Source organism: Lampetra planeri, chromosome 32, assembly GCF_965212315.1.
Source record: "Lampetra planeri chromosome 32, kcLamPlan1.2.h2, whole genome shotgun sequence".
In the NCBI taxonomy this organism is placed as follows: domain Eukaryota; kingdom Metazoa; phylum Chordata; class Hyperoartia; order Petromyzontiformes; family Petromyzontidae; genus Lampetra; species Lampetra planeri.
The window spans coordinates 5,999,185-6,143,363 of NC_136138.1; the positions used below are offsets into that span (position 1 = coordinate 5,999,185).

Sequence of the window (144,179 nt, forward strand, 5' to 3'; positions counted from 1 at the left end):
GCTTTAAACATGCTTCTGTAGTTTCGGAAGTCTCCTAGGCAAATGGTTAAAAATTATTTAACTTTATCAAATGTAAAATTTTGATTTAAAGCTTTCGTGACTGCAGGGATTCATATTCTTGGTATATTTCGGTAAAGTCACGTAGAAGGGAAATAATAAAATAATACAAAAAAACTATCAAAATTATCACGACGTTTCGACTGCAACACAAGCAATCATCATCAGGTGTGAAATCCACAGCAAGAAAATTTGAACGCAATTTTTCTTAATAAATTCAGACAACAAACAATGAGCTTGTGTAAGGTATTGCTCTTTGCATTGTGCAGTACCATAGTTTAAATCGGGTGATCCTGCCAATAAGATTTGTTAAATGCAGCAAAGGCCTGCTGCTTTTTGCCAACGGGACCCAGACGGTCGAAACAAGCCCAGCGTTGGCTTGCTTTAAACAAAATCCACTTCGTAATATTCGTCTGCAAAACCTGATGGAGCACAACGTCAATAGCCTGATGGATTATACACTAATACAATTCATTGCATATGCAGAGACATAATTGAGTTTCGCTTATATTACGTGCTTTTTTTTTAAACAATGACAAATGGTACAACACAACACATTTGTAACGTTGCACAAACAAATTTACTGAGTCACAGTGACTTGAACTTTCTCCAAGTGCCTCTCATTTAAATTATTTTTGACTTTTATATTTGCATTGTCCCGGGTCATAATTTCTGATAACCCGTTCGTTTTCTACGAACAAGGGGGGGGGGGGGGGCCCGCGTGCCCCCCCCACCCCCCGTCTGCTATAAATAGGAGACAGCACGGCCTCGGCCAAGGAGTCACGCGTAAACACACACACACGCAAAGTTTCCACGCGTCGTCGGAGCACAAACAGTCGCGACTGTGTTAAAAGAGCGAAGAAAAATTTGTTGTTAAGCGTTTCCCACTGCTTTAAGCTCGTGGGCCCGCCGGCTCCACGCCTCTGAATTAAACGCTGTGTAAGTTAGCGGACCCCTCGCGCTCATGCCCTCGGGCAAGTGGTGAGAAAAAAATTAACGTTTGTCAGAATGCATGAATTCACGTGATTGAACCGTGGTGATGGTGGGTGGGTGGGTGGTTGGGTGGGTGCCCACAAAAACCTAAACATGAAACGTCCGATTGGTAGGTTGGTGCCACGTCATTCCACAACAGGTATTCCAAAATGTTTGGGATTTATTTGAAAAAAATTTTGTTACATAAAAAAAATTGTTGCACACGTGACTTAATTCCACAAGTACATTTCTTTTTTCCTGAGACGCTGCTCGATCCGAGAAAGGTGGGCATATACGACTCGCTGCCACAGCGACGGCCACATCTAGATGTTGACTAGGTGTGAAATATTTTATGGGTCGCCGACCCGGCTGAAATGAATCCCTTGCCGGAGTTGTGGTCTCTCAACGTGGTGGAGGGGTGGGGGGTGCAAAATCTGTAGAGGGCAAATCCAACGAACCGATTTATTTATTTTTCCTTCCGTCGGCCAATGGGATTTTGGCGGAGGCGAGAGCCCGATTGACCAATGGCATTGGCTCGGCCCAGCTGTTAAAAGACTTGGTCGGCACGGGCAGCAGCTGGCACATGACTCTCAAAGCCAAGAGCAACACGGACACAACGTTGTTTTGTGTGTGTGTGGGCGGTAGTGGGGAGGAGGGGAGGGATAGCGTTACATGTTCGCCGATCGACTGGGATTATTATTATTTTTCATATGAAATTCGTTCGATCGACTAACAAGAAGAAGAAGAGCTGAATCGATGTCAGCTTGCGCGTATGAGCGTCGTCGAGTCGCTGTGCCCGGAGTGGCGTGCGTGCCTTCGCACGGAGAGGTGAGGGCGCTGTTTGTGGTTCGTCACCGGCTGCTGCTGCTGGTCGTGAAAGGTCACGCCCAGTAGTCGATCTCGAAAATGTGACAGTGGCCTTCAAAGGGCTGCTGTTGCTGCTGCGGCTGCTAATAAGGCAGTGTCGTTGCGGTTATAATATTTTGTCAACGGATTGAATTCAAAACTCATTCGCCGTTTGTTTTTGGACGAATGTAATAATGGATTTAAAAAAACACACGTGAGCACGGACCAGCGTGGTGATGTATGGTTAAACCAGCCACCCGTGACCGACGCGACATTGGGAGGTCGTCATCCACCAAGTGGATCGCCAAAGGGGACTGCAAATTACGTTTATTTTCCGTTTATGTCAAAGAAAAGCTAACCAGTGGGTGGGTGCCTGCATTAAACGTAACCGAGATAACGTCCACGTTTAAACAGTGCACCTTCAAGGTCACTTATTTATTATCGCTACAATCAGCGGCAACGTTCAAAAGTAAACTCAACCGCGTGTTTATTAGGATTAAGAGTAATACGAACAATGTCCTTTATTTATCCAGGTAAGCCTCACCGAGCCTCAAGACTCGTTAGTCAGGAGGGTCCTGCTCCATTGGGATGTTTGGCCCATTACGTTAAATGAGACTTTGGCTTCGTGTGACATCAACCCGGAGAACCCGAGAGAGAATCCACAAACATGATGGGATTAAACTCAGGAAAACAACTTCTGATTATGTTTCTAAACACTCAGAGGTATTTGTAGTAAATGAGAACTGCTGTGTTTCATACTGTACTATGTATTTGTCATATCAGAATGAGCGAACAATGTGTGTAGTTTATTTGGGTGACGTGCGTGCATTATTGTGTTACTGAAAGTTCGGGTTCGACTTTTGTCCCAGTTTATATTTATTTATCTTGTGAAACTTCGTCTGACTTTGCGGCTCTTGACGCAATTCCATTCTTCGCCACCGAGGTGTTTCTGTGCTGCCCGTTCTCTGTTTGTACCCCAGGGCCTTCCGAGCAATAGACACCTTCGTCCCAATGGGTTCTCAGTTATAATTTGTATTGCGTGATTACTCCGATTTGTTTACCCAAGAAAGCCGAGCCAAGTCTCATTACCCCAAGAGACTCACGCGTTCGTGTGTATGTCGGCCGGGCGTGATGTTGGCCACCCACCCCCTCGTGCGCCGTGCCGGCCTTCATGCGTGCTCGCTAAAAACACTTGTTCCAACAGCCTGTTCAGGCTATACGGGGGATCTTTGTCTTATAGCTAGCATCGTTTTTAGCGCACCCCACCTGCTCGGCCGAGTCTACGTCTGACCACAGCTAACATCTAACATCATTGGCGAATTATATCCGAACCGATCCTGGGTACCCCCCCCCCGCCACACACAGATGTCGCCAGTTCAATCTCTCCCGCTGTGGCAGTTGAAACACGGAGCCCTTCCACCGGCAGTTGCGCGAGCAATGCGTTTCAGGGCTGCACCTTTACCTCTCCGTCCAATCGCTTTCGTCGACGGATCGTCGCGGCTGCGAATTAAACCTTTGCTTTCCGACCCTCCTCTGGAGGGGGCCTCTCTCCAGCGGGGAGGCCCTTCCGCCAGCAATGCAGCAGCGACGCGAGCAAGCACATTTCAGGGCTGCGCCTTTATCCCTTGTAGCTGGATTCCAACCCGGGGAGCTTTTCCCTGCACCCGGCGACCTCCGCGAGCCCGGACCCCGCGGAGCCTGACGCGGCACACCCGCGTCACGCGCTCTCCTCTCCACCCCCCTCCAACCACCAACGGCCCCCGCACGGCTCCCACGGCCGACCTCTGCCCTTCTGCTGCCCGCTGCCCTCGACTCCCCGCCACGTGCCGTACCCGGCGGACGCCCGTCACCTCCGCCCGGGGCAGCTGAGCCCAGCGGAGAGCGACGAAGTCCGTCTCTCGGCGTGGGGTCCGCTGGATGGAGGAGGCGGTGGCGGCAGTGGTGGCGGTGGTGCCGAGCGGTGTCAGCTGGCCCCACCGCGTGGGCCGCTTTACGGAGACCTTTCGGGCTGGGCCGGGGTCTATGGGCAGCAGCAGCAGCATCACCATCAGCTTCCTCTGCTGCCCCATCCCCCGCCACCCCCTCCGCTGCCCTCCCTGGTGTCTGCGCTGCAAGCCGAGGGCCCTGCCGTGGCCGAGTGGCTCGCGATGGCCGCGGCGGTGGCGCACAGCCCCGGAGCTGCGTCAGAGGCTGGGTCGAGCCATGACGGAGAGGTGATTTATTGATTGCTTTATTGATCAAGTAATTAATTAGTTGCTTAAATGATTGGTTTTACGATTGCCTGACCGGTTATTTAAATGGTTGATTGATTTTTCTGGTCTGATCAATTGGTTTGTTAGTTGATTGGTTCATCAAATAATTGGTTTATGGATTGATTAATTGGTTGATTAGGCGATTGAGGGGTTAATTTATTAGCTTGATTAATTGTTTGCTAAATTAGTCTACTGATTGAATGATGAACATTCATTCTAACGCTCACGGCACAATCAATTCACACGTCTAAGAATCGATTATTGACAACGTATGCAAATGCGTCATTATATGCTCATGGAAATCGTACGGCTGACGGAACCGAGAGAGAGAGAGAGAACATAAAACACCGGAACGGGTGAGCCGGACAATCCAATGGGGCAGAGTTTTCAAAACTCCGGTCCTCGCTACCCACGACCACCACGGCTCCGTCTTTCCGCGCTTACCGAATTCCCTCTCCCCACCCAAATGCAGTGTAACTAAAACTCGTTCCACTCGGCGCGCGCGCCGGATTATTGTTAAACACACGTCCCACGTGACGCGCTGAGCAATTAGCGCTGTCTGCGACAATCGAGCCGATTCAAATAAAGATTGAGATCTGGTGAGGTCAGCCGACAACCTCGCTGCGAAGGTGTTTTGAGTTTAAGGTCACGGGCGAATAACGAGCCCTGCTGGAGCGGCGTGGGATAGGGCGCCACTGTGGCGAGGTTGAGGACGATCTCGCCAGTAGTACAGGACGTTGTAGGTTCGATCCCGACACCCTGGCGCCTGTATATTTGCAGTTGGAATGTTCTACCCGTGGTCGCGTGGATTTATTTTTCTCTGGGTCCTCCGGTTTTTCCATCCACATTTAGAATCAACGTGCGTTTAGAATGAGAATAGGGTTGCCCCATTTTTTTTTTATCTGGCAACAGATAAAATGAATCATGTTTGCATTTTAACCACAATACTTGTGGTCAAAATGCAAAAAAACATACTCTGATAATGAATGCATTGTCTTTGAACCTGATTGGTCCACACCAGAGACAGCTTTCTTTTGGGCCTCGTCTCAAACGGTGTTAGACCAGAGGACGCCAAAAAGGCGTACAGATCAAAGGCAATGCACTATCAGAGTAATGAGAGCTCGGGCTTGAGCATCTACATCATGAGACCTTCTTTGCCAGTACCAAAATATGAGAATAGGGTTTTCCCCATTTTTGGCTGCTGTAGATTTCCACGCGATAAAAGCCACTTCGTTGGGCTTTCATTTGTGGCCAGGTGGCTTCTGAAAAAAATATCTATATAGCTCAGTGGGCCTTACCTGGTAAAATATTATTATTTTTGTTTAAAAGAGTTGCCCAATCTCACGAAATGTCATCGCTGATCGTGGTGCATGTTTGTCCAATGGGGAGAGGTAAGCGTGAGGATTGGCAATGAGTGTGGGGCGGTGCGCGGCAAGCTACATTGGCGGCCCTCCAATAGCAGGGTGGATATTCCACATTTCTGTGGCAGTGCGCCAGTTTATCTCGACAATTACTGTTGACTTCAAGCAAAGTGCTGCCACTCGTATGACCAAATCACCGTAGAGCTGGCCCCATCTCGTGGGATCTCATAAGCTAAGCAGGTTTCAGCCTGGTTACTATGAGCAAACTAGGCTCAGTAAAGCCACCAATGGATTGTTTATGGGTCCCACGTGTAGTATGTGGGTCCTGTGTTAGTCTATGGGTACAATGTTAATCGATGAGTCCCATGTGTGTCTATAGATACTATGTTAATCTATGAGGTTTATGGTGATATTTGGGTAATGTGTTATTAGGTGTATCTTATGTTAATGTATGGTACCTCTTTCAACCTAAATGGTCATGTGGGGCCGTCCATAAATGACGTCACGCACCTAGGGGGAGGGGTCAGACATTTGTGACGATGTGTGACCGGGGGGGGGGGGGGGGTTGAGAAATGTGACGTCACATCAAAATGGGCAACTTTAAATAAATAGACAATTCGTTCCACTTAATTAAATATACTTTTTAATAAATGTTTTCTCCCACAACATCAGAGTGCAGCGGCACATTAAATACGCACTACAATAACAATAGTTTAAAGCGATTTGAAGCATGTTTTTTTTTTTTGGGGGGGGGGAGCTTTGTGACGTCATATTTGAGGGGGGTCTGACTTTTTGCGAAGCTGTGTGACATTTATGGACGGCCCCTTTGTACATCTATGGATCCGATGTATGTTTATGGATCCTATTTTATTATATGGGCCCTATGTTAGTATATGGGTCCTGTTCATGTTAATAAGTTCTATGTTATTATATGGGTCCTATGCATGTCAATACGTTATATGTTCGTATATGGGTCCTGCGCATGTCAATGGATCCTACTTATGTTATCAGTGCATATGGGTCGTGTGTATGTCTATAGGTACTGTGTTTTTTCAACTCACAATTGCTGAGCACATGCCTCAAGACGGAAACAATTAGCACTGTCAAAGTGGCGTTATATTCTTACGTTTTTTCCGGTAAAGTCACGTAGGTAAAACATCAAAATTAATAAAAAAAATAAAATAAAATATGATTATTATTATTTTATTATTATATTATTTTATTTTATTTTTTTATTAATTTTGATGTTTTACCTACGTGACTTTACCGGAAAAAACCTAAGAATATGAATCCTTGCAGTCACGAAAGCTTCAAATCTAAAAGTGGCGTTAGTACGTGTTTTGCATTGAGGAGTTGATTCGTCTCTTACATTGAGCAAGGCCACAGGAACTTGGGAGAATAATAATAATAAATTACATTCATTTGACTGGCGCCTTCCACTAATGTCTCAAGGCATCATGTAAGAACAAGAGAAGGTTAGGATGAATAGAATAAACTCGCTTAAGAAAATGTACAAGACTTTAAAATATCCGCATTAACGATGGTGGGAGATGGTGGGGGGGGGGAGAGAACTGCAGCAACTTCAGAGGTTGGTGACTCATCCAGGGATGGGCACGGCGGTGACGGTGGCTCCTGCTCGCTCCGCTTGTCTCCTCGTGCGCCAGATGATGATGGGTGACATTATGGACGACATCATGGGGCTCGAGTCGAGCTACAGCGACGAGGAGCTGGGCCGGGCGCATGCGGCCCTCGTCGCCGCCGGCACGGTAAGAGCGGCGTGGTCGTGGTGGTGGTGGTGTTGCCATTGGTGGTGGTGGTGCCATTGGTGGTGCCATTGGTGGTGGTGGTGGTGGTGCCATTGGTGGTGGTCATGGTGTCATTGGTGGTAGTCGTGGTGGTGGTGGTGCCATTGGTGGTGGTCGTGGTGCCATTGGTGGTGGTCGTGGTGCCATTGGTGGTGGTCTTGGTGCCATTGGTGGTCGTGGTGCCATTGGTGGTCGTGGTGCCATTGGTGGTGGTGGTGCCATTGGTGGTGGTCGTGGTGTCATTGGTGGTGGTCGTGGTGTCATTGGTGGTGGTGGTGGTGTCATTGGTGGTCGTGGTGTCATTGGTGGTGGTGGTGGTGCCATTGGTGGTCGTGGTGTCATTGGTGGTGGTCGTGGTGTAATTGGTAGTGGTCTTGGTGCCATTGGTGGTCGTGGTGCCATTGATGGTTGTGGTGGTGCCATTGGTGGTGGTCGTGGTGCCATTGGTGGTCGTGGTGCCATTAGTGGTGGTGGTGGTGCCATTGGTGGTGGTCGTGGTGTCATTGCTGGTCGTGGTGTCATTGGTGGTTGTGGTGGTGCCATTGGTGGTCGTGGTGCCATTGGTGGTGGTGGTGGTGGTGGTGTCATTGGTGGTGGTCGTGGTGCCATTGGTGGTGGTCGTGGTGCCATTGGTGGTCGCGGTGTCATTGGTGGTGGTGGTGCCATTGGTGGTGGTCGTGGTGTCATTGGTGGTCGTGATGGTGCCATTGGTGGTCGTGGTGGTGCCATTGGTGGTCTTGGTGCCATTGGTGGTGGTCGTGGTGTCATTGGTGGTGGTCGTGGTGTCATTGGTGGTCGTGGTGGTGCCATTGGTGGTCGTGGTGCCATTGGTGGTGGTCGTGATGTCATTGGTGGTGGTCGTGGTGGTGGTCGTGGTGGTGGTGGTGGTCGTGGTGTCATTGGTGGTGGTCGTGGTGTCATTGGTGGTGGTCGTGGTGTCATTGGTGGTGGTCGTGGTGTCATTGGTGGTGGTCGTGGTGTCATTGGTGGTGGTCGTGGTGTCATTGGTGGTGGTCGTGGTGTCATTGGTGGTGGTCGTGGTGTCATTGGTGGTGGTCGTGGTGTCATTGGTGGTGGTCGTCGTGTCATTGGTGGTGGTCGTGGTGTCATTGGTGGTGGTTGTGGTGTCATTGGTGGTGGTTGTGGTGTCATTGGTGGTGGTCGTGGTGTCATTGGTGGTAGTCGTGGTGCCATTGGTGGTGGTGTCATTGCTGGTCGTGGTGTCATTGGTGGTGGTGGTGGTGTCATTGGTGGTGGTCGTGGTGTCATTGGTGGTGGTGGTGGTGTCATTGGTGGTGGTCGTGGTGTCATTGGTGGTGGTCGTGGTGTCATTGGTGGTGGTCGTGGTGTCATTGGTGGTGGTCGTGGTGTCATTGGTGGTGGTAGTGGTGTCATTGCTGGTCGTGGTGTCATTGGTGGTGGTGGTGGTGCCATTGGTGGTGGTCGTGGTGTCATTGGTGGTGGTCGTGGTGTCATTGGTGGTGGTCGTCGTGTCATTGGTGGTGGTCGTGGTGTCATTGGTGGTGGTTGTGGTGTCATTGGTGGTGGTTGTGGTGTCATTGGTGGTGGTCGTGGTGTCATTGGTGGTAGTCGTGGTGCCATTGGTGGTGGTGTCATTGCTGGTCGTGGTGTCATTGGTGGTGGTGGTGGTGTCATTGGTGGTGGTCGTGGTGTCATTGGTGGTGGTGGTGGTGTCATTGGTGGTGGTCGTGGTGTCATTGGTGGTGGTCGTGGTGTCATTGGTGGTGGTCGTGGTGTCATTGGTGGTGGTCGTGGTGTCATTGGTGGTGGTAGTGGTGTCATTGCTGGTCGTGGTGTCATTGGTGGTGGTGGTGGTGCCATTGGTGGTGGTCGTAGTGCCATTGGTGGTCGTGGTGGTGCGATTGGTGGTCGTGGTGGTGACATTGGTGGTCGTGGTGGTACCAGTGGTGTGTGGGGAGCGTTGGCGCAGTGGTTCGTGCGCTGCGCTTCGAACCCAGCGAGCCGAGATCGATTCTCGCTCACGGCCACCACCAGTGACGGTTTTTGAACCGGTCCTGGGTCTCCGCTAGGTCGACTCACCCTCAAACAAGTACCTGGTGCGGTGTGTAAAATTGCCTCTAGGGAGACAAAGGAGACCGGGCGTGATGCTGGCCACCCACCCCCTCGTGTACCGTGCTGGCCTTCATTGGTGCTCGCTAACAGCACTTGCCCTTAACAGTCTCTTAAAAGTTATTCGGGGGATCTTTGTCTTTGGTACCATTGGTGGTGGAGTCAGTGGTGGTAGCGGGGGTGGTGGTGGTGCTGATAGTGATAGTGGTGGTAGTGCCAGTTGGCACATTAGGGAGGCACAATTGGTGCATCTGTCAGTCATCTCAGTCAACCCATGACACCTGGGTCTGTGCCATGACCTCCTGTCAGCGAGCCTTCGACACTTCACGTGGTGCACCTGGCCTGGCACCTGGCCTGGCACAGGCGCCAATGTGTCGTCACCGCCACTTAGTAGCGAATGACAGATGATGTTGTTGTTGGTCGTGCCGGTAGTGGTGGTCGGTGGTGGTGATGGTGCCTGTGACGTGGTAGTGGCGGCTGTGGTGTCGGCGCCGGTGATGGATCTTGGATGTGGGATATATTCCTACACAAAAAATCCCAGAGTGTAAATTTGTTTTAAAGTTTGCTGTAATGTTTGCATATGTTTTAAGTGCTAGTGTATGATTCCCATATATCAGTATATGGGTGCTATATTCATTGACATCTAAGTCTGTATGCCCAGTACAAGTCTATTGGCCCTTTATAATTCTGTAAGTCCTGCTGTCAAGGACTGTGGAAGTGTATGGGCTGTATGTCGGTCTATAGACATTACGTAATTATGTTAGCCTCTGGGCTCTGTGTAGGTCTATTAAGTGTATGTTAATCGATAGGTCCTGTAGGCCATATGTAAGTATATTGATCTATTGATCCTTTGTGTATATTTTCTATGTAAAGCTACAGTTCCTATTTAAGCCGATGGGTCCTACGGCAGTCTATGGGTTCATCTTCTTGGTTCTTTCGGTAAAGTCACGTAGAAGGGAAATAATAAAATAATACAAATAAATAATAATAAAATAATTCTCACGACGTTTCGGCCACAACGCAAGCAGCCGTCCTCAGTTGAAGAACAGGTCTGTCGCTGTCTTTCAGACAGAAGAACAGGTCTGTCGCTGTCTTTCAGACAGACCTGTTCTTCACCTGAGGACGGCTGCTTGCGTTGTGGCCAAAACGTCGTGAGAATTATTTTATTATGTTTTATTTTTATTATTTTATTATTTCCATTCTACGTGACTTTACCGAAAGAACCAAGAAGATGAATCCCTGCAGTCACGAAAGCTTTAAATCGAAATTTAAAAGTCTATGGGTTCTATACAAAGCTGCAGTTGCTGTGTTCGTCTGTGGGTCCTACAGTCGTCTGTTGATGCTAGTCGATGGGTTTAATTATTAAGCTGCAGGTGCTGCGTTAGTCTTCGGGCTAACAGAGGCCGGCGTCTGCCCCGTGCGCCACCCTCTGCTGCCCGCATGCAGGTGACACCGCGGGTCCGAGCGGGCGGCTTCAGGGGCCACCACGCGGCACTGGGACAGATGCACACGCTGCCACCCATGGCGTGCGGCGACTCCATCAAGGTGGAGATCACGGGTGAGCACGGCCCGTCGTGTGAGATCGATCGCCCGTTTAGGATGCGACGAGAAGGAAAAGCCTGGGAACCGCTGCGGTTTGCGAGGGTTTGACCGGCCGCCGTTCACTTGCAATGAGGTCTGATAACACTGGTCAACACACTTTTTCTGGCATAAGGTATTCCAACGGTTTTAAGGTAAATTTGGGGTGCTGATTCCAAATCTGGCATCAGTTTTTGTCTATTACGTCAGGTTTTTGAGATATCAAATATTGCATTTTCAATAAAAATTGCATAAGAACAATATTAAATAAATGTGAATATCTACATAAAATGATATTATAAACACACTATTCTAAAAATACAGCACCATAATTTAACACTAAAGCAGTCACTGACTCGCAACAACTTGCAATCATAAGTGACAGTGTTAATTTCGGGTAAAATCAATGAAAATGGGGTATGATGATAGCATAAAAATGAGATGTGATAGAGCAAATCAGATTTGGAATCAGCACCCTGAAATTAGTCTAAAACAGCTGCAAAAGTCCAGGCCAGAAATTTTTTTTTGTTGACCAGTGTAATTAATTAACCATTCCGCCATTCCGACAATGTATGTGTATGTCATCAAAACTAAACCGGAAGAAAAACTGAAATAAAATTACTTCACCGGTACCGAGGCTCCCACAAGGCCGTGCAGGAGGGCGTGTGGCACAGTTTGGCGCCAGCTATCATTGAGTGCGGCGGTCGTGTCGCGACAGTTCTCTGCGGTGAGTAGAGTGTCTTTAAAAGCAACGGCGCAACGCCTCTCTAAATAAAATTAACGCTGAGCCGCGTACGCGTTCCGAGATTCAGCGGTGAACGGGGACGCACCCTGCAACTTACAGGCGACTCGGAAACGGGATAGGGTTCATTGAGGTGACTCGGTCGCTCAGAGGTCAGAGAGTGCCGAGCTGGCACCGCTGAGATACCGGTGTTGAATCTTGGCTTCAGTCGCCTGTGTAGTCCACTCAGTCCCCAATGATTGTAAACATTTTCAATTGCTTGAGGTGGTGTTGCTCTGCGCTGACGACGGCGTTGGTCGTGAATTCTCACTCAACAGTGTGAGCCGCGCGAAGGCCGTTGCCGTTTCGTACTCCCTGAAAATTTTTATTTCACTAGAATGAATTTGTCTACGTTTTGTTGACTCCCAGCACACCCTCAGATTAGCACGGTGTGCTACGTGCGGTGCAAAAGCAGTTCAACATGTGTGCGTACATAAGCGCTCAGGGTGGTCACCGATGACTGAGCGAAAAAAAAAAACCCCATCGCATTAAGCTTGGTTCATCGCTAAATTTGGATAAATTCCAACCCATCAAGCCACTTTGGAGCTCATCGCCAACCCCACGAATGTGACCTTAGTCCTCTGGCCTAATCGGACTTTCGCATGAACAATTAGCCACGTGTGCTCCCAAGACTCATTTCCATAATCGCTGCGTTTAAGATAAGATGAGATCGGCGGCAAAATCGGCCCGTCGGGGACGCGGCAGATAACAACAAAGCAGAGGCCGTTGTAAATCGCTGCTGCCCCCTTTTTTTTTAGCCGTCGCTCCTGCGCTCCGCACCCAGCCGAATCAGTGGCGCTTTCAAACCACTTCCCAAAATATTGTCTCGGCTACGCCCGTCGGTTTAGCCCGTCGGTTTAGCCTCGCTCCCAAAATGAAAGAAACAGGAGGGCGGCCGCAATAATATGCATAACCCGTACAGCCTGGCGGGCGATCGGGAGAATCATCACATCTCCTCTTAGACACGTGATGTTAAATCAATTAGTCACGTGGCAGAAGTGCGTGCACGTGTGTGCGAATGTGTTGTGTTTTTATTTTGAAGCAGTAGTGTAGTGGTTAGTGCGCTGCGCTATGAACCTTGTGAACCCGAGTTTGATTCCCGCTCAAAGCCAACACCAGCGATGATTATCTGAACCGGTCCTGGGCCTCCCCTAGGTCGAATCAGCCTCAAATGAGTACCTGGTGCCTATATGTATTGCTCCACCATGTTCTGAAGTGAGCAGTGGCTCCATCGCGGCAGCTGCGTTGGGTTACAGATACTTTTGACTTTCAACAAACTGCTGCTCATTTTGTTAATCACAGAGGGATGATGGGCCGAGTGCTCTGAACCTGGCCACCTGATTTTGATTCCGGGCCGTGGCTTACACATCAGCGGCGAGTGATGCCTGAACCAGTCCTGACCTCCCCACCACATTCAATCCACACTGACCAGCATGGCGAAGTATGGTCAAACAATCTCCGTGGTGGGATGGGGCGGTCTTCATCTCGCAGTGGATTGACAAAGGATGGTGAAATGGGTGCCACGGTGGCGAGATGTTAACTTCCTCGACTTGTATCCAGGAGATCGTGGGTTCAATTCCAACCGTGACGCCTGTACAGTAAAACCTTGGATTGCGAGCATAATTCGTTCCGGAAACGTGTTTGTAATCTAAAGCACTCGTATATCAGTTGTGATCACGTGATGCTCGGCAGACAAAGCGTATACGCGCACTACTCGTATTGCAAGACCTCGCTCGTTTATCAAATTAATATTTATTAAAAAAAAGTGCTCGTCTTGCAAAACACTCGCAGACCAAGTTACTCGCAATCCAAGGTTTTACTGTAAATTCGGTGTTTGCATGTACTCTGAACATGTGTTCAGTGTATTCTTAGGTTTTTTCGGTAAAGTCACGTAGGTAAAACATCAAAATTAATGAAAATAAAATAAAATAAAACAAAAATCACGACGTTTCGGAGGCAACACAAGTCTCCGTCATCAGGTGGGACCGTCACAGCCGAATTAGCTGCATCAAGTGAGGCAATGATTCAAGATGTAATCCCTCATAAGCAAGTTGAAGGGGGGAGGAGAGGGGGGATTACATATTGAATCATTGCCTCACTTGATGCAGCTAATTCGGCTGTGACGGTCCCACCTGATGACGAAGACTTGTGTTGCCTCCGAAACGTCGTGATTTTTGTTTTATTTTATTTTATTTTCATTAATTTTGATGTTTTACCTACGTGACTTTACCGAAAAAACCTAAGAATATGATTCCTTGCAGTCACGAAAGCTTCAAATCTAGAATGTGTTCAGTGTATTTGCTTGTTATAAATTTCCACAAGATCAGCCACTTCATCGAGATAATCATTTGTGATGGGCAGGTCACTTCTGAAAAAGAGCTATTAGGCCTTAGCTGGTAAAATAAAAACAGTTTAGTCGTAGCCGTGCTGCTGTCGCCAGCTCTCGCGAGATGTTAACCGCTTCGCATTGTATACAGGAGGTCGTGGGTTTGATCCCGACTCTGATAGCTGCTGTATATTTGGAGTTTGAATGTTCTCCCCATGGTCGCGTGCGATTTGCTCCGGGTCCTTCAGTTTTTCCCTCGCTTCTGAAAAAGAGCTATATAGCTCAGTGGGCCTTACCTGATAAACAGAACGTTTAGTTTAGTTTTAATTGTTATAATCAGTGATACCAATACATCAGAACATTTTGATTTAAAGCTTTCGTGACTGCAGGGATTCATATTCTTGGTTCTGTCGATAAAGTCACGTAGAAGGGAAATAATACAATAATAAAAATATAAACAATACCATTTTCTTGCTGTGGATTTCACATCTGATGACGATTGCTTGTGTTGCAGTCGAAACGTCGTGATAATTTTATTGTTTTATAATTTTTCTTTTATTTTATTTCCCTTCTACGTGACTTTACCGAAAGAACCAATAATATTAATACATCAGTAGTTATACTCTGGGATTGGTGATGATGCAGTGGTTGGCATATTGCACTTTGAACCCCATGACCTGAGTTAATCCTTCACCGACCAATGCCGACCAGTCAGGTGAAGTATGACGTTTAAATTAAACCACAACACTGCCATTGTAGAGCTCGCCCTCAGTCGAGGCTCTTGTGGAAGCGGTGGCGTTCGCTAGTAATTGCAGGGCTGCTCCTTTACCCTATTGCCTTTACAAATGATACATTTATTCGAAATGTTTTTTTAAAAATCAGAATTGCAACGATTGCATTTTTATTTTTCAAAAGATGTTTGTTTTCATCGTCGTCTTTGTCGTCACGACATCCTCGTCATATTACGACTAATGACGAACTGAATGATGTTTCATCTTCTTGGTTCTTTCGGTGAAGTCACGTAGAATGGAAATAATAAAATAATAAAAATAAAACACAATAGAATAATATAGTATAATAATATAATATAATAAAATAAAATAATAATAAAATAAAATAATAAAATAGGGTTAGGGTTAGGTCCATTCTACGTGAATTTACCGAAAGAACCAAGAAGATGAATCCCTGCAGTCACGAAAGCTTTACATCGAAATTTGAATGATGTTTATTGGTCATTCCGCCGTAGGGCGGCATGGCAGGTGCAGTGGTAACGCTAGTGACAATAAAGGGTTCTAGGTTAAATTCCTGACTCCGGCGCCTTTCTACCCGGAGTTTGTACGTTCTCCCATGGTTCTGTATGGGTTTCCCCCGTGTTCTCTGCTTTCCTCCCATAGCTTGACAAAACGGTGACAATTGTAACTGCTGTTGGTGACAAAACATCCCAGGGTTGAAAAATTACCTGGGATTACGCGCAGCAGCGGTAGCAGCATCATCAGCCACCTCCTTGCGAAAAACCTGGCAGGACCCTTCCTGATTAAACGAGCGTAAAACATTATAACAGGACCGCTTATAAATCAAGAACTAAAATTGGCACCGGGGGTGAGCTCCCGGGTCCACGAAGGCAGTTCACAAGAAATAAACGGTTCAAGTGCCAAACGTCAATCTGGCTGTTTACCCACTTGCTGACAAACACAATCATCGCAGCACACACAGCCACGCCGTTTTCCTCGAGGCACGCCGTGACACGGTGTGACACGCTGTCAAGTAACGAGCGTCGTCCCCATGATTTACCGGCAGCGGAAATTAAATTGTGCTGGCTTGGATGGATCGCTGCATTTTGGTGGCAGCAGTCCGTATAAAACTAAACAATTTGTTTTATTTTACTATGTAAGGCCTACTGAGCTATGTAGTGACATGGCCATCACAAATGATTAGCTCAGTGAAGTGGCTGATTATGTGGAAATTTATAGCAAGCAAATACACTGAACACATATTCAGAGTACACGCAAACTCCGAATATACAGGTGTCAGGGTTGGAATTAAACCCACGATCTCCTCTATACCAGGCAAGGTAGTTAACATTTCTCCACCGTGGCACCGGATTTGGGAGGCCTTCATCCAGCAATGGATTGACCATGGCTGATGACGATGATGGTGATGATGATGAAAATGACAAACTGCCAACGTTCCATTGTTAAAACATTAAATCGTGTTTTTTTCTAGAGTTGGAGGCTCGCGCGCTGGTGAAGGAGAGGAGGAAAAAGGAGAGCCACAACCTCAGTGAGTTTTATTCGTGGAAATCAGAGAAGTGAACAGCTGATGAGGATTGCGATCTATGTTCAAGCCCCAGGAACTGGATCCTCCGGGTTTTTCCTCCACATGTATAAACGTGCTTTTGGAGCATTTGGCTGCTCCTAAAAATTACCACGTGATAAGCCACTTAATGGGGCTATCATTAGTGGCCAGGTCGCTTCTGAAAAAAAGCTGTATACCTAAGTGGGCCTTAATTGGTAACATAAAATATGTTTTAGAGTTTAGTTTTATCTTAAGATCTCCGTTGTATAACATCTGTGCCGTCGCAGGACGCCCATGAAGCAGAGCTTATCAGCTCACTGGGCCCTTGCTTTGAAAATAAATAAAACCTCTGGAGGAGACCTTTGGAGCTCCCACTGTGGAGGCCTTCGTGCCAGCAGCGACGTGAGTAAGGAATTGCCGGGCCGCACCCTTCACCGTGTTTTTCTTCCCACCAGTCGAACGGCGACGAAGGTTCAACATCAACGATCGTATCAAGGAGCTGGGAGCCCTGATCACCAAGTCGAGTGATCCGTGAGTGCCACGCTCTTTCACTCCGCTCACAAAGACAAAGATCCCCCGTATAGCCTTAACAGACTGTTGGGGCAAGTGCTTTTAGCGAGCAGCATCTATGAAGGACGGCACGGCACACGAGAAGGTGGGTGGCCAACACCACCCCCGGCTGTCTTTGTCTCCCCAGTGGCGATGTTTACACACCGCACAAGGTACTCATTTGAGGCTGAGTCAACCCAGAGGAGGCCCAGGACCGGTTCAGATAATCGTCATTGGTGTATATGCCGTGAGCAGGAATCGAATTTGGGTTCGTAGTGCAGCGCGCTAACCGCTGCACCACCGCTCCCGACGCTCTTTTACTGTGCTCACTCCCCTTGCACTTTGAGCAGTCCCCCTCCTTAGCCTCCATCCGTACCGCTCACAAAGCCTCACCTATTCTCCATTGCTCATTCTCTTCCCCTTCCCTCCACTCGCCCCTCCACTCCTTCCCAACCCTCCGCTACCCTTTCGTGACCCCCATGTGCCCTCTGCTGCGGTCACTCATTCATCAACCCTTGCACGCCCCTGCCATCTAAATCATTCTCGATTTTGTCACCGTTTGTTTTTAAACTACGTGAAGCGGCTTGAGTGAAGGCGCTCTATAAATATGAAGTGAGGTAAGGGTGGCTCCACACTATCAATTTAACATTAGGCAAATTAAACATCGTCATTGTCACGCCCGTAATCATCATCAACACTCATGTTCAATCCACTGCTGGATGAAGGCCTTCCACCCCTCGCGACCCAGCGATGAACTGATCTACCCGGCACCTACCAGCCCACGAGGTGATTTCATTGCTCCATCTCCCTGGTGGACACCTGCTTTGAACCGCAAAAACCATGGCAACAACTGGGGAACGTGCCACCACGAAACAATGTTAAGCCTTTCCCAGCACCAGGAGAAAGTCTCAACTTTATCGGTATCACGGCTCTCACAAGGCCATGCGGGAGGGCGTGTGGCACAGTTTGGCGTCGGCTCTCATAGAGTGCGGTTTGGTCGCTACAGTTCCCTCCAGTGAATACAACGTCTTTAATAACAATGGCGCTAGGCCTCTCTAAATAAAATGAATGGTGAGCCGCTTGTGGGTTCAGAGATTCAGCGGTGAATGGAACCCACCTTGCAACTTGCAGTCTCGGAACGGGAAAGGGTTAAGATCAAAAAAAGAAATGTAGCAGGCACTTCCTGAAAAAAAGTCCACAGACTCGGTGTGGTTTTTCGTGGATAAAGAAGCGAATATATTTGTTATTAGTTTATCCGTCACTGCAAGTATCTTAGCAGTGGCTGATGGGGTAATAGAGGGCTACAATGCTCACCTGGCAAAACTGCGTGTCTGATTTTAGCACCGTGCTCGGTCGCTTCCTGTCACTACAAGGGCCCTCTCACAGTGATAGCAGCGATTGGAATGTGTGTGGTGTGCGTCCTTGACCCTCGGTCAGGAAAACACTGCCCGCCCCATCAGTTTAAAATCCGCAAGACACAGCCCACACTTATCCGTCTCTGTCTCCCCATCCCTCGGTTTCCTTTTGGCCGGGAAGGGTTCATGACCAACACGACAGCTCCAGTATTTTGTCTGCGCGTGCCAGAGGAGTCGGCATGGGGTTACATTGTGGGGGGGGGGGGGGGGGTTGCACTTTGCTGCGGCCGCACTAGTCGGCGCATACTTCACATGTTGTTACATTTAAAAAAAGAAAAAAACGTGACCAAAATAGACTTGTAAATAAGGTGTGATGAGACCGTGACCGCCCGCGTATGGCGCTGCGCTGAAGTATATCACGCGTCACATTTCTGCGGGGCGTCGGATTGCCTCCGCGTCCTGCGTGGGCCCTCCTCTCCAAACACCGGCACTCATCCCTCTGCAGCCGCTCGGAGAATCGTGGCTCCAACCACTCGGCGCGTGGAAGGGCCCATCGGCTCACTACATTTGAGAGCCCACTGTAAGCACGGGTGGTTGAGAACCGAATTCGAACTTTAGGATCTCAGCGGGCAATTCTTTATCCCCCTTTGTTTCGTCTCATCGGCGAGGGAGAACGCGAGCGGTGGCTAGCGCTGTTGGGTCTGGGTGGAAGGCGCAGCCCTGCAATGGGCTCGATCGCTCCACTGCTGGCAGAAGGGTCTCCACTTGCAGGGAGATCTAGAGGTGTTTTGGGCCTTTACACTTCTAAGCCATGGAACGTCTTGGACTGCGCTTTCCGCAGGAGTTAGGGTGGACGTTTAAATATAATCCATATCGTTCATGCTCCTGCGATTAGGGCTCATGTTACTGTTGAGGGTATAATTCTGAGATGGCCAGGAGGGTCGAGGGGCTTCATAATTGTTGTGTCAGAGCCTTTGAGCTGCCACTGCGTACATCCTAAGTGCAAATCTTGGTTTTCAGCTTGCGACATTGCGAATTTAGTAAATGGTCACCAATTGTCACCAATCACTGCACAGCAATCTTCCTACTTTATACTGTCCTTCATCTACGAAGCCACATGTCCCATTTCTGCATGGGGGTCGGCTGCTCGGATTTCTTTCTCCATGTGCTACTATTCTGTGCCTCGTCTCTTAACTCAATCTCTCTCCTTGCGTAGAGGCCCATAGATGCCTATACACTTGCACGATCCATAAGCAACCTCTAAACTCATATACACTTGCATGGTCCATGGATGTACGTGAGACCCATCGAGTCATATACACTTATATGATCCATAGGCTTACATGGAGACCCAGACTCATATGCGCTTATATAATCCACAGACTTACATCGAGATCCGTAAACTCATATACGCTTACATTATCCATAGGCTACACATAGCGACCCACAGACTGTACTGTACACTTGCTGTACACTTACATGATACATGGAAGTACGTAGAGGCCCATTGTGAAGAACAAAAAAATGTACGCTCACTCGCGACACCGTCTGAATGTCTCTTGTGGCCACCCGCCCTCCCTCCTACCCGCCCCCATCCGCCCACTTGCCGGGCCACAGGGACATCCGCTGGAACAAGGGCACCATCCTGAAGGCGTCGGTAGACTACATCCGCCGCCTGCAGCGCGACCAGCAGCGCTCGCGTGACATGGAGACACGGCAGCGGCTGCTGGAGGAGGCCAATGCCATCCTGGGCCTGCGCATACAGGTTCGGCGCTACAGGTGCCAGCGTTCGAAGGGGGGTGGGGGGGGGGGCTTTGGTGGGATCCACTTGGTGGGCCGTTCCTGGTGGGTCCTAACCGGGTGGGTCGACCCGGTGGGCCCTACCCGGTGTGCCCTATTCGGTCGTCTCTACCTGGTGGGCCCTATCCTGGTGGGCCGTACCTGGTTCGCCCTACCCGGTGGACCCTAACCCGGTGGGCCCTAACCTGGTGGGTCCCAATCTGGTGGGCTCAACCCGATTGGCCTTACCCAGTGGCCCCTACCTGGTGGGCCCTACCGGACGACAGTGACTGTACTTTGCCAGCAGAAGTTACTGTCTGGGGTTGTACTCAGCGTGTTCTCAATTGGTTTGAGGAAATCGACCACCTCCCTGCCTTACCTGTCAGCCTTCCTACAAGCGTGCATGCCTACTTACCTTCATGACTGCCAGGCTTCTTGCTGGTCTGCTTCCCTACCTAACTATCTATCACAACCGACTATGTACATACCTATCTGAATGCTTTTCTACCTGCCTGCCTTCCAGTTGACAAAAAAAATTCATAAAATTGTAAGTTAGTTTGCTCACTTTTTATTTTACTTTTCTTGTTACCACATTCTCTAGATTTTGGAGGGTTTGTATTAAAGTGTGAGGTGTGTGGCTGGGATATCAAATGTGCAGAGCTTTATTGACACTGGGCACACGTTTGGGGTGCATCTCATTTCCCAGAGCATCTTATAATCCAAAGCATTTGGTATTTGATAGTTACATTTTGACATGCAATTTTATTGAGGGATTGTGTGCTGTCTTGGTGTGGTCTGGGACTGTTGTTTTTGTTTTGCTGCCTTGCCCAAGATTGCATTTGGTATTCAACAATCTACAGGAATTTATGTCCTTATGCAATTTGTACTTACATGATTTATTTTCATTCATATTTCGTGACTTTCTTAGCTTTACTATACTTTGCACTCCTATCGGTTTTTGTATTGGACATCTGTGAAAAAGAGCTTCACAGTTCATCGGATTCTTCCAGTCTAAACAAAGATTCTGATTGTAATTTATACATTTTCTTTGCTCCCAGGAACTTGAGAGGCAGGCCCAAGCCAGCGGCCTGCCACTTGTCTTCTCTTCCAGCCTGGAAGAGGAAGAGCAGCCAGGCTGGCTGGCCAGGCGAGGCTCAGGCACCGAGGTGGAACAGGCCGAGCCGCTGAGTCCCACGGCGACGGTTTCCAACGGCGGTGGCCATTGCCCGTCAGACAGGAGGCAGTGGCCCCACGTGGGCGCCTCCTCGTGCTGTTACGCAAGTCCGTTCAAGCGCAGCTTTGATAGTGGCGGATTATCTGCAGAGGGCAGCCTATCCCCATCGTAAACAAAAAAATGTGTTTGAAGCGTCGCCCGGAACAGGCGCCCGATCTCGTCGCAACTCACAAGCTAAAGCAGGCTCGAGCCTGGATAGCTATTACTTGGTTGTTTCTGGACACAGACCCAAAGGGCCCAGACGCATTGCGGTCAGCAACAAACGGCAACCATTAAAATTGTAGTCGACGAATCGTAATGCGTTTTTTGTAGTTGAGCAAGGGGAGGGGAGGAGGGAATTTCAATTGCAAGGGGTGCGATTGAAGACTCAGAAAGAGAAGCGTTGTGACCTTGTGTGGTGTTGTTAGTGGGTGAGCGAGTGGGAGAGCGAGCGAGTGGGGAGAGCAAGCGAGTGGGTGGCTGTGTAAGTCAGCGAGTTGTTGTGACGGGTGAGACGAAACAGTCTGGTGGTGGCAGAGCGAGTCCTCAATGCGGGCGGGGGGAATCAAAGAGTGGAGTTCACGGGAACAGTAAATCATGGTGGTAGCGATAGAAGAATGATTGTATGGGGGTAGACCATGAGGGTTGCCACCTCTGAGATATAAAAGAAAACAGGGGACATAGCATGGGAAGATGACTATCTCGCAATACTGGAAGAGGGGAGAACTACACTCAAATGCATTGCCTTGAGTTGCGTATTATTATGTAAGTATTCAAATGACCTGTGATTGTTAATGTCCTGCGAAGACTCACAGGGCAGCATCTGACTAACGAAGGGGACGATGCTGGGGAAACCCGGACAGCTGGCGATCATAGTGGCCACCTCACAAGCCAGGCAGCCGCGCCGGGCTACCCGATGGGCAGTGCGGCATGATACATTGTTGTACTCTACTGTCTATGTTCCCATCTTCTACGCTCCCCACCTTCACCAAATTAAACCCCCACGACCCGCGCGGCGCGGGGAGGCCCTCGTCTAGCGGTGGATTGCCAAAAAGGGGGCTGTGCATTTCGACTTGAAACTTTCGCGACTGCAGGAATTCGTATTGGTTCTTTCGGTAATGTCACGTAGGGGCTGTGCATGTTCATAATTTCACAGGGTTGCCGCTTGTGCATGATTCGTATGGACAGAACTAACGGGAGGAATAGTGGTGCAGTAGTAACACTTGTGACCCACGAAGGGGCCCCGAGTTCAATTCCGGGACTTTCTGAGTGGAGTTGGTATGTTCTCCCCCTGTCCTGCATCGCTTTCCTCTGGGTTCTCGGGTTGCCTTCCATCACAAAAAAAGGAGATCCATGCAATGTAACCAGCATTGGCCAAACATCGCAATGCTGACATTTTTTTTTTTACCTGCAAACGACTCGGGATTACACACAGAGTAGCAGTAGAAACAGCAACATTGCCCTCCTCCTGTGAAAACGTGGCAGGACCCTCCTGAAGACGAGTTGAAACTCGTTGAGTGATATTCTTAGGTTTTTTCGGTAAAGTCACGTAGGTAAAACATCAAAATTAATGAAAATAAAATAAAACAATTATTTTTTTTCATTAATTTTGATGTTTTACCTACGTGACTTTACCGAAAAAACCTAAGAATATGATTCCTTGCAGTCACGAAAGCTTCAAATCTAGAATCGTTGAGTGATGCTTTTCCTGGGTAAACAAGCGTAGATAGTAATAATAATGACGCGTGCCATAAGATGGGTCTCCAGAGCAATATTTGTACTCGTTTTGACCATTGAAATAGCTCGGCGTGATATGACACCGGTTTGTTTGCCAGGATATATCGTGCCTTTGAAGTACATGTCGTAACAATACTTTCATGCCTCATATCGCTGCCCATGTGTTGATGAACTCAAATGTGGCAACCCTCTTCTAACTCGCGGGCGAGTAACCGGCGGCTTGCGATCGGAAGTTCCACTGGTGTTGAACTGACTCAGCCCATCATCCCTCCGGAGCTCCATAAAATAATGACCACGTTGTGGGGAAGCCGACAGTGGTTGTCCAATGGATAGACCCGCCCCTGACATAGGAACGCGGAATTTCCATCACCGGCTCGGGACTGTGAATAGGAGATGAGCATGGGGTCAATGCCCTTTCAGGGCAGCGAGTCGCTCTGACACTGTTATTATTCTGTAGCGAAGCGTTGATTGACGGCTCACAACCGTGCAAGACGTCGATTATTTGCGGATTGCGCAAACGATGTGCACACGTGACATTTAAAGGTTAACGGGCGGAAACCAAACCGCGCAGAGGAGTAACTTATAATACTAATAAAGCGACAAGCTTGCAAATCGGATTAAAAATATATATAAAATCGATTCTTTAATCGAATCGTGATCTCGATTGTGATGATGAATCAATCCTCTGGGGGGGCAGGGGATGGAGGTGGGGGGTGGGGGGCGTGGGTGAGCGGTGGCGTTATGCTCATAGTGTTAAGTTGTTTACAACGCCATTATTATTGCTGTCGTTATTTTCGGGGGTTTTGCTGTAATGTTTTACTGGTAATTTGGGCAGCTCATTACTATTATCACTATGCCTGTTCTCAAAAGTCCTGCTGCAACGAGTTCGAGCTGACGTGCCTTGTTTTCTACTGAATCAGAAATTTAAGACGTTCATAAACGTCTGGCAGTCATTGTTGTGCCTAATTACTAGCGACGCGTAACGCAACAATGCGACCCCTCTGTTACGGATATTAGGATTTTATTTTTTAAAACTAACCAGCTCCTTTCTCAATCCGCTGCTGGACCCAAAGCCATGCCATGTCGGTCGTTGAAGGCTGTGTGACCGTACTTCACCAGCCTGAGGGCCAGGATCAGATCGGATATCACTCCTCCTCCTGTTGATGTCGAGCGACAGCTGTGATTTCACATCGAGGTGTGTGCTTCATGAGCCGGATGATTGCGTCAGGATTCGCGGAGCGGTGCAGCGTCGCTGCGATGGTGACGATGCCGACCCTTCGTCTTTGTGAATCGAGGGCACCGAGTTTGCGTTCCACGGTTCTCTTCTGGGTGGCGATCACGGTCGCACCGCACACTGCGGGAGAGAGTTATTGATTTTCAACGTGTGAATTGTCATCATCGTCGCCGGGTATCTGCGTCCGCTGCCGCCACCATGGTTTTGTCGGGCTTTTTGATGTTAGCCGTGGTGAGGAATCTAAGAACTCAGGTGGAGTGCTGGGGCCAACCCCTGCCGCTACCACTCCATCCAGGATGAAGTTGCCCGATGGATGATGAGAGGACCCTTCGTAGATAGATTCTGGTTGTGGATATACAGAGATTGCAGATGTAAGATGAGTCTGGATTAGAGGGTTTCACCAAAAGTTATTTCTGACATTGCTAGTGCTTATGCGGAGTGGTGGCGCAATGGTTAGCGTACTTCACGTTGAGATTGCCGACCCGAGTTCAGTTCCCGACCACGGCTGTCACAAGCGGGGAGTGCTATCTGAACCGATCCTGGAACTTCCCCTTCTTCGCCAACCCGCACTGACCAGCGCGGTGAAGTATGGTCAAACAAGACCACCCCCCTCTCCGATGACCAACACGGCGCGGAGAGGCCTTCATCCAGCAGTGGATCATTGACAAAGGCCCGAACGTTATTACTGTTACTACTGCTCGCGAAAGTAAATGCCATTTTATAATGCTTTGATTAATTAGCGTGATACGTTTTATATGCGAATCTACTACTGGATTTGTTTTTATAATATTGTAATACTGTTGGTGTGATATTTCATACGGTGTAAAAACTATCCTGTAAATATTACTCTTTCGGTGTAGGCTGAACCACTATTTTGCTTCTCTTAGATACAATAAAACAATTAATGCTTCCTTTTCCAGGCTCAAATAAAAGTTTTTTTGTATGCATGGATTAATTGTAGTGGTTGTTGTGTCTATGGGACCCGTTTTTTGTTGCCAGTATCAAGATGATGATATGAAGAACAGGGTTCACCCTCAGCGGTTAAGATGCTCAAACACCAAAATAGATACACCTACTGCAAGGCATCACGTCTGCATTTTTCTTGATCACCAAAAGCTTTTAATGGTTTTTGATATTTACATTGTTTCTGTGCCACTCGGCTCTTGGCATCGTTCTCTGGTCTTACACTGGTGTCGGGACAAGGACACGGATGGAGGCTGTCTCTGGCGTAGGCCAATCAGTTTTGAGGACTATGCGGACATTATCATCAAAGCACGCCTGCATGTGTTACCACAGGCTTGTGTGGTTCGTGCAGACTTGATGCCTCGCATACGGCGTGTCTATTTGGTGTTCGAACATCCTGTATTATTGCGGAAAAGGCTAATGTTTATTCCTTTTTCACCATTTTATTTTGCGAATTTTTATTTTTTACCGCTAATTAATCAAATAATCGACCATTATCTATTTTTGAGCTCATAACACGTGCATCGAATCGCCGTGAGAACCGATGTTTTTTTTGTTCCTTTGCCATCGATGGATTCGCGTGCTCTTCAGTGCGAGGCCCGCGGGTCACTGGCGGCCCCTGGCGGCCTTCAGTGCGGCCTCGTGACAACTCAGACGGTGAAGCAGAGGTCGCAAACGGGTTTTGATTCCTTACCCGTACCCGTACCCTACCCGAAATGAGTGACAACCGGTTACTCACCAGTGACTCACGGCCTACCCGTACCCGGCCGCACAGGGTCACAAACGGCTACCCGTACCCGGCCGGGTACGGGTAGCCGGGTATCGGGTAGCGTACGGGTATCGGGTACCCGGTTGCGACCTCTGCGGTGAAGACACTCCTCCCCGTTCCAATGAGAAGTCCCACTGGTGTTGAACTGACTCAGCCCATCATCCCTCCGAGACGGGGGGGGGGGGCGATAAAATGAATACCACGTCGTGGGGAAAGTCCACAGTGGCTTTCCAATGAGATAGACCCGCCCCTGACATAGGAACGTGGAATTCCCATCACCGGCTCAGGACTGTAAACAGGAGCATGGCGTCAATGCGCATTCGGGGCAGCGAATCACTCTGACATCTGCATTATTATTATTCTGTAGCAATGCGTTGATTGACGGCTCAAAACCGATTATCGCGAACCTATCGTGCTGTCACAAACCTCCAATGGTTACAAATGTGTGGTGGACCTCACACTGGCGATGTCTCATCGGCGAAAGTGCAACCCCCCCACCCCCCACCGATGAAAATGAGTGAAGAACACTGGTGGATGCCACGAACGTTGCGGCTTTACAGGTTTGCATTACCCCCTACAGCCACTGGAGGCGCTACCATCACCATTCGTGGGATCGTTATCGCTGGGGGCTGGCGAGGTCTCGTCTCAATATCGTTCGTTGTTTGCCACGGTTTACGAGTGTTGCTCATCGTACGCGGTGTTCTATTGTCCACTGCGCGTGTCGTCTATGTTGCACGCTTTAGCCTGAGTTGCCCATTGTGTGCCTGCGTCAAGGTCATGACCCAGCGGGTAGCCCGCCCCTCACCCACCCGTCCAGAAATAGAACCCAAAATTGACCCTCCCCCCTGTATAGCCTCAACAGGCTGTTGGGGCAAGTGCTGCTTGCGAGCACCTATGAAGGCCGGCACGGCACACGAGGGGGTGGGTGGCCAGCACCATGCACAGCCGCCGTTGCCTCCCGAGTTTCGATGTTTACAGATCGCATCACGTGCTCATCTGAGGCTGAGTCGACCTAGGGGGAGGCTCAGTAATTGATTCAAATGATCATCACTGGTGTTGGCAGTGAGCGGAAAATCGAGCTCGTGTCTCTGGGTTTGTAGCGCAGCGCGCTAACCGCTACACTACCGCTCCCCACCCATCCAATCACCTACAACCACTCAACAACAACAACAAACGCTTACCACTAAGTAGCGGTGGCGTCACCACAGCACGTGTGCCATGCTAGGTGCACTGAGGCCACGTGAAGGCTCGCTGGCAGGTCACGGGAAAGTCCCAGGTGCCATGTGTTGACCGACTGAGATGACTGGCAGATGCACCACCTGTGCCAACTTGCTGTGCTTTAGCCACCCGGCGCTCCACTCGTTGTTGTGATCGTCGCTCCCCTTGCCTTCCGTTGTTGCTGGAGGGCGACTGCCTCCAACTGCCCAGTAGCAGCGTCCTTCACGGACCTCCTCCAGAGAGGCCGATCTCGACACCGCCGCTTGTGCCATAAATTCGCGGTTCGAATCCGGAAGGCAGCGCTAATTAATGCTGCGGGTTTATTCATCACAAAATACACGCCATCAGCTGCACGGTCGACATTAAAACCCCCCTGAGGTCGTTTGAAACGCGTAGGCTATTGTGCGCCGTTATGACGATCGGAAATTTTGCCAAATGATAAAAAAAATGACACGGCAAATTACTCAACTGGGATTACACACACATAGCAGGAGCAATCATGGTTCCCCTGCTGTAGTTGTGCTACCATGTTCTGCGGATTATCAGACGCACCCCAAACTTACAAAAATAGCGCGTCTTATAATCGGGTAGGTTGTGTGTGTGTGATCATATTTGTAAAAGTGTATTGACACCTGGACATATCTTCGGGGGCTGTGGTCGTGGTGGTGGTGGTAGTGGGGGATCTTACTTTCCAGACCTTCTTATAATCAGGACAATGCGGTAATTACGTTCTTGTGTACATTTGTTGGCTGCTGTTTATTGTGTTTTGTTTACCACTGTTTTGTTCATCGCGTGAGGTTGTGATTTTCGTTTTGTCCTTTATTAATCACGCGCATTCTTTATTGGGATGTCTGCTGTTTCCCGTCCTGGATATTTTGTTTATCGTTTGCGTTTATTGTTTATCGCCGTGGTGTTAACCGAGCAGCGTTGATATGCGTGGCGATGTGTGTTTTTTTATTGTCCATATTATTTATCGTGTTTATTGTGACCACCTTCACTGCCGTTGTTTACTGTTTGTTTACCCCACGTGCAGACTTACGTGCAACCGTGCAGCCAAGTCTCCACTCGTGGAAGGCGTTCGTCGTTTAACATCTGTGCGTCCACGACCTCACTCGCGTACATTGCGACAATTATCAGTTCTTCATCTACCCACTGCTGGATGATGATGATGATGATGACCACTCCCACGCAGTCGCCGTGCCGCGTGACCGTTGGCGCTGGAACAGCTTATCGATCTCGTGGTTAATGTTCACTCGCTCTCGACCTGAGAAGGAGAGGCACGAGGAGGAGGAATCGCGGACGATCCAGAAGGCGGCAGCAGGAGCAGCAGCCACGCGCTATCAACAATTGCCCAAGCTCTGCCGTCCTCTATATATTAGGATGTTTTCAGACAAACTGAAGCGGTTGTGCTTTCGCTACGTTGTCCCCACCTGAAGAAGGACGCTTGTGTTGCGCTCGAAACGTCGTGATTTAATTTAGTTGTTTTCATTGATTTAATTTTATTTTGTACCTACGTCACTTTACCGAAAAAAACAAAGAGTATGTTTTCAGACAATGTGTGCGTGTTTATGTAGGCACGTGGGAGGAAACCCAGGCATGCCTTGAGAAAACCCACGCGTGCGAGGGTGCAACACTCTATCCCCATCCTGAAATGGCAGGTGATAGTCCACGTTCTGCTGTACCGCTTTCTCCTGACGAGCCCAGGGTACGCCACCTCCCCGGGAAAGGCGATTAAATACATCTGTGCGTGATCCACCAACCCTGGCTGCCTCCACAGTGCTGGATTAGAGGCCACGTGTGTAGCCACAAGCGCGTGGCTAATATTCTCAATGCTATTTAATGTATCCAGGTTTCCCTCGCTTTATCCGGGGTTCGGTTTGTGCAAATTCGCGTATATGCGGCTAACCTATTTCAACCCAAAATTGGCTATAATTCACTTTGCATGAGGCTGTGCGGTCGGACGTGGGATAACATTGTGTGTGTATATTGTGTGTGTGTGTACTGTGTGTGTGTACTGTGTGTGTGTGTACTGTGTGTGTCTACTGTGTGTGTGTGTATACTGTGTGTGTGTACTGTGTGTGTGTACTGTGTGTGTGTATATATACTGTGTGTGTGTACTGTGTGTGTATTGTGTGTGTGTGTACTGTGTGTGTCTACTGTGTGTGTGTGTACTGTGTGTGTCTACTGTGTGTGTGTATATACTGTGTGTGTGTACTGTGTGTGTGTACTGTGTGTGTGTACTGTGTGTGTACTGTGTGTGTCTACTGTGCGTGTGTACTGTGTGCGTACTGTGTGTACTGTGTGCGCTACTCGGCAGGCAGCTGGCTTGTGCGGTTTTAGTTTGTGCGGACTTTCTTTGGAACACATCTACTACTGCCGCCTAAAGCGAGGGAAACCTGTATATTTAAAGCATGGTTGCGGCCAGTAACAAACAGCACCGCTGTAGGGTTAACACGTAAGAGTTATTTGTTTTTCTTTAGCAGGGTTATACGAACTTAGAGAGGGAATTCCAAAGTTGAGCAGTATGGTGATGATATTTATTTGGGGAAATGTTTAAATATATTAACAAATAATACATATTTAAACAAACATTATTTCGTGCAAATTAAATTTAAACGCCTTTTTCATACTCTGGATTTATTCTAATTTAATTAATTTAACAATGCACATATAAATATTGCCACCTTTGGAGTCTAATTACTGTTATTTAGGAGGGTCGTGCAAATGGGGATTATTGGTGAATGCTAATAGATGAGTGCGTGGCTTGGTGTCAGAGGACACTGGAAAACCTGGGGAAAACCCACCAGGCACATAGAGAAGATCACACTGGCAGCTCCACAGACGTTCGAACTACAGCCCCAATGCAATGAGCAGACCAAATCTATCTATGAACAACACCCATTGTAATACTGCCCTCTAGTGGACTCCTCGCAATCCTCGAAGCCTCCCGAGAATTAGCAATGACTGCATTGCAATGGTGCGTAGGGGTGGAGCGGTGGCGCAATGGTTAGCTCACTCCGCTACTAATCCAGATTCTAAGGGTTCGATTCCCAGCTATGGCTCACACGTGCGGCCTGCAATCCAGCACTTGCGGAGGCACGGGGGTTGGAGGTTCACAGAAATGTTGCTTTATGAAAACAAAACCCTTGCTTAGGGGCCGTCCATAAATGACGTCACGCGATTTTGGACGATTTTATAACCCCCCCCCCGTCGTCACATGGCGTCACAAAAAGTCAAACCCCACCTCAAATATGACGTCACAAAGCTCTGCCCCCTCCCCCCCCCCCAAAAAATATAAAACATGCTTCAAATCGCTTTAAACTATTGTCATTGTAGTGCGTATTTAATGTGGCGCTGCACTCTGATGTTGTAGGAGAAAACATTTATCAAAAAGTCTATTTAATTAAGTAGAATGTGTTGTCTATATTTATTTCAAGTTGCGCATTTTTATGTGACGTCACATTTCTCAACCCCCCCCCCCCTCGTCACACATCGTCACAAATGTCTGAACCCTCCCCCCCTAGGTGCGTGACGTCATTTATGGACGGCCCCTTAGCCGTGGGGCGTCGAGGAGGTTGCACAGCCTGGCCCCCGATGAGAAACGCGTGCACGGCAGTGTGTGGACAGAGTTACCATCTGTCCCCCTTCTGTCTGGCATCAGAGTTGCATCTCCCCCGCATTGCACGGGGGTTTCTCTGGTTTTCCACCGGTTCTCCTTCCCACACGTGCATGTATACACACACACCCTCATTCGTTGGCAACAAAACAAATCTTGCTAAATACATCGAGAGAGGACCGCAGAGCTCGGGCAATTGTTGGCGGCGCAGGCTGCTCACCAAGCCTAGTTGCTGCCATCCTGCTGGGTCTATGCTTCCTCGGAGATGTGAGAGATGTGATGCACAATAGATGTTGAACACGTAGGATTTCGCGACCAATATTATTCATAATGAACGTTTTTGGGTTAGATCGCGTCACTTATAAATGTGTCGTAACCCTCCACCACCCGACACGGCCAATCAGCAAAACAAATGTCACGTTGACAAAAAGACAAATAGTTCACTACTTTAGCCCACCGGTGTGTTGAAGCTTGAAACCACAACATTTACAATTTTTGAGTACGACGTTTCGCTGGTAATTGCATCCAGCATCATCGGGAAATTCGCCAGAATGGTGAGGCTCTGCTCTTGCTCCCGATCTTAAATAGAGGTTATTTGGGGGAGGGGGGGGGGGTTAAATCGCGTAGATATAAATGTGTCGTAAAACCCCGCCACCACCCGACACAGCTAAATAGTAAGGTTTGTCGTGTGATCAGGCTGGTTGTAATAACCGGCGAAACGTCGTACTCGAATTGTAAATGCTGTGGGTTTACTCTCCAACACACCGGTGTCCTGAACTCGTAATTAATTGAAGTGTTTTGCTTACGTGACCAACCTTACTAATTGACTGTATCGGGTGGTGGCGACTTGAACGGCCCGTTTATATTTACGCGATCTAATAATCAAACAAACCCTTTCCATTGTGGATAACATTTGGTCGCGACAACCCCTTCTACTACGCCACAGATGTGATGCAATTTGCTTCCAGGACGACGACGCGATGTACGGAACGAAAACATTCTCATTCAGAACTAAACATTCTAATCTACAACTCTGTCGAAGCTGCGCATTTTTTTAGAAACACACTATGCAGAATGGACGTCAATAACACGATTTTTTTAGAAACACACTATGCAGAATGGACGTCAATAACACGATTTTTTTAGCGAAGCCGCTGGGTTTTTTGGGGGGAGGGTGGGTGGCTGGGGGAGGTGTGGATTGGGGGGTGCACTGGGGTGGGGTGCGGTCTTGGGTCTTGGTAAACTGATTTGTGGGGGGGGGGGGGGGAGAAGGCGGGGTACGGGAGGGTATTAAATATTCATGGGCAGCCTGGAAAAAATTATAATTTTTTTTGGTGTGGCTTGATTCGATCTGACTGGCGCGCCACTACTTTCAGACCTCGGCTGTCGCTCCCCCCCACCCCTTTCCTTGCTTTGCACAAAATCCTGAAGCCGCGGCAAATGAAAAATAAATGTTGATCTCACCTCGACAGCAAAACCCGAAATGCTGGGGCCAGCAAACGAGCGTGTAGGGATGGTTGCGAAGCAACGCGGCTTTGCAGCAGCAGGAGACGAGCAGAGAGGAGCGACGCTCGCAACCCCGAGCGGAGCCGCAAGGAAGGTGCCACCAAAGCGGGTTGCGACGGTGGGGCGCACGGGTGGGGCATCTGCCAGTCATCTCGGGGCCGTCGACCCATGACCCCTGGGGGAGTCTGCCGGGTTTACCTCCTGGCAGCGAGCTTTCGACATCTTCTTGGTTCTTTCGGTAAAGTCACGTAGAAGGGAAATAATAAAATGAATAAAATAAAACATAATAAAATACAATTCTAAATATACGCTGCTAAGCTTGGTGGTGTTCATTCAGACGCTGTCTTTCCGACAGACTTGTTCTTCACCTGAGGACGGCTGCTTGCGTTGTGGCCGAAATGTCGTGAGAATAGTATTTTATTATGTTGAATTTTTATTATTTTATTATTTCCCTTCTACGTGACTTTACGGAAAGAACCAAGAAGATGAATCCCTGCAGTCACGAAAGCTTTAAATCGAAGCTTTCGACACTTCACGTGGCCTCAAAGTGCACCTAGCCTGGCACGAGCGCCGTTGTAACGTTACCGGAACGTAGTGGCGAACGGCTGTTGTTGGAGATGCGAATGCTTTAAAAAAAATTTGGCCACACGACTGCCTACATCTTAATCGGACAGGGCCAGCTGTACCCTTTTTCAGTCATAGCCGAGATGTTCCTTGCCTAATTCCCTGCTATCGGACAAGGTGATGCAACACAAGCTGGCAACTGGCCATCACGCTGTCTGCAATTTTGCAGTCGTAGCTGTTGGCTATTCCAGTTGCTGAGTTATTCTGGAATAGCATTGTGAGGGGGTGTATACATACGTGCGCATGGTCAACTTCTTTCGCACCGTACGTAGCCGACCGTGCTAGCCGAGGTGCGGGGGAAGGACGACAAACTAAAAGCAGGAATTCATATTCTAACAAAAAACTACGTTTCAATCGCAACAGAGCCAATAGTGTTGCGATCGAAACGTCGAATATAAACTAAAAGCAGTTCTAAAGACATTATTTCTCAATCTATGGGGGGGGGGGGGGCGAGGAGTTAGAGAACATACTCAAGTTAGTTGGACGTAATTTTTTTTTATCTTAATGCAGCAGTGGATATGATTAGATGATAACAGCACGGAGGGATGCAAGCTTGGAATGGCATTGAGATTCCCAAAGAGGGATGAGCTGGCGCATAACGTAGGTCGGAGACATCGTGTTGTCTTAAGAAACCGCACCTTCGATCAGCACAGTTGGCTCGGTATGGTGCGAAAGAAGTTAGACATACTGTACATACGTACACGCACGAAACAAGGGCTTGGATAGGACGCGTCTCTAAAAACACGAACGGTGACCGGTGGTCGAGACTAGCGACGGAGTGCCAGTCCAGGGAGGTAATGTTCCCGAGAGGACGTTCATCACGGAGACGGAGCCATACAATCGACTCCTCAGTGGATCGTCGCATCCCAGAGATGCTGAGGTGTGGGGAAGAGACCTTAAACGAAACTACTAAGCTATTCTTTATTGTAGCAGGTAAGGCCCGCTGGGCTATTTCGACATTTTTTTCAGAAGCCACCTGGCCACAAATGATAGCTCAACGAAGTGGCTTATCACGTGGGAATTTATAGCAGTCAAACACTCTAAACGCAGGGTTATAAATGTGGAGGGAAAACCCGGAGGACCCGGAGAAGAATCCACGCGACTACATGGAGAGAACATGCAAACATACAGCAGCAGCAGGCGTCAGGGTCGGGATCGAACCCACGACCTCCTGTACACCAGGCGAGGTAGTTAACATCTCCTAGCCACCGTGATGATGATGGGCGAGAGAGAGACACGCAGACTCCAAATACAAATATACAGCAGCAGCAGGCGTCAGGGTCGGGATCGAACCCACGACCTCCTGTACACCAGGCGAGGTAGTTAACATCTCCTAGCCACCGTGATGATGATGGGCGAGAGAGAGACACGCAGACTCCAAATACAAATATACAGCAGCAGGCGTCAGGGTCGGGATCGAACCCACGGCCTCCTGCATACCAGGCGAGGTAGTTAACATCTCGCGCTCCCTGGCGCAGCCAGCAGTGGATAGAAAATGGCCCGTGATTAGTTATCACGATTGCCTTTTATAGGAGACGTTTTTAGCGACGAGTCAGTCACGATTGAAAGGTGCGTCACGTTTGTGAAACACATTGCGATGATAGCGATGTCCTGAATGTATTTACATTAACAAGCCATGAGAAAACAATGATGAACACTGGGTGACGATTGGTGACCATTCACAACTCATAACGAGCACGCCGCACGCTGCGTGGTCTCGGAGGTGACAATCACGGAGCTGGTTCAGATGAGAGCCTGGGTTCATATCCATGACAGGGTTTGCCGCCTGTTATTAACACCGGGTTCTCATCTGCCTTAGGTCTCAGCCCGATCACAAATGACTACACACGTTATATGATGATATCCACTCGGGGTACGATAAAAACAAAAATACTTGTAAAGAAAATGCATCGCATTTAATGTGATTGTGAGAATTATTTAAAAAAAATCGTATTTGTTGACATGCGAAGATGGTATTACTCGTTGTCGAAGGACATGAAGCGAAGTGTCACTCCGGCTGCTGTGTGGAGGGCATTTAAATGTATCCCAAGAGTTGCTTCGGTGACGTCTACTTCCACGGGCCGTTTCCTTCAACACGGAAGGTTCACACCGCTCCGGGAACGTTCATCAAACGCGGAGATCGCTTTCACGGCTCCCAATTAAGCAGCTCCCAGCAACTAAAATAGAACTTCACGACTCCACCGCGGTGGCATTGCCACCACCCCCGCCCCCCTTTGCCGCATCTCACTAATTAAGCATCTTTTGTTCGGGGTTATTGCTGCCAAAATGTCTCTTCCCTACCGCCTCGCCACCCCCCTGCATTTTTAGTGTGGGGGGGGGGGATATTTATCGTTTAATGATGCAAAGGAGACCGCGTATGCTGACATGCGTGGTGGTTGAGGGGTTTTTTACGGTGCATTCATAGAGGGCCCGCGACAAATGTCTTCCTCCTTGCTCTACCACAGGCAACACCACCAACCATTCACTCACCACCAAATACACCAACCCCCATACCATCAACTACACCACTGACCCCACCACCATCAACCATCTCCACAACATCAACCACACCACCAACTACACGAATCCCCATACCATCATCAACCACACCAACATCAACTACATCACCAACCACATCAACCTCCATACCATCAACCAACCCGCCATCAACCATCCCCATACCATCAACGACACTACCAACAACCACCACCCCCCAGCATCCCCACACCACCAACTACCACCATCATCCACGCCATCGAATAACCACCACACCACCATCCAGGCCACCAACCATCACCACACCACTCCAACATCACTATAAATCACTCCACCAACCATCACCACACCACCCCAACACCACCACCATCAACTACTCCACCAACCATCTCCAACCACACCATCCCAACACCACCACCACCATCAACCACTACACCAACCATCTTCAACCACACCACCCCAACACCACCAACCACTCCACCAACCATCTCCAACCACACCACCCCAACACCACCAACCACTCCACCAACCATCTTCAACCACACCACCCCAACACCACCACCATCAACCACTACACCAACCATCTCCAACCACACCACCCCACCACCACCAACCACTCCACCAACCATCTCCAACCACACCACCCCAACACCACCACCATCAACCACTACACCAACCATCTCCAACCACACCACCCCACCACCAGCAACCACTCCACCAACCATCTCCAACCACACCACTCCAACACCACCACCATCAACCACTCCACCAACCATCTCCAACCACACCATCCCAACACCACCACCATCAACCACTCCACCAACCATCTCCAACCACACCACCCCAACACCACCACCATCAACCACTCCACCAACCATCTCTAACCACACCACTCCAACACCACCACCATCAACCACTCCACCAACCATCTCCAACAACACCACCCCAACACCACCACCATCAACCACTACACCAACCATCTCCAACCACACCACTCCAACACCACCACCATCAACCACTCCACCAACCATCTCTAACCACACCACTCCAACACCACCACCATCAACCACTCCACCAACCATCTCCAACCACACCACCCCAACACCACCACCACCACCATCAACCACTCCACGAACTATCTCCAACCACACCACCGAACTCTTCCTCGACTCCACATCATCGTGGTTGCTCCTCTCTTCCTCCACCGTCACCCCCTCCCCCACTCCACCCTAGCCGCCCCACTTTGGCGCAGTGTTTGGGGGCCCGGGAATGTGTAATGAGAATTGATGGCGAGACTGGATGCGCCCGCATTACGCTGCCTCTCCGGCGCCTAATGAGGCTGATGAATGAATCGTGGCGGCGGGAGGTAGTGGAGGGGAGGTGCAGTCATGGGTGGAGGAGGTAGGGATTAAGGGGGCGGGGCGCAGGGGGGGGTGAATGGAGTTTGGGCGAAAATAAACAAGGAAATAATTGTACCCGTCCGGGGCCAACCTACCCCTAGGTCGACTCGGCCTTAAATTAGTATGACTTGCCGCGCGGGATGTGAGCGCGTTTCGTTAGCGCGCTGTGCTGCAATCCCGGTGACCTCTAAGTTGGTTTCCTGGCCATAGATCGTCCGAATTGTTTTTTTCCTGGGGCTCCTCTAAGTCGACTCGGAATCAAACGAGTACGTGGTGCCGATGTACAAACATCGACACTGGGGAGACAAAGGCGGTCGGGCGTGGTGCAGGCCACCCACCCGCTCCTGTGCAGTTCCGGCCTTCAGAGGTGCTACTCAACACTCGACCCAACAGTTGGTTGTTAAGGCTATACGGGGGATCTTTGTCTTTGTGTCGCCCTGTAGCAGCGGATGACGCGCGGCCCCCCGGGGTGGCTTCTCGTTTGGTGGCCTCGTGGCCCCTGGCCGTCGTGAAATTATCGTTGAAGCGCAAAATCCGATTTCGTGAATCGAAAGCGCCCGTGATCCGTCGATTGTGTTCAGCGCGACATTTCGTCCGGCGGCCGTTTGTAAATCGAGGTATTACCCGTAGTATCGTGCCTCCAATTTTTTTTTAAACAAAAATATTCGTCAATGCCCGCACGCGTAATGCATCGGCAACATACAAAGCAGGACAATTCATCCAGTGGGCTGCAACATTTATACAAATTAGTTCAGTTGGTATTGCTGTTGCTGCTGCTGCTGCGTTGCCAGTGGTGCACAGCCAACAACAACTCGACACCGGCATCAATAACAAGACTGCGTTGCCTTTAAAGCAAACATACAGATAAGCGACGTTTCGGGCAATTACCCTTCTTCATAGCACATCATATATGTAGAGTTTTCCATACACTGTCTAAACCCAACAGACGAGTCAACAACACTGCCTTAAGAGGCAGATATATAATATTCGACGTTTCGGGCCGGTTGCCCTTCTTCATGGACATATACGTTGCGGTTTTGTTCATTGTAATTTGTGCACCACTGCCAAACGCAGCGTCACCAAATAATACAATGTCTGGCTCTGGTATTCGTTAATTTAATAGTGTAACATTCACTAGAGTGTAACATTGGAGTCTATTAGAGTGTATCGTTCATTCAGCAGGAGGCGCTGTTACGCCACGGTGAACAATATAAAATGTCCACAAACTCCTCCGTAACATTGCCACTAAACCTCCTCCTCTCTACCATCACCACTCCTTCACCTCATCATCGGCAACATCATCTTCCGTAACCGCCTCCATATGCACACCCTCTTTCATATACACAAAGACAAAAAAAACCCGTGTAGCCTTAATAGACTGTAGGGGAAAGTGCTGTTAGCGAGCACCTATGAAGGCCGGAACGGTACACGAGGGGGTGGGGTGGCCAGCACCACGCCTGACCGCTTTTGTCTACACACCGCACCAGCTCCTCATTTGAGGCTGAGTCGACCCAGGGAAGGCCCAGGACCGGTTCAAGATCATTTTTACCGGTGTTGGCGGTGAGCGGAAATCGAACCCGGGTCGCCGGGTTCATAACGCAGCGCGCTAAACGCTACACTACAGCTCCCAATATCCTCACCCACATACGCACACACTCTATATCTCGCGGTCCTGCAATGTAATTAATAATCCACCTGGCATCCGCTTATGGCCTGATCATATCGCTCCATCTCCGCGGTGGTAGCCCTCCTGGGTCCATTCTCTCGCACACGAGATGATTAATCTTGCAGACCGAATACACAATGTGTGGTTATTTATTTATGCGTCTTCAGCGGCCAGGTGGCTCAGCAGAAGAGCAACGCGGCTCAAAGTTGGAGGGGGATGGTGGTGGTGGGGGGGTTGACTGAGCCCATCATCCTTTCCACCGGGGTCGATAAAATAGGAACCCACCACTTGCTGGGTAAGCCCCAATAGTGGTTGTCCTATGGACATGAGGTGTAACCACCACTGACTCTGCACGGCTGTAAACATGAGATGAGCCTCAATGCTCATTTGACGCAGGAGATCACATTTGACTTGTTATACGTACAAATTAATTACGTTACCATCAGCACGTGTGCACACAAAGACCACTGCACCACGCGCTCACGTCGCCGCAATGATCATGCAACTCAATTGCAGCATTTCAAGTCTCTTACGGCTACACGGGAGATCTTTGTCTTTGTGGTCATGGGCTTCCCATGAGGTCCACTCAGCCTTAAAAAGTTACCTGTTACGGCGTTTAAATCCATCAGAACTGGGGAGACAAAGGCGGCCGGGCGTGGTGGTTGACCACACTCATCGCCTCGTGTGCCCGTGCCCGGCTCATTATACGTGCTCGCTGACAGCACTTGCTCCAAACAGTCCGTATTAAAGGCTACTCGGGGGATCTTTGCCTTTGGATATCTGTGTGTGTGTGTTTACACGCCAGGTTTGTTGATAAAACAACGCATCATCGTGTTGACGGACGGTGCCTGATTTTAGATTACAACCCCAGGCTCGCCTGGACCGCTGCGATCGTCTCCCCGGCAATCCTTCGCGAATACAAAAGGAATAAAACTCTCATCGGCGTTTACATCGCAGAACCCACTCCCTCCCTCCCTCCCTCCTTCCCACTCCACCTTCCCAACCACCCTTCATCCCCGTCTACGATCAACTATGACACAGCCAACCCCCCCCCCCCCGACGAACCACACTGATCATAGTCATTTGCAGGGCGCAATTACGCGTAATTAGTCAACGTATTTATCACCACCGCGCGCAAAAAGGGTGGAATTAGAGGTAATGACTCGGAGGGTTTTGTGTATGTGTGTGTTGTTTTATACTTGCACTATGATGTTGAGTGCGTGTGTGTGCAGGGGAGCGGTGGTGTGGCGGTTAGCGCGCTACGCTGCGAATCCAGCGACCCGAGTTCGATTCCCGCTCACGGTCAACACCGGTGACGATTATCTGAACCGATCCTGGGCCTCCCCGAGATAAATTCAGCCTCAAATGATTAGCTGGTGCGGTGTGGGAACATCGCCACTGGGGAAACAAAGGCCGCCGGGCGTGGTGTTGGCCATCCACCCCCTCGTGTGCTGTGCTGGCCTTCATAGGTGCTCGCTAACAGCACTTGCCCCAACAGTCTGTGCAGGCTATACGGGGGATCTTTGTTTGTTTGTGTGTGTGTGCCCCCCCCCACCCACCACTCACCCACCTGCACACATCCAGCAACTCATACTATCTCTAGCTCCCTTCTCATCCCCTGCTCCCCCGTACCCCACCCTAACACACCAAAGACAAAGCTCCCCCGACTAGCCTTACCGACCTGTTGGGGCAAGTGCTGTGAGCAAGCCGCTACACCACCGCTCCCGCCCTCATCACCCGGTGTGTCCCTGCTGGGGTTGCGGGCTCCCATCGACCTCTGTCGCCGTGTACGGGCTCGAGAGCAACAAATACCACCACCTTCGTCAACAATGCTGCCCCCTTAGAAAGGAACGTGACATGTAATCGGTGACGTTTCGGGGAAGTGGCCCTTGTTCGTAGCCGAGCGATGAGAGTTGTTGTTGTTGTTGTTTGGTTCTTTCGGTAAAGTCACGTATAAAGATAAAATATTAAATTAAATAATAGCATACGACGTTTCGATTGCAACACAAGCAATCATCATCAGGTATAAATGAAATAGCAACAAAAATCTAACCAGAAAACTATAGACAGACATATAAGCAGACAGATATCACCAAGATACATAGAGAGAGAGTAACACATCTGTGCCTATGTGTTACTCTCTCTCTATGTATCTTGGTGATATCTGTCTGCTTATATGTCTGTCTATAGTTTTCTGGTTTGATTTGTGTTGCTATTTCATTTATACCTGATGATGATTGCTTGTGTTGCAATCGGAACGTCGTAGTATGCTATTATTTAATTTATTATTTTATCTTCATACGTGACTTTACCGAAAGAACCAAAGAGTAATTCCTGCAGTAACACGAAAGCTCCAAATTTAAGATCGTTGTTGTTGTTATTTGTTTAAGCGGAGAGATCTGCCAAGGGCGGATTGCCCAAACACGTCACCGCTCCTTCATATTTGCGTTGTTTGCGTTGCCACGCGGTGCGTCGTTTTTGGCCATGCGCGCCCGTACAGCCACTGCCCAACTGAGAATCACGATTTTGGGGGGGACCAGAGTTCACCTCCCATCACGGATTCGGCGACGTTCTTGGCGACGCGTGGCAAGAAGCGAGGGAAGAGGAGAATTTTGAACTTTGAGAGGGGAGATAAAAACGAACCCACCATTGACGTCCAGCGCCGACGTCGCCTCTTCGCGAGTCGCGCGCGTCTCTTAATTAATTGAAATTGACGACAAGTGGTTTAATTTAATTTAACCGCTTGCCGCTCGAGATGGCACCCCGGCGCTTCGCGCTCAGCGGCCGTGCACAAGAGCGGGCGTGGTTCGAGTTGGATTCTCAGCCAAGCCACTCCTCGCGTCGAGATGCTTGATTTGTAACGACTATACTCCCCCCTCCTCCTCCTCCTCCTCCCCCAATCGAGAACATTCTTCGACTGATTTAATTGTTTATAAAAAAAAAAGAGAGAAAGCCCAATTCTTCCCAATGCTATCTCTTGATTCCTGTTGGGAGTCAACAGCGACATTTCTGGAGGAAAATCTGGAGGAAAATTCCCTGCCCCTCCTGTTGCACGGACACAGTGTCTGCAACCTACTTGTCGTGCCCACATCTCGTGGTGATGTTTAACGTCTCACTGCTCACAGCGGCAAATCGTTTTCTTGATGATGCCCCCCCCCCCCCGCGGCTCCCTTTCACAGGCGGCCAATCAACCTCAGGCCGGCCAGAAGCCCGGGTAGCGAAACGATCGTCGTCGACCGATGTCACCCTCCGTGTTCATCGAAAGCGAGGAGCCGTGATCTCGAGCCCGGCCGGTCGCGTTTGGGATTGCGTGGCCCTTGAGCTCGGGGGAGCGACGCAGGGCGCCCACGATGGCATTGGGTTGAGTGGAGGACTCTTCGGTGGGGGTGGTGGGGGGTGCAATTAAACCCTCAACGAGGGGCACATGAGACGAGCGAAACTGGCAATTAAACTCCAGCGCAGTCTGTGGCAACCCTCCCTAATTGGCGGGTCGTCTGCACCGACCCGTTTAGCAAATTTCCACCGCGACTCGGGGTCTATATATATATGTGGACGAGGGGGAAGGAGGTTGCGTGGCCACATTAAACTCAGGGGAGCGGAACGAACGTTCAGAGTACAGGTGCACGCGGAGGATGAATAGGGATTTCATGCGGGGATAGGGCAAGCAACTTGGAGGTTCGAAATTGCACGTGGCAGACACGTGCGGTATAGATTCAATCAGCAATGGATGGGACACTTGTGCAGGATGGAGAGTAATGACAGGTTGCGAGATAGGCATTGGAGTAGGAGCGTCTAGAGATAGGTCTCGCAATCATAGGACAGACCTAAGGCTACGTCGACCTAGGGGAGCAGAGGATACCTATCCCCACTGATGCGAGCATTCCATTGAATGCTACACAATGTAGCATTCAATGGACCGTTGGGGCAAGTGCTGATAGCGAGCACCAATTAAGAGCGGCGCAGCACACGAGAGGGTGGCGGCGAGTCGCACGCCCTTTGGCGATGTTAACACACCGCATCAGGTACTCGTTTGAGGTTGAGTCGACCTAAGCGAGGCACACGACCAGTTCAGATAATCGCCACGGGTCGCCGGGTTCGTAGCGCAACGCTCTCACCCCTGCACTACACACCCACAGCTACACTCGTACGCACATACAACACACACACACAGCACGTATATATATAGAAAGAGTACAAAGATCCCGCGTGTAACCTCAGAGACCGCTGGGACAATTGCTGTTCGGGCAGCCCTCTATTAGGGACAGCGTGGCGCACGGATGGGGTGGCGTGGTCAGCATCCTGACTGACCGCGTGGCACTCGCGACACTCACGTGGACACACACAGCCACAGACACGCACGGCAACAACAGCCACCACGCGTGCGGGGGCACACTCATACACACAGCAACAGTAGCAACAACAACAGCAACCAAAGGCACACATTCACTGACACAAAGGCAAAGATTGCCACCCCCCCCTCCTTCCGTATAGCCTTCACTGACTTTTGCGGCAAGTGCAGTTAGCAAGCACAAATGAAGGATATCACGATGCACAACGGGGTTGGGTGGGCAGCACCACGCCTGACCGCCTTTGTCTCCCCAGTGGCGACGTTTACACACCGCACCAGCGTACTCATTTGACGTTCAGTCGACCTGCGGGAAGCCCGGGACCGGTTCAGATAATTGTCACTGATGTTGGCCGTGAGCGGGAATCGAAGTCGGGACGCCCGGGTTCGTAGAACAGCGCGTTAACCCCCACACCACCGCTCCCCACTATTCACAGACACAGACACAGGCAAACGCAGAAGTAGCATTCACAACAACAGCAGTGACGTTTACAGGCTAGACACAAATACAATAACACTCACAGTAGCAATGAGATAAAGGCAAAGATCCCACGTTTAGCCTGAAAAGACTGTTGGGGCAAGCGCTGTTAGCGAGCACCTTTGAAGGCCGACACGGCAAGCGGTGCAAAAGTCGCACACATAATTAACAAAGCACGAAACAACGCCCTGTTGTTTAGCCTTTTCGACTCCACGGGCAGGTGTTGTTAGCGATCACCTATTTAAGCCGAGACGAGTAATTTTGGCCATCACCCACAGCACGCCTCGCCGCCATTGTCTCCCCAGGTGGTCAACTCAGAGCTCAGTTGAACTCCGTGGCGGATCCGAGTGGGGTGGCGATGGGGGGAAAAACTCCCAACCCCCTACTCCGACATCCAGAACATTGGTATTCTATTGGTTTATGTTTGAGCACGGTGCTATTTTAAATGTTAGAAATGTTGGAACTGTCCTCCAATCCCCCCCCCACCCCGTCCGCCCCCCCCCCTCCATCTCACCTTCATGGAAGGTTTCTAGATCCTCCTCGAAAGGAAGGGAGACTCTGAACGGATCCCGATCACAATGTCATCGCGTGCAGTCGCGAATCGAAACCGCTTCGCGAAAGATTGAAGTGGTGTAGCGCTAACCGCGGCGCCACCGCTCCACCCGCAGTACAGTAATTGTATTTGCAAATATATTAATACGTCTCGAAAATGTTAACAATCGCCTTTGGTTGCAAGGGGGAGTTTGGCGAGGAAATGAACACGATTATTTTCCTTGGCGTCTGCTCCGTATGAGTACACAATTAATTCAATCTGATAACACAACATATACATATCATCCACGTTCAGCCACGTGGCCACTTGCATTATCTCCATCGAGTACACTTTGATTTGAAAAAAAACACCCCGCTCCTTTGAAAGTCACCATGCGAGTACATTGATCCGCTTTCAGATTTTCACGCGGTACTGAACTGGACAGCTCCCAACCATCGCCAGGTAGATCTCTCCAAGGGACTTTTCGGAGAAATCGGAATTGGTGCCAAATTTCCCACGAAATGACAAGTCACGGCTACGTAAAGGGATGATGAGCGATGGTCAAGACTAATGATGGAATGACAGCCAAGGACCGCACCACCACTACATATACACACGCACGCCCATAGACACTCATATACACGGACACACATCGCCACGATGGAGAAAAAGGTGATCGGGCGTGGTTCCGACCACCCACCCCCTTGTAGCGAATCGCTAACAGCACTTGCCCCAAAAGGCTATGCGGTGGAATCTTTATGTCAGTGAATGTGTGTTCTTGTTGTTGTCACTGCTGCTGCTGCTGTGTGTATGGGTGTGTCCGCGTAGTGTGGTGGCAGTTGCTGCCGTGTGCGTCTATGTGTGTGTGTGTGCACGTGAGTGTCGGGAGTGCAACGCGGTCGGGCAGGATTCATTCCACACAATCCCATCCGTGCGCCACGCTGGCGCTACAACGTCTGTTAAGTCTATCCCGGGGTAGGTGGGGGGGTCATTGCCTTTTTATTATTCGTGTTCTTTGTTAGCCCGTCTCCGTTAAGGAGATGTGGCTCGCTGGGTCTGAGTGATCAGTGTCATTCCCTTCGCGTGCGACAGCTCCCGCGGCCTTGTCGCGCGCTCACCTTGCGACACACGCGGCCCCTGAACGTCATCACCCGCGCCCAGGGCCGGCGAGCGCGTTCCGTGTGTCTCATGACGAAGCTTCCCACCAGAATCCTCTCCTGGCTTCCACCACCGCGACCGTATTGTCATAACCACCACTATCCACCACGCAGATCATAACCACCACCATCACTATTACTGTCATAACCACCACCACCACTCAGATCATAACCACCACCATCACTATTACTGTCATAACCACCACCACCACTACTGTCATAACCACCACAATCATCATCACCGCTACCACCACTCAGATCATAACCACCACCATCACTATTACTGTCATAACCAATACAATCCTCATCACCACTATCACCATTCACATGACAACCACCGCCATCACCGCTGCTCTGAGTGACCGTGTGTTGTCTTGGTGTGGACTGGGACTGTTGATGCTCTTGTTTTGCTGCCTTGCCGAAAGCTTAAGAATTGCTGTACTTATGCAATTTGAACGGTACTTTATTTTTTATTGTGATTTGCTTACCTTTGCTACTTTGCACTCTTATTGTGTTGCTGTATTGTTTGTTACATTCTGACACGCCACGACTGGACATCTCTGAAAAAGAGCTTCATAGCTCATCGGGTTTCTCCAGGATAAAGAAAGATTCTGATTCTGGCACTCTCATAACACACAGGAAGGCAGCAGCAGCCAGGCGGCGATGAGCCGACGCTACAAACATTTGCCCGAGCTCTGCGTTCCTCTACGCATCAATATATTCTCAGCCAAATAATGAGCGTTTGTACCCTAATATAAAGTACAGGGACATAGAAATGAACTACACATTGTGTGAAGGCAGGGAATATGGGAACAGATGCTGATTATGCTTACGCGGCTGGGTATACCGCGTGTGTTGCTGTGTTATCCGCCTACCCAAGCATCTCTCACCTACGGGGGGTTAAAATAATTTTACTGCAGAATCTGCGAATTATTATTAGGCTTCTCTCTTGTTCACTGTTTACACGTGTGTGTGTGTGTGTGCGTGCGAGATGGGGCTAACAGGGAAGAAGTGTGTGTGCGTGCGAGATGGGGCTAACAGGGAAGAAGTGTGTGTGCGTGCGAGATGGGGCTAACAGGGAAGAAGTGTGTGTGCGTGCGAGATGGGGCTAACAGGGAAGAAGTGTGTGTGCGTGCGAGATGGGGCTAACAGGGAAGAAGTGTGTGTGCGTGCGAGATGGGGCTAACATGGTGGTTAGCGTTGTAGACGCCCGGCCGCCTTTGTCTTCCCAGTGACAATGGTTATAGGCCAGGCTAGGTACTCATTTACGGTTGAATACAACTATTGGAGGCCCTGAACCGATTCGAATATTCCGCTGATGTTGGTGGCGGTGGGGCGGGAATAGAACTCGGATCGCCGGGTTCGTAGAACAGCGCGCTAACCACTGAGCCACTGCTCTCCATACGCACACAAACAACAACAACAAACAACAACAACCGCCATTCGCTACCGGCGTTTGTGCCAGGTTAGGTGCACTTTTAAATGTCGAAAGCTGGCTCGCAGGAAGTCACGGGACAGACCCAGGTGTCATGGGTTCACCGACTGGGTCGACTGGCAGACCAAACTTTATCTCCCGAAGCGGCGACGTTGACACACTGCACCAGGTGCTCATTTGAGGCTGAGTCGACATAGTGGATGCCTGTTCAGATGATCGTCACTGGTGTTGACCTGGATCGTAGCGCAACGCGCTAACCGCTACACGACCGCTCCACACCCGTAAAGGTCGCCCGTACAACCTGAACAGACTACAGGAGCAAGTGCTGTGAGCGAGCACCTATGAAGCAGCACCACGCCCGACCACCTTTGTCTCCCCGGTGGCTGAGTCGATCTAGGGAAGCCCCGGGACCGGTTAAGACGATCGTTACTGGTGTTGACCGCAAGCTGGAATCGAACTTTGGCGGCCGGCTTCGTATGCACGCGGCGCGCTCACCGCGCGTGCCAGACACATACAGAGCCACGCACAGGCAACACAAAGACAAAGATCCCCCAAATAGCCTTCACAGACTGTAGGGGCAAGTGCTGTTAGCGAGCACCTACGAAAGCCAGAACGGTACACGAGGGGATGGGTGGCCAGCACCACGCCCGACCGCCTTTGTCTCCCCAATGGCGATGTTTACACACCGCACCAGGTACCCATTTCAGGCTGAGTCGACCTAGGGGAGGCCCAGGACCGGTTCAAATAATCGTCACCGGTGTTGGCCGTGAGCGGGAATCGAACCCGGGTCGCCGGGTTCACAGCGCAGCGCGCTAACCGCTACACCACCGCTCCCCACAGCCAACACACACGCGCACGCGCACACGCGCACGCGCACGCGCACACGCGCGATCTCGCTCGCTGCTCTCCGACAAACCGGGTCATTGCGTCTCCCGCGACGTGCGTGAGTGCCGCACGCCGTGACCGACTCGCGTCGCTCTCAGCTTTTTAGCTCGGATCCCCCGCGGTGCGTGCGGAGAGATGCGAGCTCGGATGCGAGTCTCCCTCGCGTCTCCCCCCCCCGCCCCCCAAAAAAAAAAACACTCCCAAGAAGTCAGTCCTCGTCGCTCACCCGTGCCAACACTTTTACGCTCCCCCCCTCCCACTCCGACCCCCATCAAATTCATCGCCCCGAGCTTGGCGCTACTGCCACGGCACGAACGCAGCTCCTCTCATCTGGCTTTTTGCACTTTTTGCTGTCCCCACGTGTGCGTGTGAATAGGGCGAGGGGGTCCGTCCGTGTTGTGTGCGTGTGTGCGTGTCCGTTGTGTACGTGTTGACACACGTGGGGGAGCGGTAGTTTGTCGGTTCGTGCGCTGTGCTGCGCTACGAACCCGGCGACCCGAGTTCGATTGTCACCCACTGCCAACACCAGTGACGATTATCTGGACTGGTCGTGGGACCAGCCCAAATTAGTACCTGGTGTGGTGTGCAAATATCACCACTGGAGAGACAAAGACGGCGGGGTGTGGTACTGGCCATTGACCGCCTCGTGTGCTCGGTTGGCCTTCACAGGTGCTCACTAACAGAACTTGTTCCACGCTATACGGGAGATGTTTTTGTTTTATTTGATTGGGTGTGTGTGTGCGTTCATGTGTATACGATTATGTGTCTGATGGTGTGTGAAATGATTTGTGTGTGTGTGTGATAGAGTAATTGCGCACGTGCCTGTGTGCGTCTGTGTGTGTGTGATGGCGTGGGTGGGTACCACGTGTCTGTGTGTTTGTTATTGTGTGTGCAAGCACGTAGGGAGCGGTGGCGTGGAGGTTAGCGCACTGCGCTGTGAACGCGACGAACAAAGTTCAATTCCGGCTCACGACCAATTACAATTGCGGATATGTAATAATATCTATAGATACAGATATGATAGCAGTTTGCTGTCCTGGGCCTCCCCCTAGGTTGACTCAGCCTTAAACGCGCACCTGGCGAGCTGAGTAAAACGTCAGCACGTGGGAGACAAAGGCGACCGAGGAGTTGGTTACTGGCCGCACATCCGATTCAAGAGCCGAATGGCTCACAGGGCTATACCAAATAAACGCAACTGAAACTGAAACATCCTTTGTGGTGCCGTGCCGGCCTTCATAGTTCATAGGTGCGAATCCGCGCAACGGCCTTTGCCACCAACGGTCCGTTAAACAAACAACAACAAAAATCCGCGGGGCGACATTTACGATGCGTCCTTTTGCTCGTTGCACGCGCGTTCACGTGTACACGCGCGTTCACGTGTACACGTCGCCGGCTTGCGTTTCCGCACGTTCATGTGCGTGCGTACGCGCGCATGCACGCGCGTGGTCGCGGCGATTTGCGAAATGCGCTAGGAACGCGGCGTTGTCCGCATGAAGGTGTCTGCATATTTTCCGTAGTCAAGGTGAATCTGTATGCATGTTATGCACGCATGCATAACCGCGTACGGTATGCGTGTTATGCGCCGCGCGTATGCACGCAGTGTAGTGCAGTGTTTCGTTCACCACGCTGTGAACCCACGTGGTGACGCGAGTTCGATTCCCGCTCGCGGCCAACATCTATGCAAGGTTAACTCAACCTTGAAACGAGTAGCCGGGGGGCGTTGTTGCAATAAAACGTCAACATTCGGTGAGACAAAGGCGGCCAGGCGTGGTGCTGGCTAACCCATCCCATTCTGTTCCGTGCCGTTCTGACCTGAATAGATGCTCGCTAAAAGCGCTCGCCGCAAACAGTCTGTTAAATATTATACGGGTGGTATTTGTATGTATGTATGTGTGTATATGTGTATGCGTGTGTGTAGGTGTCAGTGGGGAGCGGTGGTGCAGCGGTTAGCGCGCTGCGCTACGAACCCGGCGACACGGATTCGATTCCCGCTCACGGTCAACACCGGTGACGATTATTTGAAGCGGTCCTGGGACTCTCCGAAGATGAGTACCTGGTGCAATGAGTAAACATCGCCACTGGGGTGACAAAGGCGGCCGGGCGTGGTGCTGGCCACCCTCTCCCTCGTGTGCCGCGCCGGCCTTCACCTGCCCCTACAATCTGTTAAGGCTATACGGGTGATCTTTGTTGTGTTTCGTGACTGCGGTAGGCTAATGTTACATTTATCCACCAAAAAAGCCAATTTATTTGAAATAATGGCGCGGCCGGCGGAGTTTAAGACTTTGATGAATGTGACAGCTTCGATTGCCTCGTAACGAGCGGCGCGCTCTCAACTCTATTTGATGTACACATTGGCAGAATTTTGAGCAGTCTTTTCATTAACGTTCACCGCGAAAAATCGTTCGGTGAAAGAAAAAAAAAGAACCGTTCATCAAAAAAATATATTAATATCGCTCTGTCTCTGTAAGCCTCACCCCACCCACACCCCCACCCCCCACTGTGCTCATTCAAATGTTGAGCTACACTCGGTTTTCAATGCGGGCGCCGCGATGGTATACACGTGTGATGGTGCACACGTGTGGTGGTGTACACGTGTGGTGGTGTACACGTGTGGTGGTGCACACGTGTGGTGGTGTACACGTGTGATGGTGCACACGTGTGATGGTGTACACGTGTGGTGGTGTACACGTGTGGTGGTGTACACGTGTGATGGTGCACACGTGTGGTGGTGTACACGTGTGGTGGTGTACACGTGTGGTGGTGCACACGTGTGGTGGTGTACACGTGTGATGGTGCACACGTGTGGTGGTGTACACGTGTGGTGGTGTACACGTGTGATGGTGTACACGTGTGATGGTGTACACGTGTGGTGGTGTACACGTGTGGTGGTGTACACGTGTGATGGTGCACACGTGTGGTGGTGTACACGTGTGATGGTGCACACGTGTGGTGGTGTACACGTGTGATGGTGCACACGTGTGGTGGTGTACACGTGTGGTGGTGTACACGTGTGGTGGTGTACACGTGTGATGGTGCACACGTGTGGTGGTGTACACGTGTGGTGGTCTACACGTGTGGTGGTGTACACGTGTGGTGGTGTACACGTGTGATGGTGTACACGTGTGGTGGTGTACACGTGTGATGGTGTACACGTGTGGTGGTGTACACGTGTGGTGGTGTACACGTGTGGTGGTGTACACGTGTGATGGTGTACACGTGTGGTGGTGTACACGTGTGATGGTGTACACGTGTGATGGTGCACACGTGTGGTGGTGTACACGTGTGGTGGTGTACACGTGTGGTGGTCTACACGTGTGATGGTATACACGTGTGATGGTGTACACGTGTGATGGTGTACACGTGTGATGGTGTACACGTGTGGTGGTGTACACTTGTGGTGGTGTACACGTGTGGTGGTGTACACGTGTGGTGGTGTACACGTGTGATGGTGTACACGTGTGGTGGTGTACACGTGTGGTGGTGTACACGTGTGGTGGTGTACACGTGTGGTGGTACACACGTGTGATGGTGCACACGTGTGGTGGTGTACACGTGTGGTGGTGTACACGTGTGATGGTGTACACGTGTGGTGGTGTACACGTGTGGTGGTGTACACGTGTGATGGTGTACACGTGTGGTGGTGTACACGTGTGATGGTGTACACGTGTGATGGTGCACACGTGTGGTGGTGTACACGTGTGATGGTGTACACGTGTGATGGTGCACACGTGTGGTGGTGTATACGTGTGGTGGTGTACACGTGTGGTGGTGTACACGTGTGATGGTACACACGTGTGGTGGTGTACACGTGTGGTGGTGTACACGTGTGGTGGTGTACACGTGTGGTGGTATACACGTGTGGTGGTGTACACGTGTGGTGGTGTACACGTGTGGTGGTGTACACGTGTGGTGGTGTACACGTGTGATGGTGTACACGTGTGGTGGTCTACACGTGTGGTGGTGTACACGTGTGGTGGTGTACACGTGTGGTGGTATACACGTGTGGTGGTGTACACGTGTGATGGTACACACGTGTGGTGGTGTACACGTGTGGTGGTGTACACGTGTGGTGGTGTACACGTGTGGTGGTGTACACGTGTGATGGTGTACACGTGTGGTGGTCTACACGTGTGGTGGTGTACACGTGTGGTGGTGTACACGTGTGGTGGTATACACGTGTGGTGGTGTACACGTGTGATGGTACACACGTGTGGTGGTGTACACGTGTGGTGGTGTACACGTGTGGTGGTGTACACGTGTGATGGTGTACACGTGTGGTGGTCTACACGTGTGGTGGTGTACACGTGTGGTGGTGTACACGTGTGGTGGTATACACGTGTGGTGGTGTACACGTGTGATGGTGTACACGTGTGATGGTGTACACGTGTGGTGGTGTACACGTGTGATGGTACACACGTGTGGTGGTGTACACGTGTGATGGTGTACACGTGTGATGGTGTACACGTGTGGTGGTGTACACGTGTGATGGTACACACGTGTGGTGGTGTACACGTGTGATGGTGTACACGTGTGATGGTGTACACGTGTGATGGTGTACACGTGTGGTGGTGTACACGTGTGATGGTACACACGTGTGGTGGTGTACACGTGTGATGGTACACACGTGTGGTGGTGTACACGTGTGATGGTGTACACGTGTGATGGTGTACACGTGTGGTGGTGTACACGTGTGATGGTGTACACGTGCGGTGGTGTACACGTGTGATGGTGTACACGTGCGGTGGCTACGCTCATGGACAGAGTATGCGGTGGGGCGGGCACGGGGTGGGCAACACCCGCCAAAACTAAACACCTTAATACATTTATTTTCAGTAGTTTACAATTAAGATTAGAAATAGATTAATTAAATGCAGCCTCAATTCCTAATGCGAGGGACAAAGCGACTCCTTGACCCCCCCCCCAAACTCCGCATATGGCTAAGCTGCACGTGGCTGCCTGTAAACTCAGCACTGTTGGAGGCAGCGGCGAGGGTTGACGGATCACTGCGCAAAAAAATGTTGAGACAGATTCTCTCCCTTCCCGCCGGTGGGCAGTCAAGGAAATGTCACCGTACCCTGGCCCGCCAGCAGAAGGCGGTACAGCTCTACAAAAACAAGTCCACCTTGTTCCCTTTGTATGGGGATCGAGTGTTTCCCCCTCGCACCCGTGTGTGCGTTTTTCTCCGGGTGCTCCAGTTTCCTCGCACGTGTAAACACTCGATACATTGGCCGATAACATCGTAATGTAGAGGGGACGACAGAGCGTGGGAAATTGTTGGCGGCGGCTCGCGGCGTAACTGAATTCCACGCTTGTTTGTGGTTCCCTCTTGCTCCTCCGAGTCGCTCTCTCTCTCTCTTTCACGTTCAGAGTGAGCAAATACTGTGCGGTCCGTTACGAGTTGCGATAGGTATTTTTATTGTATGCGTAGGTGTTCGCAACCAACAACATTATTATTATTCCTAATTGGTTTATTTTGGATTAGGTTGATATGAAGCTTTCGTGACTGCAGGAATCCATACTCTTTGGTTCTTACGGTAAAGTCACGTGGGTATATTTTATTTTATACCTACGTGACTTTACCGAAAGAACCAAAGAGTTTGGGTTAGGTTGTCGTGTAAAAAAAAACCCTCCTCCACCCGATACAGCCAATTCATAAAAGTTGTCACGTGAAGCAAACGTGGCCAGATGCATGACTGCATCAGCAGCACCACCGTTCGTTTTGTTACGGAAGAGTAGTTTCACAAGTTCCATGGGTAACGGCATGTCACCGGAGATTATATCAAGCTGATGATGCTGGATGTGATCTCCTACAATCCTTTAATGGCCACTCCACAGTGCTGGGTTGCAGGCCACGTGCATAGCCACCACCGCCTGGAAACAGTCACGATAATTTAAATTCATATATATATAGAGAAAGAAAACAAAACTTTCCAACGCATTCGCCAATAACACTGTGACATAAAAATGGAAAAAAATACATATAATATGCGACATTTCGGGCTGTTGTCCGTCTTCATCGTTCGTAAAACAATTCAGGGAGTCATTCTATAGCACCTCCGTCACGAAACCATCTCATATCATCGCTCAGATGTTGTGAAACTCTCTTCCCGTGGGCGTCGAGGAGGAAGCCGAACTTTGGCTTGCCAAGAGAAGTCGCTACAGCGAGTGGGCTAATCGCCATCTCTTTCTATCCGTACGGAGATAGAGCGTTGCGCTCTTGCGCAACGCGCGGGTTTTCTCCCGGGTTCTCAGATTTCCTCCCACGTGTATAATAAATAATGATTAATTATACATTGTCTGAAAACATCTGAAAAATGAAAACCCAATGCAGCAGCAGGACCATACGGCTCAATATTGCTCCACTGGATAAATAAGCACATTAAGAAAATATATTATTATGAAGCGTCTATTCGTTACTCGAGTTCGCCAATAAATGTAATTTATCTCACCTCTATGACCACTGCGCGCCCGTGTGAATTGGAAATCACCACGGGACAATAGCGGTGTGGGTTTGTATGCCAGGGCGCTACTCTGTTGTTCGGCCATGAATGGCTGCGTCTCCCGACCACGATCGCGGGGGTTTATTGTTCGGCAGACCTGCTGAGAGAATGGTAAACAATGTGACACGCGCGGGTGTCCGTGTGTTGTTGTTATTATAATGCCAATTACCTCCAACTGGAAATCTGCACTGAAGCCGCATGGCTCGTTTTGTCAAGAGGAGTCCCGGCGACATTGAGACGTTTGGATGATTCGGTGTTCATGAGTGTTTGACTTGACGGCGATGATGATGATGGTGACGTCGACGACGATGATGATTCAGCATTTAATAATTGATTGCATTCTTCGATTGCGTTCAATGGCAATGTGTTCACGAGCTGAATGGTAATGTCGAGAGCTGTTAGCCACGACGTGAGGGCTTCAGGACTACAAGTTCGTGTCGATTTGCAATTCCTCCTCCGTAGAAGGATCGCATACTCTTAATTGATAATGATGATGACGCATCTATGGTTGTTTTTGATTAAAGCAATGATTCAGGAATAGTTGGAACACATTGATGGTGATTATTACGATTGAGTAATGAATGATGATGGCGATGATGATTGATCTGACGTTTGGGGCACCAGATTGGTTAATGTCGTCGCGAAATGTTCCATTCGCGCGCACGTGCACAACTTATTTCGTGTGCACCGCACCAATTACTCGTTTAAGGCTCGGTCGACCCAGGTGAGGCCCAGGACCCCGTTTCAGAAATTCGTCACTGATGTTATCAGAGAATCAAACTTGGGTCGCCTGGTGTTTGTAGGGCAGTGCGTTTTACCACTACACCACCGCTCCCCACATGTATACACTCGCAATTGTGTGTGTGTGTGTATACAAACGAACCTGGCGACCCGGGTTCGATTCTCGCTCACAACTAATATCAGTGGCGAATAATGTATGAGCTCCTGAGTCTCCACGAGGTCGATTGAGCCTCACACGAGTCCCTGGTGCGACGTGTAAACGTGTGTTGGCCAATCACCCCCCCCCCCTCGTGTGCCTTGCCGGTCCTTCATAAGTGCCACTCGCTAGCAGCACTTGCCCCACCCCCACCAGACCGTTCAGGCGACACGGGTGCATCTTTGTCTGTATCTTTGCATGCACACGTGCGCGTGTGTTCCCTCTGGCCTGTCTGTCCCCGTACCAACTCTAGCAAGCAGCAATTCTTAGACAGAGCCGATGGAGGGTGAGTGGTGAGGAGGAGGAGGGGGGTGGTGGTGAGTGTCTGGGTGGTTAGTGGCGGACAGGCGAGACGAGTGGAGAAGGGGGGGAGGGGTGGTAGCGGGGGGGGATTCAGGGTCGGGCGAGGCGAAGTGGAAGCGACGGGGGGGGGGGGTGGGAATGGGCGGGGGGAGCGGGGTTGGGGGCGAGATGGAAGCAGTGGCTCTGGGTGGGTGAAGGGTGAGGCACGGGAGTGGTGGAGTGGTGCTGGTTTCTAGGGAGTGCCGGGGGGTAAGGGAAGTGGGGGCAGGGGATGGGGACAGCAGCGGTGATGGCTGTCAGAGTCAATCACGTGCAGACGCGTTAGACGGAGCTTCTCAACGCATCAATCCTACCCCCCCCGCTCTCTCTGTCCCTCCTTTTTCTCTTCCCTCCACGTGTTCTCGCCCTGTCTCTCGCTTGACCTGCTCTCTCTCTGTGTGTCTTTCCACCCCGGCAAGCGTGCATGAAGACACAGACGTGCACAGACAGACACGAACACGCAAGACGCACGGACACGCGCAGATAGACACACGCGCGATGGGACAACGACTAGGCGAGATACGCAGATGCACAGAGAGACACACGCAGACATACATTAGAGACAGACACGTAGACAAAGATATGCACGTGCGCATAGAGACGCACCCACGTACATCTTGCACGTGACGTACCAGAGACAAAGACAAAGATCTCCCTATAGCCTTTAGCAGACTGTTGGGGCAAGTGCTGTCCTGAATGCCGGCACGGTACACGAGAGGTGGGTGGCCAGAACCACGCCCGGCCGCCTTTGTCTCTCAAGTGACGACGTTTACACACCGCACCAAATACTAATTTGAGGCTGAGTCTACCTAGGCGAGGCCCACGGCCGGTTCAGATAATCGTCACTGGTGTTGGCCGTGAGCAGGATTTGAACTCGGGTGGCTGGGTTCGTAGGGTCCCGCGCTAACCGCTATACAAACACGAAGACAAAGGCAGCTACATCCATCCTGACGCACTTTCCCACGCACACACACACACAGACGCACAAGCAGCAGCAGCAGACACACACAGGCACATCCACGCACACACAGACACACAAGCAGCAGCAGACACACACAGGCACATCCACGCACACACACACACACACGCGTGCTCTACGCGCACACTTTTTCACACCCACACGTCACTCCATTATTATACATACACACTGACATGAGCGCAGAACCAGATGTTATGGATTAACGGGCGCGCGCACATCCAAAGACAAAGATCCCTGCTGTAGCGTTAAAACACGCGATAGCGTTCACGCTGTTGGGGGGGGGGGTGCTGTTAGCGAGCACCACTAACGACCGCCTTTATCTCCCCAGTAGCGATGTTTACTCATTCGAGGCCGAGTCGACCTAGGGGAGACCCAGCACCGGTTCAGATGATCGTCACTGATGTTGGCCACGCACGCACGGACACACACACACACGGACGCACACACACACGCACAGATGGCGACAAATGCACACACAAAATGACAAACACACACACACACAAAACATATCAAGGGCACAATATCCCTGACACACAAGACAAACACACACAGGCACGATATTTTGCAATATTTTATTTTACCATGTAAGGCACACTGAGCTTTATAGCTTGGTAACAAATGATAGCGCAACGAAATGGCTTATCAGGTGGAAATTTATAGCAGCCAAATACTCTTAAGCGCGTGATGTTGATTCTCAATGTGGAGGGAAAAACCTGAGGACCCGGAGATGAAAAAAAAGATCCACGCGACCACGGGGAGAGAGAGGCACGCAAATTCCAAATATACAGCAGCAGGCGTCAGGGTCGTGGTCGAACCCACGAACTCCTGTATTCGAGGCGAGGTTGTTAACATCTCCTAGCCACCGTGGCGCCCCACGGTGGCGACATGAGTAGCACCTCCGATTAGCACAGTTGGCTACGTACGGAGCAAAAGAAGTTCAACATAATACATACACACTCACTAAACACACGAGACAAAAACACACACGCATTCATACAAACACACACACACACATTGACAAATACACGCATACACAAAGACGCGCACACAAGCATACAAGACACACTAACGCAAAGACACACACACACTGACACACACTGGCACACACACACTGACAAACACACACACTGACAAAAGATAAAGATCCCCCGTATAGCCTTAATAGACTGTAGGGGCAAGTGCTGTTAGCGAGAACCTATGAAGGCCGGCACGGCACACGAGGGGGTGGGTGGCCAACCTACACCCGGCCGCCTTTGTCTCCCCAGTGGCGATGTTTACACATCGCACCAGGTACTCATTTGAGGCTGAGTCGACCTAGGGGAGGCCCGGGACCGGTTCAGATGATCGTCACTGGTGTTGGCCGTGAGCGGGAATCGAACCCGGGTCCCCAGGTTCGTAGCGCAGCGTGCTCACCGCTACACCACCTCTCCCCACATAGACACAACAACAACAACCGCCATTCGCCACTAAGTGGTGGTGACGTCACCACGACGCTTGTGCCTTGAGGCCACGTGAAGTGTCGAACGCCCGCTGGCAGGAGGTCACGGGGCAGACCCAGGTGCCACGAGTCGACTGACTGAGATGACTGGCTGATGCACCACCTGTGCCCCCTACTGTGCCAACTTGCTGTGCTTTAGCCACCCGGCACGCCGCTCGTTTTTGTGAGCGTCGCTCCTCCGCCCTCCGTTGTTGTTGGAGGGCGACTGCCTCCAACTGCCCAGTAGCGTCCTTCACAAGCCTCCTCTACAGACGCCGATCTTGACACCGCTGGTACCAGTCATCGGCAAGTCCACTCCGCTCCACATCCTCCTGTACCACATCACTCCATCTCTTCTCTAGTCCGTGCCGCGCCCGTTTAGCCCCCTCGATCCGGCCGATCAAAAGCTCTTTGGGCATGCGGTGATTGGGCATGCGGGCTTCATGGTCCAGCCAACGTAGCCTTGCCTGCCGGAAGAGCTCACCGATGGCACTTTGTCCAGATCTTTCGAGGATTTGTGAGTTCCTCACACAATCCAGCCTGGTTAAACCCAGGATTGATCGTAGGCAGGCCAGCCTAAATGTTTCTAACCGGCGGAGATGTTCCATTAGGGGGGTCCATGTTTCGCAAGCGTAGAGAAGGGAGGGAATGACTGTGGCCGAGAAGACCCAAAGCTTCGTGCGGAGCGACAGACCAGGTAGCTTCCACACAGCGTTACGCAACCAATGAAAAGATATTGCCGCTCGACTGATTCGGAGTGAGACCTCTGCTGCCAAACCGAAGCCGGTCATGAGCACACTGCCCAGGTATGGGAAACTCTCCACTCTCTCCACAACTTCCCCATTACCGATTGGGAGTTGTGGAGGTGGAGTGCCCGATGGTACAATATACCCAGGCAGGTGCTTCGTTGTGGTGGGGCTGATAGTAAGGCCCCACCTCTTAGTGGCACGCTCCAGTTTCAGCAGCAGCGCCTCCAACTCCTCCTCTGACAAAGACAAACACACACACTGACAACGACGCACACACACTGACACACACAAGGACAAAGACACACATATACACACACACAAGGACAAAAATACGCATATACACACACACACTGACAAAGACACACAGTGACACACACACACACACTGACAAACACACACACACATTGACAAACACACACCCTGACAAAGTCACACACTGACACACACACTGACAAACACAAACACACACTGACACACACACTGACACACATACACTGATAAAGACAAACACACACACCGACACACACACACTGACAAACACACACACTGACACACACACTGACACACACACACACTGACAAAGACAAACACACACACCGACACACATACAAACACACACACACACACTGACACACACACACACACTGACACACACTGACACACACACAGACAAAGACACACTGACACACACTGACACACACACACTGACAAAGACAAACACACAAACACACACACTGACAAAGACAATCACACAAACACTGACACACACACACACTGACACACACTGACAAAGACAAACACACACACACTGACACACACACACTGACAAAGACAAACACACACACACTGACACACACACAGACAAAGACAAACACACACACACACACACTGACAGCCCCCCCCCCACCCACTACGCTGCTGCCGGCACGATGTGCTCCCCCGTAATGCAAGCCGACAGGGGGATCAGTCGCGCCTCTAAGCGGAGCGATTAATTTTCGCCTCAATAATTGATGCCATTTCTCTCCGGCGCAAGCAGGGGGATTACAAAAATAAATAAAAAATTATAACGGCAGTCGGGTGATGTAGCATATGTTGTAGAAGCAGCCCCATAAGCGTAGAGGGGGATAACACCCCCCTCCCCTCCCCCCACGCCCCCCAAAGCCTCCCCGAACGCGCACGCGCACGCTCAACAAAGACAAAGATGTCCCGTATAGCCTTGGCAGACTGTTTAGGGCAAGTGCTGTTCGCCAGAACCTACGAAGGCCGGCACGGCAGGGCGCACCGGGGGTGTGGGGCGGTCAGCACCACGCCCGGCAGCCTTCGTCATTCCAAGTGGCGATGTTTAAACAGCGTCACAGGGGGACTCGTTTGAGGCTGAGTCGACCTTGGTGAGGCCCAGAACCGGTTCACGTAGTCGTCATCTGTGTTGGCCGTGAGCGGGGATCGATCTCGGGTCGTCAGGTTCGTAGCGCAGTTCGCTGACAAAGACAAAGATCCCCCCCCCCCCCGTATAGCCTTGTCAGACTTTTGGGGCAAGTGCTGTTCGCGAGCACCTATCAAGGCCAGAGTGGAGCAAGAGGTTGTGGTGTAGCTAGAATAAAGCCCGACCGCCTTTGTCTCCCCAGGGTTGATGTACGCACCAAAGCAGGTCGTCATGTCAGGCAGTGTCACTCCCAACCTGCACTGAAAGGAACGGTGAAGTATGCTAAGACAACTCGTATGACTGGCATGGCGGAGTGCTTCATCCAGCAGTGGATTGACCAAGGGCTTCATCTTCTTGGTTCTTTCGGTAAAGTCACGTAGAAGGGAAGTAATAAAATAATAAAAATAAAACATAATTTATTTTTATTATTTTATTACTTCCCTTTTACGTGACTTTATAATAAAAATATATTATGTTTTATTTTTATTATTTTATTACTTCCCTTCTACGTGACTCTACCGAAAGAACCAAGAAGATGAATCCCTGCTGTCACGAAAGCTTTAAATCGAAATTTGACCAAGGGCTCTTAAACACAAACAACTCAGAGACGCAATCCTTACAATTGCGACAACGTATATAGGCGTGGGAAGGACTCAGATTGGAGGAATCCGATAAGCTATGAAGCTCTTTTTGTCACAGATTCCCAGTAGAGGCTGATCAGCATGTTACAAAATGTAATTAATTAAGTGATTAATCACATAGGTCATATTTATCAATATTGGGCAAGGCAGCAAAAACAACAACAACTAAACGAGTTCCCAGTCCGCACCAAGATAACATCCACCAAGAATCATCGTGGCCAGACGAGATGATGACCGACGGACCAGAGTGGTGATGGAATGGCAGCTCAAGAAGGGAGACGCGTCAAAGAGGACATCGAACCGCGGAGATGGAGCGATGGGATCAGTTCAGGAGGAGTGAGACAGACGATCGCAGCACTCGGGTCGTCAGGGACGGCGACGGCGTGGGAAGGCCTTCATCCAGCAGTGGATAGAGGATGGCTGCTGCTGATGATGATGATGATGGATGTCGCTGTGTTTATTTCGGTGATATCAACGGTTCTGTAATTATTGTCGCACACAACCTTGTAGAGTAATGACGCGTGTGATGTTGATGAGGAGATAGCACGGCGGGGCAGACCTTCATCCAGCAGTGGAGAGACTATGGCTGCTGCTGACGATGATGATGATTATACAGGAGACCTCGAATATCGTGGTTTTGGCTTTCGCGGCATTTCCAAGAACGTAACCCCCGCGATATTCAAGGTTCTGCTGTACTACAGCACTTACTGCTGCTGTTAGCGCTGTCGACTCTATCCTCCTCCTACTGCCTGTTGTCCGTCTGTCCAGGGTCCTCACCCCCTAACGTCACCAGGACGTCAACTCCTTCCCATGCCCGACTGGTGGACCCCGGCTCCCACCCCTTGACTCTCTCACCTCCACGAATACGTAACGCTGCTTCGCACAAACACCCCAGACAAACAGTGCCGCAGTGCCGGAATTGTCATGGGCCATGGTGCAAAGAGTCAAAGGAAATCCAATCACCCCTCCCCCTCCCATTCCCTCTCACATCTCACTCATCCTCCTTCCCTGTTCAATTTCGTACCATATTTGTACGTATCAATGTTGGACTTCTTTTGCACCGTGCAAAGCCAACCGTGCTGATCGGAGGTGCGGGGAAACGCGGCCCCGTGGAAAAATATAAAAACAATATTTCCTACTATTATTTTTTTACTACCAGGTAGGGACCACTGAGCTATACAGTTTAGGTATTTTTCAGAAGCGACCTGGATATCACGAATAATAGTTCAACGAAGTGGCTTGTCGTGTGCACATTTACAGCAGCTAAATGTGCAGGGAAACACCGGAGGACCGGGTGACAAATCCACACGACCACTGGGAGAACACGCAAACTCCAAATATAGAGTGGTCGTCAGAGTCGGGATCGAACCCACGACCACCTGCATACCAGGCTAAGGAGTTAACATCTCGCCACCACGGCGTCCCTATAAAGGTGCAGTCCTGAAACAGCTGCTGCTGCTGCTGCAGATGATGGATGTATTATTGTTACTGTTGTGTTTGGGTCAGTGTTGTCACTGATGTGTATTGTAACAATGGCAGATATTAACACAGCTCACACCGCTGGTGGATGGGCCTCCACTAGAGGGAGCTCTAGAAAGCCCCTCTATGAGCTGTTTAGGTCTACTCTTTAACGCCGGCCAGACGTCTTGGAAGAAGTTGGAGTACCCACACTTTACCCCACCACCATGCTGCTGAGTAGATAGAGGCAGTGGGCAGGGAGGTGGGTGGGGGGATATGACCCTTGCCAATTGTTACAAATGCCGTGCCTGGAGATCGAATCGAGCCGGACACATCTGGATTGGAAGCCCAGTGTGCGGACCTTTCAACCACGGCCCGTGGAGGACAGGGGGTGAGCGCACAAACTCCACACACTCATTCACTCACTCACATTGCAGAACAGTGGGAGAATGAACAAACTCCACACACTCACGCATTCACTCACTCACTCATATTGCAGAACAGTGGGAGAGCGTACCATCTCCACACACTCATTCACTCACTCACATTGCAGAACAGTGGGAGAGCGTACCAACTCCACACACTCATTCACTCACTCATATTGCAGAACAGAGGGTGAGTGTACAAACTCCACACAATCATTCACTCACTCACATTGCAGAACAGTGGGTGAGCCTCCAAACTCCACACAATCATTCACTCACTCACATTGCAGAACAGGGGGTGAACCTACAAACTCCACACACTCATTCACTCACTCACATTGCAGAACAGGGGGTGAGAATGAACAAACTCCACACACTCACGCATTCACTCACTCACTCACATTGCAGAACAGTGGGAGAGTGCACAAACTCCAGGCACTCACTCACTCCGCAGAACAGGAGGAGGAACCTACCAACACCATACATTAAAGGCACCGGAGTCGGGCAGGAATCAAACCCAGGTCCTCCTTGCTGCGAAGCACCACCCTCTCTGCCACCATGTGGCTGGCTTAAAATTGTGGGACATAAAACATCATGTATATTTTTAGAATAAGTGGCTGTGGTGTTCTTAATTTATTTAATTTTCCTACGTGGCCACGCAGATTGAATTTCCAATACTGGGAGGGGGGGGGGGGGGTTGGAGGAGGGCCCGAGGATAATTGGAACGTGACACACATCACGGGGTCCGTGTAGGAGTCACGCGCCACGTGACTGTGGCTCGGGACGTTCGCGTGACAGCCTGTCGTTTGCATCTCACGTAAATTGAAATTGCTCTCCGCTTGAATCGTTTTATTTGAAGATTGACAAAATAAATCGGCACCGTCTCCTTCACACGCGCACCCCATTATCCGTCGCCTCTTCACATTATTTGTTTTACAAGCATTTCTTTACGAATCCCATCAGCGCGCCGCGCGCATCTCGCATCTCCGCGTGACGTTACGATAAATATTGCAGTCGCAGTCGTGTTGCTGTGTAGGAATATTTGGCACAATGATGTGCTTTATGGGTAGGCGTTTGTTGTATTCTAAGTGGTCGTGCCTTTAGCCGATAACCGCTACACTCCTAAGCCAGCAGCGGTCTGGAAAAAAATATCGAATGAGAAATTAAGCCCCTCTAATTATGATTATCATCATCATTATCATCGTCATCCACAAATCGATGCATGATCATCAACATCATCACGTCCACCACCACCGCAACGATCACGGCACATGAGCCATCATCAACACCATCACCGACATCATCAGTATTACCATTACCGGCTTCATCGGCAAAATATAGATTATCGGCGTATCATCATCATCACCATCCACATCATCTAAACCAGGGGCCACACAGCAGCAGGAGGTGAGAGCGGTGAGTCCGCGCGTGGCCCGCCCAAATATTTTATTATTGACCACTTCCGTCCGCGCCTCTTTCCCGCACTGCACACTTGTCACAGTCACAGTTTGGGTAAGCCCGCAAGCTCTAACCCCTAGTAGCCACAATGAGTAAAAAACAGACGTCGCTGGAGAGCTTCTTTGAAAAGGGGGGAAAACCCAATGATGACCCCCCCCCGCCCCGGTCCGTGAAAAAATTGTCTTCCACGAAACCGGTCCCTGGTGCCAAAAAGGTTGGGGACCGCTGATCTAAACCATCTTCGTGTGAAAAATCGGCATCATTATCATCACCACCATCATCTATGTCACCGGCATCATCATCATCACCATCTTCAGACGCAACCTCGGAGCCACGTTCCGCTTCACCAGAGCCACGCCTCGGTGCTTCGCGTCTCGCTATAGGGCACGCGATCGAGGATCAAGGATCAAGGCGAGACGAGGGCTGGGGCGAGCCGCGCTAGATGTCGGGGGAGGCTCGGAACGCGGCAGTGGGTCTCTTTGCGCGCCACCGCGTAGCAAGGAGCGGTGTTGACTCTCGCCGCGTCGAATCTCAAAGTGGCGGTTTTCGGGCTCCTCTCGGAGATGTTTTGACATTAACCGGGACCCAGCGCCTCCTGCACTCCTCCCTTCCGACTCCCCAAACGAGCTCTGATTCCCCCTCCTGCTTAAGGCGCGGCTCCGGCTGGAGCACGCATACCACACACATGTTGGTGATGAGCACGTCTTCTTCGAACGCTGGGGAGCCGGAAAGGCCCTCTGCACCAGAGTGGACGGCACCCTCGTGTTCACCTTCTGAAGCGCTCGCTCGTCACCCTGGCGGCAATAAAAGTTGTTTAAAAGTCAAAAGTCTGATTCCCCCTCGCCCCCGTCTCTCTCTGGCCCAGGGGTCGGAAGCATGCGCCTCTTTCGCGTCGTTATTTGTTGTGGAGCACCCTCCTCGCGCGCGTCCACGTGCATTGGAGGCCCTTGGCTCTTCTTGTCATTCTGGTTGGCGACCCTTGCTCCAGCCCACTCCTTCTGCATTTCTCTCATGGTTGCTTTTTCTCTCTCTCTCTCTCTCGCTACACACACACACGCACAGCGTGTCACTCTTAATACAAGACAAACCCCCCCACCCTTCCCCCCCGTATAGCCTCAACCGACTGTTGGGGCAAGTGCTGCTAGGGAGGAGCAACCTATGTAGGACGGCGCGGTGCACGAGGGGGGGTGGGTGGCCAGCACCACGCACGGCCGCCTTTGCCTCCCGAGTGGCGATGTTTTTACGTATCGCTCCAGGTACCAAGTTGAGGCTGAGTTGACCTCGACACCGGCTGAGATAATCGCCGTTGGCGTTGGTGGCTCCGTGAGCGGCGATCGGAACTCGGGCGACCGGGTTCGTTGCATCAGTGCGCTAACTACTGCGCCACCGCTCGCCCACGCTCACCGGCACCTTAATGCAACGATCTCGTTCGAGCGTGTGCGGTGCCACACTCGCGCCCGTTTAGGGTCATCATCACCGCAGGGCATCACTTTGTTTTGCCCTATTCGCACCCCCCCCCCCCCCGATTGCAGTGTTCACCTCGGCTACGACTGCGCACCTCGCCCCTTCGCGAGAAGGGGGTGGAGTGGGCGGACATGGGGGGGGGGGGCAGGGGTTCAGATCAACAAACACGCGCTCGCGTCGCTCAGTCGAGGGTTATTTTGACCATACTTCACCACGCTGGTCGCCGCAGGTTGCTGAAGGTGGGGAGCGCAGATGGCGAGGCATGGGAGGTTGGCTACGTACGGCGCGGAAGAAATTCAACATATCGGGTAGACCAATAGATGTTGCTGCACTAACCTCAGCTGCCTACAACACGCGGTAACCTATAACACCTGTTATTTAGGCACGGTGGTCGCCTATCCGAGCACTTTCCAAGCCGACTCCCCGCTTATCTTCCGAGACCCATTCCCGGTGATTATTTATTTTGTCATCCAGACGGGACCGGCGAGATGTGGAGAAGAGGCCTCCATCCAGCAGTGGATTGGCAAATGGAATAGTTATTATTATTATTTATTATTTATTTAAATGAGAGTTCACATACTGGTCGAGGCGGGTTGGCTCAGCCCATCATCCCTCCAGGACCGATAAAATGAATACCGCTTTGTGGGAAAGTCAACAGTGGTTGTTGTCCTGTGGAGAGACTCACACCGCCCTCCCCCGACCCCTGCCACAGGAATGTGGAATTTCCACCGATGGTTCAAGGCTGTGAACGGAGGGTGAGCTTTCGCCCCCCCCCCCCCCGCAATGCTAGTTCGAGGAGAGGAAGCCCACTTTGAGTTGTCAAATTAGCGGCGACACAAAAACCACACCGGCACTTGAAAATTGATTTACATTTTTCGTTCGATGTCGCCAAACAAACAAAATGAAGGTTACACGACGACACAATGTTTCCAAGACGAAGCAATTTCACAAACAACAATAACAACGCAGACAAACAGCAGCGAATTCATTTTCGCCAAGTATTGCCCGTTGCGCTCTGCATAATACATTCGACGTTGAGATGCAGAAGATATATTTATTTATTTATGGCTTCACGAAATACCCTCCCTGCCTCCCCATCATTCTCGGTGTTTTGTGTCACCGTTCATTTACACCCCCCCCCCCCCAAAAAAAAAAGGTGCACGATCACTGCCGCCCTCGGTTTAATATGATTTCGCAAACACACCTGCGGGAACATCGCCACCGTTAAGTGTGTGTGCAGATTGAGAGTGAAGGATTGGCCCAGAGGTAATATTGCAAACAGTGCTCAGAGTATGATGAATGTAGGGGGGTTCCCGTGTCAATGACTTTGACGCACGTAGCTATGCGCGACTGGGCCCACTGTTTATTTCTCTACAATCCAATTTTGATGAAAATAACACCGCCCCCCCCTCACTCTCTCTGCCCACCCCCTACCCCCAGCGCCCCCCCCCCTCTCGTTTCGAACGTTGCTATGAATAACTTTGTATTTGGTGTTGTTGCACATTTTCTACATTCACATTTCCTGGCAGAAAAAAGGATGAATTGGATTGGTGACGGCTCGGTTGGGGAGGCGTTCATTCAGTTGAGGATTGATCGTGGCTGATGATGATGATGATGCTGGTTGTGATGATGAGAGTGAGGGCTGGAATAAACTATAATTACGTGCCCAACTAAACTCACCCTGACGTGTCATCTGCAGCTGTAAAATTAGGAAGGTCGTGCTGCTGAGATCCGCAAGTCGCCGTGACTTGGGGACCTGGTTTTAATCACTGGCAAGGCCATTAAACATCTTAATAGTAGTCATTTCCCACAATGCAGGGGAAATGAAGGCACGTTAATCATCATTTCTGAAAGTGGGACAAGCAAACACAAAAGGATGTGGGTTTAACATTTTCCCCCCCCATCAAACTCCACAGAGACGGAGATGTGTGGATGTAGGATATTCTGCGTTGTGTGGCTGAGAAAAATGATGGGTCACAAACTCGGGCAGTAGCCACGATACAATTACGGTCCGGTAAAAAACATAAAATAAATAAATAAAACCCCACCGGTACGAATTTTCTTTAGCGTGACGATGAATTTATTGTGACGGCGGCTGTATAATAATTCCCTCGTTAGGAAATGGACTTTTAATCAGGATGATTAATTAACGTCGAGCGTCTTCCGTGAGTTGTTCAAGAGAGAGGGAGCGGATGGGATGGGCGGAGGAGTTGTGGGGGAGGCGAGGGGGTGGGGGGGGGGGAGGTTGGGGTGGGGGCTGCCCTCTTTAGCCAGCAAAGAGGAAGCGCCAAAAGTTTTGAAGCGACGTTGGCTGCGGCGATGCGGTGGCGTCAGGCGACGGGATGACTGATTACCCTGCTCGCTATGATAATCTATTCCAGCCGCATTCATTAGCGCCCGTTAATAGTTTTTGAGGTCACGCGCTGGTGCCGTGATGTGATTAATTTACAATGCCTCTAATTTAGCCATATTTTCCATGGAGAATGTTTTATTATTATATAATTATAAGATGTCGGTGGAGAGACATCTGCCCTTATTTTTCAGATTTCTCTTTTAAACAAACCGTGCACGAGGACTTGGTGAGAAAACGTAATTTGATTACTTTAACGTAAAAAAACCCATTTCAGCTTAGAAATGAAAGCGCCCTTGTTATGTACGGCGTGCCATAGCCATTCATCTCATACCAGGAGTTCAGCGATGTGTACAAACATACCTCTTTGCGGATGTTAAATAAAAAAAATACATGTGGCCACGATGCTCAATTTTAAGAACGCTGAAGTTGACTCCACTGAGCTCTTGCAGGGTTCGAATCAGAGGTGGGACAAAGTCATTGTTATGCAAGTCCAAGTCGAGTCGCAAGTCATCAAATTCATGACTCGAGTCTGACTCGAGTCCAAGTCACATGACTCGAGTCCACATCTCATAGGTGGGACAAAGTCATTGTTATGCAAGTCCAAGTCGAGTCGCAAGTCATCAAATTCATGACTCGAGTCTGACTCGAGTCCAAGTCACATGACTCGAGTCCACACCTCTGGTTCGAATCGTGAGCTGAGTCAGTCAACGGTCCCCAGTGCAATGAGTCGGTGGTCTCGGTCTATTCACCAACCAGAGCCCGACCACCAGTGGCTCACACAGAGGCCCACGGACTCGTATAGAGACCACAGACTCACACACAGACTGAGTTGTGATTCATCTTGGTTCAGGTTCAGACTTTTCCTAACTCGAAACCAGTCCTGAGATTCGTCACTCACACCACGAGCGGCGGACTCGCCTGTGCTCGCGCCAGCTCTTAGAGCGCGCCCTTTAGACTGTATTTGGCCTACTCTTCCCACGCTTGCCAGCCGTCTTGGAAGAGGTGAGCGTCACCCACACTTTACCCCACCACACGCGACCTTCCGAGCGACGAATTGCGGCGTACCCGTCTATTGTGCCGAGGGCTTTAAACACATTCATGCGGAGGGAGCTGGTAGGAACGTTGGATTGCTCGGTCAATGGCGGGCACAAGCCGGCGTGAGTAGGTTAAACGTTGAGTTTTATAAGGGCACCACGGGGTGACCAGCCCCTCTCCACCCAGCCCCACCCCTCCCACCCCCCACCCAACCCCACCCCACCCTCCCCTCCCCACCCAGCCTCACCCTCCCCACCCAGCCCCTCCCACGCTCCCCTCCCCACCCAGCCCCTCCCTCCCCACCCAGCCCCTCCCCACGCTCTCCTCCCTCCCCACCCAGCCCCTCCCTCCCCACCCAGCCCCTCCCCACCCTCCCCTCCCCACCCAGCCCCTCCCTCCCCACCCAGCCCCTCCCCACCCTTCCCTCTCCACCCAGACCCACCCCTCCCATTTTTGGATGCACGACGGACGGACGGACGGACACAATAATCCCCTGTGGGCTGGTGGACCAGGAGGTTCCTACCAGTACAAAGGTTCACCATTTGTGTGTTGTCTCAGCTGCCGTGCCAGGAGATTGATCGGGCATCCTCTAGCGTGTTCGCAAGTCCGGTGCGCGAACAATTACAATGCTGTGGCAGCGTAACCCCTGCCTGTATAAATTCACAGTTAATTGCATCAGTGAGTGTTATTGTCGCTCTAATGCGGTGCTTTCCCGTTGAATTATGTTCGTCTATTTTCTATCATATCGCCTGTCTTTTATTCCACCCGTTACATTAATTTATTTAACGGGGCAGTAATAACTTGCATTCGTCCGAAACTCAATTCATTATCTCTCTCTCTGAGTCGCATCGCTGACTTGTAACATAATCGTCAATATATACGTGCACTTTGGAAGCTGTAATTCGCATAATAAGTAAAGATGATGGTGAGTATTTTTATTTATTTAATTATTGATGTATGTGTATGTTGAACTTTCAAACTGTACGTAGCCAACCGTGATAATTGGAGGTGCGGTGGAAGGACAACAAACTAAGCACAAAAAGCAGTTCTAAAGAAATGAGTTTTCAATCTAGATGATTTAAAAGTGAATAGCTCCAGTGGCTTCTAAATATCGGAAGGAAGAGAGCGTTCCAGACGGTCGCGGAAATGCATCTGAAAGCGCGCGATGCGGTGACCACCGCCTTTGCTCGATGGTTAGCAGCCAAAGGCCGATGCTGTGAGGACGACCGGAGTTCGAGGCATTGTGGTCCTTTTGTGGCAAGTACTTTGTGTGTAAGGAGTGCGACCATATAACGTATTCGTTCGGCAACCCGAAGTCAAAGATGATGATGGGGATTTATAGATAGTGATCATGATGATTATGATGACGACATGTATTTGCTGATTCTGCTGATATTGATGATCATGATTGATTTATGGAAAACGATGATGATTACAATGATACAACTTGATGATTGATAATGATGGTGATCATGATCATGAAGATAGTAATGAGGAGGAAAATCATATTCCTTATTCCTTTTATTTACCCCTGAACGTCTCAATGAGTCTCAATATTATTTAACGGGAGGGTGCTGCTTGTGAGCTGTTTGGCTAATTGCATATCAATGTGTGTTTGGCACGATGTTGGTGATAATGATGATAACAATGCTGGTAGAGTGATGATTATGATGGTTAATGAATGGTTGTTTTATGATGATGATGACATGATGGAGTGCTGGGTAATGATGGTTTATTAGTGAACAATTGTGGTTAATTATTACCATGAAGACAACGATGACTAAAGATTGATGATTATTATTTATTCACTATGATTATTATTATGTACGTATTGATAATTCTGATGATTAACTAATGGGTGTTGATGATGATGACGATTAGTTAACCATCATGACAGCGATGAAGATGATCAATGAATGGTTTGTTTAAGATGATGATGACGATGATGATGTAAGGAGTGATATATGATTAATTAATTATGATGAGTGATGATGATTAATTGATTTATGATAATTAATGTCTTTATTGAGGATTACTATCCACCAATTAATGTTGCTGCTGTTAATTGACTATGATGACAGCGTTGATGGCTTATCTTTTGGTGGTGATGATGATACTGATAATAACGCCAAATAATGATAACGACAAATGGATGACAATGACAATAATGATCACAATGACAGTGATGATCAAAATCAATTGATTGCCCATTATTGATATATTGATCATGGTTATGATTACATATCGATGGTGATGATTGATTAGTCAATGATTGTTGATGACAAACACAATGACGATGACAAATTGATTGGTCGTTTTTGATGTATTAATGATGATGGCTCGCATATAGATGACGGTGACGATGCTCGATTAATTACGACAACGACAATGGCGATGATTTTCCAAGCTGCGCGGTAAATCCTTGGCAAGTGAACTTCATCAGCGTGTTATTGGTTATTTCGGTAAAGTCACGTAGAAGGGAAATAATAAAATAGTATAAATAAAACATAATAAAATAATTCTCGCGACGTTTCGGCCACAACGCAAGCAGCCGTCCTCAGGTGAAGAACAGGTCTGTCGGAAAGACAGCGTCTCATTCAGACGTTGTTGTGGCCGAAACGTCGTCAGAATAATTTTATTATGTTTAATTTTTATTATTTTATTATTTCCCTTCTACGTGACTTTACCGAAAAAACCAAGAAGATGAATCCCTGCAGTCACGAAAGCTTTAAATCGAAATTCATCAGCATGTCTCGTGAGTCGTCCCGCTCACGTGAACCATTTAAATCATCGCGCTATACCAACAACGAGACGAGTTTCATCGTGGAAAAATTAAACGTGAGTAGCGGCTACGAATTAACAAAAAGCAAACCCTTGGCAATCGCCCGTGACAGTTGATACGTGGCTAGAATACGAATCGATTTTCACCACCGAGTCTGCATTCTACATAGAAATGAAAATGTTGAAGAATTGTCACCGAAATGCGTCCATTATTACAATAAGGCCGTGCTCACAAAAAATGATCACGTGCAGTGAATGTATCGTCTAAAGAAGTCATCGTAAATTTCTCCTGCATGTTCAATCCGTTACATCGCACCAAAGGCAATGATCCCCCGCGTTGCCTCGGCAGACTGTTGGGACAAGTGCTGTTAGCGCATAGCAGTTATAAAGGCCGGCACGGCACACGAGGGGGTGGATGGCCAGCACCACGCCCGGCCGCCTTTGTCTCTCCATTGGCGATGTTTGCTACACCGCACCAGGTAATTCATTGGAAGCCGAGTCTACCTATGGGAGGCTTCGGAGCGCTTCAGATAATCTTCACAGATGTACGTGGCCGCGAGCGGTAATCGAACTTGGGTCACCGGGTCCGTGGCTCAGAGCGCTAAGCGCTGCACTACCGCTTCCCGCGACGCACACAACACACACAGCACACAAAGGCACACGTTGTTGATGACTGTCCACTCACTTCAGGGGAGCTCTACGATAAGTGCACACGGCCATGGAGCGGGCGATCAGCTATCGCACGGCTCGCCACAAGTTGAACGAGCGAGGTGCGGTCCATCACGAACATGCCATGCTGATCACACGCAGAGCCAATCGCGTTGGAACTCTGCTATCAACAACAACAACAACGGCAACAAGGCCGTTATAAGTCTGTTGCAAACCCGGTGCCGGAATCACGAACGGATCCCAAGCAAGCGTTGAGCACTCACTGGGTTCAGGTCGTCGGGCCGAGAAGACCCCCGGGGGAAACTGCGCTGGACGTATCACGCCACTGGGTGTGCGTGCGGGTAAAGCAGCAGCAGCAGCAAATCACCATGGGTTTATATATAAAACCACGAAATAATGAAAAGAAGACAAACAGATGTTATTTTGCCCGAGAGCGGACGGTTTTAATGTGTTTGGTTCGTGTTTCCGCCGTGTTCCTTGTCTCTTAGACTTTTCCGCTGCTTGTGGCTGAGACGGACTCCCTGTGATTTGTGCCTGCGGGGTCCTGCACGGAGTATATATATATGAGGGGTTTATACATATCAAGTTCAAGTTTCATTTATTAGGTATGGCCATGTGAGCCATGCGGGTCTTGAGTCGGGTGCAACCGCAACAAACAAAATATGAACAGAGAACATCTTAAAGCGACGACGCAAAACAGAAACATCCTGGATTAACCAGCAAATCTTCCAGAAAAAAAACCCCACCGTATTACAAAGCTGTGTGCAAAAATCCCAGTGTGATGCAAGTCAAACAATAACAACCATAAGACAATTTATATTAAAGTTATCAGGCCAACTCCGCACTTCCGCAAGAAACATGGCTTAACCATATGTTCACCAAAATAAATCTATGAAAACAACGTAATCATAGGAACTGTGATTCAAATTTGACAGTAAACGATATACATAACATGTACGACCAAACTTGCAGCCATAGCTGGCAGCATGAGTCACTCCCAGTGTATGATGTGTGAGTGTATGATGTGTGAATCAGCATATGATGAGTGAGTCAGTGTATGATGAGTGAGTGTATGATGAGTGAATCAGTGTATGATGAGTGAATGGGTCTGTGGTTGTGTGAGTGAGTGTATGATGTGTGAGTGAGTCAGCGTATGATGAGTGAGTCAGTGTATGATGTGTGAGTGAGTCAGTGTTTGATGTGTGAGTCAGTGTATGATGTGTGAGTGAGTCAGCGTATGATGAGTGAGTCAGTGTATGATGTGTGAGTGAGTCAGTGTTTGATGTGTGAGTCAGTGTATGATGTGTGAGTGAGTCAGCGTATGATGAGTGAGTCAGTGTATGATGTGTGAGTGAGTCAACGTATGATGAGTGAGTCAGTGTATGCTCTTTTTGGTTCTTTCGGTAAAGTCACGTAGAAGGGAAGTAATAAAATAATAAAAATAAAACAATAAAATAATTCTCACGACGTTTCGGCCACAACGCACAGACATACGCTGTCTCCCCGACAGACCTGGTCTTCACCTGAGGACGGCTTCTTGTGTTGTGGCCGAAATGTCGTGAGAATTATTTTATTGTTTTATTTTTATTATTGTATTACTTCCCTTCTACGTGACTTTACCGAAAGAACCAAGAAGATGAATCCCTGCAGTCACGAAAGCTTTAAATCTAAATTCAGTGTATGATGTGTGAGTGAGTCAGTGTAAGATGAGTGAGTGCATCACGGCCTCCTCCCCACCATCACGGCGTGTGTGAAGGGTTTATATATACTGAATGAGGCTATTTGTATTCTAAATCCAGGACGGCCCACTATAATGTTCACTTCTTGATGTTCGTGCAATGTGCATCATGTGTATCCATGTGTGTTCGTGTACCTTCGTATGAATGTTGTGGTTAGGGAGCGGTGGCGCAGCAGTCAGCGATGTATATCTGAGCGGGTTCCCAGCGGGGCCTCCACTAGGTTGACTCGGAATTAAACGAGTACCTGGTACGGTGGGTAAACACCAGAATTGGGGAGACAAAGGCGGCCGGGCGTCGTGTTTGCCACGCAGCCCTCCTGCCCCGACAGTCCGTTCAGGCTGCAGGGGGAATATTTGTTTTTATTTTCGTGTGTACGTAACTATGAGTACGTAACTATGTGTACGTAACTATGAGTACGTAACTATGTGTACGTAACTATGTGTACGTAACTATGAGTACGTAACTATGTGTACGTAACTATGAGTACGTAACTATGAGTACGTAACTATGTGTACGTAACTATGAGTACGTAACTATGAGTACGTAACTATGTGTACGTAACTATGTGTACGTAACTATGAGTACGTAACTATGTGTACGTAACTATGAGTACGTAACTATGTGTACGTAACTATGTGTACGTAACTATGTGTACGTAACTATGTGTACGTAACTATGTGTACGTAACTATGAGTACGTAACTATGTGTACGTAACTATGTGTACGTAACTATGTGTACGTAACTATGTGTACGTAACTATGTGTACGTAACTATGAGTACGTAACTATGTGTACGTAACTATGTGTACGTAACTATGTGTACGTAACTATGTGTACGTAACTATGAGTACGTAACTATGTGTACGTAACTATGTGTACGTAACTATGTGTACGTAACTATGTGTACGTAACTATGTGTACGTAACTATGTGTACGTAACTATGTGTACGTAACTATGAGTACGTAACTATGTGTACGTAACTATGTGTACGTAACTATGTGTACGTAACTATGTGTACGTAACTATGAGTACGTAACTATGTGTACGTAACTATGTGTACGTAACTATGTGTACGTAACTATGAGTACGTAACTATGTGTACGTAACTATGTGTACGTAACTATGTGTACGTAACTATGTGTACGTAACTATGAGTACGTAACTATGTGTACGTAACTATGTGTACGTAACTATGTGTACGTAACTATGTGTACGTAACTATGAGTACGTAACTATGTGTACGTAACTATGTGTTACGTCATCCGCAGCTGCCTCGTCCACGGATGTCCACTGCCATCCCTGTGTCTGTGTCCTTGTGTGTCTGTGTCCTTGTGTGTGTTGTTTGTCTCCCAGTGTGTGTCTCTGTCCTTGTGTATCTGTGTCCTTGTGTGTGTGTCTGTCTCCCAGTGTGTGTGTGTGTCTCCCAGTGTGTGTCTGTGTCCTTGTATGTCTGTGTCCTTGTGTGTCTGTGGCCTTGTGTGTCTGTGGCCTTGTGTGTCTGTGTCCTTGTGTGTGTGTCTCTCTCCCAGAGTGTGTGTGTCTGTCTCCCTGTGTGTGTGTCTGTGTCTGTCTCCCTGTGTGTGTGTCTGTCTCCCTGTGTGTCTGTCTCCATGTGTGTGTGTCTGTGTCTGTCTCCCAGTGTGTGTGTGTGTGTGTCTCCCAGTGTGTGTGTCTGTCTCACTGGGTCTGTGTCTGTCTCCCTGTGTGTGTGTGTGTCTGTCTCCCTGTGTGTCTGTGTCTGTGTTTGTCTCCCAGTGTGTGTCTGTGTCTGTCTCCCAGTGTGTGTGTCTGTGTCTGTCTCCCTGTGTATGTGTGTGTCTCCCTGTGTGTGTGGCTGTGTCTGTCTCCCAGTGTGTGTGTGTCTATGTCTGTCTCCCTATGTGTCTGTCGCTGTGAGTGTGTGGGGAGCGGTGGTGGAGCGGTTAGCGCGCTGCGCTACAAACTCGGCGTCCCGAGTTCGATTCCCGCTCACGCCATTGCTTCCTTCCTTTTGCCAGATCCTGGAGATGTTGAGTTGATTAGTGCCCTGCGCTAAGAAGCATGCGAGCGATGTTCGATTCCGCGGCTAACATCAGCGGGCGATTGGTGAGTGGTAACTGGATCAGTTCTTGGAACCACTCTTCGTACAACCTCTGCTAACCTGAATGGTGAAGTATGGTTCAAGCAAGTCCCGTGAGCGTAGCGGCATGGAGGCCTCGATCCATCGGTTGGATTTACACAGGGTCTGTAAAATATTCTAAATATATGATTGGTATTCAAATAAGAGAAGCTGAAATCTCTGGCTGCTTTGTTCAAGCCTGGTTCATTATGCTAATCCCACGATAAGCTCTCCATAAGCCGGTCACGCAATTCAACAATCCATCCAGCACCTGCACACGAGCCGATCTCATCGCTCCATCTCCTCAAGCGCGATCCCCATCGCCTTTGAATGTCACTCCGTCATTTAGTCTCGACCACCAGCCTTCATCATCATCATCCCTTCCTGGCCAAGACGTTTCATGCCCAAGCCCGCTTACCTTTCTCAGCAGTCAATGTTCATGGTCAATGTGATTGTAGTTGTAACCTACTGGACATCTGTGGAAAAATCGTGTTATAGCTCATCTGATTCGTCCGTTCTAAATAGAGATTCTGGTTTGTTTAAATCGCGTGTGTTCTCGAATCCACGTCTTCCTCCTCACCCGTCTCTCAGTGTAGTTCCAAGCGTTGCATCGCTCTATACAGATGAGAGGCCTTCATCCAGCGATGGATAGATCATGGCTGATGATATTCACTCTTCAATTTCCGAAGCAACTCAATGGCGCTGTCCACACCGCGTGTTTAGAGACTGGCACCCAGACGCGGATTTCACAGAACTACATCCGAGCTCCATTCAAGCGACCTGTGGCCCATGCACACTTTCCCATCCACTCAGCCATATCGAAGACATGTTCCTCGCGTGAGTCAATCCAATATTTAACCATTCTCAGAACCAAATTTTAACGGTCTACCGGACTGCACGTTTTGTCTCATCAACACATTGTTCAACCACACCACTACGACCACCACCACACTTCAGGTCACAACAAAAAGACAAATACAAAGATCCCCCGTGTAGTCTTAACAAGACTGTCGGGGGCAAGAGCTGTGAGCGAGCACCTATGAAAGCCGGCATGTCACATGAAGGGGGTGAGGGGCCAGCACCACGCCCGACCGCCTTTGTCTCTCCAGCGGCGACGTTTATACATCGCACCCGGCACTCATTTCTTTTTAGGCTTAGTCGACCCTAGGGGAGGCACGGAACCCGTTCAGATAAATCGTCACCGGTGTTGGCCGTGAGCGGGAATCGAACTCGGGTCGCCGGGTTCGTAGCGCAGCGTAGCGCTAACCGCTGCACTGCCCCTACCCAACACTAATCCACCCACCTCGCTGACCCACCTGATCACCCAGTCACTCACCACACTGCAGGTCACAATCTCCCATCATCACCCAACCAAATCATTTATTTTCTCAAGCTCTAACGATAACCGTGCTCAGACGCACGTCAACTCCGATCGATCACAACTGTTGCTGGCGCTTCCCACCTGATTCGTGGGATTAGGCCACGTGATGATCTGACCACGTTTATTGTCGTCCACACCCTCCACCACCCGACACGAGGAGAATAAACGAAATCGGCACGTGGGCACGCGTTAAAGGCGCCGATTGTAAATTTAGTTTGCATCGTTGCAGCTCGCTCACCGGTGGAAATGTCAATGAACGAGTTCTCATGACACAAAAACACCTTAAATCAATCAACTATGAATAATAAAATTGGCTGCGGGAAAAAACCGAGTGTAGATAATGCTGTTTGTTGCTGACCGATCGACGTTCTTGGGCTTATTTTTTTAAGGCTCTGCTCAGCAACTCTGTAGAAACAAGAATCCCTTTCTCCCTCCACTCCCTCCCTCGGGGGTGACTTTGGCACGAGTATTGCTTTTATTTATTACGCCTGTATATATCGTAAACATAAATATCCTTATATGTGTTGTATAAATAAAATTAAAAGCCTCGATAACCCCGCATTGACCTTCCCTGCCGCAGTCGTTTCAACGCAAGCGGACGGGTTGAGTGCGGGTTGTTGGTGGTGATGTTACGGACAGACAGAGATGAAGAAGAGAGAAAGAGACAGGTCCTGAGATGCCGAGACACGGAGGCAACAACAACAGACAACGAGAGACAGAGAGACGCAAACAAGGACGGGCGGTGAGAGAGAGAGAGAGAGAAAGTCACGGAGACAGTTGTTGTGCGGGAAGGGACAATGGCTGCATCGAAAGAGACGGCGTCACGGAGAGATGCACACAGAGATGCACACAGAGATGCACACAGAGATGCACACAGAGATGCACACAGAGATGCACACAGAGATGCACACAGAGATGCACACAGAGATGCACACAGAGATGCACACAGAGATGCACACAGAGAGACACACAGAGATGCACACAGAGATGCACACAGAGAGACACACAGAGAGACACACAGAGATGCACACAGAGATGCACACAGAGAGACACACAGAGATGCACACAGAGATGCACACAGAGATGCACACAGAGAGGCACAAATCAGGCATCGAGAATCGCACTGTCAATACACAGACAGAGACAAAGACCCCCCGTATAGCTTTAACAGACTGTTGGGGCAAAGGGCTGTGAGCGAGCACCTATGAAGACCGGCACGGCATGCGAGCGGGTGGGTGGGGAGCACCGCGCTCGGCCGCCTTTATCTCTCGAGTGACGATGTTAATTACACGTCGCACCAGGTCATCATTTACGACTGAGTCGACCTAGGGGGGAGGCCGGCCCAGGACCGGTTCAGATGAACGTCAGCGGTGTTCGTGGCCGTGAGCGGGAATCGAACTCGGGATGCCGGGTTTGTAGCGCAGCGCGTTCACCGCTACACTATCGCTCCCTACACAGTCACACACACACACAACAAAGATCCCCCGTATAGCCTTCGACTGTAGGAGCAAGTGCTGTTAGCGAGCACCTATGAAGACCAGCGAGGCACACGAGCGGGTGGGTGGCCAGCACCACGCCCGGCCACCTTGTGTCTCCCTCGTGGCGATGTTTACACACCGCACCAGGTACTCACACACACACACGCACAGACGAGTTCAGGATTGCGTGTGCCGTACAGAAGCCCGCACCTCCGATTTCCTACGTACGGTGCGAAAGAAGTTCGACGTACATACGTGTGCGGAGAGGGCTTTCCTCGCCACGCTGTGGGACAAACGATTTGGTGACGGTGCTGCTGCTGCTGCAGCTGCCTCGCCATTGGTGCACAAATGACCAACACAAATTTGTCGTGAACAGTGTGGCCTTAAAAGGAACGTTTAGAAATGATATAGTATAATTCGTTTACGTGAAAGAGGGTCATTGGTGGAAACGTCGCCTTATTACATATATGTTTTCCTTTTAAAGGCCACACGCACACACACACACGGTGTTATTGAGGAAAGCGTTGGGTTGATTCATTGCGTTACGCTACGGAGAGCGATTCGCTTGCCTGAAGGCAACACGAATCTTTCTCCTTGCGCGCGAATCCGAGCGCTTTTTTTGCAGCCGGAATCGTTACCCGAATCCCGGCTCCAACCAGAAAAGAAAGAAATAAAGCACGCGTTTAAACTTTGCGCATTTGAACACCGCCTCTGGCTGCCATTCACTCTGCTTTGTCATTCTGTGTCTCTCTTTCTCTATGTCTCTCTCTCTCTCTCCCGATGTGCGTGTATCTTTCTCTCTGTCTCGCTCGCCCGAAAGAGTTTAATGCTTCAGTGACCACATATATAGGGTAGTCAAGTTGTGGGTTCTTCTATGGAATACAAATACACGGATCCCCCGTATAGCCCCAACAGACTGTAGGGGAAATTGCTGTTAGCGAGCACCTATGGAGACCTGAACGGCCACGAGGCGGTGGGTGGCCAGCATCACGCCCGGCCGCCTTTGTCTCCCGAATGGCGATATTTACACATGGCACCAAGTATCCATTTGAGGCTGAGTCGACCTAGGGGAGGCCCAGACCGATTCACTGGTGTTGGTTGGCCTTGAGAGGGAATTGAACTCGGGTCGCCGGGTTCGTAGCGTAGCGCGCGCTAACTGCTACACTACCGCTCCCCACATACACACACATACATGACACACACACATACGACAAACACACCAACACAAAAAGGAATGCTCTTTTTTGACCGACTGAGTTTCTGAGAAATTGCGCTCTAGAATTGTGTTGGGGTATTTGTTATTTTTTAAATGGCCTATCAGTCAGTGTTCTTAGGACGTGGTTGAAATTGGAATTTCATTGCATCGGCATTACACTGCTACCGTATAAAAAAAGAAATCTATTCCTCAAGTTTCCTGACTGGCTGCTCGCTGGGCTCCTCTTCCATCCCAACCACAACTCCGTTGCTGGTGGCTGCGGGCCGATACCACCGAAGCTAGCCGGGTAGCTGGCTGCACGGGGTTTTTCGTGGAACAAATTGACTTTGAAATGCATTGGAACGACGGAGGAAGACGTTCGGCAGACGCATCGTAGACCTCGCACTTGCAGCGTCGGGAGTAACAATTACAGAATGACCACGGTTCATTTAGAATCGCTCCTAACTCTTCAATTTGTGCTCCTGTTAACGTAAAAATGTTCGGCGGGATTGTATTTAAATCCTAGAGAATATAAAAAAAAAACCTCACAATACGTAACAAAGGTGCATTTTAACCAGGGGCGGTTTCTTCATTAGGGCGATTGGGCGACGCACCACCAATGTCATTCAACCACAGAGTCACGCTAGCCGTCACTGTGCCTCTGGATATAGTCCAATCAGCGTCATGTCACGTTCTGTGGAGTACCGCCTCTTTTTGGGCGATTTCACTACGGCTGAGAATCGCCCCGAGTGGCCCCATAGACTTACATTCAAAGATGTTTTTTTTCGAATGGGGGCGCTGCAATGCATTCTCTATGGCTTCCGGGAGGGCATGCACTAACGTGCTTACGTCATCATACGTGCTAACGTCATCATACGTAAGCACGTTTCATCCAACAATATAATTTGTCGCCACCTAGTGGAATCTTTAATAAAAGAAACTTGAGTGGATTATATTAATAGTGAGTATAGAAACAAACAAGATGTATTGTAAGAGTCACTTTATTTTTCATTAATATTAAATAAGTGAAGTTGCCTTTACATGCTTAAGCTGTTAATTTATCCATTGCATGGGTGGACCTTATCCTTATCAATCATCCAGACATTTGCCCCCCCTGAGAGATTTTGCAGGAGCCGCCACTGATTTTAACGCGTAAAAAAAGGCTGATCACTGTTAGTGCTTCGAGTGCAGGAGGATTGGCATGGGCCGCGGACTCCACGTGAGTGGGACAAACGCGTGGAAGAAGAAGAGGAAGAAGAGGCCAAGTACAGGAGGATTGTGAGACGAAGATGACAATCGACTCCAACGTTGCATTCAAGTCACAACTCAAAAACACTTCTCTATCCGCTTGCAGCAACAACAACAACAACTAACACTCTCTAGAATTATTTAGTCGCACGTGCAATGATGTGATGGCGCTTTTTGGGTGGCAGATTTGTGCGCGAGAGGCGTCACGTGTTAACCCAAAAAGTAAATCGACTTGGTGACTTGACCGGCGCCGATTTGTTCTCCATTGCAGAGCCACGGGTCTCCCGCTCCCCCCAGGTAATTGTAACTACGAAGAGACAGATGGGGATACTAATTCAACAGATATTGCAGACATTGTATCATCCTCGCCGTTATGGGCTAGCTCGAGGGCGTTGCAGGGGGTCACGGCTCGAATTCCAATGTCCGCCCTGATCAATGCTGCGGTGTGTTTCAGCCGTAATGACGATACTCGCCTCTTCACGGTGCACACGTGGAGAAGACATTTGTGTGTCGGCGTGATGGGTTGAACATCGCCCGCGAATTACCCAATTTGGATTACACAGACGCTGGATTATACACAAGCTGGATTATACACAATAAGGATCATACACAATCAGGGCTATACACAGGCAGGATTATACACAATCATGATTATACACAACCAGGATTATACACAAGTAGGATGACACACAATCAGAATTATACACAATCATGATTATACACAGGCATGGTTATACACAAGCAGTATTATACATAATCAGGATTATACACAGGCAGGATTATACACAATCATGATTATACACAATCAAGATTATACCAAATCAGGATTATACACAATCAGGGTAATACACAATCAGGCGGCAATCATCGCACCCTCGTGGCAGGCGAATGCCCCCGAGGTGATCCTTGCCAATGAAACGCGATCGTGGTCTCGTGAGTTCTGCTAAACCTGGTGAAGAAGAATAACACCTGAAACGTGAACCAATCTCGGCATAGGTCGGGAGCTAAGCAGGGTGTTGAGCCTGGCTATTGCTGGCACTTGGGTGATGATCACGGCCAGGGCTTGCCAGGTGCTGTAGGCGTGTGGCTGAAGAGGTGTGACCATGAGATGGAGGTGCTGACTGTGGGTCGTCTCCATACACATCTGCCCCCATTGGTCTGAATGTGTCGCATACCAAGTTGGGTTTCGTGGGTTCGACTCCCGACTCGGTGAATTTCTGTGGAGTTTGAATATTTTCCCCCGAGTTCTGCATGGGTTTCCTCCGGGTTCTACGCTTTCCTAACACAGCTAAGCCACCACACGCACGCACGGTGTGTAACTGATGTTGGTCAAAAGTATACCGACGTTGAGTGGGTCCTCGGTTCGATCCCCCACTCGGGATGCCTTTCCGTGTGGAGTTTCTTGATTTCTCACCTGGTTAAAAGAAATCAACTTGAAACGACCATTGCCATCAGGCAGATTATACCCTCCACCCTGCTCCCCCCCCCACACGCAGTTTAAATCCCGATTTTCTAATTGGCATCATGTGACGAGAGGATGCGTCTCTCTGCAGGGCACGCAAGTGGATATCAGAGAGCTACAACCGCACAGTGACAGATGCTTTATGACAGAAACAGACGCTTAATTCACAATACGTTTATACATATGATAACGATTATGATGTGTCATCAACATCAATTGGCAACAGATGTTTTATATTATATGACATCATCAAGAGCATCAGCTGCAGGAGAGATGAACTTTAGAAATGTTTGAAATTGCATCATCATTATCGTGACACTGGTGTTTGGATAAATGCGAGTGCACTTAATATTATTATTCTTGTTTGCTGTGGATACATTTCAACTCTGCCCACACCCACCCACGCCCTAACCCATCAACCCACGTCCCTATATCTACCCAGAGCCACAAACATCCCCAAATACAAAGATCCCCCGTATAGCTTTAACAGACTGTTGGAGCAAGTGCTGATCGCGAGCGCCTATGAAGGCCAACATGGCACACGTAGGGGTGGGTGGCCAGCTCCACACCCGGCCGTCGTTGTTTCCCCAGTGCGTATAGTTACACACCGCACCAGGTACTCAATTCAGGTTGAGTCGACTTCGTTGATGCCCAGGATCGTTTCAGATATTCGTCACCGATGTTGGCTGTGAGCAGCAATCGAACTCGAGTTGCCGGGTTCGAGGTGCAGTGCGGTGACCACTGCACCACCGCTCAACACCCAACATCCACCCTCACCCAACCCCCACCCTCACCCAACCCCCACCCAACCCCCACCCAACCCCCACCCTGACCCAACCCCCACCCAACCCCCACCCTCACCCAACCCCCACCCTCACTCAACACCCACCCTCACCCAATCCTCACCCTCACTCAACACCTACCCTCACCCAACCGTCACCCAGCCCTCACCCTCACCAAACCCCCACCCTCACCCAACCCCCACCCTGACCCAACCCCCACCCAACCCCCACCCTCACCCAACCCCCACCCTCACTCAACACCCACCCTCACCCAATCCTCACCCTCACTCAACACCTACCCTCACCCAACCGTCACCCAGCCCTCACCCTCACCAAACCCCCACCCTCACCCAACCCCCACCCTCCCCAAACCCCCACCCTCACCCACCCCCCACCCTCCCCAAACCCCCACCCTCCCCAAACCCCCACCCTCACCAAACTCTCACCCAACCCCCACCCTGACCCAACCCCCACCCAACCCCCACCCTCACCCAACCCCCACCCTCACCCAACCCCCACCCAACCCCCACCCTCACCCAACCCTCACCCAACCCCCACCCTCCCCAAACCCCCACCCTCACCAAACTATCACCCAACTCCCACCCGCATCCAACGCCCACCCACTAAAAATCATTGCGTTGAAATTTATCTTCGGAAGATCACCGATATTCACTTAGGACATTTAATTCTGTAAAACAAATCGATTTTAGTATTTTTTAAAATTATGTTTTCTCTTGTTCTGAAGCATGAGTAATAGAGTATTTAACATTTTACAGGCGTAGCCTCGATAAAAGCTTTCCTATCGATTTCGTCTGGAAATAATCCGCGTGTTTATGCGTAAGCCATCAGTTTTGCTCGAATTCGAGTGGCTGTGTTCCTGGGGATAATTGCGCAGACTCGAGCGGGGTGCTGGCTCGAGGGTGGGGGGGGGGAGAGATGTACCTCCCTGTGGTCCACTCAGCCCTCAACGAGCACGTGACGAGAGAAGGCTGGAGAGGTTCGACCATGCGGGACACTTGCACGTAGATTGCTCGTTCCAAACAAACAAAAAAGTAAAATGCCGAGAACGCAATCACACCGTCGTGTTGCTCCTCGCATTGAGATGCGCACGTGCGCTCTGATACAACACAAAGATCTCCCGTTACAGACTGTTGGGGCAAGTGCTGTTTGAGAGCACCTATGAATGGCCCGGCACGGCACACGAGGGGGTTGGGTGGCCAGCACCACGCCCGGCCGCCTTTGTCTCCCTAGTGGTGATGTTTTACACATAGCACCAGGTACGTATTTGAGGCTAAGTTGACATATGTACATATACACGCGCGCGTACGCTCGCTCGCCGGTTACGGTGCACGTGTTGCAGAGGTTTCACTTTTCGAATCAAGCGGGCCGCCCTGGTTATAACTGCGGGCAGTAATTAACGAAAAAAAAACAAAGCCGTAAAAATTAATCCGGCGCGCCGTCTGCTTTCACAGTGGACGTTAAAGACCCCGTGACGTCGTTTACTCGCGAGTGTAGGACGGGACGAGGCTCAAAAGAAAGCTGTCTCTGGTGTGGACCAATCCGTTTCAAGGACACTTCATATATTATCACAGTATGTTTTTGTTTGCATTCTGACCACAATGCTTGTGGTTAATGCAGACATGATTCCTTGTAAAAGGTTGCAGTTTGGTGTTTTAAACCTATTATCATATTTTGGTACTGGAAAAGGAGGTCCCGTGATGAGTTGTAGGACATTGTGCGCCGGCGTTGTCACGGCTCATTTTAAATCGGTTGAGATTCTACAAAGACGAAGATCCCCCGTATAGCTTTGACAGGTTGTAGGGGCAAGTGCTGCACCTATGAAGGCCGGAACGGTACACGAGGGGGTGGGTGGCCAGCACCATGCCCGACCGCCTTTGTCTCCCCGGGGGTAATGTTTGCACACCGCACCATGTACTCATTTCAGGCTGAGTCGACCTAGGGGAGACCCAGGACCGGTTCAGATAATCGCAACTGGTGTTGGCCTTGAGCGGGAATCGAACCCGGGACGCCAGGTTCATAGTGCATCGCGCTAACCGCTACACTACCGCTCCCCACACACTGCTGCACCAGCAGCAATCATTGCCCCAACATTCTGTCGTTGGGAGCGGTGGCGCAGTGGTTAGCCTTCGTCTTTGCATCTATATCTATCTTTAGAAGAAGAAAAAACTCATAAACACAGTACCGTAGTTCAATTGCACTTGTTCGAAAAAATAAATAAATAAACACGGATGGTCATGAGTTTTGCAGCTGTATCATGGCTTTGTCGTTCCAAAGCGTTCAAACGTTTTATCCGATAATGGGAGCGTGCAAAATTTAGTGCGCCTTAATAAAACATTGTCCTGCACGGAATCCACGACAGCCCTCGTGGGAATACCGCCGTGCTAACGAGAGACGCATTGCCGTGCCTGACCCGTTCGCCCTACATAGCCTGAGCCGTCACACTAACCTACTTACCGGCATCACCATCACCAGCCATGCTCAATTCACTGCTGGAAGAAGACCCTCCCCCTCCCACAAGGTGTTGACATCTCTCACGAGTCTACGGTGTCATTAACAATCCACCCAGCACAGCGCACACGAATCGATTATGATGATTATAAATCATTATTATATTTATCACGATGGCGATTACGAGGATGATCGCAATCACGGCCGACACCTCGGTTTTGACCGTTAGGTTTCGAACTATGTCGTTAGCCTGCGTGCTCAAGAGAGGGGAGAGGTATCGGAGAATGCGTGCACGTGCAGGGGAGTAGGCCAAGGTGAGAGGGGGGAGGTAGGAGAGCGCGTGGAGGGGAGCAGAGTGAGATGAGAAGGGAGAGGTAGGAGAGCGCGTGGAGGGGAGTAGAGTGAGATGAGAGGGGAGAGGTAGGAGAGTGCGTGGTGGGGAGTAGAGTGAGATGAGAGGGGAGAAGTAGGAGAGTGTGTGGAGGGGAGTAGAGTAAGATGAGAGGGGAGAGGTAGGAGAGTGCATGGAAGGGAGTAGAGTGAGATAGCGGAGAGAGGTTGGAGAGTGCGTGGAGGGGAGTAGAGCGAGATGAGAGGGTAGATTTTCGCAAGGGGCAAGTCCGTGGAGAATCTTGAAGGCTTTTAAACCCTGCACCCACAAGTTCCGCGTGACATCCCCTGTTGTCCCACGTGGGGTCGGTGAGGGCGGAGGGGGGGGTCACAACTCTGGATCCATTGAGCTCGCATGTTTTGCGTGACTCTGTCTCCCGTAGCGGTGCGAGGGGGGGGGGTAGGCGGATGGGAGTGCCGTTAGGGTTAGGCTGAGGCGAGGACCCCACTCTTAAGTGCGTTCTGTACGCGTGTCCCCATTTTATCTAAGTATCAGTAGGATTTAAAAAAAAATACATGCACATATAAACGCGCGCGTGTGTGTCGCGGTGTGTGCATTCGAATCGCTGTGTTATTCTGCTTTTGTGTGACGCCTTGCGCGTGTATTTTCATGTTTGTGTGTTTTACTGTTGTGGGGGGCGGTAGTGTAGCGGTTAGAGCGCTGCACTGCGAACCCAGCGACCCGAGTTCCATTCCCGCTCACGGCCAATACCAAAGGCGATTATCTGAACCGGTGATGGGTCTCTCCTAGGTCGACTCAGCCGCAAATGTGTAAAAACATCGCCAATGGGGAAACAAAAGGGCGCAGTGCTGGCCTTCATAGGTGCTCGCTGACAGCACTTGCCCCAACAGTCGTTTAGGCTATACGGGGGATCTCTGTCTTTACTGTATCCGTGTGTCTTTGGTGCTGTGCCTCCCCTAGGTCGACTCAGACTCAATTAAGTATCTAGTATAATTTGTGAACATTGCTACTCGGGAGACAGAGGCGACCGGGCGTGGTGTTGGCCATCCACCTCGTTGTGTGTCACGGTGCCGGGTTGCATAGGTGCTCGCAAACAACATTTACCCCAACAGTCTGTTAAGGCAATGCAAGGGATTTATTTTTTTATTTATATCTTCGTTCCTATGTTTACGCATTCAAGCATCCCTCTGGCCCTGCGTGTGTTTTCTGCGTGACTTCATTCAGCACGCGTGTAAACGCGTTTCTTGTCTTGTGCGTCCAAGTGCGTGTGTGTGCGTGCAATGTGCCACACGTGTGTGTGTGTGTGGGGGGGGGGGGGAGCGGTAGTGCAGTGGTTAGTGCGTTGCGCTACGAGCCGGCTTCGATTGCCGCTCACGGTCAGTGACAGTTTTCTGAACCGGTCCTGGGCCTCCCCCAGCTCGGCTCAGCATCAAATGAGTACCTGGTGCGGTGTTGTAAACATCGCCACTCGGGAGACAAAGGCGGCCGGAGGTGGTGGTACAACAGTGCCGGCCTCCATAGGTGCTCGTTAACAGCACTTGCCCCAACACTCTGTTAAGGCTATACGGGGGGTCTTTTTCTTTGCATGCGTGTGTGTGTAAGGGAAGGGCGGATTGAGCTGCCCTTGCGAAATCGCCCTACTCCCTTCCCCCACCTTGTCATCTCCCCCATCCTCACAACCTCCCACCCCCCCCCCATCCCCATCTCCACGCACAGCCGGATAGGGACTGTGGCAATCGCATCCCTGTGCTTGATGCGTGTTCTGTGTAAGAACGGACGCACGGGGAATGGTGGAGGAGGAGTTGTTGGGGGAGGGGAGTGGAGTCTGCTGTGCAGGGTCACACGTGGCCACTGTTTGAGCCACCGGTAAAGAGAACCCATGACCCACATTCGGCGCACGGTCGGGGGGTCCTTGGTTGTGGTGGGTACTGCCGGTTGCTGGTGGTGGTGATCCTGGGGCTCCCCTAGGTCGACTCAGCCTCAAATGAGTACCTGATGCGATGTTGAAATATCGCCGCTGGGGAGACAAAGGCGGGTGGGGCGTGGTGCTCGCCACCCACTCCCTCGTGTGGCGTGCCAGCCGTCATGGGTGCTACTGGCTAACTGCACTTGCCCCAACAATCTGTTAAGGTTATGCGGGTTTTTTTGTCTTTGGTGGTGGTGCATGTACGCTCCAGAGCTTTGGGCTCACAAAAGGTTGGGGGGTCACGTGGAGATTTGTGAGACTTGCCAGACACTTTTCACTCTGTGCTATGGACCCGGTTCGCCTGAGTTCGATCCCCCGTGGCTTTCATCCCGCAGTTATTTGATTTTTAAAAAAATATATTCTTTTTTTTGATAAATTAAACTATATTTATGAGCGTCATCCATAATCAATCAACTGCCAGATGGAAACCCTCTGCAAGCCACTACCCTGTCACTCAGAGGCGGATCTACAAAATGCATAAGATGGGGGTGGGGGAGGCGTGCCCCCCCCCCTCCCAAATGTGAGATTTTTAAAGACAGGAGCTTACATTAGTAACTGTAAAAAAAGAAAGTCGATGTTGTTTTTTTTCTTTAAATATTAACAAAGTACCAATTACTGGTGCGAATCCGCCACTGTGCACACGTGCTAATTCCATCGCTCCATCTCCCCGGGGGAACGACCTGTCGGACGCGTTCTCTTCCTTGGCTGCTACAGCTATTGACTTTCATTTAAACGTTGATTGTTCAAGCAACGCACGTGCCGTTTCTGCAGTCTATTCTACGCCGGAACACGCCCAGACAAAGACAAAGATCCCCGTGTAGCCTGAACAGACTGCTGGGATAAGTGCTGTTAGCGAGCACCTATCGAGACCGGAACGATACTCAAGAGAGTGGTTGGTCAGCCCCGCGCCATGGCCGCCTTTGTCTTGCTTCTGTCGATGTGTACATGTCGCACCAGGTACTCATTTGCGGCTGAGTTGACCTACGGGAGGCCGAGGTCCGGTTGAAATATTCGCAACCGTCATTGGTCGGGAGCGGGAATCGAACTCGTGTCGCCGGGTTCATAGGGCGGAGTGCGCTAACCACTACACTACCTGGTCCTCACTTTGATACACATTGACAAAGACCCCCCCCCCCCTTCGTATAGCCTTTGCCAGACTGTTGGGGCAAGTGCTGTTAGTGAGCACCTATGAAGGCCGACATTGCACACTTACGGGGTGGGTTGGCCAACACCACGCTCCGTCGCCTTTGTCTCCCCAATATTGATAAACACACACACACACTCGCCTGTGTGTGCTTAATGTTGTCTCTGATGTGGTGGCGCGTCTCATTAGGATTGCATACGTGCGGTCTCTGTTAGGCCGGCTGAGCGCGGGGGGGTCGCTTTATCCTGCAGCTAAAGTTAAATTATCCACGTGGGGCCAGTCCTCTCTCTCTCTCTCTCTGGCTCTGTGCATTTGGACTGCAACGAACGAATTAACATGGGCACAGCGCGGTGGCGCAGTGGTTAGCACATTGCACGCAATGAACCCGGTGGCCTGAGATCGATTCCCTCTTAGCCACGGCATCAGCAGCGGGAGGGGGTGGTGGTGTGTTCACGTGTTGTGTATTGTCGGGGGCCGCACGTCAAGGGCCGCACTGAAGGCCACCAGGGGCCGCCAGTGGCCCGCGGTCCTTGCGATGAAGACTGCGGGCTCAGCGCGTGTTCGCGAGTGCCGTGCGGGTGCCGCAGGCGGTGAAGCGGCTGCGCTACCAACCCCGGCGGGCGACCCCCGAGATCGATTCGCGCTCACGGCTCAACATCGGTGATAATTAGCCGAACCAATCCTGGGCCTCCCCTAGGTCGACTCGGCCTCAAATGAGCACCCCGCGCATTGTGTGAGCGTCCCTGCTAGGAAGACAAAGGTGGGCAGGCGTGGCGCTGTCCACCCCAACCCTCGTCTTTTTCCGTGCTGGCCTTCATAGGTGCTACTCGCTAAAAGCACTTGTCCCAAACGTCTGTTAAGGCTATACGGAGAATCTTTGTCTGTTGTGCGTGTGTGTTTTGTGGAGGTGCGTGTGTGAAAGTGATGTAAATGCGCTGTGATGCCTCAGTGTGCGAGCGTTTTATTCCTCAGAGGTGGATTAAGCAGAATTAAGTGAAAAAAAACTAATTTTAATTCGATGTTTTCATTGTGAAGCTTTTGGTGACCCGGCTGATTTTCTGCACTCTAGAAGCCAGTTAATCTCAACTCAGTCCATGTCAGCCCATGGATGTCTAATTGAGTCTATGGGTCTGTGGGTCTCGATTGTGGGTGATTAGTGAATTGACTGACACCATCGACAAGCTGAATTTGAGAACACAGCTTGATCACGACTCAATCTCTGCCAGTATATGGGTGGACAATTGAGTCGATGGGTCTCTATATAAGTGAGTTTATTGGTGTCTCTATTTGAGTAGGTTATGTGTTGACTCACACCATCAATTGTTTAATAATAATAATACTTTTAATTTCGCACCTCCGATTAGCAGTCGTCTATGTACATTGCGAACCAAGTTCGACATGCATACATTTTAATTCGCGTCATTCATGCTAATTGCTTCCCATAAGGCTGTACATTAATTATACATGAGGAGCAAATGCGAAATACAGCTACTACCAAGCAAATTAAAACCCCACGACCAAGCAAAACAAAACATATAAATGAATAAACAATGATAGAAATGGCACCGAAACAAAATGGCACAAACATCAAAACACGTGATCACAACAGACGAATGAGTCTGTTGGGTCACGTCCCGAGCAAGCCGGGAGACCTTCACAGGAAGGGCGGTGGACTGCCAAAAAAAGTTACGATTTCATTTAGACCAACTCGGTGAAAATGTCCAACCAATTGTTCAGCGTGTGCCTGGATTAATAAAACGGCCCTCGGTTCAGATTTGAATAATGCCGTGGTGGTGGGGTCAAATCTTCGGGTGTGGAGTGGGCAGGGTGTTCCAGGCGGTAGGGAGCTGCGCATGAGAACGCTCGTCCACCGATGGTTTTGAGTTTTATGTTTTGGGGGGGCGGAGTGCAGAACCTTGAGAAGATGAACGGAGAACCCCGGGAGAGGGGAGTGAACTAACATCAGAGGGAAAAGATAGGCAGGAGGAGGGGGGGGTTTGCCCGTGAAGAATTTTGTTTTTAAACAGTGACTTTAATCTTGATGGTGAGTTTGGATTGAATCGGTAGCCAGTGCCGGGATCGTAAAGTGACCGTAATATGGTGACGATTACGGGTATGGTGGAGATAGTTCTCTCGCGGCTGCGTTTTGAACGCACTGCCCGCGTTGGATGAGAGACAAAGGAAGACCGACTAACAGAGAATAAACCAGCAGTCCAGCCTGCAAGTTACGAATGCAGGAATTGTTGTTTCTGCAGCCGTATCGGAGAGAGACAGTTTAGGATCCGAGACATTTTGCGGAGATGAAAGTAAGCGTTCTTGCAACATCAAGGAAATGTGAGAAGAAAACGACAGGTTACAGTCAAGAATGAAACGCACATGTCGTGCCTGTTGACTCATGCAGAGATCAGAGTCAAGCAGATGGACAGTCGATTGAGGAAATTGACCCCCCCCCCCAACTAAGATAACTTCAATTTTAGCGTCATTGAAGATAATTTCCAGCGTGCGGGTCAAAACCCGCAGCAAGACAGGATGGCGAAGTGGGAAGTGGATTTACATCAGATCGATTGAAACTAATGCGTGTCGTTGGCCCTGAAATTGTGTTTTTACACCGTAGCTTGTGATGGGGTTTGCCAAGAGGAAGATTCTATATCTGTACGGGTGAATATAAGAGGACTCGGAATAAACTCTTGGGTGGAAACACCGCAAAGCAGTGGCTTGCTGGAGGATGTGACACCATTTACAGAGACGTAATACGGCCCTCACCCCCCCATCAGAGAGATAAGAAGGGAACTAAAGTTGTAAGGTAACGGAGCGGCCGACACGGCCGTGAAAGCGCTCGAGGAAAATGCAACGATCAATGTGGCGTCAAACGCAGGGGATAAATCCAGGAGAACCGAGGGAGAAAGAGATCGAGAGTGGCTTAGATAGCAGGAGATGGTTTGAGACAAGAATTAAAGCAAGTTTTTAGTGGAGTCATTTTTTTCTTCTTCATCTGAAAAGCAGATATAGCTTGGTCGTGGAGGTTATTGTTTGAAGATGATTAATTGGATGATTGCATAATGGCACATTCGTTGACCTTCGATAAGAATGGAAAATTTGGAATTGGGGGCGCGGTAGTTTGCCAGGCGTTTCAAGATTAGATGATGGATTTCTTTTCAGAACTGGAGTGACAGCGGCTACCTTAAGTGAGGGATGGAAAATAGCAGGGAGCAACGAGATTCGTGGATACTTTTAGTAATAAATGGAATCAAAACAGCTGAACATGGAACAATTAAATAAGAAGGCAAAGGGTGGTTTTGTATTTTAATCGTTTTTAGAAAGTAATGGGGGCGGGTAGAGTCTAGCAGGGAGGGCTAGATGAAGGTCGGAGAGAGAAATGAGACATAAATGGGACTGTGATTGAAGATGTAATTTTTTTTATGAACGTAAGAAACATATTTCTCACAGACAGAACGAAGAATGTTTTTTTCTTTCTTTCTTCCGATGGAGACGTGAAACTAATTGTTTCGTGTGATGTTGTTTGAGTACCCCGCAGCTGCATTGGAATATTAGTCAGCTTAAGCTTTGATAAGCAATTGGTTCGGTTGATTTAAGGTGACCGTTCCAAGTGTGGTGATTGAGCTGAAGAGATAGCGTTGATGGGGGAAAGTTTGTTAACTACCTCTGTGATTATGTTATCGTCGTGATCAACAGACGGTGCATCAGGAATAATAAAACAGCCGTCTTCAGCCAGAATATATGAAGAGAGTAGAGAAGGGGTGAGATATATATATATAAGATATCGATCGATAAAAGGTCGTGAAATTAAGAGGAAGACTTGGAAGACAAACAGCAAAATCAATGCGGTTCGTGGTCACTGTGAAGCACGGGAGAGATCGAGAAGATCGTAATTTCAACGCTGTTTGAAATAACCAGATCTAAGATATTGCCTTTAGAACTTGTCGTGCACGTAAGCGATTGAGTCAGGCCAATGGCAATCCTAAACGGACAGAAATGCGGATACGGTGAGAGCTATAGTGTTGGCAACATGGACATTGACATTCACGGGCAATTATTACGGGAGACAAAGGCGGCGCTGTGCCCTGAAGTGAGAAATCCGAGAAAAGCCATGGCAACCCTGACGAGTGAGGTGCTCAGGTGTTGGAGGAGTCGCTGGAACGTCGTATATTTACGAAATGTAAAGTTTGATTTTGCAATGACCGCAACGCCACCAGCCCGACCTGGAGGAATTGATTCAAGATAAGGAGAAACATTCGATGATGAATGCCACGTTTCAGTGACGCATTAGTTCCCTCCAGAAGAAAATCATGAATAATCAGTGTTTTTTGTTAATCGACCGAATGCTTAATAAGGATAACTGAACAGGCATGGGTTAAACAACTATCAACAATTGTTTTATTTTTTATTTTACCAGGTAAGGCCCAATGAGCAATGTAGCTCTTTTTCAGAAGCGACCCGGCCACAAAAGATAGCTCAACGAAGTGGCTTATCATGTGGACATTTATAGCAGTCAAATACTCTAAACGCGTGTTGTTGATTCTAAATGTGCAGAGGAAAACCGCAGGACCCGGAGAAGAGTCCACGCGACAACGGGGAGTGAGAGACACGCAAACCCCAAATATGCAGGCGTCACGTTGGGGGGGTCGAATCCACCACCTGCCGTGTACCAGGCGAGGTTGTTAACATCTCGCCACCGTGGTATATAAGTAGGGCAGGTGTTAGACGGGATTCAAATGAGATTCTGTGGAGGAGGATCCTTTAATTCCTGCGGAGTGGCAGATGAGGGCGTCTGTGAGATACTTCGGGTATATTAATGTTTGAACCTCGACAGCGATCGGAATGAACGATGGGGCGACTGAAACCGCTTAAAAACTACATGATGGCAGTGGTTACAGATACATCTCAATACACCTATATACATATGCGCACACACATGATATATATTAACCTTGAAATAATGCAAAACAAAAACTTTACCGATGAAAAATTATTATCAGGTCACGTCTGAGACAAATTAGTGGCCATGTGTGGTCGTATGTATGTATGTATGATGGACTTCTTTTGCACTGTACATATTTAACGTTGCTAATCGGAGGTGCGGGGGAAGGACAACAAACTAAACACAAAAGCATTTCTAAAGGAATTAATTTTCAACCCACATGATTTCAAAGTGCACAGCTCCAGTGGCTTCCCGATATCGCAGGGAAGAGCGTTCCAGACGGCCGCAGAAGCGCATCTGAAAGCGCGCGGTGCGGTGACGGGATGAGCGGAGGTCGCGTGATGGCTTATGCTCCTTAAGGAGAGTAAACTACGCGACGTGAAATTTGCTCTCACACTCCTTGATTTGCACCACGAGACAAATTCACAAATGTCACTAGAAAAAAAAAAACGCCGCGGCAGCTGCTGATGCTTATTATTATTTTTTTCTTTTTATTTTTTATTATTTCCTATAAGGTCAGCATATCATGTTCCCGATGATGGCGATTGGAAGTTACGATGCTGCTGTCGCTGATGACGATCAACTGATGATGCTGTTGTTTCTGGGGATTATTTTAAGAATGCAGTTTGATTGAGACCATTATGATGATGCCTGCGGCTGATGATGCCTATTTTCTCTAACTCTATGAGGTCAGAAAATAGATGTTCCTGACGATGATCACTATGGTGATGACGCTCGGCGCCTGGTGCTATCGCTGATGAATCCCTAGCGCTGACGACATTGCTGATGCTGCCCTCGCTGCCGTTGCTGATGACGATTTTAAGGACAGGGTTTAATCACGATGACGATTATTTTTATTTACCAAAAATAATAATTTTGATGATGACCATGTTGCTGCTGCTGCTGGTGGTGTGGATGCCGATGTCTCTCGCTCTGAAGCGTGCTTTTATTTGGATACCGACAGAAGCCAAGCCATTTTTCACATTGTTGATCTAATGACAGCAGGGTAATTTAAAACTCATTAACCATTTTATTCACTGATCTGGAATAATAATTACATCCCCCCACTGCCCTCAATATGCTTCTTCCTGCCGGAGTTTTGCATCCCCGCAGCCCCTGAGAGATCGTTACAACTGCTGCCGCAGAGCCGCGTGGGACGACTCGAGGAGGCCACGTGGGCTCCGTGGTCAGAGGCGCTGAGACAAATCCTGGGTTCGACTCCGCGTTTTCAGACGCCCCCAAACCACAGCGACTCCTGGAACTTTCTTGCGGGGCAGCGTCGTGCGAGGGCCACTCCGAACACAAGGGGATGTTCAATTTGAGAGCATGGCAACACCACCTTCTGAGGGCCACTCGGGATGGGAAAGACATGGATTACCATTGAAGCCATCGCATCCCCCAAATAAATAAATGATACATGCAAACGGAAGCCTGTATCAGGGCGGCTCCGGGCTCAGTGTCTCTCTGTGTCTCTGACACGGCCATTATGGACCCACCCCTCCCCCTCCTGCCTTTCTGAACCTTACAAGGCCATGTCAATCATGGGAAAATATGAATTGTAAATTACTATGGCAGTTTTCTAATTTGGTGAAACACTTCATATTTCAAGAACCGCCAATGTATGTGAATATGTATCTGCAAATTTTGATTTGAAGCTTTCGTGACTGCAGGAATCCATACTCTTTGGTTCTTTGGGTAAAGTCACTTAGGTGCAATAAAATAAAACAAATCACGGCGTTTCGATCGCAACACAAGCCCTCATTGCTTGCGTTGCGATCGAAACGTCGTGATTTGTTTTATTTTATTTTATTTCTACCTACATGACTTTACCGAAAGAACCAAAGAGTATATGCAAATTGCCCAATTGGGAATGAACGTAGTAACTTTGCTCCCTGCTACGAAAATGAAAATGGGCACGGCGCTCCTTGAAAATTAGTCCCCGAGCTAGGCAAGCATAAAAATAATATTTTGCGTTCATAATGCGAATCTAAATAGCAAGACGCCGCTTTTAAACAGTAGAGGACGCTCTTGCAATTCAGGTGGAGGCACCGGATTCATCCTTGAACGCAGTGGAGCATTCGCAACCCCAGCTCCACTCCTAACCAGTAACACACGAGCCCTACACCTGCCCTAACCACACCAGCCAATCAGACTCAAGCCCTACACTTGCCCTAACCACACCAGCCAATCAGACTCAAGCCCTACACTGGCTCTAACCACACCAGCCAATCAGACTCAAGCCCTACACTGGCTGTAACCACACCAGCCAATCAGACTCAAGCCCTACACTGGCTCTAACCACACCAGCCAATCAGACTCAAGCCCTACACTGGCTCTAACCACTCCAGCCAGCCAGATCCCAGCCCTGCACCTGCCCTAACCACACCGGCCAAACAGACCCTAACCCTTCACGAACCCAACACAATCTGACTTATTCAAGTCATAATATGTTAATCGTCTGCTGTATACCTGTTACAAGTAGCTCGGCATGCGATGCGGCTCTCGAACCACTTTGATCAAAGACAAAAACAAAATAAAAACAATACGTCTCTTTTTATTTGAAAGGTGGCTGACCCCTGCCATAGCCAACCAGCCCACAACAGCGACCCCTATCCCAACCCCGGGTCTCGACTCCTCCATTGGGTGGTGCAGAGCAACTGGTGGACATTCGTCATTGGTATGGCGGGGTCCAGAACAGCCATAGGACGAATCACAACGTGGCTCTCATTTAACTGACCCCAGGGGAATGAAGCTGTTGCTGTTGTTGTTGTTGATGATAATGAAGTTGGTGAAGTCGACACAAACCAGGAATCGAACTCGCATCCTTCAGACTGTGGGGCACGTGGATTTTTCTCCGTGTCCGGGTTTTCCCTCCGCATTTAGAAGGAACATCACGTGTTTCGAGTGTTTGGTTGCTAGAAATTTCCACGTGATAAGCCACGTTTGTTGAGCTTTCATCTGTGATAGCAAAGGTCACTTTTTAAAAAGAGCTATATAGCTCAGCGAGGCTTACCAGGTAAGAAAAAAAATTATAATAAATAAATAAATAGTTCATAGTTAAGTGCGGCTTGGGCAGGAGCACGCATCACGGCTAAATTGAAAACTCATTTCTTAGGAACTGCTTTTTTCGTGCTCAATTTGTTGCCCTTCCCCCGTACCTCCGATTTAGCACGGTTGGCTACGTACGGTGCGAAAGAAGTTCAACGTACGTACATACATACACAGACGGGCCCGATGGCCGACTGTCAAGAATAACAACAACGCAGTGTCCACCAAGGAGCGGAGCGAAGCCGGCAGCTGACGTCCAACTGCGGAGACGGAGCGACGAAAAATCAGCTCCCGCGCAGGCGACCGGGTGGATCGTTCATCGTCGCAGCACCGTGAGATGAGTGCGACGGACGGGAGGCCTTCACCCAGCAGTGGATTTATCACGGCCGCTGCGTCTGCTGATGCCGCTTGCTGATGATGACGATGAACTGCAAGTGGCGAGCGTAGCGCAGATGTCGAGAAGTGATGTCGCAGCAGCGGGAAAAAGCATCGTTATTCATAGGATGTGCTAATACATCCTTAACGGATGTTATTAAACACTAAGATCTGCCCCTATCAGCTAATTACACTCGCGTCTGACAGAGGGTGATAACAAGCGCGTGTGATTATAATCGTTGGCTCCGTGTGTGCGCGACTGGTAGTGTCTGGTACGCGGGCACTAATGAATGTGTCAACACGTGCAAAGTTAATAGTTATGCTTCTTCTGGTGTGTGTGTGTGTGTATATATACATACACTTAAAACTATTTAATATAAATTGAAATTCTGTATATATCAGAGTAACTGCGCCGAGTCGGCTTCCCACGTGGGTAATGGATATTGAGGACCGTGCGTTATCCTGGCGTGGTGATTGATAGTGGAGTGGGTGAAAAGCAACAGGCTCCAATTGTTTGTTCAGTGTTGTGAGCCATTTCACGGCGTCATCCTCGGGTGGTCGCTGAGTGGAGACCCCCGTAACCCACCAATGGATGTCACGGTGGCGAGATGTTCACTATCTCGCCTGGTCTACAGGATGTCGTGGGTTTGATCCCGACGCTGACGCCTATGCATTTGGAGTGGGCATGATTTCTCCGTGGTGGCGTGGATCTTTCTCCGGATTCTCCGGTTTTCCCCTCCACATTTAAAGTCAACATCATGCGTTGAGAGTATTTGCCTGCGACAAATTTCTTCGCGACAAGCCATTTCATTGAGCTTTGATTTGTGCTGGCCACGTCGCTTCTAAAACAGAGCTGTACAGCTCAGTGGGCCCTACCTGGTAAAATAAAATAAATGTTTAGCTTTGGAATACGCGTGTTTGTGTTGGGGTAGCTGAGTGGAGTACGCCTGTCCATTCGAAAAGGCGTGTTAAAGGCCGTAGCCATGGAGTCTACATTGGGGGGGGGGGGGGGGGGGCAAATCTTCCAGGGTGTCTGGGGGTCCCAACCCAGAAAAATATCTAACTTTGAAAACTTATTTCCTGCCTAAAATATAAATACAATCACTAACACATGGGATGGACTTTTTACTTATTTTTTACAATGATGTCTAATAGTGTATTGTATTACATTGCTCTGTTTTTACTTTTTTTTTACCATTTCTTGTTTCATTGTATGTAATGGCAGAGATTAGGGATTTATAAAGTACAACCATAACCAGAATCATATAAACATAAATCTATGCATTGATTTATATGAAGACAAGTCCAGATATTGTGACAAAGGTTTCGCAAATTGTTGTTTTTATTTACATAGCATAGAATTTGTTTTAATAGCAATATATTGGGGGGGAGACATTTTGAGGGGGGATGTGTGTCCCCCCTCCAATATATATTATAATTACGGCCTTGGGCGTGTTGTATCAGGGCAGTCGCCAGTGATGTGTGCCCTGATGGGTTGCAGATCACCGCATTCGCAGTTTGGTGGAGTCCCCTGATCGTTCGACTTATGAAGGAATATCTCCACACCTCTCTTCTCTTCCTCCACGTGGTGTGGTTGTTGTTGTTGTTGGTTCACTGCGCTGGTACTCACAGAAAGAACGCAGAGCTGAAAATGAGAAAAATGAATTCACATCTAATTACGAAAAATTGATTGACTTTGGTTATGTATGGTTTTAATTGTTATAGCCATTTAAAATATAACTAGTACTTTATTGATTGTGAACATGATGAGAACGAGTGAGTGATCATGACGATGATTATTAAACATGTCATCAGCGTGTGCAATGATCTATTTACTATTGGATGAAGGCTCTCCCCCCTCTCCCCTCCCGAAACCTTCATGATATCTCAGGCTCCCGCACACGAGGCGATTACATCACTCGCTCACCACGGGCACACTTCCCTCCTTTGACTGCCGCTCTGTCATTAGTCTCGACCACCGGCCATCATCCTTCCTATCAACATGTCCTCTGAGCTTAATTTTAAACTCAATGACCAACTTTGTTTTATTTATATTGGGTCGAGTGGTGGGTGGGTGGGCGTAGTGGTTTCGTGAATTTACGTTTACGAATCCTGTGGCGGCTAACATTGGTGGCGAGCAATATCTGAGTTTGCTCCTGGGGTGCCTACTTTCACCAAAATTGCCCTGAGTAGTGCGGTGAAGCGTGGTTCAATAACAGGCCGACATGATGTCCGGAGGCCTTCATCCAGCAGTATCTTGACAAAAACATATCTGAAAATTATACTAAAAACGTAACAATTTTTATTTTACCCGGTAAGGCCCATTGGACAAGATTTGTTTTTTTCAGAAGCGACCTGGTTATCAAAAATGATAGCTCAACGAAGTGGCTCATCACCATCATCATGTGGAAATGTATAGCAGCCAAATACTCTGAGCGCACGTTGATTGCAAATGTAGAGGGATGAACCGGACGACCCGGAGAAAAATCCACGCGACCACATGCAAACTACAAATATACAGGCGTCAGGGTCGAGATCGAACCCACAACCTCCTGCATACTAGGCGAGGTTGTTAGCATCTATATTAACTACTTAATGGATGATGATGACTTGTGCATTAGCTGTACGTGGCTACTATGAACGTACCGCACTTGAAACCTTGCCAATCGCTTTCCTGTGATGACCGCCGATGTATGATTACTCACATGACACGCACGTTCTCGCAAATAAAACCGAAAATGTGGGCGTCATCCAGATTGGACCATTAAGATCTCAGGTTTACGGCAGGATGTGTTTAAAAGCCTATGCCCAGCTGCTTTTCAATTTACAGGGATCCCTTCAAACCTTCGTTCGTGTGCCGCTTGTGTCTCCGCGTCTGTGTCTTTGTGTCCTTTCGTGAGCCGTGTGGCTTTTATGTCCCTGTGGTGTCTGTGTGTGTGTGTGACAATGTGTGTTTGTGTGATAGAGCGGTGGCACAGTGGTTAGGGCTCTGCGCTACGAACCCGGCGACGCCAGTTCAATTCCCTCTCACGATCGAAAACAGTGGTGCATTTCTGAAGCGGTCTTGGGCCTTGCCAAGGTCAACTCAGCCTCAAATGAGTACCTGATGTGATGTGTAAAAACTAGAAACTATTTTGATTAAAAAAACGTATTTTATCAGATAAGGCCGACTGAGCTATGTTGCTCTTTTTCAGAAGCGACCCGGTCACAAATAATAGCTCAACGAAGTGGCTTATCACTTGGAAACTTATATCAGCCAAATACTCGATGCATGGTGATGTGTAAACATCAGCATTGGGGTGATGAAGGTAGCCGAACCTGATGCTGGCTACACCACCCCCTCGTGTGCCATGCCGGCCTTCATAAGTGCTCGCTAATAGTACTGTCCCCAACAATCTATTGACGGCTATATGGGGGATCTTTGCTTTTGTCTTTGTGTGTACACTCCCTCGTCTGCTGTGGTAGCCTTAATAGCTGGCTTTCTAAAGAGCACTTGCCCCCCAAAAGGATGCTATAGGGGGGGATCTTTGCCATTATTTCTGGTACAATCCCACTCGGGCGGCACTGGTGATATATTACAGCCCGGCTCATTTGCACCTCGCCCATAATGCGGTTACATCAGGGAGGCCCAAGTGAAAGCCCGCAAAAGACCAGCAATATTTAATTTGTCACTAACAACACCCCCTATTCGTTCGTCAGCAGTAAAACAAATATTTCATTATATAGCTAACCCCGATTAACATCACTTTAAAAACGCACACGCACACAATGGCATACACCTGCATTCGGGTGTAGCTGGTTTTACGACAGTGGTTAGCATCGATGTTTTGCGACATTTATTTTGCACATTTTGAGGCGTGAGATAAACTTAAAACAATAAGTAATATTTGAAAATACATTTTTTTAACACGCTTTAATTAAATGTACCCTACTCGTAATGGCAGAACTCCACGACTCCAGGAAGTGGCCCCAAGGCTTGACATAACGTAAGGAGCCGTGGTGATTTACAGCCAACGTCAGTTGAGCGTGGACGATTAGACCCAAGCCGAAACGTAACATATAAAAATGAATGTTTAAAAATACTTTTTTTATGATAGAATATAGTATTGTCATCAGTATGATATAAGTATACAAAGTTTGCAGTCGATACCACATTGGGAAGTAGGATAAAATTGAGTTACAATATTTGAGGATACGACAACAACAACAGACAGAGTGAGTTCATAGAAAGCGTGTAATAAAAAGATCGTATACATTATTTATTTTTAATTATAGAATATGGTATTGTCACCAGTATGACAAAAGTATACCACTTTTGCAGTCGATACCACATTGGGAAGTGTGTTAAAATTGAGTTACAAGATTTGAGGATAGGACAACAACAACAGACAGAGTGAGTTCAATAAAAGCGTGTAATAAAAAGTTGTTGTTGTTGTTAATCTTCTGGTCATTCACACGTCAGAGACAAGCGGAGTCCTCAACCGCTAAGAAACCTGGATTCGAATCCAGGTTTCAGCCGCCCAAGCAGAGCGAGTTGATGGGTCTCTGCCCGGTCGCATCAATAACTAGAGCATTTCTCAGATAAATGTCGGCTGTGAGAGTAAAAAATAAAAGGATGCGTTTGATGTATTCTTTGACTGATATCGTAGTGGCCTCACGCTTTACCCCCTTTTCACTCGAGGGGTTTGGCAACCAAAATAACAAGAGCAGCCATTCTTCTTCCAATTCGGTACAAAACTCAATATTGTCAAGAGCCGCAATGCATGCCCGAACACATACAAACATGCCATGGGACCTTTTTGCCAGTGGCAAAGTATGAAAAGTAAGAATAGGTTTTACCCTGGCTGGCATTACAACAACAGGAGGTGTTAAGATGTTCAAACACCAAATAAGTAACTTTTTAAACTTAATTTGGAACCCCTCTCTCTCCGCCCCTGCCCCCCTCTCTCAAGCTTTTTACACCTTGCCACTCACCGTTGCCACTCATGGACATGCTAATTTCTCTAACCCCTCCCTCTCTCCCCGCCCCCCCCCCCCCTTTCTCTATTTAAGGCCTCGACACAGAGGCGTAGTTTCTCTTTGTGCCTATGTTTGCTCTCTCTCTCTATGTATATCTGTGATATCTGTCTGCTTATATGTCTGTCTATGTTTCTGGTTCTGTGTTTAATCTCTCTCTCAAATTTAGCATTCTCAGGAAGAACGTAATCAACCAGATAGGGTGTTGACTGTTATGTTATCCGACTCTCTGTTATATTACATTACATTTCTAAGTATACTAGATTTGTGTTTGTATTTAATTTATACCTGATGATGATTGCTTGTGTTGCAATCGAAACGTCGTATGCTAGTATTTAATTTAATTTATTATTTTATCTTTATACGTGACTTTACCGAACGAACCAAAGAATAAGTAACTTTTTGCAAGGAATTAAGTACTGCCTTAACCACACGCGGTACATGTGAGGAACATGCAAAACAAACAGTCCCTCTGAGAACACTGTGTAACACATTTTTTTGGTCCTGTGTAGGAAGTGTTATTTCCTAATTGCTTATGCCCCAAATGTACAGAAATCGCTAGTATTCCTCACAAACTTTGCTTTTGTGACTAGAACATTGATATTTTGAAATTTACCTATTTTCAATGAGAAAACGTGTGCATTTGTGTCTTTCTTACAAAAAAAGTCCTGGTCACAAAACCAATCAATGCTGAATGGACTGCCGAATGTTTATATGCAGAGGCCATATCTGTCAGATATGGGTCCTAGTTTTGACGCAAATGTATATACTCCTAATACACAACAGGACATTAGCATTAGCGTCGTAATGGAATATAAGTAGCTGAATAAAGCAAGCAAAGCAACAACACGCCTCCATCACGTGAACAAAGACGTGGTTTGTAATTTCCTTTGAGCTAGTTGGGCACAAGGCGGCGGGGTGGGGGGGGAAGTGAGGAAGCGATTGTAAAATGTGAGAGCAGCATCGAGACAGCCTCATTGCCGTCGGTTGGGTAGGCGAATTAAAAGGCGATTTCTGGCAGCAGATAAACGCCGGACGGAGGTTATAAAACGAAAATAAACCCTCTCTCTCTCTCCTCGGGCTCCCTCAATTTCCCCACGCGGAGCCAGAACACATCGCGAAACGGCTTGCAGCACGGCCATTATGCCTAATGTCGGCATAATGTGAAAATGTTTAAATTGTTGCGCTTCATCAAAATGAATTTTTTTTTAATGAGATTGTATTTTTTGTGTGTGTTAGTCAGGGCTGGGTTACGCTGCCCCGCCACTCAAACCTCCCTCTAACCCAGAACTTCCACTCACGCGTAGCTGGGATCGGTTTGAAATAGGTCAAGAGATGGAAAGAGATGGGGTTTTAAAGAAGTAAATTGCTTCCGTGGGCCAGTTGAATGAGATACGTTCAGTGAAGGTCTCCCTTGACGAAAAAATAAACTAAAGTTGTTTGCTGCTCGAATGGGGCATTGAGGCAATGGCACTCACCGGCCGTTTACATCCCTGCGGAGGCCATAGGTGGACATTCCACGTTCCGATGGCAGGCGAGTATACCCATAGGACAACCACTGTTGATTTTGTGTGTGTTTATCAACCATGGAGAGATGATGGGCTAAATTCGCAGCCCACCTGGCCGGATAGACGCGAACGGAATTTTTACGCGATCCAGACCAAAAACCTCTATGATGTAATATTGGTACCTACGTTGTTTCACGCAACTCAACTCTGGTTTCATGGCGAAAGATTCACGAGCATGACGGCCACACAGGGAATCAATGGCATGGGCTGGGTAATCAACTTGGAAATGTTTGCAGCGGATGGTGGACAGAGAAGCGCTGTCGGTGCAGTCAGGAAGAGGAGCGTGGGACGCATGCGCAGGATGGAGGAGGGCAAGTCTGGGTGCTTCCATTGGTTTTTGAGTTTCTATATATTCAGTGTGATCAAAATGTGTTGTGGTTCAATAAAAAAGGGAAGCATTGTTTAATTAATACATAAGAAGAAATATTGCACATTTGGATGTGATACTGTATAGTGAATACAACATAAAATGAAGTCACGTGAAAATAAAAAAATAACCTGTTTTATTTTCACTTATATTGAGTCCTGATGCTGGCTGACTTATCGTAAGGGGCGTGCATCACGCAGGATGCTTGGACTCATTACATCTCATCGAGGATCACTGCGCCGAACAAAATAGTGCCGTGGTTCGGTTCGTAAGGGCGACCGAAAGTTGGCGATTCTTTCGCAGGTGCAGGTGTTCGTAAAGTAGGTCGTTCGTATCTCGGGGACTGCCTGTACTCTGCTGTAATTTGTCTCCAGTAAATTATTTCTTAACAGGTTTCACCTCTGGGGCTTCGCTTACACAACTGCCTTGCAAACTAATTGCGCTTCGTCGCCACTCAGCCTCGTAAAAAAAAAAATCGGTTTTATATATTTATATTTTAATTCATAGGCAATCCGTTGCCCTGCAACGCAGGAACAAGAGCCAGATGTCCTCTTCATGCCTTTTGTCACAATCCTCCTGTACTCGCAGCACTGAACGTCACTTGCTATTTCATGTCATAATCAAATGGCAAAAAGGTAATATGTGCTGTGAGGGTTTTTGTTGTTATATTCGCGAGGATTTAAAGAACATTCTGGCGAAAGAATTGCATTAGCAGGAGCGCAAATTGAAAAGAGCGATTTTTTAATGGACCATGGTCAGTCTCAGATACTCGTTACCCCAACCTCTTCGTTGCCACTGTCTGGAATAATTGTATCTACTGAACTTTTTCTTCCGCTCTTTCAACTCTTACAACTCAATTTGTCGCGTGGAAAATCTCGTGTAGCCAGTTACCCAGCTAGTTTCGGTGGCAATGTCCCGCAGCCAACTAACATCAACTGTTGGGGTAGAGAGGAGCCCAGTCAGCAGCCAGCCAGGACACTCTAGGCATCGATTATTTTGTAATAGTAGTGCGATTTAAATTTCGATTTAAAGCTTTCCTGACTGCAGGGATTCATCTTCTTGGTTCTTTCGGTAAAGTCACGTAGAAGGGAAGGCGACGCTGTCGCCTCGACAGACCTGGTCTTCACCTGAGGACGGCTGCTTGTGTTGTGGCCGAAACGTCGTGAGAATTATTTTATTATGTTTTATTTTTATTATTTTATTACTTCCCTTCTACGGGACTTTACCGAAAGAACCAAGAAGAGTAGTGCGATTTCTCACTCTCTCTGTCTGCGTGTTGAACTTCTTTCGCACCGTATGTCGCCAACCGTGCTAGTCCGAGGTACGGGGAAGGGCTCACCAGCCCCCACCAACCCAACCTCCCCCTCCACCCCCTAACTCTCTCTCCTGTTCGCCTTCTCACGTGGAACCAAAGCTCGCTTCAAAGCCCAGCGATAAGGAATCTAACCTTCTGCGTTACAGAGCCGAGCGAAGACGCATTCTCTCCACGCTTGTAAATGAAACAAGTTGCGCTGTTGTATCACCGTTATAGAGCGAGCGAGCGAGCGAGTGAGAGAGAGAGAGAAAATAGGATAGATATCAATTCCCCCTGGCTAGAAATTTCACGAAAACTAAATCCATAAATGTATACATACTCTTTGGTTCTTTCGGTAAAGTCACGTAGGAAGATATCAAATATTTTTTTAAATTTTTATTTCGGTAAATTCACGTAGGTAAAAATGAAATATTTTGTATTTTATTTCTACCTACGTGACTTTACCGAAAGAACCAAAGAGTATGGATTCCTGCAGTCACGAAAGCTTCGAATCAAAATATATACATATCGGCGATTCTGCTGCTGCTGCTGCTGCGGTTGTAATGGTGAGCAGCACACCGGTCGCCACCTAAACTCAACATCCCGGCTCAACAGTTGAAACGCTGCAAAATCCTCCAGCGCCACCGCCTCTGCTCACCCAGCAGTTTGGCATCATGCACCAAGCCTCGATGCCACCACGTCATCACACCTCGCCATCGCCTCCTTTCCCCTGCCAGACGCCGCAGCTGCTCGACGGCCGACGCCCGACCTTTGATCTGTAATTTCGGTGCCGGTTAGACATCAGTGACAAAGAGCTTCATGGCTCATCGGATTCCGCCAGTATAAATTACGCATTCCGATTCTGCCCCACCCATCACAACCTCCGCTATCTCCAACCTCCACGTTGCTTACCCTATCCTCGTCCACGCCACACACGTGTCTCACGCATATCCTGTGCTTGACCAGGCATGTTTAAATATACCGCCATCCCAGCAAATATGCCAACGTTTGCACCAACGTTGGGTCAAACGTTGGTGCAACGTTTTCAACCACGTGCCAATGTCAATCCAACGTTGGCATGTTTACTGGGTGGGTGCCGGCCTTCACAAGTGCTCGCTGGCAGCACTTGCCCCCACAGTCTATGGAGGCTACACGGATAATTATCTTTGTCTCTGGTAGCGTGTGTTTCTATCCGTACGCATGTCGTGATTCTGCATATGCGCGCACGTGCGTGAAACACTGCAAATCCTGCTCGGGTCGCCGTGCGCACTCAGGACCAACATCAGTGACGATTATCTGAAGCGGTCCTGGGCCTCCTCTACGCTGACTCAGCCTCAAATGAGTACCTGGTTGCGGTGTGTGTGTGTAAAGATCACCGCTGGTAACCACACATTGACCGCCTCGTGTGCGGCGCAGGCATTCATAGGTGCTACTCGCTGACAGCACTTGCCCCAACAGTCTGTTAAAGGGTACACGGGGGGGGGGGGCGAGTGGGGGGGATCTTTGTCTTTGCGCCGTTATCTCCTCTCTCTCTCTCTGTTCATTTTACGAATGGATGGCAGGCTACGGTATTGGCTTCACGGCACCATGATAAGTAAGGTCTGTGTGAGGGTGATGATGCTTCAGTTTATAAGTCTGCTGTAGGCGTTCTGAACGAAGCACCTCCCTTTGATTTCTGCACAAAGGAAGCCCCCACCCCCTCACCCCGCCGTCCCACAATTCCTCGTCACCTGACCCTTCGGGGGAAGGAGAGAAGGGATTTTTTTTCTTCTAGCGTGACGAGTGACCGGCGAAGACCTGCAGGGTTGACTGAACGGCTGGAATTGTTGTAATGTTTTTTTTTATCTATCGACTCTAGAAAAGTCGATATTGCGGGCACTTTATGGTTTTTAAATTATTGATGGGTAACCAGAGTGCATCATGTTTTTTTTCCTGTTACTCCACACCCCCCCACCACACCCCCCCCCTGTTCCCTCCCCCACTCCCCCTTGCCTCTGTGTGCCTTATACGCGCATACAACTAAGACCCCCCCCCGTATAATATCAACCAACTGTTGGGTCGAGTGTTGAGTAGCACCTCTGAAGGCCGGCACGGCACACGAGGGGGTGGGTGGCCAGCACCACGCCCGACCGCCTTCATCTCCCTCGAGGCAATGCTTACATATCGCACCAGGTACGCATTTGAGGCTGAGTATACCTAGCGGAGGCCTACGACAGTGTTCAGATCATCGTCACAGGTGTTGGTGGCTGTGAGCGGGAAGCGAACTTAGGTCGCCGGGTTCGTAGCGCAGTGCGCGAACCGCTACACTACCGCTCCCCACTTAGATACACACACTCGCACACAGACAAATACGCTGACACACACCCATACACGTGCACATGCAACCTCCCCATTCACGCGACCAACACACATCTCCCTCCAATACCATCCTCACCGCCATCCCCTCCATCACGCCAACCCCAGAAAAAAAAACTATTAAACCAATTTTCATTTATTTTTTACCAAGTAAGGCCCACTGAGCTATATCGTTTTTTTTAGAAGCTCCCTGGCCACCAATGATAGCTCGATGAAGTGGCTGATCACGTGGAAATTGATAGCAGCCAAATAGTCTGAACGCGCGTTTGTAGATGTGGAGGGAAAAACCGGAGGACTCGAAGAAAAATCCACGCGACCACGGGTAGAGAGACACCATGCAAATACACAGTATACGTCAGCTTCGAGATCGAACCGACGGCCTCCTGAACACCAGTCGAGGAAGTTAACATCTCTCCACCACGGCGCAGCCATCCTATCTCGCCCATCTTCCTCCAGCGCCAGACTCGCGCAAGGCTCCCCCCCCCCCGTGTTTTGTTTGGGCTCCGTATTCGTCGCTGGAGCGATTCGTGTGAAAACATGAACTTAATTGGAATGCATTACCTCGTGGCGTAGTGGGCGCAAGTTCACGACTCTCCTGAGCTGAGATATAAAATTCTGAATCTATCGCCTCTGCGCCGATGTCGTTCATTCGGCGGGGGAAAAAAATATCCTCGCGGTTGTAGCGTTGCTGTTGTCATCTGAAGATCTACATTCGACGCCAATGAAGAGTTACCAACACGTGGACCTGGACCTAAGCTGGGGTCCTGTCCGTTGTAGCTACTCCAAGTGTGATTAGTGTAGTTAGCCTGGTGGTCCATCCCAATAGGTTGTTATCTGGTGAAGGGGCAGTTACCCCTTTGTGTTGGTGTCAATAAATGTGTGACCTCCAACGAGTACGTCTGCGACTCAGTTGAACTCACTACACAACAATTTAACATCAAATTTACAATCCATCCACGCAATAAGCTAATCCCAACACTGGGCTTGATAGAATTTAGCGTAAAGAAGACTGGTTTTCTTGCTGTGATTGTCTCACCTGATGACGATTGTTTCTGTTGCGATGGAAACATCGTGATCTATTGTTTTTTCTACCTACGTGACTTTACCGAAAGAATCAAAGAGGATGGATTCCTGCAGTCACGAAAGCTTCAAATCAAGAATCAGACTGGTTGATTGCTAATCCCATCACTCGCTGATTCTCTGGCGGTTAGTCGCCTCCGTGTTACTCTTCTATCGCTACTACCGTGGTTCGCCCGCTGATGCCTACACCCCATGCTGAGCACTCGGTCTACGACCAGACTATTTCGTCTCACCCGTCCCACTGGCGCTCAACAAACAACAACGCTGCAGGTCACAACATCTCAACCCACTCACACAGCCACTCACTCAACCACTCACCCACTCACCCACTCACACAGCCACTCACTCAACCACTCACCCACTCACACAGCCACTCACCCACTCACTCAACCACTCACCCACTCACCCACTCACACAGCCACTCACTCACCCACTCACCCACTCACACACTCACACAGCCACTCACTCAACCACTCACCCACTCACCCACTCACACAGCCACTCACTCACCCACTCACACAGCCACTCACTCAACCACTCACCCACTCACACAGCCACTCACTCACCCACTCACCCACTCACACACTCACACAGCCACTCACTCACCCACTCACACAGCCACTCACTCACCCACTCACCCACTCACACAGCCACTCACTCAACCACTCACCCACTCACACAGCCACTCACCCACTCACACAGCCACTCACTCAACCACTCACCCACTCACACAGCCACTCACTCACCCACTCACAGAGCCACTCACTCAACCACTCACCCACTCACCCACTCACACAGCCACTCACTCACCCACTCACACAGCCACTCACTCACCCACTCACACAGCCACTCACTCAACCACTCACCCACTCACACAGCCACTCACTCACCCACTCACAGAGCCACTCACTCAACCACTCACCCACTCACCCACTCACACAGCCACTCACTCACCCACTCACACAGCCACTCACTCAACCACTCACACAGCCACCCACTTCCCCACCCACTCAACCAACCACTCACCCACTCACCCACTCACACAGCCACTCACTCACCCACTCACAGAGCCACTCACTCAACCACTCACCCACTCACCCACTCACAGAGCCACTCACTCACCCACTCACACAGCCACCCACTTCCCCACCCACTCAACCAACCACTCACCCACTCACACAGCCACTCACTCACCCACTCACACAGCCACCCACTTCCCCACCCACTCAACCAACCACTCACCCACTCACAGAGCCACTCACTCAACCACTCACCCACTCACACAGCCACTCACTCACCCACTCACACAGCCACTCACTCAACCACTCACCCACTCACCCACTCACACAGCCACTCACTCACCCACTCACAGAGCCACTCACTCAACCACTCACCCACTCACACAGCCACCCACTTCCCCACCCACTCAACCAACCACTCACCCACTCATACCACTGCAGGTCACACCGCTTATCTTTCTGCTTCTTCTCTCGCACTCTTCCACTTTGGAATCCCCCCCCCCCCACATCGTCTCTTCCACCTCCCCCCCGCAAAGCTTTCATAGTAACCCTGCTCGATTTAAAATAAAAAAATGAATTAACTGTTGTCTATTACAACTCCTATTTTGGTGTTCGTTGCTGGTGACTAAGCATTGTTAGGCCTTCAAGACCTCGCTCAGCAACTTTTAGAACATTTATAGAAAGTAAATGTCTCGGACAACAATTCGTGTTATCAAGTTGCTTCAACACCGCCCCCACCACCACCACCACCGTGCCTCGCCGTCCCCTGCTAACCGTGCTCTCTCCCCCCGTGGTGCTCAACCCGGCCAGGGCTATTTCCTACATTCGGGTGGTCCTGCTTTGCCCCATTAAAGGGCGAGAATTGTGGGGGGGGGGGGGAAACTGCCGCGGCCGCGTTATTAGGGACGGAATGAAGCGCGCGAGCCCGGGGTAATATTCCGGAGTCACGATCGCTCACGTCCCGCGCCACCAACGAATAGCCTGATAGTTTGGGTGGTGGTGGTGGGGGGGGCTGGGGGTTGGCGTCGTCTCTCACTGCCGGCGTAATGGGAAGCTCGGTCGGATGATTTCACTTGGGAACACGAGCTATAACCAGCATGTACCTGCTGCTGCTGCTTCCGCCACTTGGCACAAATCACATAGCGGCGGCCGACAGCAGCCTCAATTCGCGTAAGAGTTTTACCACCACCACGACAACCACCAATCACCACCACCACCACCATCACCACCACCACCACCACCACCATAACCACCACCACCACGACAACAACCACAACAACAACCACCACCACGACAACAACCACCACCACCACCATGGATTGATCATACGACTAGTCAAGACCGCGGGTAGATGAGACCACAGGTAGTCAAGACCGCGGGTAGTCAAGACCGCGGGTTGACGGGACCACGGATAGCGAAGTCTCTTCCGTACGGGCGTCGGCTGCTGCAGAGCAGACAGAAGCCCGAGCGAGTGGAGACGTCTCTCAACCTGCGCGCCCTCCGAACCCGAGCTGCGTCCGAGGTGGAAGAGCCGACCGATGCGCGTCTCGTCTCGCTTTTGTCGCCCTGGCGTCGTCTCCTAGAGGAGCCGTGCACAGCTGATCATCACAGCACCGTCACCGACTGTGCACGGGCCGGGGGCGGCGGGGGGTAGGGGCAGGACCCCCCCCCCCCCCCCACCAGACCCCGGCCTTTGCACAATTCTCGTCGTTGATCTAAGCTGGTCTGTTGAACTCTGCGCTTAGCTCATTGCAACACCCTGCTTAGCTTCCAAGATCCACCAAGGCCGAGCGCTCGTCACGGTCATTTACACGCAGCCTGGCCGCTCGCCATGGCAATGCGGGGTTTTTCCACCGCGAACTCGAGGCTACCGCGGGATTTGAGTCACCACGGCAATGCTCGATTGAGCAATGACGTGCTCGCACTTGATTTATAATCAAAGGGCTCTTGGGCGAGAGGAAATTTTATTTTATTGATAGATACATGTATTGCTTTTTAACACGTTTTTTTTCTCTCCCATTTGTGGCATTCATACAGCGACTTTAACAAAGACAAAGATCCCCCGTATAGCCTTAACGGACTGTTGGGGCAAGTGCGGTTAGTGAGCACCTATGAAGGTAGGCACAGGACACGATGGGATGGGTGGCCAGCACCACGCCCGGCCGCCTCTTTCGCCCCGGTGGCGCTGGTTACACACCGCACTAGGTACTCATTAGAGGCTCTGCCGACCCTAGATGGAGGACCAGGGCCGGTTGAGATAATCGTCACTGATGGGATTGGTGTCCGTGAGCGGGAATCGAACTCGGGTGGCCGGGTTCGTAGCGTAGCGCGCGAACTGCTACACTACCGCCGTTGTTGTTGTCGCTGTTGTGGCGTGGCGCCCTGTTCCGGATTATCCTCGTAGCAAAAGTAGCTACTGCATGTAGTAGCTACACATGCAGTAGCTACACATGTGGTAACTACATGTAGTAGCTACACATGTAGTAGCTACACATGTAGTAGCTACACATGTAGTAGCTACACATGTGGTAACTACATGTAGTAGCTACACATGTAGTAGCTACACATGTGGTAACTACATGTAGTAGCTACACATGTAGTAGCTACACATGTGGTAACTACATGTAGTAGCTACACATGTAGTAGCTACACATGTAGTAGCTACACATGTAGCAGCTACACATGTAGCAGCTACACATGTAGCAGCTACACATGTGGTAACTACATGTAGTAGCTACACATGTAGTAGCTACACATGTAGTAGCTACACATGTGGCAGCTACACATGTGGTAGCTACACATGTAGTAGCTACACATGTAGTAGCTACATATGTAGTGGCTACGGGCCCCGCACATTCAAGGGCCCCGCGCTAAATGCTTTCAAGCTATCAATTCCGGTTCAGTGATAATCCACTTGCTCTATTACTATAGTACTATACCGCCTTCAACTTTTATGAACGACTGGGTGTTTAAGGTTAGCGATTTGTCGTATTTTCTGGCTGTATAGCAAATGAAAAAATACAATTAATTTACTATGCAAGTTAAAAATTTCGTGTTTAAATGTTTACGTGCTTTTATTTATTTAATTTAGGGCCCCTTTATAACATCTGCTACAGGCCTCGCACTAGCTGAATCCGGCACTGTTGGTGCCTGACCGCCACGCACATTTCCCACGTCGACAACTTGCATCGACCTGCATGGTGAAGTATAGTCGAACGACTCCCATGAACGGACAGCACATGACGGGTAAGGGAAGAGCCGTATCCATTCATCAGTGGTTTTGACAAAGGGCTGTACAGAAAATAAAGAGGGACACACACACACACAAAAGCTACGAGAATTGCGTATATTTTTATATATATATTTTATATTTCTGTTGAAGCGAAGTGGGTTTCTGTATCAGCGGTAAAGTGTTCAATTCCGTGGCCTCAATTGGGTTTCAGTCGATGTTATATCTCGCATTGCCCTTGGTGGGCACGGCAAATTAAGACAGATAGGAGGAACCCTCGCTCGCTCAGCCAACAACAACAACAGCAGAGAGGGAGAGCGAGCGCTCACCAAACACAGACGCTCGCCCAAGGAACATCGCAACCTTGTATCTGAAGAAACAAAATAATAGTTGTATTATTTATAATAATAATAATAACAACAACAGTGCAATATCACGATAAAAAGTATATACTTTTTTTTCTACTGACAGTCTGTGATACTTAGGGCCACGTAGTTATTTGCTGGCTGGCAGTGGCCATACATCAATGCAGGCTGTGGCTCAACCGATGCGTCAATGCTGCTGATGCTACTGCTGCCGATGATGCTGCTACTGATGCTGTTGCTACTGCTGCTGCTACTGATGCTGTTGCTACTGATGCTGTTGCTACTGCTGCTGTTGCTACTGCTGCTGCTACTGATGCTGCTACTGATGCTGTTGCAACTGCTGCTGCTACTGATGCTGCTACTGATGCTGTTGCAACTGCTGCTGCTACTGCTGCTGTTGCTACTGCTGCTGCTGCTACTGATGCTGCTACTGCTGCTGATGCTGCTTCTGCTGTTGCTGATGCTGCTACTGATGCTGTTGCTACTGCTGCTGCTACTGATGCTGTTGCTACTGATGCTGTTGCTACTGCTGCTGTTGCTACTGCTGCTGCTACTGATGCTGCTACTGATGCTGTTGCAACTGCTGCTGCTACTGCTGCTGTTGCTACTGCTGCTGCTGCTACTGATGCTGCTACTGCTGCTGATGCTGCTTCTGCTGTTGCTGATGCTGCTACTGATGCTGTTGCTACTGCTGCTGCTACTGATGCTGCTACTGCTGATGATGCTGCTTCTGCTCTTGCTGATGCTGCTACTGATGCTGTTTCTACTGCTGCTGCTACTGATGCTGCTACTGCTGCTGCTACTGATGCTGCTACTGATGCTGATGCTGCTTCTGCTGTTGCTGATGCTGCTACTGCTGAGACTGCAGTGGTGGGTGCGCTCGTGTAGCGTTTAGCGCGCTGCGCTACAAACCCGGCGACACGAATTCGATTCCCGCTGAGAGCCAAGACCAGTGACGATTGTCTGAACAGGTACTGGGCGCCCCCTAGGTCGACTCAGACTCAAATTAGTACCTGGTGCGATGTGTCAACATTGGCACTGGAGAGACAAAGGCGGCCGGGCGTGATGCTGGCCACCCACCCCTCGTGTGCCGTTCTGGCCTTCATAGGTGCTCGCTAACAGCACTTGCCCCAACAATCTATTGCGGCTATATGGGGGATCTTTGTTTTTGGGCAGGTCCCAAACTCACTGCGTCTTTGCTTCGCGCAACAAACGTATTATACTTATTATATTCGGATTGTCCTATCGGCTGTCATGTCATGAGACTAATCGTCCACTCTGAACTCGTATCACCCCCATGGGTTCTGAGAATTTTCGAGAACGGCCCTTGGAAGGAGACATCACAGAACTACGCCTGAGATCAGTTGTCGACTTTTTTTTATTCTACACTTTGGAGCTTGGGGGGAGAGAAGTCTCCACCATGGCCTGCACACAGAGAGATGCTCATCGTGTGGCGGTCAAACTCTCGCCACTGTGACTTCACAGATCAAACCAAGGGTCATACAACTTCGCACTGCCCATAATGTACATTTGCAGGCGGTGGGTAGGGTAGGCGATGGGTGAGTGAGTGGGTGAGTAGGTGGGTGATTCGGTGGGTGAGTGGTTAAGTGATGGAGTCGGTGGGTGAGTTTGGTGAATGAGTGGGTAAGTGAGTGAGTGGGTGGGTGGATGGGTGGGTTGGCTGGTTGAGTGAGTGAGTTGGAGCTCTATAGATCGGAACTGGATCGATATTTTGGCACGGTATACATATTAGCTGTGTAAACGTGACAATCTGGTTAGGTGGTGGAGGGGTTAACGACAACACATTTTGCATTACACTATCACCACGTGGCCAAACTCAAAAGCAAATGCGGATCTTTGTTTTGGATTCAAAAACCCACGTTTCAAATAATGTAATCCCCTACGGGGAAGGTCTTCATCCAGAAGTGGATTGATACAAGGGGCTGTAAATTATTGTTATTATCATTATTAATGCTGATATGATGTATATTTACACCTTTTTAAAAATCACGAATTTGTTCGGCTTGCTCTTGGAAGATTGTGAGAAGTATGATTGTAGTTAAATTAACGGGAAAATCACGTCTCTATTGTAAAATAAATAGCGCCTCGTTCCCAACCAGTTTCGCCTCTCCACATTTAAGCAAAAAAAAAGAAAGACGAAAAATACGTTTTACACATCCCATCAGCAGTACGCCTTTCTGGGAATGCATCTCATCAGCAGCATCGGTTCAACAACACGGGCAAACAACTCTGGACCAAATTTCGATTTAAAGCTTTCGTGACTGCAGGGATTCATCTTCTTGGTTCTTTCGGTAAAGTCAGCGTCCCCGACAGACCTGGTCTTCACCTGAGGACGGCTGCTTGCGTTGTGGCCGAAACGTCGTGAGAATTATTTTATTATGTTTTATTTTATTATTTTATTATTTACATTCTACGTGACTTTACCGAAAGAACCAAGAAGAACTCTGGACCAGTTTCAAAAATCGGTATTTAATGATCAGAATCAGGCTTGATTTAGCCAATTCTGGTGAGATGTCCGATGCCACAGGCATGGGTCCCGTTAGAACGCTGCTCTACACAGGGTGTCCATTAAGTCCCGATCTATGTTATTGAAATCAGATACATTTAGGGTACATGATGCAATAACATAACGAGAGTTTAACACGGAGGCTTTCGCGACCAATATTATTCATAATAAACGTTTTTGGGTTAGATCGTGTTATTTATAAATGTGTCGTAACCCTCCACCACCCGACACGGCCAATCGCCAGAATTGCCCGATGATGCTGGATGTTAATGATGCTGGATGTAATTACCAACGAAACGTCGCACTCAAAAACTGTAAATGTTGTGGATTTATTCTTCAACACACCGGTGGGCTAAAGTAGTGAACTATTTGTCTTTTGTCAACGTGACACTTTTTTTGTTGATTGGCCGTGTCGGGTGGTGGAGGGTCACGACACATTTATTGATAACGCGATCTAACCCAAAACGTTAATTATGAACATAACGAGAGGTATGTTGATTGTTGAAACTTAAACATTGCATTCTATGTGAGCAGCGTCAATATCACTGCACAGCTAAACTCTGTGGGCTGCATTGTGGGGCACACTTTGCAGCGTCTGTGGAGTTATTGTTGTAACCGTCGCCCCCGTGAAATCTGGCAGATCCGTCACTCATTGTTTGATAACACCTCGGACTCGACGCCCCATGCAAAGAAATCCAAAAGGCGTTAAATCCGGAGACGGGGCCGTCCAGAGCCTCCTGCCGCAACATACGATCGAGCGATTTGTAAAAGTTCATCAAGGTACTCCCCACACGATGTTTGCCTAACGACAAGGTGACCCCTCCTTATTCTTGAAAGTGTCACTGCCATCACATGTTCTTGTACGTTCATATTCATAGGGGACTGCAAAGAAACACATGTGTACCATTCGTGAAATTAAATAGACTGGGAACTTTTCATTATTTGAACTTGTGTTTGAGTATTTTTTTTAAATCAATAATTGATGTTAGATAATTAATGGAATTGTTCAAAGATGGAGATGAATGAAATACCGTAAAAAAATATCAATTGGAACATCAGCCTAAGGACGCTCACTCATCCCCACGACATTTAGGCCACGGTGGTTGTTGGCTGTACATACTTCACCACTCTGGTCCGTTTGGAATGGTGAAGGAGAAGGACCAAAGGACCGGTTCAGATATGATTGGGCCACTGATGTTAGCCGTGGTCCAGAATCGAAAACCCAGGTCGCGGGGTTCATATCGCAATGGGCCCTCCGCTGCGCCACTACTTCCACACCAAGCTCATGACACATGGCATCGAACCGTGCGCGTAAGAGTAAATGTTTTGAAATTCCTACAAACGTAGTTGTGATAGCGTTCACTCGTCCCGCACAGCCACGAGAGGCCCTTACCTTCATCACGACCCAAAACAACCATTAGCTTCTCATTTGATGATTAACAAAATAAATAAGCAGACGATATGTCTGGCCATTGTGTGTCGGCGTCACTGTCCAAATGTAATACGCGTGATGAAAAAAAAGAATATCCGCAATTCATTATAACGTTTTTTTTTGGGTTGGATCGCGTTGGTATAAATCAGTAAGGTTTGTCACGTGATAACCCGCGATAGCCTCCGTGTCGAAATACCCGCAAGATTTGTCATTTGGAATCTGCACAGAAATTTTCGCCCCCTTCTGCGAAATCCTTTGCAGGAATCTCCCGAAAGAGAGTCGTGAATGCAGTGATGTATTTTTATGGACAAACTAAACGACGAACCGAAGCGATTTAATTTCACCACGTAAAGTTTGCTGAGCTATTAGCTCTTTTTCAGAGGCGACCTTGCCACATGTGATGATAGCTTATCATCGCAGTGGCTGATGTCATCATCATCTTCCCACGTGGGAATTTATAGCAGCAGCAGCCAAATATTCTAACCGCATGTTTATTCTAAATGTGGAACGGGCAGGGCGGGGGGCAACACCGGAGGAACCCGGAGAAGAAAAATATACGCGACCACCACGTGGAGAGAGAGAGAACACGTGGTCTTCACATATACGTGGTGCTTAAAAAAAATGTTCACACTTCTGAGAATTTGCAATAATACCACAAGAAATGTGCTTCCGGGCTCTGGAGACCACCTAGAGAAGATTCCAGGCCATGTGTTGACAATGATGGCGAACAAGTGGAGACCATTTGACTTTTTGAAGCTATTAACATACATTTAAAGTTTCAAATTTCATTCATTAGGTACAGTGAGGGAAAAAAGTATTTGATCCCCTGCTGATTTTGTACATTTGCCCACTGACAAAAAAATTATCAGTCTATAATTTTAATGGCAGGTTTATTTGAACAGTGAGAGACAAAATAACAACAACAAAATCCAGAAAAACGTATGTCAAAAATGTTATAAATTGATTTGCATTTTAATGAGGGAAATAGTATTTGACCCCCTCTCAATCAGAAAGATTTCTGGCTCCCAGGTGTCTTTTATACAGGTAACGAGCTGAGATTAGGAGCACACTCTTAAAGGGAGTGCTCCTAATCTCAGCTTGCTACCTGTATAAAAAACACCTGTTCAATGAAGCAATCAATCAATCAGATTTCAAACTCTCCACCATGACCAAGACCAAAGAGCTCTCCAAGGATGTCAGGGACAAGATTGTAGACCTACACCAGGCTGGAATGGGCTACAAGACCATCGCCAAGCAGCTAAGTGAGAAGGTGACAACAGTTGGTGCGATTATTCGCAAATGGAAGAAACACAAAATAACTGTCAATCTCCCTCGGCCTGGGGCGACATGCAAGATCTTACCTCGTGAAGTTGCAATGATCATGAGAACGGTGAGGAATCAGCCCAGAACTACACGGGAGAATCTTGTCAATGATCTCAAGGCAACTGGGACCATAGTCACCAAGAAAACAGTTGGTAACACACTACGCCGTGAAGGACTGAAATCCTGCAGCGCCCGCAAGGCCCCCCTGCTCAAAAAAGCACATATACATGCCGGTCTGAAGTTTGCCAATGAACATCTGAATGATTCAGAGGACAACTGGGTGAAAGTGTTGTGGTCAGATGAGACCAAAATGGAGCTCTTTGGCATCAACTCAACTCGCCGTGTTTGGAGGAGGAGGAATTCTGCCTATGACCCCAAGAACACCATCCCCGCCATCAAACATGGAGGTGGAAACATGCTTTGGGGGTGTTTTTCTGCTAAGGGCACAGGACAACTTCACCGCATCAAAGGGACGATGGACGGGGCCATGTACCGTCAAATCTTGGGTGAGAACCTTCTTCCCTCAGCCAGGACATTGAAAATGGGTCGTGGATGGGTATTCCAGCATGACAATGACCCAAAACACACGGCCAAGGCAACAAAGGAGTGGCTCAAGAAGAATCACATTAAGGTCCTGGAGTGGCCTAGCCAGTCTCCAGACCTTAATCCCACAGAAAATCTGTGGAGGGAGCTGAAGGTTTGAGTTGCCAAACGTCAGCCTCGAAACCTTAATGACTTGGAGAAGATCTGCAAAGAGGAGTGGGACAAAATCCCTCCTGAGATGTGTGCAGACCTGGTGGCTAACTACAAGAAACGTCTGATCTCTGTAATTGCCAACAAGGGTTTTGCCACCAAGTACTAAGTCATGTTTTGCAGAGGGGTCAAATACTTATTTCCCTCATTAAAATGCCAATCAATTTATAACATTTTTGTTGTTGTTATTCTGTCTCTCACTGTTCAAATAAACCTACCATTAAAATTATAGACTGATCATTTCTTTGTCAGTGGGCAAACGTACACAATCAGCAGGGGATCAAATACTTTTTTCCTTCACTGTATAGCTCTGTGAGCCATGCGGCTCTTGACTCAAACAAAAACATGAACAAAGAACATCTTAAAGTAACGAAGCGCAACAGAAACATCCAGAAAAAAATATATAATAAAGATTTTCCAGAAAAAAAAACCACAGGATAACAACGCTGTGTGCAAAAATCCCAGTGGGATGCAAGTCAAACAATAACAACCATAAGACAATTTAGATTAAAGTTATCAGGCTAACTCTGTACAACAACATGCAAACATGGCTTAACCATACGTTTTCGAAATCACCAAAATAGAGCTATGAAAACAATGTAACAACAATGATCATAGGAACTGTGATCCAAATTGAATAATACACAATATACATAACATGCATGAATCACTCCATAACAGCAGGAGTATCAGCAGGAGTTTCAAACTATTTCAACGCACCTTTATAGATCAGCACACTATATTCAAAACTCAAGATCAAACTTTGCAGCAGACATCCGGAGCGATGCATTTGATTTCAGGCCATTGAATAGCAGTGGCATCTAGGGGTGTACAACTCCTCTAGAGCAGTTTTGAGTGCAGATCTCACAGGTCGTGATCCAAGTTGCAGTTTATTGGCGATAGCATTCCAGGCCCTGGGGGCATCAACAGCAAAGGCCCTTCCTCCAGTATTTGTACGGCAATAAGGAATGTAAAGTTGGTAAATGAGCGAAGACCTTAGGTCTCATTTGTTCTTCGAAACAGTGAGGAGATCCAGCAGGTAGTCTGCTGATTTGTTTGTAAGTACATCGTGAATAAATACGATCTGATTTACAAGCCGTCAATCATTGAGAGACGTTACGTTTGACCCAATGTAGAGATCGCAGTGGTGGGTCCTATATGGTCAGTTCAATGCCAATCTTAAAGCCGAATGATAAATTGGGTCAAGCTTCTTCAGTACACTACTGGGGGCTGATTTATATACGATGTCACAGTAATCAAGTAGAGGAAGTATGGTAGCTCATATAAATTGCAAACGGAACATAGTGGGAAAGCAATGCTTGTGTTGATAAAGAAAACCATTTTTTTATTTTGTCTTTTTACCAATATAATCAATGTCATCTTTAAAATTCAGTTCTGAATCAAAGATGACCCCAAGATACTTAGAGATCTTGACTTGCTCCATTTGATGATTATTAAAGGAATGTAATTGTGGTAAAATAATTCCCTGCTTTAGTCCTGGTGAGAAGCATAGCAACTTGGTTTTGGAGGTATTCAGGACTAGTTTAAGAGCAACTAGCTGATGTTGTAGTTTGTTGAAATCACACTAGAGCTAGGCAATTACGTCATCCGTAAAGCGGCCAGCAGTAATCAGTATCGTGTCATCTGCAAACAGATTTACCCTGGAATGATCCAGATCAGTGCCCAAGTCATTGACAAAAAGAGAGAACAAGAGGGGGCCGAGGATGGAACCCTGTGGAACCCCTTTTGTTATCTTAACACTGTTTGACCTCCAAACCTCTATGAATACAGTTTGGGTGCGAGAAGAGAGGTAAGTTTGTAACAATTTCACTGCGTGTGTGGAGAAACGGATGAAACTTTTAGTTTATTAAGCAGGGTGTAGTGGTCGACTGTTTCAAAGGCTTTGGACAAGTCAAGAAGAAGACCTGGCACAGTACTGATTATTATCCATGCTACTGTAAATGTGATTTTGAGAGTCTAATGCAGCAGATGTGGTGCTGTATTTTTTTTTCGGAACCCAGATTGGTTTCGATGTAAGAGATTGTTGTCAGACAGGAAACTGATAATTTGGTAGTTCAATATTTTTTCTAAAATTGAGATAGGTCGGTAGTTATTTGGATCATCTTTAGGGTCCCCTTTATGAAGTGGACGAACATAGGAATGTTTCCATTCTAGAGGTACCGATGCTTCATTGATGGGCAGGTTGAAAATAATGGCTATAGGTTTGAATATTAGGTGACCAACAGTTAGCAGAGCAAAGACGGGAATACTATCCGCTCTGGTAGAGGAGGACCCTTTGAGGTAGGACGGTTGTTTCAGAACATTACTTTCGTGGATAGGCTGGAATCTAAATTCGTTTCATGTTCGGAAAGGGGTGTAGGAAATTGCATTAGCAGGGGTGACTCCCAATACATTATTATTATCAAAAAGGTCACCAACTTCAGAAAAATGAAGGTTAAAATTGTCGACCATTTTTTGGGGCTCTTTAAAATAGTTCCCATTTCGGTTAAGCGCAACTGGAAGATGATCTGTGTTAGATGCCTTTTCAATACATTTTACTGTTTTGCAGAAGATCCTGGCGTTGCCACGTGATTGCAGGAGAGTGGAGGAAAAGTAAGCATTTTTTGCACGCCGTATTTTTTTGACAGATCTATTGCTTAAAATCCTGTACTCTAGCCAGTCACTGACCAAATTGCTTTTCTGAGCACATGTCCCTATATTTGATGAGCTTCGTAATCAAAGGACCAAACCATGGTGGGCGGTTGCCTTTAATTTTAAATCTAAGAGTGTATTTTCCGTTATTTTTTCCACAAACAACGATAGTCCAGTATAAGTATTAACATTTTTTTAAGCACCCTGTATAACAACAGGCATTGTCAGGATCCATGATTGCACCCACGACCTCCTGCCTACCAGGCTAGAGAGATAACATCTCCCCGCCACCACAACAATAAGTTAACATCACAAGATTGAGGGTGATGTTGGCGTGTCCACACACACACACACACAATGTCCACGTGTGTGAGTGTGCGAACAGGACGGGCTTGGCGCATTGTGTGAGAGGCGATAGCCGCTCACCCCTCCCTCCATCCCTTCCCCTGACGCACTGCGGGACCGCCTCGTTTCGGCTGTGAATGAGAAAATTGGCCCGAAATCGCCTTGCGCCATCATCTCGCCAGATCGTGCTAACAGATCCGCAGCGATGATTCGTTTGGGGGACTAGGGGCGAGGGGAGGTAGTGGTGGGGGTAGTGCCGGAATAAGCTAGTGCGGGGCCTGTAGTATATGTTATAAAGGGGCCATAAATAAAATAAAAACACATTAATATTAAAACACAAAATTGTAACTTGCATAGTAAAGTTATTTTTTTTTCATTTTCTATACAGCCAGATAATACGAGAAATCGCTAACCTTAAACACCCAGTCGTTCAAAAAAGTTGAAGGCAGTATAGTACTATAGTAATAGAAGTGCAGAATCACCGAACCGGAAATTGATAGCTTTAAAGCATTTAGCGCGGGGCCCTTGAATGTGCGGGGCCGGTAGCTACATTCGTAGCTACTTTTGCTACTGGGATAATCCGGTACTGGGTGGGGGGAAGGGGGAGATGAAGGAGGAGGTCTCCCGTGTAACTCAAAGTTTTAGAAAGTCTGGAGATCCGTGGATTATATGTATACATGCATGCATGTTGAACTTCTTTCACACCGTACGTAGCCAACCGTGCTAATCGGAGGTGCGGATTGACTGGTCCGCCCCACCCCTCTCTCCCTCCTCCCCCGCCACCTCCCCTCCACGCCTCACCCCGTCCACAAAAACACCCGAGCGGTCAGCAACACACAGCCTCAGTCCTTGCCTATAAACATCCGGCAGTTCTCAAAGCATTCATTCAAGCAAAGCCTGACTGCTGACGAGACATTGAATGTCGAAACCAATCCATGGGATGAGTCTCATTTGCAAGACTGACCTGGGTCATGGAATATAACAAAAATAATCGAGGTAAATTAAAGTACAGCGCTGGGGTAAATAATTCCGAGGGCAAAAGCAACCAACAGGAAGGAGCGCAAAAAAAATTACCGCCTTACAGAATACATAGAAAAGAAATTCACAAAGCATGAATCAATACCAAAATCAAATATGTTCCCGATATTGAGCATTGACCTAGACAAAGTACGAACTTTAAAAACCTTGCCATTGTAAAATGTTATAATGACATTCCTCGATTAAGATAGAGGGAGAGAGAAACAGAGAATATGCAGAGTGATAGAGATACAGAAATACTTTTTGTATAGATACCGAGAGATAGACACACAGATAGAGAGACAGAGGCACAGAGAGCGATACACAGAGAGAGAGAGAGACACACAGACAGAGAGAGACACAGCGAGAGACAGAGACACAGGGAGCCATACAGAGAGAGACAGCGAGAGACAGAGACACAGCGATAGATAGAGAGATCGAGAGACAGAGACACCGATACATAGATGGGGGGGGGGGGGGGGTGCAGAGATAGAGCTATATAGAGAGACAAATACAATGGGACGAAGAGAACCCATTGAGCCATACTCGCCTATTTCCCCTTGCCACTCAATTGGCACGAGTGGATTTTTCGCGGCCATTGAGAAGAGATGGAGAGAGGGGGGGGCAGTCGCGTTGGCAATATCTGCAGGAGCCACCTGGCCCTCTCCCGCGTGCGAAATGAAAAGCTCCTTAAGAGACATTATTTCCCCATCTCGCAATTAGGGCACTCTCCCCTCTCCCCGCTCTCCGCTTTCTCTCTCTCTCTCGCCGCCCGCGGGATTCACAGCGTGCCCCAGCGCACACAGACTCCTCTCGCGCAGAAAGACAAAGGCCCCCCATATAGCATTGACATACGTTTTGGGGCAAGTGCTGTTCGCGAGTAGCAGCGATGAAGGCCGAAAACGGCACACGATGGGGTGCTGTGGCCAGTACCACGCCCGGGCACACCTCTGTGTACACACCACACCAGGTACTCATTTGAGGCTGAGTCGAGCTAAGGGGGAGGCCCAGGACCAGTTCAGATAATCATCATTTGGTGTTGGTGGCCGTGAGTGGGGATCGAACCGCTGCAGTATCGATTCCTAATAGACAAATATCTCCCGTATAGCCTTAACAGACTGTCGGGGCAAGGGCTATTAGCGAGCCCCCCCCCCTTCCAACACGCACACACACTCACACGACGCACACTCGGCTCAATTTGACTTATCCAGCTGCTCGGCATAGTGTGATGAATGCGCATACCCTCCGCTAATTATTTGTAGATGCTGCGGGCTACGGCAGTTTTGTGTGGCGCTTGCGAGCGGCAGTGCAATGGTTAGCGCGCTGCGGTTAGCGCGCTGCGCTACGAACCCGGCGACTCGAGTTCAATTCCCGCTCACGGCCAACACCAAGTGACGATGATCAGAACCGTTCCTGGGCCACCCCGAGGTCGACTCAGCCTCAAATGAGCACCTGGTGCGGCGTGTAAAAGCATCGCCACTGGGGAGGCAAAGGCGGTCGGGCGTGATGCTGGCCACCAACGCCGTTCGTGTGCCGGTGGTGCCGGCCTGCCCCCAACAGTCTGTGGAGACTACACGGGGGACTTTTGTCTTTGCGCGTTTAGTTGAGTTGTTTGTTCATCGCCCGTTCTCTCTGATTATCGTCGAGCCACCCTCACAGCACCACCAGCACCACCACCAGCACCACCACCAGCACCACCACCACCAGCAGCACCTCCTCCACCACCACCAGCACCACCACCAGCACCACCACCAGCACCACCACCACAAGCACCTCCACCAGCACCTCCACCAGCACCCTCACAGCACCACCAGCACCACCACCAGCACCACCACCACCACCAGCACCACCACCACCACCTCCACCACCACCACCACCAGCACCACCACCACCAGCACCACCACCACCACCACCTCCACCACCACCACCACCAGCACCACCACCACCACCAGCACCACCACCACCACCACCTCCACCACCACCACCAGCACCACCACCACCACCAGCACCACCACCACCAGCACCACCACCACCAGCACCACCACCACCAGCACCACCAGCACCACCAACACGTATCCTTTTTTTGGATTTATCAGCCTCAACTCGCACTCGCCAAGCTCTGGCTTATTGTGGGATAACGAGCACCCCCCATGGCCACGGTGTATATATATTTTTAGGCGCGACGGCGGCGGGGGGGGAGGCGTTATATTTAAAAATGCAGCTGCAAGGCCCCCCCTTGATTTCGCCCAATGCCCCGAGTCTCATTTGCGCAGCCGCAACGTCTGTTGGATTGCGCGCGGCGGTAATGATGTGCGTGCGCTTGCAAGTTTCCAGCACTCACTTTTGCTTCCTATGCTTAATGCGTGTGTGTGCCCGCGCGCGTCTTTGCACGCGTGTTGCGTATGATTGTTACGCACATGTCGTATGTATGTACGAATTAATGATGACGATGACCCCGTTAATGACGATGACGATTGTTATTATAATAATGATAATTTCAACTTGAAACGCGCGAGGAGCCGTCGCCAAGCGGCGAGGCAGCCACGCGGGTCAGCCGGCGCCAACAATTACCCGAGCTCTGCTGTCCTCTACATACTGAGCTGCTATCGGCGAACGAGTAGGAGGAAACTAGAGCGGGCAAGGGAAAAACACTCAATCCGCGCAGAGATGGAGCAAGCGGAGTCCACACTCGTTGTTACCTCCTTCTCGTGGCGAGCCAGGGCACGGGACCTCATCGACGCCCACGTTTGAAGGGAGTTTCGTTGCTCCACTAACCCCTCGCTGCTGCCTCCACAGCGCTGGATTACAGGCCACGTGCCTAGCCACCGCCGTGTATGAATGCATGCAAGTACCGTGTGTGAATATGTATGTTATACATGCATTTAAGTATGTGTGCACGCACGCATGCTGCATGGTCGGGAATCAAACTCATCGCTCAGTGCTTAAACCGGCGTTGGCAGAGCTTCAGTCCTTAATAGTAGTAAGAATACATTAATATGTGATGTTAAATAACGGCAATATTTGTAAGACGAATGTATAATCATAATTCTATGCGCTCACAACCACCTCTCCTAATTTTGAAATTCTCAAATTCACGAAAACGTTTTGTAAGCTCCGTCAAGCGCTTTGAGTGAAGGCGCTCTATGAATATTCAATTAAATTGGATGCAATATACAGGAAACTACATTTTTGTAAAGTCTATATCAAGTTAAATAGGGTTGAGTTGTGGCACGGTGGTTAGCACGATGCAATATGAACTCGATGCCCTGAGAGCGTAATTCCCGGCCAACATCAGTGGCGAGTGATATCAGAACGGGTTCTGATCCTCCCTTCCCCATCCACCATCGGCCCCTTCTTCACGAAACAGCTGGGTGAAGTATGATCACGCAAACTCGGCGTTGGGTGGCCTTCATCCAGCAGTGGATCATCAAAGGGTTTACAAATATTCCGTCTCTACTTCGAATCCATCCTCATCATACCTCGTTCAACCGCATCCTCCCATTCCAGCCCACGCCGGGTCTCCATTAACACGCATCTTCCGTCTCACGCGCTTATGAATTAATTTAAAACTTAATCAAAGTAAATTAATTTGCGAGTATAACTTAAGGAAAGACAATACATCAGATTTGGTGCTTTAATAAAATAAATAAAACCCTGGACACCCATGAAAAAAAATATAGGGGCATTGCAAGAGGTCAATTGGACACCACGACTAGAGAAAGTTTTCTGATGCGGACAAGTAAACTTGCTCATTAGTCTATCTCAGCTCGTTTCATGCAGACGCTCCATGTCCACGATGTATATATGTGTGTATGAAATATGTTGGTTTCTTTGGTTAAAGTCTCCCCGCCTGTTGGGCCAGCCGAGCCGTTAATCTCCCGAAAAACACACGCGCTCACACAGTCGTTCGTTTCGGTGAGAGCAGCCGCTAATTAGAGGATTAAGGAGGCCAACTTCATGTTCTTGTCTTGCTTCGGGGGGGGGGGTGGGAGTTGGGGGGAGGGTGGCGGAGGATCGCTTTTGTTTTTGCCGTGTTCCTGTAAATGCAAACGCTCTTCTCGGCTGATTAAAGATCCCACTGTTTCCACTCGCTGAGCCGAATCCGACGCTAAATGGCACGGCCAAACATCACTGATTGGCCCAGATTAAATATGCATCAAGTCTTAATCTCATCTCCTCGTTACTCATAACAGACTAACCAAGCATCTGTTGGGAGAAAAAAAATGTAGGTAATTTTTTTTTTAATCATCATAATTATTTTAAATTATTTATTCGGCATCCGAGTGTCGATCGCGAGCGCCGCTGTTGACGAGCCAGCTGCTGTCGGCTCGCTCGCTCGCCTGCGCTCATGCGTTTCCTGGGGCCACCACCCTGGGTTCAATCCCTGCAACCAAACAGTACCAAGCGGTGGCTGCTGGCTGACTAGGCTCAGCCTTAGCGCGAGAGGCTCGCAAATCGACAGGGTGTGAGTTCACATCCTTGGTTGGTGGAGGTTGACTCAGCCCGTCATTATAATACTTGCGGGGGGGAGGGAGGTGGGGGTCGATAAAAATGAGTACCACGTTGGTGGAGATTGTCAAAGGATAAACTCGCCCCCGTCATAGGAATGTGGAATGTTCTAGCAGTGGCCACGAGTTGAGCAGTGACCAACATCTCAGTGCTTATTTGAGCAGGAAAATATCGGTCTGCCTATTTCGCGGTGTGCATCAACATCAGTGGATATTGGAATTAGAACGTGAACTGGGCATCAGCTAGGTTAGCTTAACCTAATATAAGTGCCTGGTCCAGGGATATAGTCAATACAATCTAAAGCAATCGTTGGGTGCTTGCTGACCGCACCTCCGATTAACAGGGTTGGTCACGTACGGTGCGAAAGAAGTTCAACATACCTACATACTTGGCCCAACAGTCTGTTAAAGGCTACATGGGGGAACTTTGCCTTTGTATGGCACATGGGTTAGCACAGGTGGCGCATCTGCAAGTCGTCTAATCCAGTGAAAACATGAACACATGCCTCAGTCCAGTGACCTCTTTGCCTTCTACACTTCACTCGATAGTCTCAAAATGCACCTTGCCTGGCACAAGCGCTCGGGTGATGCCACTGTCATTGTGTGGTGCTCGCTAACATCACTTTCCTTCAGGAGTAAGCGGAGTCGATCGTTTACCTTTGTACCTTGCTGTCTGTGATTGGGTCTCTGCGTGCGTGCATGTAGCGTGGGTGCACCTAGCCTGGTACAAGAGCCACAAAGTGACGTCGCCTTCAGTGGTAAATGATGGTCGTTGTTTATTAACTTATGTCACTGATACAGACCGCATTCATATCAGACTTTTATCAGTTTAAGCATCAGGACTTAAAAAAAATTACTTGTTCTTGTAAAAAGAAGTCACTGAAAATCTAATTTCACATTTGGATTTAGCACTCTTGAAAAACTTATTATCATGACTTGTGTGAGTCTAGGTTAAAAACAAATTGGGAACCCAATCATTGATCAGGATTTCTATCTAAAAAAAAATCTTCATAAGTAAGATTTAACATTTTGATTCATCACACTTAAGGCTCGAGGTTTAAAACTAAAACAACGTGAACAATGTTGACCCTACTCTTAGGTTTTTTCGGTAAAATCACGTAAGTAAAAATAAATAATTAACATAATAGAAGTAATAATATAAATAAAATAATAAATCACGACGTTTCGGAGGCAACACAAGTCTCTGTCATCAGGTGGGACCGTCACAGCTAAATTTCCTGTATCAAGTGAGGCAAAATTCCAAGAGACAAGTTCTTAAATACAAGTTAAGGGGGAGGGAGGGGCTTATCTGAATGTGGTAGCCAGGGAATGGAACGTGTTGGGGGGGGGCTAAACGAGAACAATCGGTGCACCTCGACTCGGGGTTGTAACCTGTGTTGGCTGAGAATCCAAATACAAAAAGGAGAGTACTGTTAAACGCTGGGGATGTCAACACTCGGTGAAGTAGAATAGTACCTGTCAAATAAGATGGTACAAATATGTGTAGTTAAAACTTTTTTGCATGGTTAATAACATCTTTCCAATGATTACTCAGTTTGTACCCATCATCACGGTTGAAGTTGGCCCTCCTTGGCAAGTCAGAGATGCGGCTCCTCCTTAACGCCTACGGAAAAGGGAGTTTAGCAACAACCAGAATCAGAATTCCGACATCTGTGTGCAGTGATCCGCCAACCCCTCGCTGATGCCTCCGCAGTGCTGGGTTACAGGCAGCTGGTTGTTACGCTGCTGATGCACTCCGCTAACAAAGCAGGTGACCACAACGGTTCTTGCCACAACTCCCTCTTGTGCCGCATGCGAGCATCTATGAAAGCTGAGCTCCCCAACCCCCCACCCCCCCCCCCCCCCCCCCAAGGTAAACATCGCCACTGGGAAGACAAAGGCGGCCGAGCGTGGTATTATGGCCACAACACTCTTCTCGACTGCCGCATTCCAACCTTCATAGCACTTGCCTCCAACAGCCTGTGCGCCTATCCGGGGTACCTTCGTCTTTGTTGCGTGTAAATTATATAATCCTTTTAGAAATATATATTTGTCTCTGTTGAGTGAGAAACAGCATATGGCATGGGTGGGTTTTTTCCCTTCTTCCTTTCTTCCAATCTCTGTAGGAGGCTGTGCCTCTCTCTGATTCCAGGCCACGCGCACTTCTCCTGGTTCTGGGGGTCTCAACGCTCTCCGCAACGCACGGCGCAGCTGCACACGCTAATGGGTTTGGAGCGCGCAAATTGCAGCGCTGAATGTTAAGCACATTACCGTAATTAAAGAGTGTACCCAGAAGAGACCGCGCCAACCCAGATGCCCATTACTTCTGCGTAAATACGCGTCGGAATAGGGCGCCGTGTGTGCGTTGTCATGCAGTTATACTGAACTATTTTTAAACTAAACAATTTTTTTTTCTTCTTGGTTCTTTCGGTAAAGTCACGTAGAATGGAAATAATAAAAGTATAAAAATAAAACATAACAAAATAATTCTGGTGAGAATTATAAAAAAATTCTGGTGAGAATTATTTTATTATGTTTTATTTTTATTATTTTTTCATTTCCATTCTACGTGACTTTACCGAAAGAACCAAGAAGATGAATCCCTGCAGTCACGAAAGCTTTAAATCGATATATATATTTTTTTCACCGGGTAAGGCCCACTGAGCTAAATAGCTCTTTTTTCAGAAGCGACCTGCCTATGAACGATAGATAGATCAACGATGTGGCTTATCATGTGGAAACTTATATCAGCCTAATACTCAATATACTGGAAATGCATGCCGATATGTAAGCATCGGTACTGGGGAGACAAAGGCGGCCGGACGTGCTTTTTGCCACACCACCCCCTCGTATGCGTTATAGCAGCTAAACGTCCTAAAAGCAAGTTGATTATAAATGTGGAGGGAAAAAAACCGGAGGACCCGGAAAAAATCCACGCGACCACGGGGAAAGAAACACGCAAACTCCAAACACACAGGCGTCAGTGTAGGGATCGAACCCACGACCCCCTGTAAACCAGGCGAGGTAGTTAACATCTCGCCAGCGCCGTGCTACGCTCCGAACCCGGCCATGATCCGAATTCGATTCCCCCGCTCACGGCCGCCTACACCACCAAATGACGATTCTCTGAACCGGTTCGTGGGCCATCCCACTTGGTCGACTCCGCTGTAAATGTGTTCCCGGTGCGGTGTGTAGTAACCATCAGCGTCTCGGAGATGAAGGTGGCCGAGAGTGGTCTTGGCCACCCACGCCCTCGTGTGCCCTGCGCGGCCTTCGTCGATGTTCGCGAATAGCACTTGCCCCGACAGTCTGTTTAAGGCTATACGGGGGATATTTGTTTTTATTGTTAGGTTTTTTCGGTAAAGTCACGTAGGTAAAATTTTTAAAATTAAAATTAATAAAAGTTAAATAAAATAAAAATAAAATAAAAATCACGACGTTTCGGAGGCAACACAAGCTTCCGTCTTACCTACGTGACTTTACCGAAAACAACCTAAGAATATGAATCCTTGCAGTCACGAATTTTTTTTGTCTTTGTCTGTGATGGCCTTCTTTCGTAACGCACGCACGCACGTAATGTGCTTTCTTAACGGGAGATTAACGCTGAGAAATATCTTTAAAGTATAGTTGTAATTTATTTTATTTTCACTCGCCCCACAAAGTCTATTTTAATTGCAAGAACAATTACATTTCAATTGTAAGAAAGCTGTAACTTTACATTGTGAAGGAACTTGACCCTTAAGCATAGTTGCGTGTTGATCTGTGTTGTTCATATTCTGTTGCTGTAGTGGTGACCAGGTCCCTATGGAACATGAATATTTATTACCCAATGGGTATTACCTGCGTCTCAAATAAACCCCAACACTAAAACTCACCTAACCTATTGGCATCATGCCATGCCGTGAGAAGAAGACATTCCATACGACGGCTTTCACAACCACTATCACGATTCATAACAAAGCAGTCTCTCCGTGTAGGTATGTTAACTAAACCATTCTTGGTTCTTTCGGTAAAGTCACGTAGAAGGGAAGTAATAAAATAATAAAAATAAAACATAATAAAATAAAATAATTCTCACGATGTTTCGTCTACAACGCAAGCAGCCGTCTTCCGAAACGTCGTGAGAATTATTTAATTTTATTATGTTTTATTTTTATTATTTTATTACTTCCCTTCTACGTAACTTTACCGAAAGAACCAAGAAGATGAATCCCTGCAGTCACGAAAGCTTTAAATCGAAATTTAACTAAACCCCTCAACCACCCGACCAGAGCCAATCTAATCTTGTTATCACGTGGGCAAATATGCCAATTGATTTAGTTTGTGTGGGTCGATCGGTCGCTCTGTGAGTCTATGGGTTTCTGTGTGAGTTTGTGGGTCTCTACGTGGGTCTATGGGTCTCTGTGTATGTGGGTCTCCATGGGAGTTTATGGGTCTCTGTGTGAGTCTGTGGGTCTCTATGCGAGTCTGTGGGTCTCTATGTTAGTCACCAGTGACCGGGCTGACATCATCAACTCACTATGCTTGAGATCCCGGTTTAATTGCATGCAGGGGCTTTAACCTGGATTCGAAGCCAAGACTCTCAGCTGTGCTGCCTCGGTATCTCTAACATCCCCCCCCCCAGCCACGCGGCCACCTCCATTAAAGTCACTTGACAGTCTTTGATCTCACTTCGATTAAAGCTCATGTGTGTAAACATTGTCATCACCAGCCATGGTCAATCTACTGCTGGGTTTAAGGACCCTAACAAACCCGCATGTCGGCTCTCATGACCCATCATGCATCGCTCCATCTCCTCGGTTGACGATCCTCCCGGTTGCGTTCCATTCCGAGGGACCTAACTTCAAGATGTGGGCTGTTTATGTATGAATCCTGTTTTCATTTAAATAAATCCTTTACATGTGGATAAAAAAAAATAGCCATGAAGAAGACTGCTTTTGCCAGCGACGCCACAAGCACATATCAAAATACACACCCGCCCCTTTGCACATCCAATCTGCCTTGCGACAGAGATTGTAAATCTCGCGCCGTCGGTATGCGGACTGGCTCGACAGATGGCAGGGCACTTTGATGACTTGCAGTCGAAGAGTAGACTTTATGGAGTGGTGCCTTGAAAAAATAGTGAAGCTGGTGGAGGGGGGGTTGGTGGAATTGGCGGTGGTGGTGGCAGCTTGTGGAAGGGATGATGTTGGTGGGGTTTGGTGGTGGGAGGTGTGCATTTCAGACGTGAAGAAAAATGCACCTAGCGTGGCACAAACACCGTAGTCACCGCCACTTTGTGGCGAGCGGTGGTTGTGGTTGGAGGTGTAAGTGATGCTGTATTTTCGTGGTGGACGTCTCAGAAGTGATGTTGCTGTTGTTGCTGGTGGCAATCGCGGTATTAGAGAAGGCAGCCAGACGATTGACTTGTCCGGGCATGGTGCTGCACGTGGCTGCCTGCGATCCAGCACTGTGGAGGTAGCAGCGATGGATGGTTGATTACCGCACACACAGATGTTGTGAAACTCCCTTCACGTCAAGGAGGCTGCCATACCCTAGCTTGCCAGCCAGGGAGAAGTCGGTACGGGCAAACGTGGACTCTACCTTCTCCATCTGTACGGGATAGAGTGTTGCTCCCTCGCACGAGTGGATTTCTCCCGGTTTCCTCCCACATGTGTAATAATAAACACCCGTGAATTGTCCGATACCATCTCAATCTATTAAAGGACCGCAGGGCTTGTGGGGTGTTTTTTTTGCCACAGGATCATCCCGTGGCTGCTGCCACTCTCGCTGCCTTCCCGCTTTGTTGTGGTTCCGACTTCTGATGCCTCGAGTCGTCCTCCCTCTCTGTTGGACATCTGTATCGCTCATGGAATTCCTCCAATCGATTAAACATATTCTGACATTGCTCTTTCTTGCGCCTCTGGGTCGTTCCTCCCCTCCCTCTCTCTCTCGACGGACAGCGAGCGGATGCTCCACGGTGGCGTCGCGGTGTTACAAGTCGAACATTGTTACATCGTTATTATTATTATTACTTCAACGTTGACAAATGGGTAATTCTCATCAGCTTCCTCGTAAAAAATAAAATGTCCTGTCAAGCGTGGGGCTGACGCCGGCGTGTGCGAGTCAACTTTTACAGCGTTCTGCCTCGAATGCCAAGGGGATTGTTACGGGAGAGCTGGCACGCGGACCGTTTAACGATCTCCACGCTTGAACGTTTTTTTTTTCCACTGGCCGACATGAAGCAGCGAAGAGATCGAGAATCAGTCCGGGAATGGATGGGACACTCGATGTGATTGAAGTCAATCGCAACCAAAAAAAAAGTCGCATGCAGTTTTGCGATTGCAGAACAAGATTGGCATCATATTCTTAGGTTTTTTTCGGTAAAGTCACGTAGGTAAAAAATTGTAATTAATAAAAGTAAAATAATAAAATTAAAAATAAAAATCACGACGTTTCGGAGGCAACACAAGCTTCCGTCTTCAGGTGGAACCGTCACAGCCCGACAGCTGTATCACCCTCAAGCTCCCTTTCCATGAAGGAAAATGTGTTGTTTAATACATTTTGTCTGTTGAACTTTTTTTGCGCCGTACGTAGCCAGCCGCGCGTGCTAATCGGAGTTACGGTGTATGAAGAAACGAAACATAAACGATACAAATGAGACGGTTAAGACGAGGCCAAAAGTGAAGCGATTCTTGAAAAGCCGGATCGTGGATCCATGGAATTGATGATGGTGGTGGGAGGTGAATCATTGAATGTCTCCATCAGCAGCATCATCATCGTCGTCATCGATAATCAGCATCTATAATGATCTATATAATCATCATAATAATCTGTAATCATCATAACTATGATCATATGTATAATTATCATCACCATCGATACAGTAATCATGATCATAATAATATCTGTAAACATTACATTTATCACCATCTATACTGTAACCATCGGCATCGATAATTAATAATCATCTATAATCATTATCTTCATCACCATCTATAACGTAATCATCATCATCTATAATCAATAGCTATGATCATCTAAAATCATCATCAGCATTATCATCTAGAATCATAATAATTTTTAATCATTATCTTCATCACCATCTATACTGTAATCACCATGATCATCATCTATAATGAATAGCTATGATCATCTATAATCATCATCAGCATTATCATCTAAAATCATAATAATCTATAATCATCATCTTCATCACCATCTGTACTGTAATCGCCATCATCTTCCGTCATCACCACGATTACACAGCGGGGCACCTCACCCCTACAGGATGCGAGTTGTGATCGTTTTTAAATAACCTGTCAAAACTAAATAAATAAATAACCCCCCAGTTAAATTAACAATCACGCAAGCACGATGAATGATGAACGATGCTGGCCAGGTGACGCTGTGACATCCAATCACTGCATATAAACGTAATGACGACGATAAAAACGTAATGCATGCATTTGGCCGAGTGATATCGCCCTGACGTGCTTGGCATGTGTGGGGACTTTGTACGTTCGACTCCTACATACATCTATCTGTGGCATTACATACGCACGTACATATGGACTCACACACAGACTCACACACAGACTCACTCACACACAGACTCACACGCAGACTCACACACACACAGACTCACACACACACACAGACTCACACACACACAGACTCACACACAGACTCACACACACACAGACTCACACACAGACTCACTCACACACAGACTCACACACAGACTCACTCACACACAGACTCACACACAGACTCACTCACACACAGACTCACACACAGACTCACACACACACAGACTCACACACAGACTCACTCACACACAGACTCACACACAGACTCACACACAGACTCACTCACACACAGACTCACACACAGACTCACTCACACACAGACTCACACACAGACTCACTCACACACAGACTCACACACAGACTCACTCACACACAGACTCACACACAGACTCACACACAGACTCACACACACAGACAAAGATCTCCATTATAGTCTTCAACAGACTGTTGGGGCAAGTGCTGTTAGCGAGCACCTATGAAGGCCGGCAAGGCACACGAGGGGGTGGGTGGGCCAGCACCACGCCCGAGCGCCTTTGTCTCCCCAGTGGCGATGTTTACACATTGCACCAGTTACTCATTTGAGGCTGAGTCGACCTAGGGGAGGCCCAGCACCGGGACCGGTTCCAATAATCGTCACCGGTGTTGGCCGTGAGCGGGAATCTAACTCGGATCGCCTGGTGCGTAACGCAGCGTAGCGCTAACCGCTGCACCACCGCTCCCCATTGACTCACACTCACACACTCGCATGCGCACGGCGCCCAAGACGCTCCTGTACACACCGTCTACGAAATCTGCCCCATCGGGTCGCTTTGTCGCGGCCCATGCGTTCCACATGGATTGCGCACATTTGTTGCATGAAAATCCATTCCCCCGCGACAAGACGGCGCGTACTGTGTCTAATCTGGATATACACCGGACCCCGCCCGTGAAACATCACGGTTCACTTCACCGATCTCTCCCTCCCTCACCCACCCACCCACTCCCCCCATCCCTCACCCCCCACCCACTCCCCCCCTCCCTTCAGCACCCTCCCTCACCTACCCACCCACCCACTCCCTCCATCCCTCACCCCCCACCCACTCGCCCCCCTCCCTCACCCCCCACCCACTCCCCCCCTCTCCCTTCAGCACACTCCCTCACCTACCCACGCACCCACTCCCCCCCCGCTCTTCCCCACCCCTCCCTTCAGTACCCTCTCTCACCTACCTACGCACCCACTCCCTCCCCCCCGCTCTTCCCCACCCCTCCCTTCAGGACCCTCCCTCACTCATCAGTTGGGCGGAACGATTAATCGATTTCAAATCGAAATCGCGATTTGAAAAATGCGATTAGAAAATATTTTGCGACCAGTCAATGTCCTATCAATAGCGTTTTCCGTGGTTATTCATTGTGGTTTTAATTTAACCGTAGAAGACAACTCTAACTCTCTCACACTAATCGAATCTTATTCTCCCAGGAAAGCCCTGCTGAGTCTCGATACTCTGTATAAAGAGCGTCCCGCGACATTTAGATGATTCCTAATTCCATGCGTGGGACTTTGGCATCGCGTAGTGGAAAACTCACCACGCACATCCCGGGATAACACTCAAACCTCCACACAGGTGAATTCAAGAATCCACTGACTGCCTGCTGCACTGCCATCGCGTGGTCACCTCGAAGCACATGCCCGCGACACCTTGCGAACCAGGCTGACACACCCTGCGTAGCTTCCGAGATCGACCAAGACCGACCGCGTGTCGCGGCAATTTGCACGATGGCTGGCCACTCGCCATGGGATTGTGTGAATTTCCACCGCTAACTCGAGTCTGCCGAGGGATTTGAGTCGCCGCGTCAAATGCTCGATTGAGCAATGACGTGCTCACACTTAATTTATAACCAAAGGGCTCTTGAGCGAGTTTCATTTTATTTTATTGATAAAAAAAATGAAATGGCATTCATACAGCAACTTTAACAAAGACAAAGCTCCTCCGTATAGCCTTGACATAATGTTGGGGAAAGTGCTGTGAGCGAGCGGCACCGCACACGAGGGGGTGGGTGCCCAACACCAACACCACGCCCGACCGTCTTTGTCTCCTGAGTAGGGATGTTTACACACCGCACCAGGTACTCATTTGAGGCTGAGTCGACCTAGGGGAGGCCCAGAACCCATTCAGATAATCGTCACCAGTGTTGGTGGCCGTGGGCAGGAATCGAACCCGGATCGCCGGGTTCACAGCGCAGCGCGCTGACCACTACGCCACCGCTCCTCACTACAAAGAAAAATATCCCCGTATAGACTTAACAGACTGTTGGGGCAAGAGCTGTTGGCGATCACCTATGAAGGCCGGCACAGTACACGAGGGGGTGGATGGCCTGCACCACGCCTTTGTCTCCCCAGTGGCGATGTTTTTACGCACCGCACCAGGTACTAATTTGAGGCTGAGTCGACCTAGGGGAAGCCCAGAACCGGTTCGTAGCGCAGAGCGCTAACCGCTGCGCCACCGCTCCCCACACGTACACAGACACACACACGTACACACACACACGTACGTTCCGACCACCTGTGGGCCACAGGGTTTACTGGGGGGTTTTCGTTCTTTGATTTTGTATTCCGAGAGCAATTATTACGGATGTTTTAATAAAGTGGCCGAAATAAATAATACGGCGGAGGGAATCGATAGGGTTGATGGAACTACCGCGTAGAATGAAACCATGATCTCCAGCTCATAGGCTCCGGGGTCCTTGTGGATTTTGTTGTTTTGGTCTGGCCTACGGCGTAATGCACGCCGCCGCTCATGCCAATTGCATCTTGACTTTACTTACCTATTTAGCCAGGAGAGTCTTACTAACTAATAACACAATTTATTTTACCACGTAAGGCCCACTGAGCAATATAGCTATTTTTTTAGAAGCAACCAGGCCGCAAATTATATACCAATGGAGTGGCTTATCAATGTGGAAATTGATAGCAACCAACTACTCTGAACGCATGTTGACTCTAAATGTAAAGGGAAAAACCGGAGGACCCGGAAAAAAATCCACGCGACCACGGGGATCGCATGTACATTCCAATTACACAGGCGTCAGGTTCGGGATCAAACCCACGATCTCCTGCATACCAGGCGAGGGCGTTAACATTTTGCCACCGTGGCAGCCATATTAAGTCACGCCGAGTCGTAGGTTTCTTTTTCAGGAGGGCCCTGCCACAGCTGAATTGGCTTTTTCGATGTAAGATGGTTTTCGGCCAATTAATGACGAGTTGTGTTTATGAGATGCGTGGGAGGAGAAAACCTGAGCACCCAGAGAAGATCAATGCCTTGCGCAAGGGGACAACACGCGCATGTAGAAACATGCGTGTTGAGTATTTGGCTGCGATACAGACACTGAGTTGAGCTATCATTTGTGGCCAGGTCGCTTTGGAAAGAGAGATATTTCGCTCAGTGGGCCTTAGCCGCTAAAATACAAATAGTTTGGATTATAGTTTTGAGTTTAAGCTCCATCCCTGCGTGATCTGCCAACCCTGCCTCCAGGTTGCTGTATGTATGTTGAACTTATTTCGCTCTGTACGTCGCAAACCGCGAGAATCCAAGTTGCGATGGAAAGGACAACAAACTAAACAGGAAAATAAGTTCTACAGAAATGAGTTTTCAATCTACACTTAAAAGTGCATAGCTCCAGTGGCTTCCTTATATCGTCAGGAAGATCGTTACAGACGGCCGCAGAGGCGCATCTGAAAGAGAGTGATGCAGTGACCGTACAGATGGAAACAGATGGCGATAAGTGGACAATCTAGATTTAAAGTTTTCGTGATTGCAGGGTTCTTTCGGTAAAGTCACGTAGGTATAAAATAAAATAAATGTATTAAAATGAAATACATTTATTTTATTTTATACCAAAGTGATTTTACCGACAAAAACGAAAGAGTATCGATTAGTGCACACTTTGCTGCCTTCTCCTGCCGAGCCTGGGCAAGGCACGTCTTCGACGCACACGGGGAAGGGAACTTCACAACATGAGTGCGGTGATCTATCAACCCTCGCTGCTGCCTCCACGGCGATGTTGAATCGCACCAGCCACGTGCAGCGTAGCCATTACTGACCGGCAGTAGAATGTGGAACGGGAGTGGCTTTAGAATGACTCTCAATTTACGAACCCCAGTTATTTAATCTGTTTATTAATGACCCCGCCATTGGAATGTGGAATTGTCACCGCTGGTTGAACTCTAGCGGCTGAAGGGCTCAAGTGAACCTATTCACATTCACCATTTCTCTATTTACATCACTTCAAGCCTCCCGTACACCACGTGGCTTCCGCGTGGCCACGCCCACTCTGAACCCCTCCGCTCTCACCGCCGCCCACTGTGAAAACAGACGCCGCTCCTCCTCCTCCTCCTCCTCCATGCAGCAGCAGCAGCAGCAGCAGCAGCAGCAGCAGCAGCAGCAGCAGCAGCAGCAGCAGCAGCAGCAGCAGCAGCAGCAGCAGCAGCAGCAGCAGCAGCAGCAGCAGCAGCAGCAGCAGCAGCAGCAGCAGCAGCAGCAGCAGCAGCAGCAGCAGCAGCAGCAGCAGCAGCAGCAGCAGCAGCAGCAGCAGCAGCAGCAGCAGCAGCAGCAGCAGCAGCAGCAGCAGCAGCAGCAGCAGCAGCAGCAGCAGCAGCAGCAGCAGCAGCAGCAGCAGCAGCAGCAGCAGCAGCAGCAGCAGCAGCAGCAGCAGCAGCAGCAGCAGCAGCAGCAGCAGCAGCAGCAGCAGCAGCAGCAGCAGCAGCAGCAGCAGCAGCAGCAGCAGCAGCAGCAGCAGCAGCAGCAGCAGCAGCAGCAGCAGCAGCAGCAGCAGCAGCAGCAGCAGCAGCAGCAGCAGCAGCAGCAGCAGCAGCAGCAGCAGCAGCAGCAGCAGCAGCAGCAGCAGCAGCAGCAGCAGCAGCAGCAGCAGCAGCAGCAGCAGCAGCAGCAGCAGCAGCAGCAGCAGCAGCAGCAGCAGCAGCAGCAGCAGCAGCAGCAGCAGCAGCAGCAGCGTCGAGGCCCTGATGCAGCCTCTCCCTCCTCCCTCTCTTCATCTCTCCTCGCCCTCTGCTCCCGCTTCTCCCTTCCTTTCCCATCCGCTTCATCTGATTTACAATTCCTCCTTCTCTCTTCCCTCTCCCATTCCTTGCTCTCCTTCCCCCCCCCACGCTTTGCATCACCGATTCTGCCGTCTTTCTCGTGGGGTGGCCACGGGGTGCAACTGCTGCAACTGTTGCAGCAGGTAATTGATTTCGGCATCGCGATTCAACGGGGTTAAGTTGGGTCCTGGTTTGGAGGGATGACGCGAGACCGTATGGGCGCATCGAATCTTCGAATTGTTGCCCCGGAGAGCGACAGATTGCCGGATCGATGCTCGGTGGTCGCCGCGTTGATGATTGCCATCAAATCGCGTGGTTTCGCACGATGAGGCCACTGCCGTCTCCCGCCCCATCGATTCATTGATTGATATCGATTATAAAGCCTCGGGATAATGGCTAAAAATAGATCGCATTTGTTTCGTATCCCTTTGATCATCGACCCGTTGCCAACTGGGGTGACCTCGGCTGAAAGCCCAGCACCCCCTACCCCCCTCGATCAACATCCCTCCCGCCGACCCCCTCCCGACACCACCCTCTGTGCCTCTCAATCAAGATTCCTGCCCAAGGTCAGGTCCATGGCTCAAGCTCCCCTCACCTTCCCCATCCCCTCCCCTCCCCTCCCCTCCTTCCCCCCACCCCAATCCGCCACTTCACTTCGCTCGAGAGTGGTGACGATGGAAGCTGAGTGCAGGTGGCACTGCACCGCTCGCTCCTCCACGGCGGTGTGGCACGGGCGGCGCAACTGCGGCGTGCCCGTTTGTCTCGTGGCCTGGGCGAGGTCCTCTGTGTAAGTTCGCAGGCGTCTGTGGTGGAGCGCGGAGACAGGAGGCTACACTCGGGGGAGGCTCGAATTTTACATTGACGTGATCGTAATATGCGACGCAAAAAAAAAACGCGGGTAAAGGTGCAGCCCTGCAATTGCTTGCTCGCGCCACTGTTCGTAGATGAAGCGCTTCCACCCAGAAAGAGGGAGCGAGAGAGATACTCGTTATACCACAGCATTGATGTTGTATATGGGGAGCGGTGGGGCAGCGGTTAAGGGCGCTGCGCTACGAACCCGGCGACCCGAGTTCGATTTCGCGCTCGCGGCAACCAACGCCAGTGACGATTATCTGAAACGGTCCTGGGCCTCACCTAGGTCGACTCAGCCTAAAACGAGCGCCCGGTGCGGGTGTGTAAGCATCGCCACTGGGCAGATAAAGGCGGCCGTGCGTGGTGCTGGCCACTCGCCCTTCGTGTGCCGTGCCGGCCTTTATAGGTGCTCGCGAACAGCACTTGCTCAAAAAAGTATGTCGAGGCTATGTTGGGGGATCATGATGTTTGTCTTTGTAGTTGATGGACGTGTAAGTCGTTAGGTCGTTATGTAAAGCTATGGTTTAATTGGGTTTATTCTGGCAAAGGTGCGACTCGCTTAACAATTGTTCATTTTCAATGTGGATCTCAGAAAAAAACACGAACAAAGCAAGCGAACACCAACAAGAACAACCACCACCACTACAACTGTGTTCGTGCATCAACATCACGCACAGCCAGCGAGACAGGCATCGCTCGCTCAAAGTGTTGGGTGCGAAACGACACCGAGGTGTGGGCAAGATTGTCAAAGACCACTTCTCAAAACTTTAAAGCCTCGACTCCTCCATTTTCCTCTTGAGTTCTCAGCCCAAGGGCAAGGTTCACGGCGAATGCTGCCTCTCAATCCCCATCTAATCCCATCTCTATTATTTGTGTCATCTATTTTTCTGGGACCATGTCGCTTGCCCCCCCCCCCCAGAGCCTAAATGTAACATTAGCATATAATTTACATCTAATTTGCATACAATGTGCATATCATTTACATCCGATTTGCATCTATTACAGCTAAAAAAGTTAAACGTCAATTCCTCCGGACATGATCCAATGCACGTACCGCGGTTCAGAGCTCGATTCTCACAGCCACAGCTGACAATCGCCGTCCAGTTGATATCTGAACCAGTCCGGCGATGAATGTGTATCCACGCACATTCTCACTGTTTAGAATGTTTCTCATTTCGTGTTGTGCATTAGTGTGCCGATGGCGCTTTGAGTGGCCGGAAAGGCGCCACCGCCACCACCACCACCACGCGCGCGCGTGTGTAAACAAAAACGCAATAAACTTTAACTCGACCTGACAGAGCAACGGCTAGAATTTGACATCGAGGTGGCCGAGCCACACGATTGCGTCTGGAGTCGCGCAGTGTCGCATCGTCGCTGCGACGGTGACGCCTCCGTCGTGTTTGTGAATCGGGGCATTGAGTCGTTCCGTGCTCCGCAGTTCTGTTCTGGGTGGCGATCGCAGTCGTTTGGTGAAGTATGGCCAGAGAACCGCCCGTGACCGGCGCGGCATGAGGAAACCTTCATCCCAGCGGTCGATTATCAAAGGGTGAATATCGATCCGTTCAAGCAATATCCTGACCCTTAATAATCAATACCGATCGATCAATCTACGCACCCATCCACAGCCAGGTGCCAAACTCAAAACCCAGCTTACCCAGCTCCAAGCCAATTCCGAAATATTTTCTCTATGGAAGCGAATTGTGCATCTCTTTCTCTCTGCCCCCCGCTCAGCGCCATAATCCCAGACCTCACCCCTATTTGTCCCCCGTTGCCGCTGTAGATGCGTGACTGCACTGGGGCACCGGCTGGGGGATGAGGAGGAGGTTGAAGAGGCGGGGGTGGGTGGGTAGAGGATTGTGCAGCTTTAACGAGATTCGGGACAAATCGGATTGGGATTAGAGAACGCGCGGCGGATCAAATCCGCGTCACACGATGCATTGCGGAAATCGATCGATGTGCAGGGGGGGGGGGGAGGAGAAGGGTGGTCATTAATAATTTATTTGACTCCCCACAATGTTGCGATGAAGGGCACCAGTTGGGAAGGTTGGGAAGGGAGGTGGGGAGGAGGTTGGTGGGGATACTCTTCCTCCAGTGCCTCTTAGAGAGGACGCCCCTCCCCACCAACACCCCGGCTCCCTAACCC

The 144,179-nt window shown here is 49.2% G+C and overlaps 1 protein-coding gene across 1 annotated transcript; it reads left to right on the forward strand.

The window, feature by feature from the left end:
• Positions 1-1,624: 1,624 nt before the first annotated feature.
• On the forward strand, positions 1,625-89,998 carry LOC144729501 (uncharacterized). The gene is made up of 9 exons (XM_078609837.1): positions 1,625-1,857; positions 3,507-4,088; positions 7,153-7,254; positions 10,831-10,942; positions 16,293-16,349; positions 16,820-16,895; positions 19,886-20,033; positions 21,106-21,300; positions 89,915-89,998. Exons 1-9 carry the CDS (start codon positions 1,786-1,788, stop codon positions 89,996-89,998), a joined length of 1,428 nt encoding a protein of 475 aa, XP_078465963.1. The 5' UTR covers positions 1,625-1,785.
• Positions 89,999-144,179: the final 54,181 nt, after the last annotated feature.

What these genes read in the sequence shown, in the direction of transcription:
- LOC144729501 (XM_078609837.1), top strand. Translation starts at nt 1,786, where the DNA reads ATGTCAGCTTGCGCGTATGAGCGTCGTCGAGTCGCTGTGCCCGGAGTG. An exon ending in AAAGGAGAGCCACAACCTCA is followed by an intron (nt 16,350 to 16,819) that starts GTGAGTTTTATT and finishes TCTTCCCACCAG; the next exon opens with TCGAACGGCGACGAAGGTTC. An exon ending in TCCTGGGCCTGCGCATACAG is followed by an intron (nt 20,034 to 21,105) that starts GTTCGGCGCTAC and finishes CTTTGCTCCCAG; the next exon opens with GAACTTGAGAGGCAGGCCCA.